Source organism: Dermacentor andersoni, chromosome 4, assembly GCF_023375885.2.
Source record: "Dermacentor andersoni chromosome 4, qqDerAnde1_hic_scaffold, whole genome shotgun sequence".
NCBI lineage: Eukaryota > Metazoa > Arthropoda > Arachnida > Ixodida > Ixodidae > Dermacentor > Dermacentor andersoni.
Window position 1 is genome coordinate 51,587,695 of NC_092817.1, and position 144,179 is coordinate 51,731,873.

At 48.8% G+C, this 144,179-nt stretch overlaps 2 protein-coding genes across 5 annotated transcripts; one reads left to right on the top strand and one right to left on the bottom strand.

Annotated features, from left to right (window-relative positions):
- Positions 1–3,787: 3,787 nt before the first annotated feature.
- LOC129386342 (uncharacterized) lies at positions 3,788–22,146 on the bottom strand. Its single transcript, XM_055074198.2, has 10 exons — positions 22,058–22,146; positions 18,927–19,012; positions 18,203–18,334; positions 17,633–17,726; positions 16,317–16,638; positions 15,371–15,545; positions 13,913–14,048; positions 13,224–13,528; positions 6,946–8,658; positions 3,788–6,564 (listed from the first exon to the last, which is right to left on the bottom strand). The coding sequence occupies exons 1-10, from the start codon at positions 22,144–22,146 to the stop codon at positions 4,250–4,252; spliced, it is 5,367 nt and encodes a 1,788-aa protein (XP_054930173.2). The 3' UTR covers positions 3,788–4,249.
- Positions 22,147–31,033: 8,887 nt separating this feature from the next.
- Uch (Ubiquitin carboxyl-terminal hydrolase) lies at positions 31,034–120,004 on the top strand. Of its 4 annotated transcripts, none has more exons than XM_055073750.2 (10): positions 31,034–31,217; positions 31,303–31,314; positions 31,537–31,665; positions 33,120–33,279; positions 35,354–35,436; positions 37,608–37,655; positions 38,379–38,454; positions 49,822–49,880; positions 111,166–111,288; positions 119,732–120,004. In XM_055073750.2, exons 1-9 carry the CDS (start codon positions 31,173–31,175, stop codon positions 111,253–111,255), a joined length of 702 nt encoding a protein of 233 aa, XP_054929725.2. In that variant the 5' UTR covers positions 31,034–31,172; the 3' UTR covers positions 111,256–111,288; positions 119,732–120,004. The 4 variants fall into 4 exon arrangements, with proteins under 4 accessions (XP_054929725.2, XP_050040278.2, XP_050040277.2 ...); XM_050184321.3 differs by having other exon boundaries at positions 111,166–111,275; XM_050184320.3 differs by having other exon boundaries at positions 31,035–31,217; positions 111,166–111,271.
- Positions 120,005–144,179: the final 24,175 nt, after the last annotated feature.

A 144,179-nucleotide genomic window follows, 5' to 3' on the forward strand; every position in this document is an offset into this window, starting at 1 on the left:
TTTCAAGGGCAGTCTGTTGCAGAAGTTGCAGTTTTGATGTGCTTCTCTTCAACAAAAATGGCTCCGCCATACTTGCATCACTGAATTGATGAAATCCGGCTAATGCCGAGGCGCGAAACGCCGGTCGAGACATGTAGCATCCATGTCGAGACATGTTGCAGCGAGGGCATGTAGCAGCGTTACACGATGCTCGGCGTCCTCTTGCACTTCCCTCACGCTTTCTTTAAATTCCGAACTGCGGCACATAACCTGAAAGTGGCCTACTTTTCCACATCCAGAGCATTTTTTTTATGTTTAGCCTTGCAATTAGTCGAATTTGCCAAATGCTGAGTAGACCCGCAGCGGTAGCAACGACGCCGCTTTGTATCCCTTGCAGACGCCGGCTGCGTCTGTTGACACTCCCGCGGCGAGGGCGTAAACTATTTACGGCGACCGTCACGCGACTTCGACGCGGAAGCGCCTGAATGTCGTACGTATTTCACCTCCTCCGCTGCACCGAACTCTCGAAGGCTCTTCCAAATTGTAATGCTCTGCTATTGTATAACTGCCCTGTCCAAGGTAAGCGTGGCGCCTTCGAAAAGGAAACGCTCACGAAGCCTGTCCGATGCGATACCAGAAATGAGTTGGTCGCAAACAGCTATGTCAAGAGGACGGCACGTGGTGCGTCTGTGTAGACTACCGTCATCTGAATAGCATTACAAAGAAGGACGTCTACCCGCTCCCACGTATAGACGACGCCCTTGACTGCCTGCACGGTTCCAGCTATTTCTCGTCTATTGATCTTCGTTCGGAATATTGGCAGATTGCTGTTGACGATATGGACAGAGAAAAAACCACATTCATCACACCTGATGGCCTATACAAATTTAAAGTAATGCCGTTTTGATTATGCAACGCCCCTGCCACCTTTGAGCGTATGATGGACTCCTTGCTCCAAGGTTTCAAATAGTCCACATGCCTCTGCTACCTCGACGTCATCGTCTTCTCGCCAACGTTCGACACTCACCTTGAGCGTCTCACAACTATACTTGGTGTATTTCGAAAGGCGAAGCTGCGACTTAACTCGTCCAAATGTCGTTTTGGTCACCGACAAATTACTCTTCTGGGCCATCTCGTTGACGCTTCCGGAGTACAGCCTGATCCCGACAAAACTCGCGCTGTCCGAGAGTTTCCGGTTCCGAAGACAGCCGCAGACGTTCGAAGTTTTGTAGGGCTGTGCTCGTACTTTCGTCGTTTTGTTCCAGATTTTGCGACAATTGCTAGGCCCCTAACTAATCTTTTGAAGAAAGACGTACAATTCTCGTGGGGTACTACAGAAGCCGCCGCCTTCTCTCGTCTCGTCACTCTTCTAACCTCACCACCCATTCTCGCCCACTTCGACCCTGATGCCCCTACAGAATTACGTACAGATGCCAGCGGTCATGGCGTAGGTGCCGTCTTAGCCCAGCGTCAGCGCGCCAAGGATCGCGTTATTTCTTACACGAGCCGCCTCCTAGCACCATTGACGACTCTGACTCCTCCAATATTACCAGAGCCTCTTGCGTATTCTCTGTATCCCAGCTGCTTCATTTCGCCGACGAGCAACGCCGTCGGCGAAACCGACCGACCGACCGCGACCGACCGACCGCTGCAACCATATGCACACCCAGTGCATATGGTTAAAATTTCTCCGAAAAAATTCTGGTCAGGATTTATCTTGCCGTTCAAAGAAGGCTATGTCCTAATACAGGTTGCATTCTGTATTCTGAGAGGCTAAGCAATTTTCAACAAGCATTGTTTACGGGTGCCAATTTCTTGTGGACCTGTGTATGTTGACCAATTTAGTCATTGTGTTAATGCACAGGTAAAAAAACACTTATCATCCTTGAATGCTTTCGGGGCAACCGCCAGCGCTTTCTTCTCAATAGTACCTAGACGACCGCAAGTCCCCACATTTTCTTTCTCGCAACCTAGGCTCCTCACGCATGCGCAGAAAGAGCGGTAGAATCCAGTTTTGATGTGCTGGCCTGTTCACCACTGGGAGGTGATGCTGCTGCGCATATGGCGTGCCGTCAACTTTTCTGTATTTCATTAGGCTTTTGGCTTCTAAACCGTTTCTGAGTCTCAACATGCTGTCAATAATGTCAAGCTCTACCAATAAATCTACATGTCTTAATCGTCAGTGTCACCAATCCCGAATGACACCAAAGTTGGTTCTTTATTCTACGATGACAGCTCGTTTTGCCGTTTAGCACCATGCCGCCATATCGCCGTTGAATCGACATACGGTGAGGCAAAGTGCACTCGGTCGAAGTGTCACTAAATCTGTCCGTCTGACTTCGGTATTATACAACAGCAGTCAGAACCTTGTCCCTTCAGCCACAGCGAACACTGAATAGGGCATCCTCAACTCGCGGGCAGCCAACGGCGGAGCGTCCTTTTCATTCATATCTGTATATCTGTAACCCTTTATATCTTCGGAGCACTTCGAAACTTCGAAACTGTTAGACAGGTAAGTGCACAATGCTTAGTACAGTTTGGGCACTTCTGCCATTTTCTTTCTTTTTTGATGACTTAAATATGTTACAGTGCAGATAAAGTGGCTCTTTTGTTCTTTAAAAAGAGATTTCAGGGATAATTTTACTGCTCAGGACTGTGTTTAAGGTAATTGTGGTACCAGGTCCATCGGTCGGTCGGTCGGTCGGTCGGTCGGGTATATGTCACACCGGGTATATGTCACTGATTATGTGTAGATCTTTCATAAAGTCAATGTAACCTCACTTCAAATGCGTAGTCGAAACTAGGTATGTGCCGCAATTTATTGAACGTGTGTAATCGGAATCATTCTAACTGAAAAAGTTTGTTTTCATGTGCTTTTCTGCAGCAAAACTGTCTCCGCCAAACTTGCATCACTGAATAGATGAAAGCCGGCTACTGCCAAATTCAATGAACGTTTTTGACTTGAATTTCAGTCACTGCATAGGCGCCACTGGCATGTGTTTCTCTTCAATTAACCTAGCTCATTTCAACTTGTATAACTGGTAACCTTGACGCAAGTTGAGGTAACCTTGTTAACTTCAACTTGCATCACTAGGTATGAGCCACACTTCAATGTAGCAAAATTGGAATGAAATCAGTCAAGGAGTCTACTATACAAAAAAAGGCGTTCCGGAAACCTTGAGAATTTCCCCAGTTCCTCTGCTCTCACTGGTACGCAAGATCATTGTCAGCCACATGGGCTGATCGCTGTGGAAAAAATAGACCTTTTGTTTTTTCGACCTTCTTTAAAATAATAAAATAAAATTATGCAAAATAATGTAAAAATAGATAATTTTTTAAAAAGACCATTTGCTATATTATTGTTGCTTTACCCAGTCTGTTCCTACAAAATTCTTTTCTCGAGGTTCAGTTACAAAAAACTATTTGACAATTATTTCATTGTTTGATTTCAAAATTCAATTCAATATCAAATAAAATTTAGTTCAAGATGTCTACCTTACACTGCCTTACTTTCGCTTTTAAAAAGAAAAAAGAAATAGCTAAATTTAACGACAAAACCATCAACATAGCAACACTGGTACTATAAGTACAAACAGTTACATGATAAATAACGATTAAAGGAATCGTACGATTTTCGTGATTAATACACGCTTAGAGATATACAGGAGACGTTATACGGCTAATGCGGTTAATTCCAAATCTTATATACGTTTTGTTTATACAAGGTCCCGATAATTTATAAACGAATTCAGAACTCACGCGACTCTGAGCGTTTGCCACAGAAATTTCATTGGTCGTATGGCGTCATCCAAGATTTGCTTTATTGTATCAAATAATTCATTCCGATGTGTTTCGCTGAGAATTGGGTTAGACGACATCAAAGGAGCGCATCATAAGACAGTGAATACAATATACTTTCTACACATGGTCGAAGGACACCATACGGGCCCATACGAAAGGTTTGCGCTATTTGGGCTGCATGTCTGTAAAAAGCCAAGTCTTATATGCCCACGAAGGTATTAGAACGTAATACAAACAATTGACCCCTGATGAGCTTGCTATATATTAGAAGGTGAACGTATAGGTGAAGATCTAAATTGTATAATGTACGGGTTGCACTGACTTGGAGGGGCACGGATCTCCGACTTCATTGGACACGTACAGCTGATACCCAGTTGTGCTAGCACTCTTTTCTCAGAGCATTTATTGACTACGCGTAATTGAATGCAGCCAGAACATATCCTGCCGATTGGCAGCGCACAGGCGCGATTCATGCAGGCGGCGGGGCATGGGCTTCGTCGCAATGCTTGTGGTCGTCGCTGCGCTGCGAGGCCGCGGCCGACCCTGACCTGTCGAAATTGCTCGACTCCGGCAGGAACGATAGCTCGGAGCCGGTGTCCTCGAACGAATAGAAAGGCGACATCAGCGGAGTCGGGGTGTCGCGCCTACCGCTGCCGCCGCCTGATGGGAACGCGCCTTCCGCGCCAGCGTCCTTGGCGGCACCAGGGCGAGGCAGCGCAGGGGCCAGCTGGCCAGAGCCGCCGAACCTAATCGTCTTGCGGGATGTGCCGAACGCGACTTCGGCACCTTCGATTCCGAAGCTCGCCGGCGGCGCCTGCAGACGCGAGCCCGACAAGGAGCGGCAGAGGCTAGAGCGGCGCCTCGCCTTGCGCCACTGCGAAGGCGCCTCCGGTTCGGACTCCGCCGTCGCGTCGGCGGCGTCGTACGTGAACGACTCCGGTGGGGGCTCCAGGGGCACCACGGTGGTGAGCGAGTCGTCGAACGAGACGGCCCGTGTTGATGAAGTCGCCCTTGCAGGGCTCGGAACGTCTCCCGGCGCAATGGGCTCCAGAGCGACGGCCACTCGGGGCGGCGGCTGCAAGATAGCGTTGTAGATGGACTCGAAGCTGGGTTCGTCCAGGGCCGTGGCCAGCAGAAGCTGCCGAGTCCTGTGGTCGGCCCTGATCGCCCCTCTGCCTTGCGGCGAGGCAGTGCCGAAGGCTTGTTGCCCCGGATGTACGCTCCGGATCACGCCACTTGGAAGACGTATGGCCACGGCGCAATCGGGCAGAAAGACGACGTGTTGCGAAGCCAGCGGCGCGGCGAAACGAACCATCGGCTCCGTCGCCCTGGCCGCTGCTGCTTCCGCGGCCCCCCTTCTCGCACCCTCACTTCCTTGCTCCAGCCGGCGCTCGTGGTCGGTGGCCTTGGTTGCCGACTTGGTGAGGCTCGGACGCCGGGGCATCCGGAGAGCGTCCGAGCCTTTACTTCCTGCCACCGTTGCAGCAAGAAATGGCTCTCGCGAAATCCCGACTGCAGCTGCCGTCAGGCGCGTCTCCTCGGACATCGGCTCATTGGCACGGGATTTGTGGTTGGTGATCAAATCCGGCGCCTGCTTGTCCTCGGGCTGAGCTTCCAGCGCCTCACCTTGACGCTCTGCTCCGCCCTCGGCAGGCGTAGCCGCGGCCGAGGAAAGTGCTGTCAGCGAGGGCGCGTCGGCAGTCTTAGAAAAGTCGACTACAATAATGTTCCTGAGGCCAACCTCCGGGTGCTGCAGCAAGATCAAGTCACTCAGCCTGAGCGGCTGCTCGAAATTGTTATCGTCAGACGCCAGCGTGTCGGCGTCCCTTCCCGAGGAAAAGGTGCTCTGCCGGAGCAACAGCTCCAGTGTGGACTCGCAGCTTTCCCGAGTCAGCTCGCCAGACATGCTCATGCTGTGCGGAGCATTGCGGGCCACTGGTGAAGCCGTCGTATCGGGCTGCACATGGTCCTCGATCTTGAAGAGCACGCACTGCGTCTCGTCAAAAGTGGTCGCCGACTTGGCCATGGGACGGCGCCCCGCGTGCTGACGCAGGTAGTGCTTGTTGCCCAGCATTACAACCTTCTTGACGTCCTCCGTCCATGGACGATCCGTAGACATACGGTGACCGATGTCGCGTCTCCGAGCCTTCCTGAGCTGAGGCCAGCCAGAACGACCCGCTGGCTCCGTCAGTAGCAGAGCCTGAGCGCCGCACTCCGTCAACGATGACGCGGGTTGCCGCGAGCTCTCCGTCTGCGCCGCCGACGAGGACGTCAGCCTGGGTAGCGGCATGCCTAGCACGACACCGCCGTCACCCGTCTCGTGAGTCGCCGCCGCCGCACTGTGCTGCAGCCTTGGAAGGTCGGCCAGATCGGTTAGGCGGTGCACCGCGTTGCAGCTGGAGTTGGAGGAGATGAACGAAAGCGACATGGACTCGGACGGTGGCACCGAGCCCTCGTCCGAGTCGCAGAAGGTGAGCAGCGCCCTAGGAGCCTCCTTGGACGCCTCGTCGCTCTCGATCGAAGTCGTCGGCGTCACTGCCTTGGACGAAACCGTGATCTGACCGACTGGCGGGGCTGCAGTGGATGCGACGCGGCCCGATGTCTCGGCTACGTCTCCGCTGGCGACGGCTCTACTGGAGTCCGTTTCGGAGGCTCCTTTTGACGAACTCGCGATGGCTGCTTCATCGAGCTTCTCATCATTCATGGTCGACTGGGTCGAGCATTGCGGAGACGACTCGCTTGGAGACGACTTGTCCAGCCCTCTTTCGGGGCCCTGAACGCCAGCTGAGATAAAAAAAAGACGAATTTACAAATAACATTTTCAACCCCTTAAATTAAGAGACGCAAATGGAATACTTTGTCATAGGTGAACAATTAAACTGCCGACAAATTAAAGGGGCGAAGTGTTTTTCCATCATGCAGTCGCAGTTTCTGTGCGATTTCTAGACCACACATGGATCGGTGCCTGGTCCAGGCTGACTTCAGACTCGAGCACCTATTGTACATTGCGATATATATATATATATATATATATATATATATATATATATATATATATATATATATATATATATATATATATATATATATATGTATATATATATATATATATATATATATATATATATATATATATATATATATGTACAGTTGACTTCAACTTACTTGTCACGTCATCTTTGAACATGCTGGTTATCTCGCTCTCCATGCTGGCGAGAACTTCCGCAAATGGTCTCTCGGCAAAGTGCACTGGAGGCTGAAGCTGCTTCGCCATGTATTCCTGGTACGGCTTTTGCGCTGAAAGCGATGGTGTAGTCTCTGACGGAGTGGACGACACCGAGGGCTTCTTTCGGAGCACGCTTTGGATACCACCGCCATCCGAGAACGTCATCGAAATGTCCCTCGCTCCGCTGGTATTTCCGACCAGTTCGGTCAGCCCTAAAGATGTCCCACTCTTGGGCGGTCTTTGTGCAGCGTAAGCGGCCCCTATAGGGACCCAGCCGCGATAGTCTTGAGGCTCGCTGACTGGTATCGGCTTTGGTGTTCTCCCGCCTATCCTGTCAGTGCCGTACTTTGCATCGTCAGCGCTGCTCTCTCTGACTGTAGTCTGCAGCGACGACTGCTCTGCAGGCGTGATCTCTTCTTGTGACTTCATTTTACTGATGGCGCTTTCTGTGGTCTGGTTCAGAGAAGGCCGGTCAGCCTCTAAGGGTGTATTTTGCTTCATGTTACTAAGATTTTTACCAGACACTGCCTCTATCAGCTCTGGTGCCTCCGGCTGTGCTGTCTTGCACACAAATTCCTCCATGCTAAGCACTTTGTGCTGAGTGGTCGGTTCCAGCGAAAGTTTCGCCGTGCTGACGTCAGGCTGAACTGGCGAACCCGATTTCTGAGTTACTGACTGCTGATTAACTTTGCCGATGATGACTTCAGCGAAATGTTGAAGGGAGCTTCCCACAGAACTCTCTTCCGTGGGTTCTGTGGCCCTGCAGCCCTTTTTCATCGCACCGTAGGCGCCGCGAGAACGTTTCACCCTGTCCCGCTTGCGCTTGAGCGGCCGCTTGGGAGCGCTGTTCGCGTTGTCTTCGGCTGAAGAAGTATGCTCTAAGTATTCGTGTTTTCTTATCAGTCTAGAAAGTAGGCGAGCCAATTCGCCGACTTCTTCGATATTGAGGTGGTCACTTTGCTTCTGCTGCAATTTTCCCGCGCCAGCATCGACAAGCTCGTCTTTCAGCCTTTCTTTCTGACTAGGTGTCTTACAGTCAGCGATTTCCGGTGAGCTCATACAAGCATTCGTACCCTTGGGAACAGGCGGCGCGGGACGCTTGTCGATGTTGCTGTTTTCTGAAAGTTGTTGTGCGGCATCCAACTCGGTCTGCACGCTAGCATTGTTCGGTACCGGACACTGCAATTGCACTTCGTTTCCCTTTTTCTCGAAATTCGTGCTGGCAGCGACAACTGTGACTGGTACCCGACTTTGCCGAGTCACGTTGCCCTCGGCCTTATCGGCTTGTGCAGCGGGTGGAAGCAAGACTGTTTTCGTCTTGTTTGGCTGTGTTCTACCATCACTGCGGGAACTTTTCAAAACAGGTGGCGAGGATGCGCGCCTCCTCTTCGCGTTGTGCGCGCCCGCGTTCAACGAGCTTCTGTGCGGCATTGTGCTGAAGTAGTCTCTCTTATCGGCCAACTGCAATGGAGGCTGGCTTTTTTCGGTGCGACGTTCCCGCCCCAATTGCGAGGTATTGTCAGTTGCCGCAGCCTTTTCTATCGCCTTCTCCGGTTCTTCATCCCGGTGCTCGATTTCCGCAATCTGCTTTTTCGCTGGTTTCGTTGACACGGTGAACCCGTGAACAGGAACACTGGTGCCGAATGTCACTCCTGGGTGAATGAATGACTCATTAAAGCGTCATACGTTAAGAAAGTGCTCACCCGACTCAATATTCTATATTCAGCTATATTCAGCTGTATACAGCTGAATAGATGTGCGTATGCCTGTGTGCGATAACTATACTGCGACTTGTGTTAGGTATATTTACCAAATGCGGTATGCATTTAGGCGGGGAAACAATTTGCTTGCATTTGAGGACTTCTTTCACGCTCGGAAAAGCACTTTTATGTAGCACGTATTGAGTAATAGAAAGCTGTATCGGGAGTTTTTCATGTCGCTCTACAATGTTCTCATTGACGCTTTTCATCTAATTATAATATTTGAGAAGTTGATTAATTAATCAATACGAATTGCCATATCGCGAATGAGCATGACAATTGTGTGTCGACGACGCAGTGCCGACGATATGAAATGATGAAGAGAGAATTACATCGATGGAATGGCAAAGGAGGTATGACAACGACGGCCTGACGACAACGAGAGCATTCTCAAACGATGACGACAGTATAACGAGGACAGCGTGACGACGCCCACGGCATGATGACAATGAGTTGACGGCGACAGTATGACGAAAACCAGATGATAAAGGTGGAACGACAACGATGGCGCAACCACAACGGAATGATGACGATGGTACGAGAATCAAGACGACATCCGGCATCGAATGACCAAGGCAGCATCCCGATCATAAGCGGGACCACAATGGTATGACGACGACTGTGTGACGATGATGGCGTGGCCAATACAGCGCATGACGAGCGTCGGTTGACGAAGCTGGAGTGACGACGATGGAATGACCACGACGGCTTTCCAACGAAGATAACGAGTTGACGGCGACAGTATGATGAAAACCAGATGATAAAGGTGGAACGACAACGATGGCGCAACCACAACGGAATGATGACGATGGTACGAGAATCAAGACGACATCCGGCATCGAATGACCAAGGCAGCATCCCGATCATAAGCGGGACCACAATGGTATGACGACGACTGTGTGACGATGATGGCGTGGCCAATACAGCGCATGACGAGCGTCGGTTGACGAAGCTGGAGTGACGACGATGGAATGACCACGACGGCTTTCCAATGAAGATAACGAGTTGACGGCGACAGTATGATGAAAACCAGATGATAAAGGTGGAACGACAACGATGGCGCAACCACGACGGAATGATGACGATGGTACGAGAATCAAGACGACATCCGGCATCGAATGACCAAGGCAGCATCCCGATCATAAGCGGGACCACAATGGTATGACGACGACTGTGTGACGATGATGGCGTGGCCAATACAGCGCATGACGAGCGTCGGTTGACGAAGCTGGAGTGACGACGATGGAATGACCACGACGGCTTTCCAACGAAGATAACGAGTTGACGGCGACAGTATGATGAAAACCAGATGATAAAGGTGGAACGACAACGATGGCGCAACCACAACGGAATGATGACGATGGTACGAGAATCAAGACGACATCCGGCATCGAATGACCAAGGCAGCATCCCGATCATAAGCGGGACCACAATGGTATGACGACGACTGTGTGACGATGATGGCGTGGCCAATACAGCGCATGACGAGCGTCGGTTGACGAAGCTGGAGTGACGACGATGGAATGACCACGACGGCTTTCCAACGAAGATAACGAGTTGACGGCGACAGTATGATGAAAACCAGATGATAAAGGTGGAACGACAACGATGGCGCAACCACAACGGAATGATGACGATGGTACGAGAATCAAGACGACATCCGGCATCGAATGACCAAGGCAGCATCCCGATCATAAGCGGGACCACAATGGTATGACGACGACTGTGTGACGATGATGGCGTGGCCAATACAGCGCATGACGAGCGTCGGTTGACGAAGCTGGAGTGACGACGATGGAATGACCACGACGGCTTTCCAACGAAGATAACGAGTTGACGGCGACAGTATGATGAAAACCAGATGATAAAGGTGGAACGACAACGATGGCGCAACCACAACGGAATGATGACGATGGTACGAGAATCAAGACGACATCCGGCATCGAATGACCAAGGCAGCATCCCGATCATAAGCGGGACCACAATGGTATGACGACGACTGTGTGACGATGATGGCGTGGCCAATACAGCGCATGACGAGCGTCGGTTGACGAAGCTGGAGTGACGACGATGGAATGACCACGACGGCTTTCCAACGAAGATAACGAGTTGACGGCGACAGTATGATGAAAACCAGATGATAAAGGTGGAACGACAACGATGGCGCAACCACGACGGAATGATGACGATGGTACGAGAACAGTGGCGTAGCAACGGGTGGCGGGGGCCCGTGGGCCCCGGGTGCAAGGGGCCAGTGGGGGGGGGGGGGGGGGTGTCATATACGTCTGAAGACACTCCTCTTTCCGCCGGCTTGACTGGGCGCAAATGGCAAAGAATGATCCGGTATCCAGTAGCCCGAGCTCATGTACCCGGTGCGTTGCGCCGCAGAATTGTAGGCTGCAGCTCTATCAACACCCCACGAAATAATCGCACGAATGTGCGGGCTAAAAAATTTAATTCGCAAATGGTCGCTAAACTAATCGCCTTAGCGCAATGTTTCATGTGGGGTGCGCTCATGCCGTGTGTTCATGCTGGGAGCAGGCGTCGCTAAACAGAGGTTGAGGCTCTTGGGTCCCTCTTCCGTTCAGAACGCGCAGAGTGTGTGTGTGTGTGAAGTGACTTTAAAGAGAATGGAAGAGATAAGTGCAGTGCCGTAACTGTCTCTCAAGGGAGGACACCTCAACAACACTGCGCGGGGAAAGGAATGGGGGGAGAAAATAAAAAGAGAACGCGCAGCGAAGACGAATAAAGACAGCAGCAAGAGGGCGTTCAACGAGCGCGCCCGGCGCTCGCGTTTACGGCGAAGCGTTCGGTGAGAGCGATGTTGCATAAGTGCGGCCGTCAAAGGTCGCGAATGGGATTCTCTGGATCGGCTTCAGACTCGGTGTGGCCGAAGAGTTTTACGGCGTATGACTCGACAGGCTGTATGACTCGATAGGCTGCCTCTCCGTTGCGAGTGCACACCAATAGTAATGGAAGCTTTCGCTGGCACGGGACGCGAAGCGTGCTCTACTCTGTTCCCAATCTTGTGCTTGTACCGCAGCTCGGACACTCACGTTTGTCCGTATGGAAGCAAATAAAAACAAGGCTTTATAGATCAGAAGGAAGAGAACTCGTAATTGTCATAGCATTGGCGCCCGGGCAGCAAGGAGGCAGGTGGCGTTTTCCGTTTTTCTAATCGGGTGGGGAGATCAGCGTCACTGACACACAATTTAATTTTCGTTTTCATTCAGGGCTGCCCACAGCCAAAATACTGCGCGCCATAGTACCTACGACGATTTTTGTGAAGTTGTTGTTGGGCGAGATATGAATGTCGGCTTCAATTTTGCAAATGCAATATTGCCGCTAAAATTGGTAATTAAGACTTTATAAAGATATTTTGTGTTACTTGTGAGGTGAGCCATAATTTCCACGATGCCGCATTTGTATTGGCTGCCAAACCTTACAGTCTGACAGAAGATGTGCACACATGCGCTTATCACACGTTATCAGTGCATCACCCTGTGTTATTTGGTGCAGAAAAAACAGCGTGTATGTCTGCTGCATTCGCGATCTCTGGGAAAGAAAGCGAAGGAGAGGGGGACCGGGGGAACGTGCGCAATATCCAAGGCGGCTGTACTGGTGCTGAAACCCGGAAATTGTCGATATCCTCGCCTTCCTCGACTACACCCGGGGAAGGGGGGGGGGGAGGTGTGACTAGAAGACCTATGGGCCCCGGGTGCCAGATGACCTAGCTACGCCACTGTACGAGAATCAAGACGACATCCGGCATGGAATAACCAAGGCAGCATCCCGATCATAAGCGGGACGACAATGGTATGACGACGACTGTGTGACGATGATTGCGTGGCGATTACAGCATGACGAGCGTCGGTTGACGAAACTGGAGTGACGACGATGGAATGACCACGAAGGCATCGCGACCATAATCACATACCCAGTCGCCGTAGCTGGAAGACAACTTGGGTTGTCTTGGCGTAAGATTAGATTACAATAGATAGATAGATAGATAGATAGATAGATAGATAGATAGATAGATAGATAGATAGATAGATAGATAGATAGATAGATAGATAGATATAGATAGATAGATAGATAGATAGATAGATAGATAGATAGATAGATAGATAGATAGATAGATAGATAGATAGATAGATAGATAGATAGATAGAGATAGATAGAGATAGATAGATAGATAGATAGATAGATAGATAGATAGATAGATAGATAGATAGATAGATAGATTCAAAAATACCTGAAGTAGGCGAAGAGTGCTAATAGCATAAAATGTCTAGCCTTTGCGCCCGGTTCCTCCGCCTCCAGCTGACATGCGGCCGTGCGCGCTAGCCCTACGCCATTCTGTTAGGTCTGCTTCCATGTCGGTCTTAGCAAATCAACCAAAGCCAACCTCTTCGTATCCACAAGAACCGTGCTTTCAGCCTTGGTAAATATCTCACCAGTAGTCGCCGGTTCGGCGTCCCGCTGCGCCTTGGCGACTGTCTCCGCCTTCTGTGGACCAGCTTCTGCTGGAGTGCCTTGAGCGGCGTCGCACTGAACGGCACGAGCCGCGACACGTATTGGTTCGGCGGACGCCGAACGCATCGCCGGCGTTAATCCGCAGAGGTCGTCACTGAAGCGAGCCTTGAGACTGAGGCGGCGCTTGAGGTCCTTCATGAATGAGTCGTCCGTGGACTCCGACGGAGGAAGCTCTCGCCTCCGCAGCGACACTATGGGCGGAGGGCTTGGGGCAGTTCCGGGTGATCTGCGAAGCCACAGCACAGCAGGATACGTCAGAGAGCCTTCGGCCCTTCCTTGTGCTGTCATAGTATGCATATCTCATCTAAAAGTTTGTCTACGCGCTGGAGTATGCGCAGTGTCGGTCGGGAAACCTGATGCGCAGCGAATGGCATTAACAAAGCAAAGTAATTTCTGCGCTTCGCTATCCTCCAGTGCATATATGACTAAGCTGAACTTTAATGAAAGTATGGGGCCTCCGGTTCAAAAAAGACACTAGATACGCAGTCTTCATGCATCTCTATATCACAGTTAACATCATGACCCCTTGCGTGGCAGTGTGAAGAAGATATATAGCTTCTTTTTGTATGTGTGTGTACCTCAGGATCGAGTAGGTTTAGCGTATACCTACCTTCGTTTGTGCGTTTCAATGGTCACCACGACCTGCTGCTTGTCGAGGATCCTCTGCATCTGCTCGTCCTTGGGTCGAAGCATGTGCATTGGGGATGAGCTGCTGCAGTCGGGTTCGTCGTAGCCGAGCTCGACACCTAAAAATTAATTCTGGTGTGTTAATGCATTGCTCGCAGGCACACACTGACCAATAGATTCCGGATCATTGTAGCATTTTTCGGGATAAAGGCGCTGCGCTGCAGAAGCATAAAGCTCGACTTACACCTAGAAATTACTGTCAGATTTCTGAGATTATTGTCTCTGTTATGTTGTTCTTTTTTATAGCAACTCCTTTTTCATAAGTGGCTGCCCACACGCAAACGAGGTTAGGTTAAATTTGGTTAGGGTTAGGTTAGACACACACACACGAATACAGGGTGTTTTTCTTTAGCCGCACCAAATTTTTAAAATTGCAAAATATAAATGACGGTAATGTTATGTTTACCGTTCGAGTGTACAAATTCGTGGCCTCTAGATACAGAGCAATTTCCGCAATTACGTGCGTAATTAGCGAAGTTACGGTAATTAAATCACTAATTATCAACAATAGGTGGCTACAGCAAATAAGTACTTTGGGGCCCGTCCTCTACCTATCCCAGCGATCAAATTTTCAATAGCGGATTTCATGTGGGAGCTACGTGAACCATTAGTTTTATTTGGCAAGCTCCTTGAAACCGAACCTGGCTGGAGAAAAAGCGTCTGTGTTTCGTCTGTGTTTCACTGCGTTGAGCGTCGGCGGCGTGACCGAGCGACCGAGCAGCGCAAAGGATGAAAGAGCGAACGCGGAACCGCAGCGGGGGATGAAAAGCGGAGAGAGCGCGAGGAGGAAAGCGGAGGAGGGGGCTACAGTGAGAGCATGAGGCGAAAAGTGGAGGAGGAGGGTATGGCGAAAGCGTGAGAACAGTAGTGCCGTTCTGCGGCGACGATGGCTACGAGATGGCGCCAGAGTAGCATTCGTCGTCTGTTCACCGATGGCATGGGACGAGCTCGTCCAGGGGTACTGTATATGAAAGCAAAGCGCGGCATTAACGGAGGCCTGTTTGCGGCGGCTGCTGTGAATCGCGCCCACGCGTGACCCACGAGCTGTCTCCCGATTAGCTAGGTAGTCGCGCCACAGTTCGCTCCGTTTTCAACGTGCCGCACGAGACAGATTGTCTGCGCCAGCCAGTATATCGCGAAATGGAAACACGTATAGGTCTGCGCTCACATTTCGCATTAGGGAGTATCGTAAACGTCGGTGAATTGTTTTTAAGCTGTAGTTCTTTCTGGGGAACCCGTATGGGTTTCGTTATTAGCTTCATGATACTCTCTGTTAGATAAGAATATTTTTTCATATGGTAATAGTATACGAAAAAGTAAACATTTCAGCCTCCCAGCACGCTATATATGTGCGAAGCGCCGCGTAAAAGCACAGGCCTACCTATCTTTCGCTCCGCCAGGATGGGCAGGTGTCGTTCCTTGCATGTCCGATACAGCGGCGTGGCACGTGAATCTCTTTCCGGCTTGTCTGCGACCGAGCTGCTGCTGGAGTGCAGCTGTTCGTCACCCTCGGAGGAGGAACTCTCCGCCTCTTGTAGCGTCGGCAAACCCGCCACCTGCAACCACCCAGCAAACGAGTGCGCACAGATGCTACGTTCTACGAAGTCTGGCCACCCAGAAGATGTGACAAAGTAACGTAAAAAAAAGTTGCAGTTTCGCCCGAAAGCCGAAGCATCGATTGCGATTGCAAATTAGTGGACAGCTATACGAAGTAAGGGTAGTAGATTTATCGGCCGTATAAACTTGTAAACATGGGATACTAACTAAATTAAGAATCACGGTATCGCGCGCGCACTAGCAAACATGAACACATCTCACGCGATGACCGCGGAAACTCGCTGTCAAAACGTTGGAGTGGAGCAGCGCGGCAGCAGCAGCGAGCGAATTGACCTTCGTGCTGCGTTCTGCATCAGCGCGTACTATGTCGGGAAAAAACGGCCTCTATGGATAGTCTATGGATATGCCTCACTCACTAGCTGCAATTCGCAGATTGAAATGTGCCGTAATATATTTCATTAAAAAGTAAATTAGTGTAATCATGGTTATTATTCAATTACGAATTTCATTTCTCATAGAAGTAATGATCGCCTTCATCAAGTAAGTTACTCAAGGGTTGGAAATGCGTTGTCTGCCACAGGCAATTTTTCGAAATATTGGCGCAGCTAAGAAAAAAAAACGCGTTATATAACGCGGTGACAGGCGATCGAGTAGGGGCTTGCAGAAGCTATACCTATACCTGGCGCTGCCATGCAAAAAAAAAAAAAAAAAATCTCAAGATCCAAACACGCGCAACCGGTCGCAGTGGGGCGTGTGCGCGTGAAACGCACCTTCCGACCCTTGGCAGCCTGTTGACTCATGTAACGGGGCGGATGACGAGGTGGCACCAACGAGTGTTCCCGCAAGTACGAGCCACGCTGGCCGACGCGTGCCTGACGCCTCGACTCGCCGTGTTCCTCGCTGCCTTCATCGTCCCCCGCCGAGTACTCCCCCTCGTTGTCGACGTCCGGCCAGGGCCTGTCTTTGGTCAGAATGCAAGCCGTTGAAGAGGTGGTCGAAGCGTCTGCGTCGCGCTTCCGTTTTCGCTTCGAGCGGCGGCTGCCGCTACTGGTACTGGTGCTGCTGCTGGAACCGGCACGCTCGCGCACCATCCTGCAGGCGTCGCGAACTCGTGTACGTTCGGTTTCGCACCTTCGGAGTAGCAGCTAAAGGTTTAGAGAGCGCAAGCACGTGTCCCGCCATCGTGGAATCAAGTGCCTGTCAACCGTATTATTTCGCAGCATATAGACCACCCTTTGTAAATAGATTTGGTTTACGCGTTGTCGAGACAACAGGCGTGTTAGATACTTGAAGGCATCGAATAACGTACCCATCTACTGACTGCAAGAAAGACACGCTTATTTTTCTTGGAAAAAAATAAATGTTAAACACTCCGCAGCCCGCAGCCCACTGTGGCAGTTTTCGTATGCTCCCGACGTTCGAGCGAGTTTAATCGCCGACTATACAGCGTGTGCACTTGAAGTGCGCAAGCTAAATGAAGCAATGAGGCAGAGCTCCCTTGTGACGAAACATCAGAGAAAGGTGTCCGGAAGCTCCGATATATATCTTTGTTCATAACGCCGTATACTATACTATACCATATATATATACAGGCAGATGAATTTTGTGCATGTGGAACTTAAAACACAAAACCAGTTAGCTTAGCCCGCAGAGTTGTCAAGCATAGCTTGACAACTCTGCGGTGTACGATTGGAGTGTAGCATGAAGCCCGGGTGCTATATGTGAATTAAAGACCTTGAAAAAGGCCCAGGGTTGCCCGAGTTCAGTCTTTTACGATGGCCCACAATAACTGCGAAACGCGAAACTCGTGGCCACGTAAAAGAGCTTGTTTATATGTAGCTACACCGTGCATCGAACGTCTCGCTGAAAGGCACACGTACACCGTGGTTGTGCGGTGCAGCGGAATCATAGACACGATTGCGGGTTTCATTTCTTCTAACGTAAACTGCAAATGCAAGCTATACCTCAACTACTCATCGGCGAGCACGCGAGCAAGCATCAGTAAGCTTCCACAAACTGATTATTTGGAGGATCTGAGTAGTGAAGTCGGTGTGGAAGTCTGAAACATGCTGAAGTTCATGCTTACTTTTGATACGCGTAGCCAGCAACAAGGAGCAGTAATGCCAAGGCCAGCATCATGCTAAGGGCGATGGTAAAGATGTCACCTCCTTGATTTGAAGCTGTAACAATATGTGTGCAATTGCAGTGCAATACTCAAAGCACCACAAACTGCAAGAAACAGCGCCAGCAAGCATACGCTCGTAAGCAAATCGTTAAAAGACGCGTATGGCCCAGAAAGGAAACGCGATCACTTTCCCCACGCACGCCGTGCCGGATTGTGGTTTGCGGGTCGTCGACTATATATGGTGAATAACGCCATTCAGATTGCGTCATACTGGGCTCAAAACTTTCGAGTTAATTTTTAACCAAGGTACGCCATAATACATCCACCGGAAAATTTTGCAAAACGAATTAAAATCGATAAACGACTCTTCACATGCAATACCATGCAATTACTTTACAACGCCTCCTTTATCCTATTAAGGCGATTCATTTTTGGAGGCTTCAATACCGATGATGACCCGGTGGTACGCAGAAGGAAGCATCGGCCACCCTGCCTTAGCTCGCGCCGCGAACACCCTGGATGGACACTCACGCAAGAGGCAGTGCCTCGCTGCTGTCAACTGGAATGGGTGCGAGCAGTTGCAGAAGGAGTTGATGCACTGCACGTTAGGGTTGTCGAAGCTGCACTCCTGGTTGCTGACGCACGCTTCGTTGAGGTTTTTGGCTGCAACGTTCAAGCGCGCGCATTTAGACTAGAGCTCCTCCTTGCGTCGTTGCGTGACAAAGCAGGCAGAGCGCGGGCGTTTAGGACGTGATGCGCTAGCCTTGGAAGATGTTCCAGAAAGATTTTTTTTTCCGGGTTTAGTTTCAACTGAAAAGAAACGTGGCTAGTACTGTAAGCGAAAGAATGACATTGGTTTTCGGTACCGCGAAGGCGCAGATTAAGTCATCCAGAACGAACGAATTAACTGCATTTGAGACGAAAATCTCGTAACCTATAACTTTCCGCATAAGAAATGTCACTCAATTCAATCAATGCAGTAAGACACTGCTGCAGGCTGGCACCCCAATTTTCTAAATAGCGGCACGTCGTGATTTGGGCGATTTGTAAAATCGAAGTCAAGCTCCTTTTCTTTTACTCTTCTGGAAAAGGATCGTCATAAGAACGGTATAAGCGGGCTAAACATCAATGTTAACTCGCTTTTGAGTCGATATGCGAGTATACGGCATGAAATTTTTTAGTATATAGACCCGCATTAAGGACCCGTAGTTAACATATAGACTGGCATGTATAGACCCAAGACCCGTATTCTCACCTCGGACACACTTCTGGACGCCACCCTCATTGATGTAGACGGGTGCCGATGAAGCGCAGGCGCACTTTGGCGGGCGGTTCTCGTTGCTGCGAACGCGCAGACACGTTTTCTCAGCCAGAAACTGGACTTCGCCGTATGTAATATATAATGCACTATTCTCCGGGAGCTCTTTCTTAACTTGAAAATTAGCGCGCAGAACAATTATCATATATATTATAGATATAGAGCTCTGCAAAGTAAATTGAGGGGAGAAAACATGCCATCGTCACCATGCATAAGTGAAGTGACCGGCCAGAATGAATAACATTGGCGCATTCACGAACCGCAGCGGGGTGTTGGGCTGCTAAGCACGAGGTCGCGTCATCGAATCCCGGCCACGGCGGCCGCATTTTGATGGAAGGCGAAATGCGAGAACACCCGGGTACTTAGATTTAGGTGCACGTTGGTCCAAATTTCCGGCGTGCCTTATAATTACATCTTGTTTTTGCCACGTAAAACAACATATTCTTTTAACCGCAGCGGCTTTGTCGTTCTTGTATTGCTACAATAACAACTTTCCGGGGTCCAGTAAGAGGTAGTATGACTGCTGCGATATTGACCTGTGCCCAGTAGGAATAAAAACACATCGGCAGTGATCCAGAAGTCATAAACCCCCTTATGAAAAATCTTTGAAATTCGCAGCACCCTTACCAATTTTGCTTAAATAAAAGCCTGCGTGCTTGTTGAAGCCACCCAGAGGCAACAAAGGTGGTTGTCACATTCGTCTAAAATATAGCAACAGGGGGCCACTGGAGTAGTCAGGAATTTCTTTCGGTTAGGGAGAAGGTGGGAGGACGCGCTTGCTATGCATGCACCCACCCACTTGGTTACGCCTCTGAAAGGGGTGCACTGAACGCACCTGATGCAGGCGAGACCGAGAAGTGCGTTGCACTGTCTTTCGTGCGAGCAATCCGACCCGAAGCCAAGGGGCAGTGCGGTACCTGGTGTCCCATTGGAGACGTTGGTGGGGCTCAATGGTCTAGTAACCAATGTCGCCGCAGTAAGGTCTATTCGATGAGCGACAACAAAACAAAAGAGGCATCAACAAATACGTTTCAACGAATTCTATTGCAGTGGCTTTATATCACATAGATACTCTTATCGCTGGGTCACTGTTCCTGTAGATGCGCGATCGATTCTTTACCACAGCCACATCATTAAAGAGGGCGGAAAGGGAAAAAAGTTAATAAAGGCCAACGCAAGGGTGCCTAACTTGCGGTGTACGTTTTGATGTGACGGGGTCAACGCTAATCCGTAGTCCTCCAAGCGCCTCTCATAGCCACGGAAAAGAATCTATAAAACAATAAGTTCTTCCAAGAATGCCCCATGGCTCATTCGAAAAAGATCCCTGTATCTCATGGTGATTCCACCATGGTGATTACAGCATTGCAGCTGCACATTAACTGTCAGTATGGATGTCTACAATGACTAAACGGAGTACAGGAATGGCACGCAGCATCTGCCCGCAAGGTTCATTGCTGCCAGAGGCGCTTTTCAAGCGAATAACCTGTGATTGTTTTCTTTAAGAATCCTGGCAGCGAGCGGCAAGCAGACCGCTGGTAAACGGGCCACCGCAGTATCGCAACGTTCTGCCATGTTTTATACCTTCTGCCGGTTAGCCTATCGACCATGTATTCAAGCTCCTGGCACTTAGGCGATGTTATATTGGGTCGATGTGTGCTATGTATAAGAAGCTAGCCTGCTAACGCGAACGTTTAGTGTTTGTTGGATGAGGTAGAGCCAACCTGAACCACTCGATTGTAGCCAGAGGAGGTGTAATCATCTACAGGGGAACAGCGCGAAAAGACGGAAGGACAAATAGGGTAACAAGCACCAGCGCTGACTGACCGCTGAATTCTTTATCAAGAAAGGAACACGCATATATACCTAAAGAAAACAAAAGTACATCACAATGCATGACAACAAGGATGAGGCACCGATTAAGTTTCCCCAGAATTACTTCACAATCATCTTTGGTTTGATTTGAAGATTATCCTTTAACAGCATGCACTATAGAATTTGCTACACCATCATAGGAAGTCTCTGGCCAGCACACGATGGCGTGCACCAACCCCGCGCTTTCTTTAAATCGTCTCTACGCTGCAAGTTTACTGGCCAGTTCCCTTGTCAAGCTCAGGGCGCTTGATCAGGGCATGCACGTGCGGATCCTTTTCATGTGTACCTAAACATAGCTTGTTTCCAAGTAGTGTCGCACTGGAGTGATAGCTATATACGAGTCCTGCTCTGGCGCCCGAGAAGTGAGCAGACGACGGTCCGACTATACAGGCTTAGGAAGATGCGCACGTTCTAACAATCGCGCCACTGTATGGCTTACGCCAGTTTATATCCATTCATCCTATATAGCGTTCCATTGGCGCTTAATTGGACGGAGTGCAGCAGGCTAATAAACAGACAAAAGATTCCCAAAATTAAGCGTTGATCATACCTGGATCAGAGCTCTTGCTACTGCTGGGAACGTCAGTGTGATCGGGCTTGTCGTGGACGATCCTGAAGTGATATCTGGCACTGGTAAAAAGAAAGTTTAGGAATTTTTTTTTTAGACTGGCTGCCTAAAAATGCGCGTGCATGCAAAACGCGAGGCATGTGCGTGCACGATCACCAGAGAACCTTGAATTACTCGATAGCTAAAGGTAGGGTCTGTAAAATGCGGAGCCAGGGCCGCAGGAATTGTATTGGACTGGAAGGTGGGTTGTAGTATCACTGAATTACTAACTTATTTTCGCCATTTTGTCGCCTGCTCTGTCTTGGATACCATGGAGATTAGCAAGCATGTTAGCAAGAGTAATTTCCAATTTAGCCTGCAGTACCATTATTTTCTCTTTAGTTTACTTCCGAGTACTATATATGCTGAAAGCACAGGCATGTGCTTTCGCTTTCTACTGTGAGATCACGAGCATAGTAGGTTTATGGTTTATCATGGCGCTCTAGCAGACGCCCGAATCGCGTTCATCGTCTTTTGAAAAGCATGCACGTTTTTCAATAGGAGCTTCAGTCTACCTATTGGATGACTTCACTGCACGAGACGCATTTGAGAAGTACATGACAAGGGATACAGGACAAGTGAGACTCACTCCATGGCTTCCATTTGGCCGACCACTAGCTGCAGGAATGCGCAGAAGACCGCACCAGTCGAGAAAAGAAGCGGCCGTCGGGGCGTCATGCTCGGTCCCGCGCTGACGGTATCTGGAAGCTTTCTGGAAGCCCGACGCCCCGGACTCCAAGAGCTTATCTTGCGGGTTGAACGCGGAACCGTGGCCGCAGATGTCGGCCGAACGAGGCGATCTGTCACGAGGCACGCTCTGGGCGTGCACTTATGGATTTCTTTGTCTTCACTTCTCACTCATAATTCGTCTTTTTTTTTGTGGACTTTCTTCTTTCACTTTTGCCGTCTGTCAAGCGAGGCGCATGCTGATATCTTTACTGTACTTATTAGTTTTCATTCGTTATGCGTTATTAAATAGTTGTTATTATTAGTTTAGCTATGTTTTATCCATCCGGTTAGGGGCTGCCACGTACGAGCGACATGCGTGTCGGATTAAATGTCGCAGAATGCGAAACTTATTCGGACTTTGGGGGTCATCGGATGATAACAACAGGTCATTTAACATGCTTCTCAGGCACGAACAAAGGAATTATTAATTCGTTGTACCACATGATGCCATTATAGCTCAGTTTATTGATTATTAATCCAATTTGAATGCGGATGTTTAGGTACTCACTTCTTCTGCTGTGTACTGGAGCTTTGTGTGCTTATACATGTCTCATGCTTACGTGTTTATTTATTTATTTATTCGGTATACCTACATCGCCTGTACGGCATTATCGTAGGGGGGTTAAAATACAGGTGGTCACAATGGAAACATATTCAGCAACATCAAAAGAATACGTCAGTAAATAGAACATAGTTTAAGCACTGAAATTCGCAAAAGCGGAATAGAAACTAACAAGGTACGAAACAAAGTGAGTGACAAAGTAACTAACTAACAAAACAGAAAAAAAAGTAGCGTATGTGCAGAGATGAATAATAGAACAATCAAAGAATATGACTCTCAATAGCATTTTCAAAACTAGAAGCTGCCATCACTTCATTAGGGAGCTCATTCCAATCGCTAATCGTGTTAGGAAAAAATGAATACTTAAACACATTGGTACGGCACTGATAAGCTCTAATTTTGTTAGCGTGGTCTCTCCTAGATGAAACGTAATGCGGCTCCTTGATGAACAGTGTTTTGTCGATACCAGTTTTACTTTTATATATATTGTAAAGGAATTTGAATCTTAGGATTTTCCTGCGTGAAGAAAGAGTTTTCCAACCCAACCCTTCCCTTATTCTGGATCCTCTGGTAGTAAAATTATAATTTCCTGTTACGAAGCGTGCTGCTTGCTTTTGGACGCGTTCTATTTTTTCTGTGAGGTTTATAGTGTATGGATCCCAGATAACGCATGCATATTCTAGAATAGGCCTGATGTTTGTTAAATACAAGGTTGCCTTCAGTGATGAAGGAGAATGCTTAAAATGTCGTCGGAAAAAGTGAAGAAGACGGTAAGCTTTCGCGCTAATTGAGTTAACATGATTAGTCCAGTCAAGCGTTTCAGAAAACGTAACTCCGAGGTACTGAACATCCTTAGCGGTACTGAGTGCAATATTATTTAGGCAATAGGAACTGGGGAATTTTTTCTTTTTCTTTGCAAACTGCACATGGTAGCATTTACCAGTATTCAGAGTCATCTGCCACCGCTTGCACCAAATAGAAACTTTTTCAAGGTCGTCCTGTAAGACAGACATATCGGCATAACATTTCACTGCACGATACATGACGCAGTCGTCGGCATACAGTCTAACTGTTGAATTAAGGCCTACTACTAAATCATTAATATAAACTAGGAACAAAAGTGGCCCAAGCACAGAGCCTTGAGGTACTCCCGATAGCACGTGCATTGGAGCCGAGTTTACCCCATTAAGAACAACTTGCTGTTTGCGCAGGTGTAAATAATCCTTTATCCAGCCAAAAATTACGCTAGGACGTGCATACAGCTGTTATCGCGCTTTGTGCGCCCACGCTTTCCGTATTTTCTTTATTATAAGGGTATTACATGTGACTGATCATATCATAATTACTGCATCATATCATCACTATTACCGACACTTAAAATTTCACCTTCAGACCTAATTGGTCTATAGATGAGAGCCCCGGTGCAGAGCTATAAACACCTTCAGATCCTGGTGATTGTCAGACTGCTTGTACTGCACCCGTCTTTTCAATTAGTATCTGCGGCAGTACGGGAACGCATCGAATTGTGAGATAGGTAGCACTTATTTAGCAAGCAGTTGATGTGTGTAGGTTTGAACAGCATTTCGCTCCTGGAGGTAATGCGCTCCTTTCGATAGCCTGTTGCTCTTCTCTTTCGCACACGAATGAACTCTCAAGTAAAAGGACTGATAAAGTATCACCAACTGATTTATTTATTTATTCACTCACTCACTCACTCACTCACTCATTCACTCACTCACTCACTCACTCACTCACTCTCACTCACTCACTCACTCACTCACTCACTCACTCACTCACTCACTCACTCACTCACTCACTCACTCACTCACTCACTCACTCACTCACTCACTCACTCACTCACTTACTTTACTAACTTACTTCCTTAGGAGGCCTAAGGAAGTGACCTGCTCGGCAATTGTGGATACTGTTCAGAATAGGTTTTAAAAGATAGAAGGTTTTGAGGTAAATGCATACACTCTAAGAAAAAAAGGACTAAAAGGGGTAGGGAGGTTAGTCCTTTAGGGGACTAACTTATTTGCCACAACCATTAGTCCTTTTGGGGACGAACTCACATGGGATGAACTGAACTTATTTGAACTGAACTGAACTGATGAACCTTGACTGATTTCATTCCAATTTCACTACATTGAAGTGTGGCTCACACCTAGCGATCCAAGTTGGGGTTAACAAGGTTTATTGAAGAGGGGCACATACCTGGTACCTCGTGGTTCAGTTACCCGAATTCTCGTCACCGAAGTTCATTGCAGCTTGGCACACCTATTTTCGTATACCCAGTTATGCAAGTTGAAATGAGCTAGGTTAATTGAAGAGAAGCACATGCCAGTGGCACCTATGCAGTGACCGAAATTCACGTCAAAGACGTTCATTGAATCTGGCAATAGCCGGCTTTCATCAATTCAGTGATGCAAGTTTGGCGGAGCCATTTTTGTTGACGATAAGCACATGAAAACTGCTACTTTTTCAGTTATAATGATTCCGATTATATACGTTCATTAAATTTCAGCACATACCTAGTTTAGGCTACGCATTTCAAGTGAGGTTACATTGACTTTATGAAAGATCTACACATAATCAGTGGCATTAAAACACGTTCGCCTCAAATGGTTCAACCGATGAGCGGCGCATATACAATGCCACATACTGTGGGGTCTCTCACCCGTGCTCTTGGGACAAAGGAACGACAACACAATAGGGCAAACAATCACAAGGGCATTTATTGCACCTTTCATAGATCAATGCCTGCTAGCCGAGTTGCTATCCACAAAACATGCGGATGGGCGCGCGTCAAATCTAGAAGTCCGACTCACCGCGACTGGATAGCGAGCGAATATGTTCGCCCCATGCTGGATCCCAACGCCTGGTCGTTCGCGCGTACGGTCACGCGCACGGTGGCACGTTCGCACGAGGCCTCACGAGACGGTCTCGCAGAAACATGGACCGGCGCACACGCGGCACGTCCGCGCTGCTTTCCGAACTCGAGTTAGGAAGAGCCTTGTCGTTTCGCGCCCAGGTAACCCCGCCGGTAGGCAGCGTTAGCAGCACAACACTCGCGCCATCTCTCGTACTGCGCCTCAGCCAGACCGACTGGCGCGGGTATCACGCAGGCCACGCGGCGAAGCCGGATTGCAGGAGACGGGAGTTCTGCGGGAAAACAACATATCAGGGGACGCGTGAGAGTCGCACATCCCCACAATACCTGGGACAAAACTTGTTCCACCGATAGGCTACGAACGCGGTTTCGTCATGACAACAGCCCCTTACTCTATCAAACCGTAGACGACCCATCAGTCCATGTTGGCGAAAAAGCAGAGAAAGTCCATGAGCTGTCCTAGTGATGTCAAACGGTCGCTTTCGTGACGACCTTCGGCTATTCAGCTACTAACTCTTCAACCTAGGTCACATACACTTTCCACCGGCAGTAGTGCAGAATTGCTGCGCACATATCTGGACTCATTACATTCATATGCCTGTATAACCTTATACTATCACCCTTCGGGGTAGCTGAGTACCTAAGGCGCTAGTATACCCAGCTCGAAATTGCGGCTCCGGAGATTGCAGTTTGAATGGAGGCAAACTGCGAAGACGCCTGTGTGCATCGTAGCGCACGTTAAACATCTCCAGTTGGGCAATGTTCTCCGTAGACCTACACTACGGCGTCCGTGGGACGTAAAAAAGACTATTGGTTATAAAATTATCGTTACACTAGCCAATAATTTCCCACAAAATTCTTTTCTCGAGGTTCAGTTATAGAAAAGCAAAAGGCCTTTTTTTTTCACAGCGATCAGCCCATGTGGCTAACAATGATCTTGCGTACCAGTCAGAACAGAGGAACTGGGGAAATTCTCAAGGTTTCCTGAATGCCTTTTTTTAATAATAGACTCCTTGACTGATTTCCTTCCAATTTTGTTACATTGAAGTGTGGCTCATTTCGGAGAAATTTTAACCATATGCACACCCATTGCCGTCACTTGGCTTCCCGGCACCCGAGAGAGCTGCTCAACTTGCCCCTCTTCTTTCTATTGCTACTCCCTCATACTTGTTTAACGCACATATTTTAGAATGAAGATAAAATAACTTAAAAAGGCAACACTCCGATTCTCGCCTGCAATTAAGCATTTATATTGTTACGTAGGAAGACGCAGACGAAAAGCTAAGTACAAGTATATTTACAAGGAAATACGCCGCACATGGCCAAGAGGCAACAGCCCGCACTAGCCTCTAATCGTCGTCGTCGTTTCCACACTACTCGCCGCTTCGTAATCGCAAATACTGTTCCGTAGCACTACCCCCTGGGCCAAAGCGCCGTCCCGGAGCGACTAACGGCCGGACTCGGAAGCAGTGTAGTAGGCCTTGCACCTACTGACGTGCACGACATCACTGGATGCCAGAGTAGAGGACGAGGTTGAACTCACACACTCTTAGGCAAAGTTACACCCTTTGGCTTGCCCCTTCTGCCACACAACAATAATCGTTATCTGCCTTGATGCGTTTCCTTTCTTTAACGCTGCGAGCCCGGTACTTTCCAGTAACGAACGGCACGCACGTTATCAGCATAGAACAGTTCACACCCTTTGGAGTGCCTCTTCTGATAACGCGCGTGCCGTTCGTTACTGGAAAGTTCCGGGCTCGCAGCGTAAAAGAAAGGAAACGCATCAAGGCAGATAACGATTATCGTTGTGTGGCAGAAGGGGCAAGCCAAAGGGTGTAACTTTGCCTAAGAGTACAGGAGCAATTTCGTACGTCACAGGCGTCACCTGGCATAGCACGCGGTAGGGCCCTGTGTAGCGCGAAATGAGCTTTTCTGAAAGTCTGACGTGACGATAGGGCGGCCACAGGAGCGCGAGCGCACCAGGCGAAAACTGTACGTCACGGTGGCGGGCGTTGTACTGACGCTACTGAGCGGTTTGCGAGGCCGTCAGTCGTGTACGGGCAAGCTGGCTTGCATGGTCGGCGAGGGCGATGGCGTCACGCGCATACTCGCTTGTTGAGATCGCAGCAGGAGGAAGTGCCGTGTCAAGGGGCAAGGTCGGTTCGCGACCGTACAGTAGATAAAATGGAGAAAATCCGGTGGTGTCGTGCCGGCAAGAATTATACGCAAATGTGACTTAAGGTAGGGTAATGTCCTAGTCGTGGTGGCCCTTGGAAACGTACTTGGACAGCATATCGGTAAGAGTACGGTTTAACCGCTCTGTCAGGCCATTGGTTTGAGGATGGTATGAGTTGAGTGGAGCAGGAACACACCATGTCGGCGATGACTTTCGAGAGGAAGTTACGACCACGGTCAGTAAGCAGCTGTCGCGGGGCGCCATGAAGCAAGATAAAGTCACGCAAGAGAAAGTCCGCGACGTCAGTGGCGCAACTGGTAGGGAGAGCCCGCGTGATAGCGTATCGGGTGGCGTAATCAGTAGCGACGGCTACTCATTTGTTCCCAGAGGATGACGTGGGAAAGGAACCGAGGAGGTATAATCCAACACGAAGGAACTGTTCCACAGGGACGGTGATCGGCTGGAGATGACCGGCAGGTAGCACCTGAGGTGTTTTCCGACGCTGGTAGGGATCGCAGGCAGGTTGTCTTGTCTTGTCTTTTGTCCCAGACAGTGGCGCGTACCCACTATGGGGGATTGGCCAAGAAGCAGGCGGTTTTCCTTAAGGTTAGGTAGGTTGGGACTGCAAGCACGCTCACCGGTCTTCGTTTCCCTCACGCGTAACGATATACTGAGATGTAAAGATCGGCTGTGAAAACGGCTGTTCATTATTTTAGAACTATAGGAAAAGTATTCAACATGTGATTTAATTTGCTTCTGGTACTGTTGTATTCATATTCCATTTGGTCTCAAAAATTACTATTCGCACTCCGTCATTATTTTTGTCCAACAACACATATACCACACACCGATGAAGACATATACCCCAAATGACCTAGTCAGCATCACCTGACCAATGGCCTTATGCCTATGTGCTGGAATAGACCAGGGAGGGTGCGGGTGTTTTTTTCGTTGGTTGGTACGTGGTGGTTGGTTGGTGGAATGGCGGTCGGTCAGTTGGTTGGCTCGTTGGTTGGTTATCTGTATTAATCAGATTACAAGTCAGTAGCGCTGAACCCACTCGCGTCTCTCTTCGTTACAATCACCCCCCGGGAGCGAGTTAAAGGGACTTGAGAGCCACACGAGCGCTCCCGGATCGAAGGTGACCGTGGCAGTGGCGTCACCGCGAGTGCTCCTCTGACGCTCTTGATCATCGAAAGTAAAGGCCCGTGCGAGGTCGCGGCACTCTTCTGCATGTCTGACCGTGGCAGAAATAGGCACGCACTCGGATGCATCCGGCCGGTACGGAAGAATGGTGTCGATGGTGTGCGAAGGGTGTCGATCATACAGCAAGAAATCGGGTGAAAATCCAGTGGTGCTCTACGTAGCGGTATTATACGCGTAGATGACGAATGGCAGAATGGCGTCCCAGTTCGTGTGGACGATTGAAGCGTTCTGTGAGGCCATTCGTTTGAGGTTGTTACGCCGTAGTCGTACGATGAACAACGTGGCACTCTTTGAGAATCGCTTGAGAAGGTGGACTTGAGAAGGAGAAGCTGTGAGGCGTAGCCGCAGGAACACGCTGGTGGTGCTCAGGCAAAACCTCGTGCAGTTCTTGCGCTATGACGCGGCGAAGCGGAGGCGCAAAACTTGGCGTAGGCGTGTGTACCGACAGCGGCTGTGCAAAATCCATCAACGAGAGTTGCGGGCCACTTCCTCGCGGATGTACGCCTTCATTTCTGCGAGCAACGCTGCCTGGTTGGACATGGCAGCCAAACCAGCGAGGTGTTCGTCACGCGGTAGAGATCGACGGGTCAGTGACCGCTGCCTGCGGAGTTCTTCATAGCTCTGGCACAGTGTGACAATTTCAGCCACAGAGCGTGGACTTTTGGCCAGCAACGTGTTAAAGGCGTCGTCTTCTATGCCCTTCAGGATGTTTCGCATTCGATCAGACTCCGCCATCGTGAAATCGAATTTCCTGCATAGGTCCAGGACATCTTCGATATAACTGGTGAATGTTTCGCCTGGTTGTTGAGCTCGTTCTCGCAAACGTTGCTCGGCACGCAGCTTGCGAAGAGCAGGGCGACCAAATACATCGGCGAGGGAAGTCTTAAATTCCGATCAAGCAGAGTTCCGACTATGTCTGGAACTCTGCTTGATGGTTGTTATACCACAGGCTGGTCACTCCAGCGAGGTAGAACAGAACATGGCTCAGTTTAGCCGCTTCGTCCCACTTGTTTTGGTCGCCTACCCTGTCGTACGCCGTAAGCCATTCGTCCACGTCAGTGTCGTCCGCTCCAGTGTAGATAGGAGGGTCGCGATGACGAGGCACCCCGGGACACGCAGTAGTGGGTGCAGGAGGAGGCGTTTGCTGGGAGGCGTCTTGGGGTATGGTAGGTGGTATATATATATATATATATATATATATATATATATATCGCTAAGAGATTTACTAGCAACGAAAGCAGGCAAATGGGCGACCAGTGTACACTTCTGGTCGCGATCGGCACCGATCCGGATCGAAATTCTCGACTGCGATGGACTCTCTCGCGCATTTTGTGCAAAGGAGCCAATCATGACCGAGAAATTCGATCCGGATCGGTATTGATCGCGATCAAAAGTGCGCCGTGTGACACCCGTATTATGCATTAACGAACAAAATCATCTGACTTCGCATTTGACTTTACACCCACCGGCTGCATATATTCTCTTGTCTGAACACTAAAAAGCGATCTGCTATTTCCCTTTCAGTAACAAATCTAGACAAACTGCGGCCAAATACATCGCGAATGTTCAGTGCACAAAAGCAACTTCGCTATGCGTGCAAGACATCACGGAGTCTGAAACAGCCCATCCGTATAAGCAGCATCCGTAAGTAAGATAATTTTATCTTGTTAGAAGATAAGGTCACCGTTCTCTGTGACACACGGTCGCGCCAGGACTTATTTAGCTGCCGTCCTTGCAGCAAACAAGCTCTGTCCTCGCCAGCACAAACACAACGTTTCAGTCCCAGACAGGATGGCGTCACGCAATCCCCCTCATGGGTATGTGCCAGGCATATAGTTTCATACTATTATAGTATATTTATAGTATTTATTTAGAAACTCTATGGTGCCAGGTGTTAACGCTATAATAACTCTTCGTCTTCTTGATGAACATCGAAAATGAAACTGAAAGAAAATGTGCAGCTGGGGAGCCGATGTACTAAGCCAATATAAAGCCACGAGCCAGAGCCACCAGTAGCCACCGGTAACCGGCGTCTGTCATTTAGGAGAATCGAATTGCTGCGGTGGGCTTTACCGTCTGACGTTTATCCCATCCTTTGCGCTCACTTGTTTACAAATCTACTGCCTTACCAGCACTACGCCATGGCTAGTGAAACTAAATGGGTTCCTTTGGAGAGTAATCCCGAGGTAAGAATGGAATGCTTCCTTTACTAACGTATACGCTGCCTTGCTACAATGCGTATCTCTGAGCGTTCCGCGTTTTTCATTTCAGCTGATTACAAAGGTACGAAGACGGGATTGCCCGGTGCTGGGTGCAGGATGAGTAATGGGAACACTCGGAGCTTTGATACACTTTGGCTAATTATGACGTAAAAGTTGTTCACCCCCTCAGCCTGCTGAGGCCTTGCTAGCCTGAATCGATTTGCTGGTTCTTGAGTGGTTACCTCGCTGCGTCTCTCATCGATTTGCAGTGATGCGCAGGTCTTTGCTTTTGCTTCTCTCGCAGTTTGCTCACAAGTTAGGACTGCCGGCGAACTGGTCGTTCGTCGATATGATGGGATTCGACAATGAGCTTCTGGCCATGGTGCCGCAACCAGTGGCCGCCTTGTTGTTTCTCTTTCCGATCACTGACAAGGTGAGTGTCGCCATAGTTACTGCTTTAGTGAAGTATTGATCGTAAGTGTACATGTGCCTTAAGCCATAGAATTCGCCTTGTCAGATATTTATTGCATGTCAGATGGAAGCAATATGGGGTAGGATTCCTAATCCATAAGGACATAGCGGGCAACATTGACGAATTCTACAGCATTAATGAGAGGGTAGCAGTAGTCGTAATCAAACTTAATAAGAGGTCTAGACTAAAGCTAGCGCAAGCCTATGCTCAACATCCAGTCACGATTATGACGAAGTAGATCAGTTCTATGAAGATGTTGAATTAGCGATGAGAAAAGTGCAAACTCAGTATACTGTAGTAATGGGCGACTTCAATGCAAAAGTGGGGAAAAACAGGATGGTGAACAAGCAATTGGAAACTACGGCGTCAATTCCAGAAATGCTGGAAAAGAGATGCTGGTAGAATTCGCTAAAAGGAATAAGCTGAGAATAACGAACACCTTTTTCAGGAAACGTAGCAACAGAAACTGGACCTGGAAAAGCCCTAATGGTGAAACAAGAAATGAAATTGACTTGATGCTTTCTGCTGATCCCAGCATAGTGCAGGATGTAGAAGTGATAGGTAGGGTAAAGTGCAATCATCATAGGCTAGTGAGGGCTAGGATTCACCTCACTTTGAACCGAGAAAGAGTAAAATTGGTTAAGATGGAACAGATCAACTTAGAGGTAGTAAGGGTAAAAGCAGACAAATTAGGCTGGTGCTTGCAGGTTTATATACGGAAAATACAAAAGGGAAGACCCTCCCTCGCAGTTAATGATCTCAAATAACATTCATACACTAGAAACCCGCAGAAAGATTAATAGATTGATATTTTTGTTTAATAGCCTTACACAAAAAAATAAGCTCCAGCTTCCAGAGTGCATTATGCGTCCTCTAGTGAGAAGGACTCGGAGCGTTCATGAGCATTCACTTGCTCCCCTTTTTGCCAAAACTAACAGTTTTAAATACAGTTTTTTCCCTAGAACAGTGCAAGATTGGAATTCGTTACCGGCATCTGTTTTTTCCTCACAAAATTTTTCTGATGCATTACATTGTCTACTTACCTGCTGTACTGCTGTTCTGGATATGTATGTTTCGTGTCTGTGTGCTGTTAATATTGTATAATTTTATTCTTTTGGTTTATTCTTTCGGTATCCGTGTGCTGCTAATATTGTATCATTTTATTCTTTTGATGTCCGTGTGCTGCTAATATTGTATAAATTTTATTCTCTTGGTTATGTAACAATGTAAATTCATTCCTGCTTGGGCCAAGCAATGGCCTGCAGTATTCTGAAATAAATAAATAAATAAATAAATAAATAAATAAATATGCATCCTTAGAACAGAGAGATGATTATGACATAGAGGTAATGAATGTTGTCTTGTGTGAAATGAAAAGCAGAATATATTTATTTTGAGCCTTTCCTTTTGTGCAGTACACCAACTTTGTTGAACAGAAGAGCCAGCAGATTTCCAGTGCTGGCCAAGTGGTCAGTGACAATGTTTACTTCATGAAGCAGACAATCAAAAATGCTTGCGGTGCCATGGCTTTGCTGCATGCACTGACCAACAGCACAAATCAGGTTCAGATTGCGTGTGAGTACCACGGCATTCATTACTTTCTATTTTCAAACCTGTTGTGAATGGTACGTCCTCATTACATGCCCACCAACTCAATTGAATTTTCTACAAAGTTTTTGAATTTGGGCTCATTTTATGGTTTTATGAATGTTGTGTCAGGTTTTATGAAAAAGAATTTCTTTTCTTGAAAAGGTTTCCCTAGCTGGTTTCTGAACATTCTGTTAAAGGTCTTCTGCAGTTGAAAAAATGCAAGAGGGTACTTGTTCTGAGCACGTTTATACAGGCAAGTTCCTGATGTAGCTGAAATTGGCAAGAGTGAGGTCACTGAAAAACATACTGGAAATTCTAAAAAGGGTGTTGCTTGTCAATCTTTGCTGCTTCAAGCTTGTTGCTGTTTGTGTGCTGTGTCTAAAGGCATGTGATATTTAATAAAATATGTATGTATCCCTAAAAAAATGTGTATGCTTGGGCAAACTTAAAAATTGTGTGCTGTTCTCCCCTATTCACACCCCATCATTGTGGTGTTCATGGAACTTTGCCTCTTTTAATGTTCTCAGGTTAGCAGTACTTAAAAAAGTGTCAACAGTATATCACGGTGTATTGATTTATTGCACAATACTGCCAATATCATGTGGGATATCTGTGATGACCCTAATATGGGACAAAGGTTCGTGTACTCAAAAGGTTCTGATGGTTCTCTTAGGCGGAGCCTCCGAGAACCCAATTGAGGACAAAGCCGTTAGTTTCGAACACACACACAAGCGTTTAATGGAACTAAAGAAGGCTTAAAAATAAATAGAAGAAAATAGCAAACATGAAAGAAACACTCAAGTACACATCAAGACACACATTTGGGGCTGGTATGGAGCTAAGTAGTGCGCGAGTCCGGGCTTGCCACGGCGGCAGGGACACACAACAATCTCGACGCGGCGACAAGCTGGCGAAAGGAGTGGCGCCGGTCTCACCAAAGGTCGTGGTGTACGTTGGTTGACCGGGCGACCGGAGCTGGCCAGCTCTGGCTCGGAGAGGTAAACCAGGCGGCTTGGTGGCACGAGTAGACGGCAGCGGCGTTCTGGCCGGGTAGCTGGCGTAGAACTCGGGCCCGTAGCCCGACTGTTCTCGTGCTGCCCACGGGCACAGAAGCTCACCGGCCTTGAGGAGCTGGCGGCACGCTCAGGTAGACGGGCGACGCACAGGAACAGGTTGGCAGGAGGCCCCGGTCGGGTGAAGTCCTGGTGGCTCGGGTCCGGAACCCGACGGCCCGTCTTCAACGCCCGCTCCGGTGGTTGACCTCCTCCTGCCGTCGCTTCCTGGGACTCTCCTGGCGTCTCCCTTGCGTCTCCTTGCGTGCTCTCCCGTTCTGCCAGCGCACCACGCTCTTTCTTCTGATCTGGCCGATTTGGCATTTTCCGATTGGCTGCCTAACTCCCCGTGGTCTTTCCTAATTGGTTGCTTTTCTTCTTTTTGTTTTTCATGCGCCGCGCGTTCTCGTGCCGGACGCTCTTCGGCGTCGTTGTTTTCCTTCTTCCAGCGTGGAATCCGCCTCGGCGCGCGTGCACTCATTGTCGTGTGCTCTTGACCGTCCCGATCACCGCACCATGTCGCGCACCACAGATCACAATATCACAGCAGGAAGAATGCATGCTCAAGTGCAGCATATAAAATCAGGCACAAAAAAACAAATCTTGGTTACAGGATGCAGTGCATCATGAGTAACAACTGAATACAGGGCATCTCTGAAACCTGACTGCTTCGTTACATCACTTCATTGCACTTAATGCTGAAGGCACCAGCTGACACTAGAACATGGCGGCCAAAGTGCTCCAGCAACAACACTTCTTCATCATCATCTCTTGTCTGCACGTCCTATTCTGCATCGCAACAATATTATGACTCATTTTGCTTCATAATACATTTCAGTTATGTTTATGCTCTTTCTGCACTAATCCACACATGATCAGCAATATGTGTAAAACATTCAAATGAAAAATAATGTAAATAATATAATGAATAATAATAAATAAACTAAAAATATTTTCTTATTTGTTGTGCATAATCTTCTTGTGCCTTTCTTATTTTTGCTTTTTAGCTGACTCTGTGATCAAAAAATTCGTGAGTGCTACTTTGGCCATGAACCCTGATCAAAGGGGATCCCACTTGGAGCAATGTAAGGTAGGCAGTCATTTCATTGAATTGAGCATTTCCACGACAGGACAGGAGCCCTACAATGTCCAATGTCATTGCATTGTGGCTCTTGATGAGCAAGTCTTTTTGCTAGTTTGAGAACCAGCAGGTGTCCAATGTATGTAGCAGCTGAGCAAGGCCAGCCTTGCAGAGCAAAGTGCAGCTTGCTTTTTCGGTTTACGAAATTCGGGGCATTTCATTCCGACATTTCCCTGAGATTTACGATAAGGGAAATTAGCATGCTGCTAATTGAAGCATGCTGCCTTTTCCTTCTGTTACAAAATTGGATGCACATTATATTTGGGTGCATGTTAGATTTGGGCATACATCGCTTTCTACCATGAATGCTTCAGAAAGAGCGTATGTTAGCTTAAGAGGTGCATTAGCAGTGTTGCCAATTTTTTAAAGAGCATGTTGCTAGAGTGAGGCAAAGAAAATTAATTGCCACTAAAGCTCTACTGTGTGCTTCAAGTAGCATGGCATCCTGGAACACTAAAATATAAGGTACCGTGGCCTAATGCATCCATTGAAACGTTTCACATTTGTCTAGTGTCTGTGCGGTTGATGTATAAACTTAATTCACCAGCAGTATGTAGAGGTCTTTTACTTCACTGATATGTTTACAAAATAACAGAACATGTGTACCTTGATTTTCTTTTCTTCAAAGCACTGGGTCTACAATATCCTTGCAAATTTTCTAGTTCCTGGCACTCACGAAACTAAACTTTGCTACACCCGCTTGGTCGCATGTTGTTAACATGGTGATGGCAATTACGTGAACATTACACAAGTAAAACACTATGCTGCCACCCCTTATCCACCTGAAAAGACTGCAGTACTGATTTGTCTGAAAGCCATGAGAAGCAGAAGCGGTGCACTCAGATTTGTGAGCCAAGCCTTTCCATTATGTTACACCTTTCTACAGTCAATCTATCCTGTTACTCGACTGCTGAGTTCTGAATTGCACCATCAAATTTATTGCGATATGTTTTTGTAAATTGACTGCTACACTTGTTAAAGTCCACCAGTTGGACGTATTTAGTGAAAATGCAGAACCTACAGTGTCAAGAACCATTCTGATCAGCTTTGTAAAGAAAAAAAAAAGCCACTTTGTGAGCACAATGTGAACCTGTGAAGACTGTCGTGCTGCAAAGCACAAGCATGATTTGACATGATTTGGTATGTGAATACCACACATGCTTCATTGTGGTCGCAGAGTCATACAGTTCATTTTGGCCACTTAGAGCTTTTAAATATTGAAGTGCATTCAAGAACTCCATTGTCAAAGGCACTTTGGTAACTTCAAAGTCGTTTAACTGTCACCAAGTATTCTGTCATTTTGCTAAAAAGCTCATTGGTCGTTAAAAAATGTGGTTCTTAATGGAGAAAAAAATTGCTTAATCTAGTGACAAAGTCACTAAAATGGAAACATTGTGTGCTAGTATGAGGTAAACACTGCTAAATGAAGCAGTGATGTGCTTGCATGTTTTTACTGCATCTTTTGAATGAAACCCATTGGATAATTATACTTTTTTTTAGGTACGATTGCCAGAAGTCTACTGTATTGTGCACCTTCATTTTGTGTGTATAGCAAATGGAAAATCTATGCAGAATTGATCACCGTGTGCTTATTGATAAACCTTACATTGGTGATAGTAATTCCGTTCTGAAAGTGCTGTTGCATTGGAAACGCAGCTTACTGTTGCTGAAAATGACCTATTGCATGTTTATAGGCGGTTCAGTTGCCTTCATGGGGCTGCCGGCCGCATTCACGTCTCGTACCTTTCTGTTTATTTATACCTTGTTCTGCTTTATTAAGGAACTGTACAAGTTGAATAATCCAGCCGTTTGTTTCCACATAAAAATGACCAAAGTACCGATATATTGACTAACAATTTTTACCAGTGCCATCCTGGCATCAATGTTTTCTTTATTTCGGCAATTTAATTTCTACTGGAAGTACTCAAACTGTGTGCTGAATGTGTCGGTACATTAACTGCTAGTATATATATTCGTGTTCTCGCTGCAACTCCAAGCTGTTGGTTATCTGCTTGCTTGGCTGTGCACTGATTATCTCGAAGACCTTTGTGAACTCTCTGATGTGTGGTGGACTACTTGTGCAACCGAAAGGTTCTTTAACTATGCATATTATCTTTTAGGACATTGCTGAACTGCATGCTGAGTGCGCTACGGGAGGACAAACTCAGGTTAGTGAAGGCCACTTTCTTGTGTCTAGGGTCGATACAGTTTGGGGGAAGCATTAAAATGGAAGCGCACAAAGAAAGTGGTAGAATTTGTTTAATTTGTTGGTTCAAAGTGAAGTTGAAGCTAATAATGTTAGTGTTGAAAAATTCTGAAGCGAATAGTTTGAATCATTGTGGGTTTTGCATAATAGCTTAATGCCACAGCCAGAAGTGGTCAAATCTATAATATAGGGTGAAGTGTAAAGTAAGTTTCCTTATTAGGCTCCAGTCTCACGCGATCCATGCTTGCCTGTTAACATTCGCATTACTCATGGGCATCTGCTAAAGGTGTGATAGTTGTAATCTTCAGCAGTTCTGTTTCAGTTTATTGAATGAAATTGGACAGAATTCATTACACTGCAAGAATTAGCCGCATGAACTTTTTTATGTCTAGAACCGGTTCTATGCTACTTCAATAACAGGCTTCAAATCTTGCACTAGCATCATCTGTCCGACACGTTTGGGTTAATCATGCTAAATTCCGTAATGCCTGTCTAATTACTACCTCAAATTTTTAGAGTGTATGCCTCTGTGGTAAAAGTGATCTTGTCAAAATAGCTTACTGTTGCATCTCCTCTAGCTTTCAGAAATTTCATATGCATTTTCTGGAATACTTTATACCATGCAGCCATACCATGCAGCTCATCCTCGTGTGAAGAAATTTCATTCTAAATAACTTATTTCCAGGCACCAAGTGCTGATGCAGATTTGGACCTGCATTTCATTTGCTTGGCAAATGTTGATGGCCATATCTATGACTTGGGTGAGCAGTCACATTGTTGTTATGTTCCGTGCTTCTATGCTGGCCGATTGTGTAGTGTGGAAAAAGTGCAGTATTGACAGTCTTGTGGGGGCCAACAGTGCATTTCATTTTACACCATGCATTGAATCCTTCCACTGACTATTAGCGATATCATGTCGGATATGCCAGTTCTCATCAGATCACAGAAACTCATTATGAAGTGGGCAGGATGCAAAAACGCTCGTGCACTGTGCTTTATGTGTTTGAAGGGACTCTTGAGAGAAAAATGATTTGAGCTTTATTGGCAAATTACTGTTCTCCGATGCCAAGAAGCCATCATTGTCAGGAAAAAAAGCTTGCTAAGTCAGAAAAGATGCAAAAGAAAAACGCTTTTGAAGTTGCTACAGCAGCTCGCCCTGACGTCATGGACTTTTTATGGCATTTGTTTAAGCCTAGTTGATTTCGTATAGAGATGGGACTACATTGCATCTTAAAATGGCCAAAGACTGAACTTGGCAAGCTTAAAAAACTTCTGCTGAGCCACGCCGACTCAACTACAAAAAAAGAAGCCTGACATTAATGGTATAACACTTGCGTATCAGCACTGGTGTTTTGTTGCGAAATTGAAAAAATGAGATTTTAACTCTTGTTTTCTCTCTTAAGGGGAGATGCTAGCCAAAGACGTTTTTAGAAAATATATGTAACCTAGAGCAATGAAACTCCGGCTGTTTACATACCTGTCTTGTGCCGATTTCAAACATATAATCAGTTCTAAAGGGAGTTGTATAGTTTTCGTTCTGTATCGTGACAATGTGTAAAATGTAGGGCTTCTTGCCCACACTTTTTCAATTACTAAACTTCCATGGTTACGGACCACTGATGGCTCACATTCCTCCACATCAACCGTAGAGTGCTGAAAGCTAACTAGAAAGTACATATAAAATACGTTAACAAAAGTGAAAAATTAGAACCTGGGAAGGCTTAAAATCTTCAGACCATAGTAAGTGTTACTTGAAATTTGTCTTAAAGGGACACTAAAGGTTAATATTAAGTCAACGTGGACCGTTGATATACCATCCAAGAAACCTCGAAAAGCTCGTTTCGTGCGAAGAAGAGACTTATTTTAAGAGAAAATGCGTTCTGAAGCGTCCGCGTACCTCTAGCGCAGTTCAAATCGCCCGCCCTCCGATCGAGGAGTGGTGACGTCATGGTCTCATAGTGACGTTGCGCCGTCGGTGAGTAAAACGGCTCCCGCAGACGGCGCTACGGCTTTTCTGCACAAAGCGCAAACGCGCAGCCAGAAACAGAGCCAAGACAGGGCCGACAGCAGCGCGAAAGCGGAACTATGGTGGCTAGCGGAAGGGAAAGCGCGCGACAATAAGCTGGTTCAACTTCGACGCTCGTTGCAGTGGACGACCTTGATAACGACACATTGGCTTGCGATGCTTGGCTCGAGTTCAGCGATTTAAGCACTGATGAACGTGACCTGCTGCTGAGGGCTCGCGCTGCCGGCGTCATTGCGTACTACTACAACGGCGACCTGCTTTGAAAGGCACTCCACGCGACTTCAGTAAGTCGGTGTTGAACTCGTAATCCTCTGGATTACGAGTTCCAGGACACCCCATACCAGGACACCCCATACCAGGACACCCCATACCAGGACACCCATACTTGTGGACTGCTGACTGCGAGTCGGCGTTTCAACAGCTGAAACTTCTGGACCGGTACTGCGGCATTTTGATCCAGAGGCATCAACTGAGCTGCACACTGACGCCAGCGGTGCGGATGTTGGCGCTGTGCTTGTTCAACTCTGCGATGGCCGAGAGCATGTCATTGCCTACGCTAGTCGGACACTTACAAAAGCGGAGACAAACTACACCGTTACTAAACTCGAGTGCCTAGCAGTCGTATTCGCCATTCAGAAGTTCCGTCTGTATCTACATGGCCGCCCATTCACGATAGTGACTGACCATCATTCACTCTGTTGGCTGGTTGGGCTGCGTGACCCGTCTGGTTGGTTGGCCCGCTGGGCTTTGTGCCTTCAAGAGTACAGCTTTTCCATTAACTACAAGAGCGAACGCTGTCACACGGATGCTGATTGCCTATACCGTCTCCCTTTGCCGAACGCTAAAGCTGAAGATGATGACTTCGATCACTACCTAGTTTCCATCTCTTCCGACTTTCCAGACCTGCGTACCTTTGAGAGCGAGCAACGTTGCGACCCTACCTTGAAATCCCTACGGGCAGCTGCACATGAGCCAGCAGGAACAACACCGTTTACTTTTCGTAATGGTTTGCTGTACAAAAAAAAATTACTCAGCTGATGGTCCCCCGTTGCTTTTAGTTGTGCCCGAAAACCTGTGCCCTGCTGTCCTTTATTCCATGCATGACGATATCACATCCGGGCAGCTTGGCTTTGCACGCACACTACACCGACTTAGACAGAGATTTTTCTGGCCCAAACCCTGGAGAACATCGAAACAGTATGTCGCCAGCTGTACTGTTTGCCAGCACCACAAGCAAACGACGACGGCCCCAGCAGGCTATTTACAACCATTTAGGCCACCGACGTTACCCTTTGAAAAAGTCGGCATCGACTTGCTTGGCCCGCTCCCAAAGACGTCAGCTGGCTACCACTGGATTATAGTATTTGTAGATTATCTCACTCGCTACACGGAAACGGTGACACTTCCATCTGCCACTGCAGCAGATGTCTCTTCATTTTTGTCACATCACGTCATACTCTGTCATGGCGCTCCCCGGGTTGTCATCAGTGACCGTGGACGGCAATTCGCCGATGTCGTTGAAGAACTTTTACGGCTATGTGGTTCTGCATATCGTCATTCCGCTCCTCACCACGCGCAAACCAATGGCCTCACAGAGCGGACGAATCGAACCCTTACCAACATATTATCAATGTATTGTCACTGCTGACCACAAGAATTGGGACGCCGTCTTACCTTTTGTAACGTATGCGTACAATAGTGCCAAGCACAAAGTTACTGGATATGTGCCGTTCTTTTTGCTGTACGAACGCACTCCCCAGAGCTTTCTGGACACTATTCTACCTTTATCTTGCCAAGAAAATCCTTCCATCGCCCAAACTCTGTGTCGTGCTGAGGAAGCATGTCGACTGGCGCATCTTAGGACGTTGTCCTCACAAGGCCACAGCAAGATTCGCTTTGATGCGCGGCATATCCCCGTCAGCCTTACTCCCGGTGATTATGTTTGGTTGTGGACACCTGTTCGCAAAAAGGGATTGTACCGCAAGTTTCTCGCCACTTACACCGGACCATTCATTAAACTCAGCCGCTTGAGTGATGTGAACTATGTCGTCGCCAAACTGACGGCAAGTAATCGGCGTTCACGTGCGACGCAAGTTGTTCACGTGGCCAGACTCAAGCAGTACAATCACAGGTTCATTTAACTCGCTCAGCGAGCTTCGTCTGCCCCCGGAGAAAATGTTGCAGCACTTCACGACTGAGGCAGAGAAAGAAGTAGAGTGTGCGCGCGTGATCTCGGGGTACTCTGCGCCGGCTGGGCCTGGCCTGTAGCTTCCATCTCGGACCTCGTTTCACCCTGTAAATAAACATCATTCGTAACAATATTATTTCCTGCCTTCACTTCAAATGCTTGTTTTCCAGCGCTGTTTCTCCTCCTTATTGGCTGTTCTGCCTCAAGGTTTTACCATCTGCTTTGATTTGCCAATCTTGCTATCATAGTCTAGCTTGTCTGGCCACAATGACTCCTCGCAAGGTATGTTGACGAGATGCTTAGCGGTGTTTGCACGTCCTTGGTTGCATGGAGTGTGATGTGACAAATACGCGGCGGCGCTTTGCTCTGGATTTTTCGTGATGTGAAATTTGTCGCCGAAGTTCATTTCATGGAGGTTAGCCTTAAGGCAGTGACAGGTGACAGTGTTGCTATAAAGCGTACTGTACATATGCACACACATATCACTAAGGAGCAGTTCAGTTGTTCGCAAAGTGACTGATGCTGCGGGCAAGCATTTTGCGAGGTGTAGGCCAGACATGCGTGCACACATGTTGGCAGTTCGCAGTGGTACCTACCGTGGTTGCTCAGTGGCTATGGTGTTGGGCTGCTGAGCACGAGGTCGTGGGATCGAATCCCGGCCACGGTGGCCATATTTCGATGGAGGCAAAATGCGAAAACACCCGTGTACTTAGATTTAGGTGCACATGAAAGAACCCCAGGTGGTCGAAATTTCTGGAGTCCTCCACTACGGCGTGCCTCATAATCAGAAAGTGGTTTTTGCACATAAAACCCTATAATTTAATTTTAATTTAATTAGTTTACACTGGTGGGCAACATGTTTGGAAAGTGGCAAAATCTTGACCCAGTAGCTATTCTGGTACTGCATTCTCAATCAGTCGTCGTTGGGGATAGCTCCCTGAAGCTGCAGGCATTCAGCTAGAGCACTGAAGAATGATATGATGTAAAAGTCACGCTGATTTAGAGTGTGTCACTTCTTTCGTGATGTCTGCACTAAAAGCGATAAGCTCAAGTATTACTTAGGGCTGACTTCACTTTTTGGCTCAGCACTAACAAACAATGAAAAAACAAACCCTCAAAGTTGCTCATCAAGGATACAAACCTTGTACTTGTATGCCCATAGAGAAAGGGATTTCAAGATGACAAGGTGGCAGAGGAGCACTAAAACATACTTGCACATGCTAGGTGATCGAAAATGAGCAACAATTATAGGATGGCTCATAAAGGGCAGACATGAAATACTCTATTAGGCAAATTTGCAAGAACAAAATTCTGGATTTGCTGGACTTGCACTGATTTCTTTCTATATGTGGTTGTGGCTGCATTCTTCACCTGTTACTGATCATAAGCTTGAGTAAACTTTTCTTGGTCTCGGCAGTCCATGCGCAGCTTTCCAGTCTTGCATTTTAATGGAACCGATAAGGCATAGCTCAGACTTCTTTGCTTAGGGACAACCTAGTCTCTTCAGTTACAAGAAGAGTTGTGGTTACACTCTTTCTGACGACACAGGTTGACAAACCCAAATTCCAGCTTTTTGTTTAGGCATAAGAAAGGTGCAGACAAGTAGGCACTATTAATTTGTATGCTGCCTGTCTTTTTCAGTGCAGGATAATTCCAATCAGTATTGGATTGTTTGGATTGTTTCAGTGTCGGCATGTATTCAAGGCTTTCTTAGGCTTCCACGCGATGAGCGCTCTGTATGATGATTGTTAGCCAAAGACGAACTTGAACACAGATACTAAATGTGATTAAATTAAATTCTGTATTTATTACTTTAAGAGCAGCATTCAGACTCCCGACTAAATTTAGCAGCTGTCTCACATGTGCACTTTGGTTCCGTGGCTTTGCTTACGTAGCATCTGCATGTCATCTGAATGTCATCTGCATGTCATCTACATGCAAAGTCATCTGCATTGTGCGATTTCTCCCACAGGCCCAAGAATCTACGCTCATTATCCTCTGCTTTAGGAAACTAAAATGGATGTGAATGGAGGACTGTGGTTGGACAATTGAGTCAATTTCGATGCCCACAAAACCTATAATTGAATAATGGGTAGATTACTCTCCATCACCGTTGTGTGGTGTGTTCTGTTTTTCATTGGCTTGTCTGCACTAGTACTCAGTGAATTACTAGTTGGAAACATATTCCTTTCTTGAAATCGAGCTTTGGAAATTCTCTGCTAAAGACAACTTGTGCTCATCGATTTAGCATCTGGTGAGTAAGTGGCAATACACAGTGGAAAGAGTTAATATTAATTGCCATGCTAGCAGAACATTTAGGATCCACAGTCGAGGAGCTCTGCTACACATTCGAAACCTGTCCAATCAGTGTTTAGGTTTAACATACTTCTGCTAATAAAGAGACACTAAAGAAGAAGATGATTTGTGCTGTCTTAGTAAAATAACTTTCTACAATGCCAAAAAAGAAATGCTAGACACATGGTAAGCAAGAAAAGATTCAAAAGTTAAAAATTGGCAGTGATTCTGCCTTAAGTTCCTGCATCAGCTCACCATGACGTCAAGGATTTTGACGCCGTCTGCTCGAGCTTAGTGAAATATTTATCGGTAAAAACGAACTACAGTGCATTCTAAGAGAGCTAAAGACTGCACTCTGGAAGTTTTAGACGTTCTGCTGAACCATAGTAGCCAAAATGCGAAAAAACAAATACTTTGCATCCTGTGACATTACACTGGCGTACCAGCCCTGAAGTTTCAGTGTGAAATTCAAAAATGAAACTGACTGTCATTTTCATTTTTAATACTCACCCCATTACCGTGAAAACAATAAACAACAAAAGTAGAGTTCTTCAGGCACTCTTCATTAATCTGAACTGGTTTAGTGTTTCTCTTTAATGTCTCTTTAAAGGGGTCCTGAACCACCTCTTGGGCTTGATGAAAGAACAGTCTGCATATAGCATATGCTGCTGTGAAAATCTCAGCCAAATTTTGCAGTCGTGTGCGATGTGTAGAGCTCACAAGTGGAGCATGAAGTCACCTTTCTGTCAAACGCTTTCTTTTTCACAGAAGCCTGCTCCTCACTCTTTACTCAACGCTTTATTTCGTAATATAGCAGATTTCCGTGTGTGGCTACTATTGGCCAATAGCTAAGAAAGATGTTTAGATCACTGCACTTCTTCCTACTGTCGCTGTGTACATTTATTGATGCAGTTACAAAAACAGGTTGAAGTAAGTAGAAAAATCTGCTTTCAAATTTCAATAATAATTACGCACTTCCGGAAGAAGCCGACTATTTTCCGCTGACACTCTGCCATGTCTGTCCACATAAGAATGAAACTTTAGCCACCCTGCTTATTGGTGTCATAACCATTCGGTGTCGCTAATTTAAACTAGTTTTAAACACTCAAACCTCGAACCACATGAAGCTTAATGCCAGGCCACATGCACACTTGCCAGTGTGGGCTCACTCCTGGCTGCTCCTGGTTAGAGGCCTTGGCAGACATTGCTTCATTTTGCGTTACTGATAGTGCTTCAAAATAAGCAAGTTGGATGTGGCTGCTATCCGTCTTTCAAGCTGGTGCAGGAAGCTGGTCCACACCACATAGCATGGCCAGACTGGAGCACACACTTGGGTTGGGTGAGGTTAGGTTAAGTTAGGTTAGGTTAGGTAAGGGGTGCGCACTCAAGCCCTGTTTTGCACAAAGCAAAAGCTGCGCATATGCACTACAGTTGCATGTAGCTGCGATATGCTACGTAGCCTAGATACCGCGGCCGCCACAAGGTGCCATTACGCGTTCACTGGGTGAGCATACTGTGGCTCGCTGAGGACAAGTGCATTTGACTACGTTTGGAATGTTGTAGGCGCCAAAATTGGAAGTAGTGGCATCTACGTGAACATCCAAAATCAAATTTGAGCTGCATGCCACGGTGACATTCAGTAAGTAGAGAATTGTAAGTGCGTCCCACTCTGATGTAGCCTTCGCAGTGTAAGGCACTGAAGAAGGGATGGGCGCACAGTGAACGGGATCATATGTGACCTTTGATTGCTACTAACACTACTTCTAAGTGCATTGATGTACTTTCTGCGGCAAGGCATTTCTGTAATAGTCAATTTTAACTTCAAATACATTTCTTGACTTCGATGAATAGTGGTTCAGGGCCCCTTTAAGCATGCTTCAGCTATTTACTCAGAGGACAGAAAATTTCACCATAAGTTCGACAGGAAGTCTACACACAAGGCCAGGTTTGAGATGGACAGAGCTGTGCAGGTTGTGGATTTACTACATGAAGCCAAGGAAAATATAGGGGATATGAACTGCTCTTTTAATTGAAATGCAGAAATAATAAAGAAAATAGAAATGAAAGTGACAAAAAATAAACTTTCGACCATTGGAGCTGAACCAACATCTGCATTATGCATGCAACGCCCTACAACTTGAGCTATGGTGCTTGTGTATTAGAGCTACCTCTGAGAGTGTTAACCAGTGCCACTCATTGCCCTGGTGGTAGGTGTGGAACACCCTCTACACAGATGCAGGAGTGAGACTCCTGCGCCATTTGCGCGGTTTTGATACAAACTGCAATTCCTGCGCCAAAGTGCCAAACAAAATTGGCCGAAATCGCGCCACGCTGCGCCAGAACGGCTTCGGCATGTGTGCTCTGGCAGTGGCTGCAAACAGCGAGCGGGTTCGGTCTCCGAAAAAGAGTGCAGCTGTTCACATTCTGCACACCGCCCGACGGCGCCTCCTGCACGGTTTCTCGCAATTTTCGCGCTTATAACACTGGACTTTTACGCAAGAGGTCACCTTCTGCAACAACACTGGGACCTTCTGAGAATGCTTGCTGTCGCTGCCTTGAGCACCGTCGGTGAAATGCTGTGGCAGACATCAATTATCTTCTCCTGTAAGGCTTCTGGAGTCGTCGTTTCCATCGTGTATATGTGATCCTTAATATAGCCCCAGAAGAAAAAGTCAAGAGGGTTGAGGTCGGATGACATTGCCGGCCACAGCACAGGCCTGTTTCTCCCTATCCATTGCCCTGGGAAGGTAACATCAAGGCTTGCTCGTGCTTGACTGCAGCTGTGGGCTGGGGCACCGTTGTACTGACACCACATTGCGTCAAGCTGGGCTAGTGGCATGTTGCAGCAGAAGTCAACCTGCCCTTTGAGGAACTGACATACCTCTTACCGGTCAGAGTGTTGTTAAAAACACTGGGCCAATGACTGTGCTGTCATATATTCCGCGCCAAGCGTTAAAAGACCACTGATATTGGTGGCGGGATCTTCCTAGCCAGTGGGGATTTTGCTCACTTCTGTAGTGGGCGTTGTGGATACTTACTTGGCAATTTCAGGAAAAGTTCATCTCGTCAGTCTGGATACCTTGGTGAGAAAGTCAGAATTCTGCCCCTCCTGAATCAAAATCCAATTTGCAAAGTCGAGTCTCTTTTAAAGATCCCTTGACACCCAGCATTGATGCAACTGCAGGGGATAAGGGTGCAGTCCAGCTGTTTTCAAAATCATCCAGGCAGTTGAGTTGGACACACCGAGCTGTGCACTCACGCTGCGCATGCTAGCGTGTGGATTAGCCGCCATGAAAGACAAAACGTTGGAGCGAACCTCATTATTTATGAGTGAAGCTCTATGCCTCTTTCTTGTGAAGCGGCCGGTTTGCTTAACGACTCGTAGGTGTTGAATATTGTCGTCGGGCTCAGTCACGTACCCGGGTGCGAGCTTCGAAATATTCTTGCAGCATGCTGTCTCTGTCTGCCTGCAGCTACTAGGGCAAGGCTCATGTTTGCTTTTTCCTCGTTGGAAAAAGGCATCACGAAATCGCCTGTGCTTTAGCAGGCGATGCTCGATAGTCTGTTTATCGCTGTCTGGAATTACCACCTACCGCTACAACCACGTCCGTCAGTCGGTTTAGACAGCGCAGGAGAGAATGGTTGCTAGCTTAAATTGAACAGCCAACGCTTTATAAGTGGCAGCTAGTGCACCCATGGCTGTTTGTGCGCGGCAAGCTTGGGAGCAGTGCAATCACGACACGCAAGCGGGCATTTCATGTTGTGTTTTTGGTATTTCACGGGAATCCGCAGTGAGCTGAAAAACACTAATACGCCCACCATCGTCGGCTCCCCCCTCCACCCCTGCTACGCTTTCACTCGCACATACAGCATGTGGCGCGCACTGACGATGTTATCGCCCTTGGACTTCATACGGAACATGACGGCGACGGCAGGAATGTACCTTTAGTGTTCACCTAATTCCTATCTCAATAATATGGTAAGAGTATCCGGCAAGTGAAGAGTCCCATGGCCCATTACTTTTTGTAAAGGTAGTAACAAAATCGCACTTTCAGCCTGCGACATTTCGCTGCGCCGCAACAATGTCTTTTTCTGTGTGTGTGTGTGTGTGGGCGGGGTGGGGGCACTGAAATGAAGAAACTCAAAGGAAAGCATCTTGGCACAATCGAATGCCTACTTGGGGCACCTAATGTAGCTACCTAAGGAATATCCAAGAAAACGTGAGACACTTGGTCCAGAGAGAACCATATGCATGCTGCTCGTTATCCTATACACTGGCGAGATAAGACTTTCCGTAGATGTTGCAATAACACCAAAACAATGGTGATGCCCTCAAGCAAACGCGTTTCAATCTGTCGAGTTTCCACTATGGTGACGGCGAGCGACCATTGCTTCCTTTTCTTGTCTGCTAGCCAGAAAGCGTCCAAAACTCTCCGAGGCCAAAATCCCCTCGACCAGAGACGCGCACCGCAGTGCGCTGAGTGGTTGTCATGGCAACACGTGATAAACGCATGACCTCTGTCTGGCTCTGGTAGCCCGCGGGTAGCGAGAACAAAAAATTGGAGAGGCTCAATGTGTGCTCGTGAATAAAATTCAAAGTAGAAAAAATTAATAACAACGCAGTTACCTTTGCTGGCTTTAGTGTCTTGACATGGATGCTTTAGCGCAGGTGAAAAAGATGTTGATATTGCTTTCTGTGACATGATGGCAAATATGAACCATCACAACGCTTCGTCTCATCAGATCTCGCTGCGTGCTTTGCTAACTTGTCTGATAGTGTATTGATTTGGCTTGTTTCGTTGTATGGTCCAATGTACAACTTTAGAAAAGTCAATGCAGCTTTGACATGAAATGTTAATAAGAACATTAAACCCACAATGATCCGGAATTGAAAATGTAAAGCACGACTTTGTAAATGTCAATGCACTTCTCGCATCAAAACTTTATGGGATTTTTATACCTCTAAAGTTTCTTAATTGAAATCCATGCGCTCCGTAGATTCTGCAGCCTCTGCGAGATGCCGCGACGAGCCCGCTCGCCATCAAAGCGCCATTGAAACTTTGTGCTCGGATGGGGATCTTTGCGTTATGTGACTCCAGGTGCATGGGTGTTGCCACGAAATCCAGCCCGAGTTCGCTATCCTCGCGCCGAAATGTCTCTTCGGGCGCGAGAAATATATTCTAGAGAAAAACCAGAATGATTTCCGGCGCCGTGGGTTGTTATGGTTGATGGTGCATCATGGTACGAAAAAATTTCAGGGGGGGGGGGGCTGAAGCCCCATAAGCTCCCCCCCCCTGGCTACGCCCCTGCTGCTGCTGTCCTGTCCTGCTGTCACAAACTCCGCAGCGCAATCAGCCCTAGTAATCATATAAAGTGGTTTCACAACTTTGTGACATTTCGGGATCATTGAAAGTACTGGAAAGCTCTGGTACTGTGTTGAGAGCTAAGCGCAATTCCTATGAAAACCAAAACCTTTAGTTTTGACTTTGCACTAAAGAAAGGCTCAAAAAAGCACATATTGTGTGCATATTGTTTTATCTAAAGAATAGTTCTCACAGGCACCTTTTCTAATTGTCCTTTTAACAGGTGCTTTCTTGTTTGTTCATTTTCATCTCTTAGATGGGCGCAAGCCATTCCCTTTCAACTGTGGCCCTACAAGCACTCAGACTTTCTTGGCGGTAAGTGTTTGTTCCACCACTGTTTATTTAAAAACATCCTAAATTGTCAGCAATGCAACTAAATGTATCAGCAAATTATCAGTGAACCTGTGTAATTTTGTTTGTTTGCCACTTTTGTTCTGTTGACTATGGAATAGGTTTATTTTTATCATTCCCTTCAATGCACCACCTCGTCTGGCAAGCGATTAAGCCATGTAACCAAGCCAAACATATAGCAATGATGATTTTCTTTTTAATGTGGGCTTCTTTGCCCACTTTGCATACTAAGCAGTGCAGCTTAATTTTTGCTTAAAAGGGGCATTGTCATGATTGAAGGAAAGAATAAACAGACGCACATAACATAAATGCCAAGCTTACAGGCACCTGCAGCATCACAAGCAAAGGGATGGGGTTGAGGGCTGGCAGCCCCCTTTCAATCTGCTGAATGGCTGCACCGATGACACTGTGGGCGGTGGTTCTGCAGTGGCAGCCCGAGGAATCTGGGACATTTGGTTTACCTGAGGTTTTTCGTCACCACCTGTCACATGAGTGGGGGTTTGTCACCTTGTTGGTTGTCATTCCTTCTCTTCTATGGCCCAATATTTAATTTTATTCCTTTCATAATTTTTATGGAAGCTTACCTCACCTCATTGGATCACAGTATGCCTCCCCATGCATTGCCTTCCCTTCATTGTGCAAATGCTTTATGTGTCACAACATTATAGAGTTGGCTTTTACCATGGAGATGATAGTGTACTTTTTTAGTGTTAAGTATTTAATGTTTTACTGTGGCATATACCGTTGTTTGTTTACTAATAATCATGGCAGCAAGCTGCATTTGGCCAGGCAGAAATTGCTTCTCGGGTACTTTGTGTGACTTAAAAAAAAAAAAGAAAGGTAGAAATTTCAGCATTTACGCTTTCTTTTTCTATTTTTCATCATGCTTGCAGATCCTCTTGAGCTTCCACCTTATAAACATGCTTGTTGTAATTTATGAGCCTTCTGTCACTTGATAAATGCTGTTGTGCTCTTTCACTGTCTGCTATGTATGCATTTTCCCATTAGCCAAGAAAAAAAAAAGAGAGGAAACTTCCTTTTGGGCCCATTTTTGTTATATTTAGGCCAAAGTTGTATCGGGCTTTTTGGACCATTGTATTCACGCTTGAAGGGCTCCTGAAATGGTTCGGACAAATTTTGTAGATGCATAAGGTACAGCTAAAGTAAATCATTCACACCACAACTTGTGTGAAGCATTGCATATTAAGAGAGCTATGGATGATTGATTACAAGTTACCCTCCTCCATAGCCATGCATTTTCTCCTCAACTCGTTCGCTGAGTGATTGGGGCTAAGCTCCGCCTTCACTGGCTCTGCGTCACGATGGCACATTGTGTCGTCTACTTCCGGTTCTCTAGGAGAGCGCGCGCGAAGCCTCTCCAACCTCTCCGCCAGCTACTTGGCAGTTGACCCCAAGCAAGAGCTATCGAAGCACTGTGCATTGCGAGCATTCTGTCGCAGCGCCGAACGTGTCTGGTATTCCGGTAACCACAGACGAGCTAGGCGTTTCGACAGATGGCTGGAGACATAAATTCAAACTGATGAAGAAACTTTAGCGTAGACATACGTGAGCAGCCTGTAGTGGTCTACACGGTCCAGCCACCTGGTGGTGCAGAGCTTAACCAGCCAAACAAAGAGCTAATATTGCTCTAACCAAGTGTAAAACATTTTAAACATTTACAAAAACAATGTGTTATCGATTGTGATCCTGTGAAATATTTACGCCTGCAGCAAAGGAGAATACACTTCGTTACTGCTACTGTGTTTGGTTGAGCACTGTGCCACGAAGTGGCTGCACCATGCAGACCACGTTTGGGCTTCTGCTCATCCCATGAAACGGCATGGTAAAACGACCAGGCCTTGTCCACTTGTGCTTGCGTTTACCTGAATACCGGACTCGCGAAACGCTATTGTAGTAGTTATCCTCTGGTGTAAAGTAACGGCCACAAACATGCAAATCCTGGTGCCGATCGGATAGCGACAATCTGATGTGCTGCAGCCAGTCCGCTCGTCTGCTGCCTTGCAGAGGGATATGAGGTCACAGCTTGACATATTGCCAGTTGCTATGTTTGCAGCCCACAGCACAACAAAGGCGAATCATGGTGCTCACGAAAAGACTGACACTGACCGCAGAGCTCTCGTCAAAATGGAGCACATTGTAACTCAAGCAGACGACGCTTGCTGTGTGCCGGAAGTGCTTAAGTGTAGTGAGAAATTGTTCTTGTGCGTTCTCTTTCTGTTACTTTCTTCTTACAGAAATAAATTTAAACATTCCAACTATTACAAACAACATTTGTTCATCATAAAGTTGGAAAAATTATTGATGACGCGCCCTGGGCAGCCAATCAGACAGCTTGCCCTAGTAGCATCATTAGGGCAATTTACGTCAAATGGTTAGGGGTGGCTGAAAATTCAGCCAAGTGGTGTGCTGCAATCGGCAGCGATGGACATTTTTGAAACCTTATAATAAATTACATGCTTTATGCGGAGCACTTACATGCGTCAATTAATGATCAGAAGGACCTACCCTAACGACTCAGTATTTAAATTACAATATCGTCAAATTCATTTCAGGGTTCCTTTAAGTGCACAGAGCATGTGAAGTTGTGAAGGAAATAATTTTTGTGGGAACATGACATGCCATGGAGACGATTTGGTTCTTGTTGGAAAGGACTTGTTCACATTGCAGTAATAATAATAACAAGAAGAAAAGACAGAAAAAGCGCAATTGAACCTGAGTCAAATCATATACTGTATCAAAGGCAACCTAAAGCAACACTGGCTGGGATTCTTGCCATTTCTGAGGATTCACTTGCTTGCACAGGTGCCACTGTTGAACTCATGCCTGCTGCTGTAAGCTCGCAGCTTGATTTTATATAGCAGTCATTATTTTGTGAAGTAAGTGATTCCTGTAGAAGCTCGAAAGCAAGCAAAGTTTTTGCCTATCCTTGTGCCACTGTGTCAACTGTACACTGTCGCATGGACTGTATGCTCAACATACAAGTCTCTCATCTGTCGGTGAAAATGCCAAGGTGACGTGCTATTACCTTACACAGAATAAGTTCTTGGTTAATTCAACAATAACTACAGCAGTAACTTTTGTCACAATGCCTAGTTATCTTAAGAAAGCATGATACATGCACATGTTGAGGGAAGTGAACACAAACAATTTTGCTGTTCTTGATTTATTACTAAGGAGTTTGTATAGATCTTCTAATAGGGAGAGAAGAATGCATTTATTCAATTCAGTTATGGTATCCACACTTGACTGCAGTAATTCGAAGATGAAAGGATTGGGTTTACAGGGATGCAGTGTTGAAATAACTTGGTCTTTCTCTTCGGTGTACCTTTAAATTTATGCAGTCAAGTCTGAGTGCGAATTTGTAATCCTGCTTGTTGCATAATTATGTGTCTGTGCGAGGGAACTTTTTTTTTTCACTTTCCAATTGTGGAAATATTGAAAAAGGAAAGTGTTTCTTTCAAGTATGGCATGATTTGTTTTGTATCTTTCAAACAAACAGATCAGCCTCTTTCTCCAGTTTTGCCACATATTTTAATAACATAGTAGTAGGTTTTTGCTTAAAAGATCAGTATAAATCTAGCTTTTTTTTATGCTTGTAAAAGAGGTATTTTAAATGGACTTTTTGCTGACGCAAATCCTGTCCTTACTTCTTTAGCGGATGTGTGAATATTTGAAACTTTTGAATAATGAATAGGACATTCCCTTATCTCATTCAGTCTTTGAATCAAGTACTCACTATATGTAGATACACATATTTTTGTAATAGTTTTTGAATAATCATATTGCCAACTGTGCAATAAATTTTATTTGTGGCGGCCATAGTAGACATAAAGCGTGAGAAGTTACTTAGTGGTGCATTCAACAATCCAACATTTTCCAGCTAAACGGCTACCGTCTGTGCTTTCCGATGAGCCCCGACTATGAAAATACATTTTTGTTTGATCCTGATGCTCCAATTGTACCTTTACTAAGCTACACTTCAGAATGTGCAATGTAATGACAGAAACTTGCTAACATTGTAAATATACTGAGATGTAAAGATCGGCTGTGAGAACGGCTGTTCATTATTTCAAAGCTATTAGAAAAGTATTCACTATTTAATTTAATTTGCTTCTGGCACTATTTGATTCATATTCCATTTGGTCTCAAAAATTACTATTCGCACACGCTTATTTTTTGTTCTACGATGTGCCACCTGCAAAGCAGCAACAGAATACAATGACCTTGAAAATTTTCGACACGGTGTGATTTCAAAAACAACACAGTGCACAGGGAACCTGGAAGACGATAACTATTAAAAAGGCACCTTGTTCCGTCCTTCAAAACGGTTTTAGAGAGGTTCAGGTGGCATCCGGTATTTAATGTCTGGAGCGTTCAGCGTGTTTTAGACTATCTTTAGGGCCAAAGTGAAAGAAGGACACACATCACCTGTTGCTCATGTACATTAAAAGTTGACTGCGCTTAACCGTAATCTGCTGAAAAAGTAGTAGTAGTAAAAGCAGAAAATTTTTACAAAGTGGATTTCGCTACTGTTTTTCTGGTGAACGCCAGATGTCAGTATAGAGATTCCGAAGCTTTATCACCGAGTCACTAAAAATAGGACAAAAAAAAAGAAAGATGAGTAGACCTACTGATAAATCAGTAGCTGTGGCAACCCTCTCGCGGGCCGCGAGGTACTTTTCTCCCTCCGAAAGACAAAACGGGGGTGGGCAAATATTGCCAAGCTGCTACACATCGTGTGAGTCCCGCGCGCATTAGTCCAGTTCCGCGGCGCGACCCCGCAGAGACAGAGCCGGTGATTGAGTGACGAGTGGTGTGGTGCCCCAACTTCCTTCTCCTTCCTGCGTGCGCCTCTTAGCACTGCAGTATATGTAGCAGTCTTGGCGGCTGAAACGGGGTGGGGGGATGCAGAGACATTCGTCACGTCACCTTTTGGCCGCTCTCGTCGTCTCTTCTCCCACGCGGTCGTCGTCGCGGCCACTTTGCGATGCTGTGTGTCGGAGGTGCGGCTGTGAAAGCGCCCCCCCCCCCCCCCCCCCCCGAAGGCGTGGCACCGTAGGATAGACGTGTCTGCTGGGTGCTACAGCTAGGTGCGCGCGCTTTCGCTACCAGACCGGTAGTCGCCCGCCGCGCTGAACGCCATTTGTTTCAGCACCCTGGTGTGTCGTCTCTGACTACGTGCCGCGATGCCGTCTTTCTCTCTCTCTCTCTCTTTTCTTTTTTGCTTTTTAGGAGAGCGTGTTGTGGCACTGCGTTGTTAGTTATTGCCTCGTCTGCTTCATCGTTCGTCGTATTCTGGCTACAGTTGCTTTCTCACGGGCGTTTTCTCCTCTCCTGCTTTCTCTCCTTCCGACATGGGTCGGTCCGCCTTGCTTTAGCATTCCAGATTTGTTTTGGGGAAGTCAATCGATTTCAGCCAAAATTTGTAAGGAGTTTCACGCTTGATTACCTCTCTTTCACGTGGTTTCGGCCAACAAGGTCTTACGTTCGGTTTCCTGATGTTCCTATCGAGGCCCTCGATCCTGTCTTGTTCTATAGCTTAGCTATCCGTACTATCCCGAGTTTTAAAGGACTACTGGCACGAAACTTCTGCCTCCTTCTTTCTTTCTTTCTTTCTTTTTTTACATAGCTGTCGACTTCATGATTACCTAAGGTATGAAGCCTTAATTCCTCGAAAGTGTCACAAATAATACCAGCACCTTTTATGCGAGCCCTTCAAAAAGCTCATGAGTGCAGTGCGTCTTCGGACGGGAAAACGACAAACATACACGACAAACCACGTATGTGAAAGGCGATCAGCCATGCGCCGTCAGCAATCGTAAGCGTATTGCCGTCATGCTGCAGAGCATTGTTGCGAGTCGGGGTTCGAAGAAGAGGGGTATACTTTGATCGTGGAGGAGTAAAAGAACGTGGAGCTGGGCCCGATATCCGGTACGTTTTACAAACAAGTTTATGTTACATGTTTAGAAGAAAACTTACAAGTAGTACAGGAAGAGTTCATGAAGAAGTTGCAGCAGCCGATGACTCCAGCCGTCCGTCGCTCTTTTTATCCCCTGCGTGGTCATTGTTCAGTCGCCTCCCCCAATCTGGCGTCAGGGGACCGGTGACCTCAGGTCCCACCAATGCAGGGGTTCGTTGCCCTTTCCCTCCGAAGGGAGCTTTGTCGGAAACACGCACATCACTGGGCAAAAACGGGTATGGGGGGGGATAGCACCCGGACCCCGTCTCCGCCGTGGACGTGCCAGTTTGGGCGGCTGACAGGTGAAGGACTGTATCCTCGATCTGACCGCGTCTCCGGCTTGGAAGTGCCAGTTTGGGGGGCTGACAGGTGAAGGACCGTATCCTTGCTAATTGCCCAAACGTCTCCTGGCCGAGTTACTCCAGTGGTGGCTATACAACGTCCCATTTGAGAACGACCTTGACGAGGTTCCCGTAATCGCGTTATCCGTGACCGGAGGTTGTCGCGGGGTGAACGGCCGGGCACAACAGCACGTGGTCACCGCTTTTATTCCCAGCCGCATCGGCCGCATTCCGGCAGGAGCGAATCGTGAGAACTCGCCAGTGTAACGCCGAGATTCTGACGCGGGCTTACGCACCCCAGGGGGTCAAAAGTAATCCGCCCAAAGCCCTTACACGACGTCCCTCGTATATAGCCCATGCATGTATAGTTTGGGGGGCATATGTATGAACTGGTGGCTCAGTTAATTACCGCGTGATGTAGCATGCCGCACGGCTAAGTTATACTTTTTCTCATCGGACCGAATCGTCGGGTTCGGGTGAAAGGACTAACGCTGCGAGAACTGCAAGCATATGCGGCACATGCATGGACAGGGCGGGGTTCTGCTAATATATGCGCGCTTATAATGTGAACAAAGTTCCTTCTCCAAATTAGTTAAGTGCCGGCCATCCGGAGTCGCGGTCATCTCCGTGCATGTGACATACGTGGCTCGGTGATAATTAATGACGACCGCGCTGGTTAAGCGAGGGTTGTGCCCGTTGATGTTTTCTTTTTCTTTTCTTTTTTGGCGCATCCAAAATTCTCGCTTCGTCTCGCGCGCGAACTTGTTTATCGCATCGAGAAAGGTTGCGTCAGTGGTTGCGGGGAGGCTCCTTGTGGCCACGCAGGTGTTTCGATTGAGCGTCGCGAATGTGTTAGCGACGGTATACCTTGGCCGCTTGCGGAGCAGGAGGTCGGTATCGGGGAGCAAGTGTTGGGCGCAGGTATATTAGACGGCATTCTTTTCACTTATTGTCTGCTCCCCTGACTCGTATCAGAAACGGGGGGAGGAGTTGAAGCAGTTGGACTTACTCTATTACTAAAAAGATAATTTTGTTATTGCAAACGTTCCCCCCGCCCCCCCCCCCCCCCCCACGAAAAAAAAAAAGGAACAGAGAGAGAAGGAAATCGGTAGACTTCGGCTATGAACTCATTTAGTACAGTAGCAACAGGTGCACACCATCGCAGTCACTGCCATCTTCACGAAAACAACTCTGCGATGCACACAACGTCGTCCTCCTGCGCGCAAGTATTGCCTATTGCGATTTCGGTATAGTGCGTGCACAAGCACCGCCACTCTTAGGTCTCTGTTGAGCAGAAAACCGCTAACAAATTTTCAGTTCCCAACTGTACATTGACGCAACTATACTTAATTTCTATTCCCAGTGGCCGTGTGACAGATGAGCAAAGTATCGCTTTTCTTCTTTTTCTTTTTGGCAACACGATAACAATGATGACGACCATATTGGTCGGCGTTACGGAAAGGATGGTTGAAGCGACGGGCACAGCAAACTCTGTTTCGAGCTGTTGTAACTGCAGTCGCTCTATAAAAAGAAGAGAAAAAATAAAAAGAGAAAGCCACCATGGGGCAGGCAGGCTTATCTGAGTGCAGAAAGTTCATCCCTACAGGAGCCTGGAGCCGCTTCCGTTGAGGCACTGTCTGGCGACTGCGGCAAGCTGACGGAAACACGTAAAACGCAAGAGTGCGATGTCAGTAGAGAGTTTTAGCTTGTCCGTATACCTGATTATCGTTCACGGAATGCTGGGTTATAGGGAGCACGAACGTGAGCAGCCGGGTTGAATTGGCGCGGAGAATGACGAGAGAGAACGGGCGGAGTTACTGCAGAAACTACCCATATTCTTCTTATCTGCAGGTGTGATTATAACGGTAACAGTTGTAATTGTAACTGTGTGCGTTGCACCGATGCAATGGACAACGTGCAGTTTCTTCGGTCTTGTGTTGTTTCGCCGAGAACATCCGTGTGACACAAGAAAGCCGTTCATGTGTTGTTGTCAGACAAAGCGTCGCAAGAAGTCGCTGCCACTATTGTTACTGCAGTCCACGTTTGGCGTAGTCCTGCAGGTCCGTAAAGAGCCAAACTAAGCCATGGTCCTCGTCCACTCGCTGCGCCCTTTTCTTTGTACGCGTGTTCTTGTCAGCTGACCGTGGCCAGGTTCTTCATTTCGCTGTCTGAGTACTAGAAGTGAACTGGATATCCCAACGTAGGAACCCGGATGAGTATAAACTCCCTAGTCAAGCGTATTTACATAGTTTTCGTAAGCGGGTTAGCGCAAAGGAAGACCTTCCGTCTCTCGTGCTGTGCCTTTGTGCAGCGTGACTGGTATATGTGAATGTGAGACTGAAGATGTGGATGGCTGCAAACTTGTGGCCCGCAGCTGCGGTCTGCGTGGAGAGGGAAGAAAGTGCAGAGGCCTAACAACGTTGCGCGCAGTCATTCCGAAAAGCAATAGAACGCAGTTATAAATTTATTAGGTCGATCGCTCACGTGGTCTTCGCAAATTACAACCTAATCGGTGACCAGTCAACGTCGCGCGTTTGACATTCGCAGTTGAAATGAGTTCTCTGTGATTGAGCCCTTTTTTAAAACTTGACTCACTGCATATGGATAAAATGGCTCCACACTGTGCCGAATGGAACGGTCCGTCGCGATTACGACGACGAGGCGGCATTCGACTGGAAACGACACAGTTTCTAAGTGTTGGCACCGAATTTGGTGGCTACGTGACTCGCGACTGCCCGAGACTTGGTGTCCGAACCGCACCGGGTTTCTCTCTCCTACGCCAATTAAGCCAGTTTATTTGCAGCCGCTATCGGGACGACACGCGCTCGCTCACTCTCTTCTCCTCCTTCGCGTAGGGGCCTTCGGCGCATGACCAGAACGCCGGATTCCGCCTCTTCCTTCATCTCGTTCCGGTATGCACCGCGGGCAGCTTACGAATTTTTCTTCGCGCTGGACAGACGAGAACTGTGCGTATGCGTGTCTCGGCGCCAATTTGTTTCGCCTAGGCGCGCGCGCGCGCGCGGGCTTTATGCTCCATATATAGGCTGCAGCTTGATTCTTCCTTATATGCAATGGAGTGGAAAGGAATGAACGAAAACAAATGAGAAGGAGGAGGATGGAGAGAGAGGGGGGTACGACGCGCGAGGGCATGGTAGGGCAGCCGAGACCCGCGGGGTCATTGTCGGCGTCCATTAATAAAGGACCAGTAGGGGGGCGAAGGAGCAGGGCGATTTGCGCAAGCATGCAGCCGTGTATACTGTGCACGCTGTGGCTCGCGCATAACGTAGCTCACGCAGCCCGCGTACGTGCACAGATGACCGGGAGAGAGAGAGAGAGCGCGCAGGTGCCCCCGAGATGGATGGCCCCCTCGCTGCCCCGGGCGCCCCCCGACGAAATTGGCTCGCGGGCCGTCGGCGTATAGGCTGAAAAGAAAAAAAGATGCATCAGATCGTTCCGAACCTTCATCCACACGTCGTCTATACTCCCTCTCTTCTCCCCCTGCACCATAACCCCCCATCCCTCCCCCTCTCCTTTTCGTATACCCCCGCACCCCTGACAGGAAACGGAGCCTTCAATGTCTTCGGCTTATACATACTATAGATCGCCGTTCGTGTAAGAGCCTAACTTGGTGGCAGGCTTGAACCGCGCGCGCGGAGACAGCTATCGGCGACCGGCCAGCAGACGGCGCGGTAATGAGGTATGTGCCGGACTGACGCTAGAGCCGCCGGCACGCGGTATGCACACACATACCGCGACCGGAGCTGGATCTGGCACTTGCGTCGCCATTCCATAGCTCTTTGACTCGGCGGTCGCCTGCAATTCAGATACGGTGGCCTAAACGTCTCGGAAATACAACCACGCAAACGACTCGTATGCGCGTCATCTTTCTCATTCGCTGTCTTTGCACAGCTGCAGCGTGAACTCTAACCAAACCAACCAAGTACAGTTTGAAAAATAAGTTCTGCGGAAAACCGCAAGGTGGACGAAGAACTCTATACAGTCGATGACAATTCTTTCCTTTCATAATAACGCACGATACATGTGTCGGTGTCATTGACCGTCGGCGATGCCTCGCTCGTGTTCTGTAGTGTACGCGCGCTAGTCACATTTTGTTCCCAGTGTTTATCCATCCAGATAGGCTCTTATAGAACTTACGAGGTACTCCCTGCCTAACAGGTGGTATAACAGGTAGTATATATATATATATATATATATATATATATATATACGCACACACACAACCTTGAGTAATACTTGCACTTAAGAAACTTCGTGGGACCTCGATCTTACTTTCTTTTTCTTTTATTATTATTTCTTTTCTTTTTTGAGTCCGTGTATAAGTGCTGGTGCGCATGACTGCTATTGATTCTGATTTCCCTAATAAATGTCAATTGTTAGAAGCGCTTCTTTATTATTATTTTTCGTGAGTCGTTAGGATTACCTACTGTTAAGAGAAGTAATACTGAGACACATATCACTCACGTGCATTGCACACACCATTGATAAAAGACTGCCGAAGGGGTCACTGAAGTCTACACGTCTTTTTCATGGTAAAAAAAAAAAGAAAAAGCACGCAGACCCATTTGAAGCGGGGTGAACATACATCAACATGTTCTTTCTCTGTGCATAGGCTATATCCATACCATTAGAATTAATTGTTAGTTGGCTACCGCCTTCTCTCTAAAGATATGGTAAACTATGTCCTGTGTATATATTTTAATATATTGTGACTGTGCATGGTGTTCACAGTGGAAATTAAAAAAAAGATGTTGGCCGCTGCTGGTGCTTCTATAATGCGCTTGTCTTCCTATTGTAAAGATTTGCAGAAATCTGCAAATTCTGACAAAGTATGAATTAAAAGCGGTACACGTCCGCGCCAACAATGAGGCAATAAGATTCTAGCTACAATAAAATTTTCACTGATAAGGTAGTGGCAACTCAAGAGAAACCTCAAGTGATGTGGGTAACAGAACTCTGGTAATTACACTTCAGTGGGGGGAGGGGAGCGGAGGGATGGGGTAGGTTTCAGCATAGCCCATGGGGAGGGAGGGTCTGCCCCCCCCCCCCCCCCCCCCCCGAAAAATTTTGTAAGGGGATCGGGCCCCGCAGGCCAACCCGCCCCGCAGTCGGCGCCTATGGTCGTGTCCAGAGTGGAGTGCGCGCGCGTGTTTTGCTCCATTGCGGTCGCAATGCGAGAACTGTTCCTTCAGGACGCGATAGATGGCGCTACCAGTAGTGTAGCCAAGAGAGATTTCGCTGTTTGCGTAACGCGCTGTCCCGGCGTCATCTTTTCGTGTGGGGTCGGTGTGAACGCGTTTAGCAAATCTTATCGGTCGTTTTCGAATGTCTAGAGAGATTTTCTTTCTTTTAATTTTGTTCGTGATTGAAAACCCTGCTAAATCAGATTCCCGACGGCATCTTTAAAACTAATCACGCCTTATCGAGCCCTCTAATTCCTTATTGAAGTATAGGCCAGAGCAAGTAAAACTAATCACGCCTTATCGAGCCCTCTAATTCCTTATTGAAGTAAAGGCTAGAGCAAGTTATAGCGCAGGCCGACCTCCCTGCCTTTCTGTAAATAAATCTCTCGCTCTCTCTCCATCTCTCAGCTTTGTGGAAGAACATTTGCTAGCTGATGAGGATTGGCTGTTGGTACCATTTCACCGGACGACAAAGACAAGAGATGGAGTGAGAGTGAAACATAAAAGAAGGAAAAAAAAAAACGCAGACAAGAAAAGTTAACCGCATCGTTCTATTCCGTTTTTCATCTTGTCGCGCGTCAGCCATAATGCAATTCTGAGCGATTTCTGCACCATACTTGCCGAAGCTATTCGGAACTTTCAAGGAACCCTTATCACTTCAGTAGACGTTCCGTGTGATTGACGCGGAAGACATGCGGAATTAGATGACTGCGTACGGAGTATATAGGGGTCTAGAGACTTCACCCTGTTTTAGTAAACAAGTCAGTCCTCGATGGGGCTTAAACGAAATGTCACCTTTTCTTGATTTTCAGCGTTTTTCAAGTCCTATAGGTTCCTTTAGGGTGGCTTTTTGTTTGATTGTTTGTTTGTTTGTCAATTTTTCTTTTCTACGTGAAATGTCCGTGAAAGTCGTCTTGTTTAATTCGCGCGTATACTGCGTGAACACGCAGTCGCGCCGCTCCTTGCCGTTGCGCCCTTTACGCTCGTCCTCGTCGCCTGTGTGCAAATAGAGACGGAGCCCTCGAAGCTAAACTGAATGGTGGGCGTGACGGGCCGGCCGTTTAATTAGAGAGCGGGCGGGGTGTGTGCGTGTGTGTGAGTGCGTGTCATTCACGCCGCCGCCGCCGCGCGCTGCCTCCTTCCCCTCCGTTATTTCTCGTCGGCTGCGCATTGTTGTTGGGGCTCGTGCATGCCGCCATAGCAGTCGATACTTTCTCGGCGAAGCGTCGAGCCCCCCCTCTTCGACAACTGGCCCGCTGTACACACTTTGTATAATTGGGTCATATCTCCTAATAGGTCGATATATATGTAAGTGTGAGGGGCGCTCTATATAAACTTGCTCTCAGCGTGCTTATTTGTAGACAGCGTTGCTCTTGGTCTTCCCATTTGATCGTTAAAACGGACGTCGTGGTATTTAGATGATTGCAGATTCCAAGTGAGCTGGCACTTACTTATCGACAACTTGAGTAATCGAGCAAAAAGGAAGGATGCACTAGCAGTATAACGTATACTGAAGTAGCGTTCTATAGGAATCTGCTTTCCCTTTAAAAACCTATCAGAAAAGACTTTGTGCTTTCAGCTGAATTGAATTTACTAGTATTTCGCACCAAGATCGCACTTTATAGCCCGGATCGTTCAGTATAGCACTTGTCGCGGTTACTTGCTCGGTTTTTCAATTAAGAAAGAAAAAAAAAGGCGCGGTTGTTTTCATCTAGTAGTGAATTCAAGACATGGCGACTATTTCGTTACCTGACCACAAAGCACGTGGTTTGATATTGTCAGTAAACGTTGTGGTGAAGGAGGGGAGGGGGTTCGACGGGTGACGTGGACACATTTAGCGCCACTTTAGGCTCCTTTTGAGTTCTTAAAGCGCTGAACCACGTGGAGCCCGCCGTCTGTCGCCGCCTGCATGCGGCGGGTGTTGCGTCGGCGCGGCGCGGCCCCGTGGAAACGGCCGCGACGTACTGTGTGTGTCACCACGACAACAGGTCGCCACGTTAATAGCGCTCTGCAAAATTAAAGCCATCGTGGTGAAAATTTGGTTTCAGGCTGGCAGTCGAACACAGTCGTAGCATTATAATAATAATAATAATAATAATAATAATAATAATAATAATAATAATTGTTATTATTATTATTATTGTTATTTTATTGCCACCATGCAATATACATGAAAGAGGTAGCATGGACGTGGTTGCTTCGCACCATATTGGTTGATGTGAAAGAACCGTACCAGATGTATACTAAGCTGACCGGCAAACTAACTTAATTTCAACGAACGCGCTTGGCGCGATGTTGTCGCGCGAGCCAGTGATGTCAGAAACACCCCCCGGACCCGCCGTGGTTGCTCAGTGTCTATGGTGTTAGGCTGCTGAGCACGAGGTCGCGGGATCGAATCTCGGCCACGGCGGCCGCATTTTGATGGGGGCGAAATGCGAAAACACCCGTGTACTTAGATTTAGGTGCACGTTAGAACCCCAGGTGGTCGAAATTTCTGGAGTCCTCCACTACGGCGTGCCTCACAATCAGAAAGTGGTTTTGGCACGTAAAACCCCATAATTTAAAATTTAAACACCTCCCGGCGACGTCGGCTTCGGCGAGGGCAAAAACGCGCCGCGTGTGTCCGACTTTATACGCACAATGTGGCCTGCAACGGCACTGGAACTCTACACACCAAAAACCTATAGCGAATCTTCGAGAACGAAGAAAGAAAAAAACAACATGCAGGAGGGGGGGGGGGGGGGAAGCGTTTCACAACGTCATGCATTTGGTCTTTTAAAATACTTTTTTTTTTTACTTGCGCAGCTTTCTTTTTCTTCCATTTGATACGTGAAATCATTTAACGCAACTCGAAGAAGGTCCGCTTTTTTTTTCTTCTATACTGTTTTTAACGCCCGCATAAGCGCCGACGAGGCAAATATTGACGCATCTACTGCTAAGGATTCCGCGTAGTGAGACTCTATGTACATCGATCGAGGCGTTAATCGCGCGATCACGACATCTCCTCCGGCCTTCGTACATGTTGCGCGGCGTGTGTGTACGTATACTGTATGCACCTCGGCCCTGCAGGACGGCGACTGCAGCGCTGTCTGAGAGATCGTGACTGCTGCCGTCTTTCGCGCTCGCCGGTTGTGGCATGGTGGCGAATAGGCTTCACCGCTGACCCCGGGGGTCGCGGCGGTCGTGACCCCGCATTTGCCACGCGGCGCGTGCTCGGGTGTCACGCATCCCGCCGGGCTCCCTATCGACGCGTCGTGACCCCCGCTTGTGGCGTTATGCACACAACCTTCACAGGCGGCGCCGCATGCGTGCCGTTGCTGATCTGTTATCTCGGACGGCGACGGCCGATCACTCCTGCAGCCGGCTCCCGTGCGCTACCGTTTCGTTCGGTCCGCCATGCCGCTGCGTTGCTTCACCCGCCGTGAGTAATGGCGCTTTTGGGCGAGCAAGGCGGCGAGCGGCGGCCCCAGCTACATGTTGCACTCTTACTCATTCGATGGCAAATGTCATTCCATTACAATGACATTAAATTCTCCCGTGTAAATCCCGATTAGTGGGATTATATGCGAATGCCATTCGATTCGAATGACATTAAATCTTCCCGTGTGAGATCCCTGTCACACTGGACGTTTTAATGTCATTAGAATCGAATGGCATTAGCATCAAATGACATTATTCGGCGACTACACAGCGATATTTAATGTCATTAGAATCGAATGACTTCTGCTGTCGAATGAGTTCGAGAAACTCATTCGGCTTTACAGTCGAAGCGAATGTATACTCCACCCCAGAGACAAGGCAAAATATGACATTGAGCGTTCGTAATTTCAGAAGCACTCGTGCAAAGAGGCAATTAATTTGGCGTGGTTTAAGAAATATGGCATTTTAACTAGAGAAAGATTGTACGGCAGGCTGTCACAAAATGTTTTTACTCTCCACCTCAGTGGCGTGTGGCGGCCGTCGCTTTACTAGTCGGCCATACTGTAAACAATCGGGTGCCTCTGTGCGTATGTTTTTGGCGTCTCAAATGGCATCTGCATCTATTTGATGATCGAGCCTCTTCCTCTGAAAAGTATGCGTTGCACGTAATGGAAAGCACACATCAACTAACCGCTTCCCCTACTGTAACTGAGCATCATCGTTCAGCGCTGCCATGTCAGTCATATTGCTCATCTGTAATTTTTTGGCTATGGCTATTAAGCTGGTTAAGCCTTGTTTTGGCTTAGTGGCCAGAGATTCTGGAATTAGAAGTTTTGTATATGTGTTGTTTTGTGTCATTCCGACATCCTACACAATGCTTGTTCTACTTTTCTCACAATTTTTTTTTTGCGATGATCGCCATTGATATCATGACCGAATGACATTAATTTTTCTTGTGTAGCACCACCATGGATTGAATGACATTCGTTGCATCGAATGTCATTCGAATCTCATGGCATTAGAATGTCCGATGTGACAGGGGTACTAGACAAAGGTACACCCTTTGGGGTGTATATCTGACACACAACGATAATCGTCATCTGCCGTGCTTGCGTTTCCTTTCTTGAAAACGCCGCGCCCGCTGCTTTCCTGTCGAGAATGCTCTGTCATGCAGAGATAACGCGCATGCCGTTCGTGACTTCGAAGTACTGGGCTCGCAGCGTTAAAGAAAGGAAATGCGGACAAGACAGATGACGATTATCGTTGTGTAGCAAGATACGACCTAAATGATGTAATTTTGCTTAAGAGTGTATGCGATGAGCAATTTAACACCATTATGGGTATATAAAGGCTGCTTGGTTTGCCTCGTGGCTAACGCCCTCACCCTTGATAAGGGGTAATATCGTTTCTTTGATGGGGACAAACGAAGTTTCCTTTTCTTTTTGGCGAGCTTTTGTGGCAAACGACATGATAGGATGGAAACACGAAAAAGTACGTGAACTAAAGTGGCGCATTCGGCTTGTTGGTATATCATGATGGAGGCAAAGGCGTAGCGCATCAGAAACGGTACAAAAGGACACAGACGACACACCTGTTTGGGGCTAAGGTGTGTCGTCTGTGTTCTTCTTTTGTCCTGTTTCTAATGAGCTACGCCTTTTGCCTTTAGAATGCGTTAAATAAACTTTTAATAGCCACCGCTCTCAAGTTCTCGTGTTAGATATTTCGGTGCGCACCGGGTGGCGGGAATCAACACGAGCCTTTCAAGTGCGGTTTCCCTCATCACATATGTATAGTTGGAGGTGCTGTCGTGTGCAGCAATTTTTATATAGCCTTGCAGGTAACGGTGTTATAGCAGTGGGACAATCCAGCACCCTTAAGGATGTAAATATAGTTCTGGAGACACGCATCATCCAGACACGCGGTGCCCCGAGAAAGAAGGAACCAAGTAGACCAGGGTTAACAAAACAACGAAATGCGACGATATGTAAGGCATGAAGCAATATAAGGTCTTAAGTGTACATCAGGCCGTAGTAAAATGTGCAGTAGCCAACAATGTATCCAACTTGCGGGGCCAGGCGTCATGTCACAGCATGTGTGACGTGGCGCCCGGTGCCTGCAAAATTTCGGTAACTTCGTTGGTATCTTTTGACCTACCTGTGCGCTCTAGTTAACGCCCCCGAAGTTGTACATATGCCGCCTCGACGCGTCACGCATGCGTGAAACGCCTGCTAAATCGGATCACAGATGGTCGAACGAAAATTGTTGGCAGGTCGGAAAAAATGAGGGGCGAAGTTGCACTCGTGCCGTGACCTTTCGGTAATCAAACACCGCGAATCTGCTTTTGCTGGAAATACGTTATTGCAGGCATACGCAAGAAATGTTCGGTAAAAGGAACTGTATATGATATCGAAAGCCAACATGCTCAGCTATAACAGCGTTGTTTCCTTCTTATATCCCTTTAGTCTTCCTGTATGTGGTAGTAACTGATACAAACGGAGCAGGACTTTTATCCAGTCCGAACATGGCCTTCCAGAGCCAAGAAACGTACTCAACAGATATAATGCGCCAAATGTTCGGCCTGTTCGCGGGCTACTCAGTAACCAGGCAGAGGGAATAGTCTCTACACAAGTGAAAACTCCGATAGCCGATTTATCGCGGCACGAAGAGTGTGATCCACCCGCATACAATTGCGCGTAGGATCTCCTCAGGGAGTTATCTGAATGATGCGTAAGAGTTTCGTAGTAACGACGTGGTGTTGAGTGGTCGGTCGTGCGCTGGTGTGCTTGGTTTAATTGCGAGAACGAGGGGCCTGCGTGCCCCGAACACCTTTGTTTGATTTTTAACAACAACAACAACAACAACAACAACATCAACAACCGCCGTGAAAGAATCGTGAAACGGAGAAGCGCGATTTCAACACCGAACTGTTAAGTGAGACCTGCACGAGACGACATAGAAGAGGCGAGTGGAAGCAATGTTCACTCGTGTTATATAGAGGCCGCAGCGGATGTGGACGTGGGGTGAAATGACGAGGGAGATGTAGGAAATGAAGGAAATGTATGCAGCTTTCCCTGGAACGTCGGTATCGTGCGGCGTCGGCTCGGCGTCGTTCCTCGTGTTTGTTGCGTTCGGCAGCGTGTTGCCGTATTTCCCCGCTCTGCGCAGCGTCATTCATTTGTTCCTGGCGTAATCTGTATTCACGCTGATGCTCTGCGCAGCGTCATTCATTTGTTCCTGGCGTAATATGTATTCACGCTGATGCTCTGCGCAGCGTTATTCATTTGTTCCTGGCGTAATCTGTATTCACGCTGATGCTCTGCATTCCTGCGTTTCTGTTCTTCACTAAGCGGCATTACGGTAAATGCGACAGCACTGCGGCGACACGAACTGCTGGGGAAGGCGGCGCAACGTGAACTGATGAGGCAAGCAAACTATACTGCATGTGGCGGCGCCAGGTGCGCTGATGACGCTCTGATCCGAAGCCACGGCTGCGCCACAGTTCTGGTGCGTGAGTGATTGATTGTACACGTCACGTGGTCACAGAGAGGCGCTCGTGCCATTGCTCGCGCGATCGTCGTCGTCTTCTTCCATAGCTGGCTGACCCTATGTTGAAAGCGATTGTCTTACGCGAAGGAAGGACGCACGGACAGTTTTCTCGTTGGGTAACCATAGAAATGCTTACGCATTTAAAAAGCTCCGCGCGTGTGCTCATTTCATGTGTTCTCAAGCCCTTTCTGTAATTTGGTGTGGCCCAACTATATACGACCTTTCTGTTCTTAGCGTCTTTATTTTTTTATTTGATTTGAACGACTTTTAAGCTTAGTAGCATATGTTTTTGTTCATTATGTTTAGTTGCCTTCTTCGTGTTCGTTTTATTACCCCGTGTATAGCATATGCTTCCGTAGGTAAGCGGGCACGTCGCAAATGGGAACTTTTGGAACACGTGATATGCAGAGCAACCAAGTTGTGTCGGAGGGTGTAGCCTACGTGCTGTGTCTCGATTCTCGCCGAGCTCCAATGCTCACTAATGTTTCCATTTACTTTTTTTTTTTAAATTCTGCAGCTGCTGTCATGAGATGGTGACCATACTCCTACTTTTCTAAATGAAGTTGCTATTCGGCGTAGTATGGCACTCGAGCTGACTTTCCCACGTGACCTCCCTGTAGTGTAAGCAAATGGTCCCTCGTATGTATCGCCAAGTGTTCGACGTGCCTTTTACGGCTGTGCCTGATTATTGTGTGTGCATTTTATTATATTTGAATTTCTATAGGCGATGACGCCACTCTTACCATGTTGAAGTCATATTGAACGCCATTGTACCGCCCAGTTGTGTTGTTGCTTTCGTACAGCGTCACCGATGGGACTAATCTCTCTTCGCATTTGTGGATCCTCTCCACTGTGATCTTCGTTCCTTCGGAACGCTTAAGTGGCGTTTGTTGCAAACATTGCTTATAGTGCAACCAGTCCTTTTCATTCTGGGCGCGTTCTTACGAAAGTGTAAGGACCTTATTCTCTGTGCTAAAGTGCTGATGGTCTACTGACTCTCTTGCAGCGCGTCCACTCCATTTCTCCAATATTTCCACGTTTCGCATTTCCTAGGTTCTCTCAGCAGCTGGTACCTTATAGGCGAGCGGTCTGCCTGCCACAGCGCGCCGCCAGTGCGCCTCGTAGCTTTCCTGCGGCAAACCACTGCAGTCTCCACGGGTAGATAGATGGCAGGAGAGGTCGACTGGTATGGCCGATTCTGCGTCCGATTTTGTGGGGAGGAAAAAGAAAGGGAGAGAGGGGAGAGAGAGTCGCGAAGGAAATTGGTGTCGGCCACTCGGCCTCTATTGCACGCGAGGGATGCTCTTGCGATGGGTCCACTTCCCTTTCCCCCCTGTTTATCGAGAAAGAAGGAACACGCAATCGCTTGGGCAAGGAGAAGAGGTTTTGGGGGGGGGGGGGCATGCTTGTTGCTGGCGGCGCGTTTTTATAGCCGGCTCGCTCTGCAGGAGTCCCAGTCCGCGCGGGGAGATCAAATCTGTCGGCCCGATCGATCGAGGCCCGCGTAGCCTTCTCCCGGCACGATTTTTTTTTTCTTTAGCACGCGTTGCTCATTGGCCGAGCCGGACGCGAGGGCGTGCGCCTCGTCCGCCAATCGGTCTCGACCGCCCAGCCGCCACCCCCCCCACCTGCTTGCGACTTGTTCAATTGCTGTGGACCACAGTGCTCAGTCGCTACTACGTTCGCTCGCTTGCCGCACTCGCGCAATGGTGGACGAGACTCCCACGCGGCGGTCTCGTCCCCTCTTCTGGTCCTCTCATCCTCTCCCGTTCGCCGCACGGGGTCTTCGGCTGCTGATGCCAGCGGCGTAAACGGCAGCATCGGCGTAATCACCTCTGAGGATGTGAACGCAGGCAGAGAGAAGGAGGGGGGAGGATCGGTGGGATGGGGGATTGTTGTAGCGGCAGCAGCGGCGGTGGAAAAGGAAAATTACGTGGCCGGGTCAAAATGAACGCTGCTCGTTCGCCTCGGATGTTGTTGTGCGGTGTGCGCGCCGGGGTCACGAATCCTCTTTTCCAGCACTTCACTGAGAGGCTTACCAAGGGAGCGAGGGGGGAGGAGGAAGGGGTGGGGGGTGACGGTAGGTTGTTGCGCTTTATGCGTGCCCGCTGTCTGCCGCCGCCGACTTATGGATGCCGCGCCGTTCATTACGTGCCCTGCGCTCCTGAGCCTCCTGAAGCCGGTCGGCCGACGCGGTGCGCGCATTTTGTTTCGCGTCCGCGCGCCGCGGACTTACGGCACAGCGAGGGCGTCGTTGTATTGGACGGCCGTGTGGTACTTGCCGCCGCGTTCCCGTAGTCCTTAGATAATAATGGCAACCCGAAAATACCCCGCACGAGCTACGTGCTTGCTTGTGTGTGTGTGTGTGTGTGTGTCGTAACTCTTGTTACGCGCGCCACTCATTATACTGCTATTATAATCGACCCGAGCACGGGTTGTATCTGTATGGGAAGGGGGCAACGCTGTATCAGCCCTTATATACGCGAGATGCGAATAAACAGTTGCGTCGTGTATGCGTGTGCTCCGGCGGGTTTGGTTTCTGTTCGAGCCAAGTGCTCGAGCAGGCATAGTGCGTGTTACTGCAGCGGCAGCTCAGTGACGAAGATTGCGCGTGGGCAGCAGCCACTCTGCTATACGCGCGCATATGCGTGCTCTCTTCCTGCGCGTCTGTGCCGTTCGCGTTGAGCGAGATGAGAACGAAGGCGCGAGAACGAAGGCGTATGGGCTCAACTAGTGCAGTCGATGTCACGTAATGGTGTGCGCGTATAGCGCGGGTTCCACTCAAGTGTAACACTGTCGTAGCTAGCAAATGACGCTTGTTTGATGTACAGACGCAGTTTTCGGTGTAGTGTTGTGCGGTGCGCACGCTTTTGATCGCTTTCAATCGGCCTGTGCTAATCGTGAGTGGTAAAGGTATAGCACCGTCTGAGTTTCGGTGCCTCCTCGCGCCTTGTTGAGCAAGAGAACTCCGTTCGATTAACGTGCGTGCCGTAACGTGCACTTCGCCTCTGTAGCACGCGCGCGCAGTGCTCGACCTCTATGTACTCTACGCGTGAAGCTGTCTCCGCTCTATACACCTAGCGGTTACACTCTGACTTTTTGTCTCGGCCCGGAGCTTCGGGCGTAGCGTTGTGTGACCCCTGTCTTTCCGTGCGCTCTTCCGGTTCCGCTTGGTGTTCATCTTCAGTAAAAATAGCCTTGCACCAACCGACGGCGCTGCTGCGCTGGCAATCGCTCACTTCCTGCGTCTGTGCCACCCTCGTTTATTTGTTCTTTGCGCGACGACGGTGGCGGTTCCATTAACTGGTGTACCGCGGTCCAAATGCTGCAGTAACGTGACTTTTCTGCTTGCGCGCTTGCTGCCCTCAACTGCTTTAGAGAGTGGCATGCGGTTTCAGAGCGCCCGCCGTCATTCCTGCTTTGGTGGGCGGCCGCCGCCGAGGTCCACGTCAGGGCGCGCCAGCTTGCTGCGCGCATAATAAAACGGCTACGCGGCTCCCGTTCTAAACAAAACAGGCTAGTCAGCGCGTTCGTCCGCACTTCATTTGTCTGCTTAATGCTATGGCTGAGGCCGCGGCAGGCTGTGGGGCCTAAATATACGCCTTTTGTTGGGGATATCGTTGCGGCCTTTATTTAGGCTCTCTCGCGGTACCTTTTTTTGAGTGTGGCCTGACGCCGTCCCATTAACCTTCTGTATCTGTTTTTCTAAAGGCTGGCTTATGTAACCACGTGCACAGCGCTGCGCAAACTGCAGGTAAGGTCACGCTGGTATGTTTTTTCATGGAGTAGGCGTTTTCTGTGTTGACGTCAGAAACGCGTCCCTTTCTTCTGCGTGATTGCTATTGTGCTGCTGGTGAGAACACAAGTTTGATTATAGGTGTGAAATAGCTGACGCTGTATTGCAAGAGTTCTGCAGCGCGGCCGACGCTTGAGGCCCGCTCGGGAACAGTGCACATCAGCTAACAGTGCGCAGTTTCTTCTGGAGACATTACGTTATTGCAGGAATGCTGGAGCTCCGCAAATCCCTGTGCCGATTGTCGTGGTTCCGTTTTCACCTGCGTTGTCCGGCGTTGATTTCCTCGCCCCTCCTCCATTTTGTCTAGGCGTGTATGTTGTCGGCGCGGTCGCGCATGCTGCAGGACGGGCAGCTTCCTTGTATCCTGCCTGCAAATATATTGTACCAGCGTGATCACAGTTGGGACTTGCTTACATTGTCTCTTTTTTTGTTGCTGTCCTCAAGGCTTCACCAATATTCTTTATATTCTTGTATTTGCAGGCTATAAGTTACATGCACAAACGTCGCCACGCGCTGTGGTTCTGTCTGCACGTCCGTGGCAAATACCTTTAAAGCTGACTTTTCCGCACTAAGAGTTTATGTGGGGGGAAGCCAGCTTTTGTGCTGCCTATCGTTTCACATGCGATGGACAGTATATAGCGAAACTTTGTGGCTGTGTAACAGACATTTCCTGGGGCATCAGGAAGCGTAATTTAGACAAATAATAATGTAAACGAACAAAAACGTAAGCAGGTGCTACACCTGTGTCAGTGCAAGCTAGAGGCTGGCTCTCAGCCGATTGCACCATTTCGGCACACTGTGCATTTGGGGCCCAATGTGTGAGAGCGGATACTTTGTTTTCAAGATTGTCAGTTATCCTTACCTTTGCTGTGAATTCAGGAATTTTCAAATGTGATTATTAATGGATAGGAGAGCTACTTAACCAAGTTCTAGTAATTCAATTGTAGTGCTTTGTCAAACTTCAGCATTAATCATTACTTGAATACCGATCAAGGGTGTCATTTCGTACATCACACGATTTTGCGTGGGGAAGATGGACGCTGTGATGACCATTACAGGGCCCGTATTCTTAGTCGATCAAGCTTCACGGACGCTTTTACTTTTCTGTGGCCTAATGCCCAGCATGGCGTCTCACTGGCCTGGCTTAGCCAATTTGTGATCACTGAAAGCGATATATTCTTGAAAGTTGCATCCTTGGAAGCGATTCATCGAGGATGCGGCCATAGCGTCCCATGAAATAACGACGGTTGTTTGATGCACAACATGGGGTGAGGGCGGAGGCGATTCTGAGAGGTCGTCAGACGTAGAGTTGCGAATCTTAGGCATAATTAAAGTATCCCTAATTTTGTTAGAGGCGTGTCAGAATGCATAGTCCCGGGCGCGAGTACACAGTTACCGAAACCATCGAACTGAGTTCGATGGTTTCGGTAATACTCTTAGAAATATGGAAACTCCCTTCGGGTTACCGCGCAATCATGAGTTCTATCGAGCACTCGCAGCTTCCACCAGCTCCCATTAGGTGACAGAGCACCGCTAACTTCGCCTCTGTATGTATTAGTGTATTGCGTCCGGGATACTTGCGGGCGATAAGCATCTGTTTAAACTGACACTGTTGTGACCTCAGCGGACTCTTAGAAATATGAAAACTCCCTTCGGGTTACCGCGCAATCATGAGTTCTATCGAGCACTCGCAGCTTCCACCAGCTCCCATTAGGTGACAGAGCACCGCTAACTTCGCCTCTGTATCTATTAGTGTATTGCGTCCGGGATACTTGCGGGCGATTAGCATCTGTTTAAATTGACACTGTTGTGACCTCACCGGACTGCGCGTGAATAACCTAGGCTTGCGCTCGGTTAAGGTTAATTGGGCGAGACGGAGGAAGGAGAACAAGAACCCAAAACATGCGTGGCTCCTTTTTATGCCGGCAGCAGTCGCAGCATAGATGACGTAAGGTATCACCGTGCACACCTGCGCGCTGACACCATACGGCATACGCGCGTAAAATTAAAGCAGTGCAAAGGGCTTGCGCTGTCGATTTCAAGTATAGCCAACCACTGTTCGGTGGGGCCCTCTTAACGGCGTGCATTCGTCAGTGCGAAAATCATTCCCTTTCCTCTATAAACGAGAAGCAGGAAACAGAGGGACACGATTTTTCAATTCATAAAACAGCGGTTTCTTTAAAAAAGTAACTGGAACACCAACGCATTTCGTTGGGCACTTCGAGAATGTCTCGGAACTGGTGCTGTCCAGACAATTCGTTCCGAGAGCGGCTATATAAAATTCGTAGATTGAAATATGCAATTAAAAGTTAATTAGCCTAATTACGTTTAGTTATTCAGCCGAACATTTTGATTTCTCGTAGAAGTAATGGCCGACTCGGCGAGTAATTTAGATAAATGATTAGAATTCTGCTATCTGCCGTAGGTAATCTTTAAAAAATATTGGTGCAGTTAAAAAAAAAAGCACCCTGTATATCGTCGCGAAAAGTCGACGAGTGGCGGTGATTTTCCACTGTACGTCAGTGGGTCAAATATGCATGTCCAGAAATTGTGGACATTGCCCCTTCGCCTATCGATCGAACTTCACCGCAGTGCACCAGCGTTACTCATTGAGCAGCACTTTCACAAAATGATATTGGCGGCGAGGAGTTACGGAGTCGCCATCTATCGGAAGTGCCTGGCTGGCGTAGTATGAGGGATCACGTGGCGCGCTCCTCATAGGTCTTGCTGTCAGCGCTCACTGAAAACACCACGCACGAGCTCTCCCGGACATTTCTGTAAATGCTTTCGAAACGAGAGAAGTTTGTTACTGTCTAAATAATAATCATGGGCAAACTGAAAGCACAGAATCGTTTGCAGACGCTATCTCTTTACCGAATACGTACAGTGAACGCCACTGCGCGCGGTCGCCGCGATGGAGTCTCCCGAACCGGCTTCTTGCGTGAAAGGTAGGTAAATGCTGAGAGCAAACTATGTGAAATATGTTCTTATAGCGTTTGTATAACTGAATGGAGCGTAATAGAATGAAGCCTGAATGCAGCGATCGCGCAGATTCGCAGCGACCGACTGCGCGTCTGCATGCTTGTCCGCGCACTGTTTCGCTTTCACCGCGTGCGCGTTTTCGCACCGTGCTATGAGCTTTAGGCCGCAGAATATGAGCATTTGACAGTATACAAGCAACCATTGTGGCGTGAGCGCTATCAGAGTTGTTCAAAAATAATTTCATTGTAGAGACTTCGACGGGGACTGTGATGTGCCGTCGCGACGATTCAATCTTTTTTTTTTCTTCTTCTAAATTCTTGGACGTTTCAATATTATTTCTCGAGTTGCGTCGCACTGTATGTTTATCGGTGTTCTCAGCGTGCGATTTCCCGCTGCTTCTTTTTTGTAATCCAGTGCATTAATTCATAACACAAACATGACCATATGCCATGCTTTTTATTTAATGTGCTTCTTACCGCTCCCTTTCCACTCCAGTGAACTTGCCACTATCTATAGCATCGACAAGTTCATAGACCAAACCGTCATGACATTAGTCGGGTAGTGGACTCGGGCGAGCGTCTCAGTGCGCGTTCGCCGAACATATCACAGACCCGGCGCCGTAGCAGAAATCTTCCTCGCGTCTGTGCTTGCTGCATACCCGAGTTGTAGCCGATGGCTGTTTGCCGGTTTTATGTTTCGCGAGCCAAGCTTCACGCAGCTTCTTGTCCTGCGGCTACGTGTGAATAAGGCTGACGCCGGGCTCCGTTGCGTACGTCCGGCACTGCGGCACCGAGCAGTAGCCTACCATGTTGCGCGCCTTCAAAGGCAGCCACTACCTATTGTGGCGCTTTCAAGCGTTGTAAAAGAGACACTCGAAGCGGGAGAATCTCGCCACTAAATGAGGACAGCAGCGTACAAGGGAATTTAAACTCTCATTTTCAGCTCGCTTCGGCGCTCCCGAAGCAGCCGACGCGGACGCTATGTCCACGTGATCCCTAATAGAACGTCACGCCGACGGTGGCGCCGGCTTTTCTAGTGGTGGAGCTCGAGGCCAATTTCCAGAAGGCCACCGCAATTTCAGCGACTTTTATTTAGCAACGTCGAGGGCATACACCCGTTTATTGACATGCTTATTTACGGCACTTAGTCTGGACGTCTTTGCAGCGTTATAGCAGAATTCTGGTCAGGATTAAAACACTGGTGTAACGCCGCAGCAAAGTTGCGAGTGAGTGCCGTAAATATGCATGTTAGTAGAAGGGCGTACGCTCTCGACGTTGAACTGAAAGTCGGTGAAATGCGCGCGGCCTTATGAAATATCATTTGTTTAAAAACGCTGCCCATTCAGGTGCGCTGGGGCATTGCGGGGAAGTTCGACAGACGGCCGCAGGAGCAATGCCCGAAATTCCTAGGTGTGATGCAGCATGCACTTGCGACGCCTGCTGCTGGCAAACCATCGACGTGTGCAAGGAGAAAGCCCACTTCAATCTTTAGGCGTATGAGAACCGTGCAACATGCCGCGAATCCATGAAGCTTGCGAGCAGCCAGCCACGGTTATCTTTATTTCTTTTCTTTCTGGTACGACCATTCCAACGCGCTTAGCTTTGCTGGTCACAACCTGTGGCAGCGGGGAACGAACGTGCGCGAATCTTCGCTATTTGGAGTACGCAGCACTCGATCGGCGAGCGCTTATTAACTAGCGCCGGCTCGTGCTTGTTTTCTTCTGGCCTCCGAGTCTGCTCGGAGCTTCCTTCGGTATAGACCAGATGCAGAGCTACCGCTACCCGTAGAACCGTGTTCCAGCTTGCACCTTTCCAGCCGCATGCTCTACTGTCCGTCTGCATCGCAGCCCGCAACAGCACGTTGTAATTAAGCGCGTACCTTTAGTCCCAAGATCTACCGTCACTGCGATGCCCATCTCCCCTTCTCTTCGTCTATATAAAGGGACTAGCCGCATAATCACCTCCGGCCGAGGGGCTATTCGTCAAGAAGCACGCGGGAGTGTATTGGCCGCGTCGATAGCGCGGGCTATATATTTCTCCCCTAACGATTTCTCGCGCGCGTGCAACCGAAGTCCCGTTCGATAAGGAACGAGCAGCAGCGCGAGCTCCTCTGATGTCAATAGCTCTATAGCTCTGTACACAGCGCAGACACGCGTGCCCGCGCGCCCAGGTGGTTTAACAGCATCGGCCGCGCTCTTAAATTGGTGCGACCGCGCGCGAGCATCAAAAGAAAGGGTCCGAGAAAACGGATAGACCTCGCGATCGTTGATCGCCGATTGCGTTGCTCCAATGCGGAAGAAAAAGAGGACTCTATCTCTCTCTCTATCTCTCTCTCTCTGCCCCATCCCCCGCTTCTTTCCTTCTCGCGAAGTGACCACGATGGTAGAGTATTATAGTTGAAGCTGTACATACATTCCGTGCGGGCATGCATCTCGCGCAGCGCGATCTGCGCGTGCGTATGGGCCGCAGCGGCGGCAGCAGCGGCTGCAGCCCTCGGGCTTTTCTGTGACGGGCTAAACGGCGAAGCACAAGGAGAGCGGGGTTCAAGAGTGTGGGCTATATAGTCACCGACGCCATAATTCTCGCGATGACCGAGTCGCGATAAGCGTCGGCGGGCGCACACACCGGGAAGCGTCTCCTCGTCCTCCCCTCTTCGTTGTTGCACGTTCGGTGCGCGCCGAGCACACGCAGGTAGCGAGGCGACTGTGCCGTGCGCGGATGCTTCGGATTCCTCCTCCTCGTCGGAGGCGGGTGGCGAGGGCGAAATGAAGCGCGCGCTAATTGCAGGCCCCGTCGCGGCTTTTTCCGGCGGTTCTTCATTTCCCCCTTCGCTGCGGCAACCTGCGCGGCCGATAACGTCGCGCCGCAGCTCGCGCGCAGAAGCAGCATCGGGAGCAACCGCTGCCGGCGGCTCCGTGTAGCGCCACCCATTTCTCGCGCTCGTGTGAGCTGCACGAGCGGGCGTGTGCGTGCGCGTTTGTGTGTATACTTGCGTATGGCTGTGTTCGTATACCTTCGTGCCTGCCTTCTTGTTTGCATTGTGCGTGTGCGCGCCCGCTCACGCACGTGCGTGTACACGCAGCGTCGCGGCGCATGCATGTACACGCAGCGTCGCGGCGCATGCATGGCGGTGTTTTCGTCTCGTCTTTTCCCAGTTCTGCGGTAGCAGGCCGTGCTTGTTTGATCGAAATCTTCGATGCGAAGCTTCGCATGCCTTTTTGGCTTCGCTTGTAGCAGCCTTCATTTTTTTTTCTTTGTCTTCCGCAGTTCCTCGCGTATAACCCTCGCCGTTGCTTCCTGCAGCATCTCAAAACAACGTGCCTTTCGGCGGGGCCGTTTGAGGAGCGCGAGCCGTCCATATCGGTGCGAGTAAATATATTTCCTTTTCTGTCTCTCAAATCGTTCTCCTTGTACGTGCCCTTTCCTACAGCGCTACTGGATTTGGCCTGCGTGCGCTGGGCGCTTGTTATAGGCGTAATCCATCACCGAGTGGGCTAGCGCACGATTCCCGCGCGCGGCACTGATTAAATGCAAAATGAAAGAGCGCCACCGAACGCGGTGCCCCGCGTTGTGTGCGTGTGGCGGACCGTCGCGCGGATGTCTTCTATCAGGGGCCTAAACTGCCGCAGCCGCTGTTATCTGATCGTATGCGCAGTGGCACGGTATTTGTTGCTAATTGTTGCCGGTGATTATACAGGTAGCTTGCTCGCGCCGCGAAGCCTTCGCGCTTTCCTCTTTGTATAGCTCTCTTCCTGGTTTGCGCACATAACGAGTCCGTGACTGTTGCACTGCAGGCTGCAGGTTTGTTTTTTCCAGGCTTTGATGCGCTATATGGTGCGACTTGCTTTCTGCCCTAAATTCCTGCGGAACTGCAGTTAAATTTTGGTTCTGTTGTATACGCCAACCCGAAAAGTTTCTTGAATGCGGAAGATGGCCCTAATACGAGGGGCGTTCAATAAAGATTTCCCCTGACCCTCTTCCTGTGGAAGGAGAGCAACGAAGCTTTGCAGATTTATTATTCCTTCTCTACATAAGTGCCACCCAGGGACACAGACTTCTCCCACCTTTTCATGCAGCTGTAAACACCCCGCTTGTAGAAGTCGACAGGTTGCTCCAAAAGCCATGTTGGGACTTCAGAAATCAGAGTCTCATCATCTGGAATATGCTTGCCCTTCAAATATGACTTCATTGTTGGAAAGATGTGGAAGTCCGACGGTGCGAGGTCGGGTGAATAAGGGGGATGTGGTAGAATTTTAAAGCCGCAGCAGCGTGCTTCCATCTGGGCAACATGTGAGTTGTGAGCTGGGGCAGTGTCTTGCAGAAGGCGGACACCTTTGGTGAGCATGCCACGTCCTTTGCTTTTGATGGCCTCCCGCAATTTCCGCTGCAGCGAAGCATAGTATGCCCCAGTAATCGTGGCACCCTTTGCTAGGAAATCCATCAAGACTGCTCCGTGCTGGTCCCAAAAGACTGTGAGCATGACCTTGCCCGCCGAGGGCTGAGCGCGTGCCTTCTTTGGAGGCGGTGAGTCCAAATGCTTCCATTGCATCGACTGGACTTTAGTCTCCATATCATAGTGATGGACCCAGCTTTCATCCTGTGCAATCAGTCTGTTGAAAAAGTCCTCCTGGTTTCCATGGCACATGGTCAAAAGAGCCTGGGAGCATTCGACTCGTTTCTGCTTTTGGAAAGTTGTGAGCAGCCGGGGAATCCAGCGAGCGGATACCTTACGCATATGAAGATGGCCCTGAATGATTTCTTCCACAGACCCCACACTAATCTCGACATTTTGGGCTAGGTCTTGAACGGTTACGCGGTGATTTTCCAAAATGGCGGCCTCCACTTGCTGGATGGTGTGTTCATCGATAGCTTAGTGGGGTCGCCCTGCAATCGGAGCCGTTTCCACCGAAGTCCGACCACATTTGAATTGACGATGCCTGTTCTTCACTACATCATATGATGGGGAATCATCCCCATAAACCTCTTTTATCTCATCGAACGTCTTCCTTGGAGTGCAGCCTTTCAAGTACAGGAACTTGGTGACTGCTCTGTATTCCACTGCATCCATTATCACACCTCACACCACTTCAGCACCTGTAAAAGAAACACCGTTATTAGTTCAGAGTTGCACATTGGCACGTGACCTATAAGTGACTTATGTCATTACTCATGCGCAGTTTCAGCACCCTGCAATAAATAGAAGGGAGTCAGGGGAAAGCTTTATTGAACGCCCCTCGTAATTTGCAGCCTATGCGTCCAGCTATATATAGGATTGTGGACGTACACTGCTTATAGATGCCACACTCCAGTGTGCATGGGATACACCGCTCACTTGCAGACCGGATGACGACGAAACATTCGAACTTTTCACGGCAGCTTGCTGTTCTGTGATATGGGCAGCGTATATAGCGAACAAAAAGGACTGTTAGCAGTTTCACCCACTCGTTTATGGGAATGGCGTTTGACCAAACCAAAGCTTGTCACAAGGTAATGCGCACGCGTTGGAGCAGGTCGACAACACTTAGAAAGGGACAGGACGGTGTATATCACAACCGCGCTTTAAAAAAAAACTTGACCGGCTATCACAACGCCACGATCAGGGCTGAGCCCACGCTCGTCACTCTGCGAGAGAAAACGTTCTCCGGTAATTGCCACAGGTCTCAATTTATTCTGCCGACATCTCATTTTGTTTGTTCGCTCGACTGTTTTCTGCATGGGCCGGGCTCGCGCAAAAGTGTTGCTGCCTGTCTTTCGTTTCGCAGACACGTCTGTATACGCGCGTCTCGCAGCGCGTCTATGGAAATTCCGGCGCGCGTTTCGTGCGCGAGACCGTCGTGTTCCCGATTTCCTCGGGACGACGATAACAACGCGCGATGTAGCCGCTGCAGCGGCTGCCATTTCTCTTCCTTCACCGTTCCGCTCGCGGGCGGGTAATTGGAAAGCGTTTCTGCTAATGGGATTTCGGACGCCCGTGAAAAGGAGCACAGGCATGCCTTCGAGATTCGGCGACGCGGTCTTCGGCGTCGGATGGCCGCCGACTTGTCTGCTTTGTGTACGTGCCTTGTCTGCGTTCCTGAGCGCCCGCATGCCACGCCATCCCTCCGCGGCCTCTGCTGCTGCGGCTTCGAATGGACGTGGGTTTTGATTTCCATCGCCCACGCGGTGTAGTGCGACCGAATGCTTCCGTGCGTGCCTATACACCGCGCGCGTGTACGTCCGAGTGGCGGCTGCGTCTAACACCTTGCGGCACGCTCTGTGCTAAGTGCGGAGGCGAAGAACGGGTTGGGAACGAGAAAGCGGGGGGCAGGCCGTAGGCGTTTTGTAAAGCGCGGCAGTGAAATGTCCCGTCGATTGGCCTCGACTTCCTCTTTCCTTGCTTCGATAATTTCACGTACACCCCATCGTATGGTGTATCTCTACGCTTTGTTTTATTTGCTATGTAGTGCTGCCTGAAGCTATACGGTATGTAGGCACATACACATCTGCTGAAGTGTGCCCTGGCTGTCGCGTCCAGGCTTGCACCGTGGGTGCACCCACCCGTTCGTTCGATATTCCCACTGTCGCCCGTCCCGTGAATGTGCACGTCACGTGGGTGTCGGAGCGGCAGTGCCGTCTTTGTAACGACGGGAGGTGGTGAGCGTGAACGTTATGCGGCGTCCTAAAGCAGCTGGAAGTTACGGTTTAAGCTGAGAGAGAAAGATGGCTGTTTTGCGGCTCGTTCGCTGTTCGTGCATAGTAGCCACGGGGGCGTGTGTATGCGGAAAGTGTAGGTTAATACCGAAGTGCCTTCTGGAATGATCGGCTTTTCTTTTTTTCTCATTTTCTCATGCCTGTCGTAGTATGGTATTTTTGCCTTCCTCGGCACGTCGCCTTATAAGTAGCCGTTCCTCGAAATCGTGGAAGCACCGTGCCGACTTCCCAGGAACTCTTCGGCGGAAACCTTCTTTTTTTCTTCTTTCGTGTTGTTTTTGTAAATGATGGTCTGAAACTGTCAGGCAGTCACACTTCGTGCCCAAACCCTGCTTCAGTCAAACTTCGTTTGGCACGCTCTTCGTATAAGTAATTAACGGAGAGCGTTCCACAAGTCGTTCGTCGTCCATCTCGGGAAAAAAATAACGAAGTGGTAGGGGACGAAAGATAAATATATTTAGAACAGAACATTTCATTTTCACGGCGAAGTAGCATTTCTCCGCCTAATGCATGCCCTGTTTCGGCCCCTTCGCTGTCATTTTCTTTTTCCCCCGTTTTCCTCGGCCTTTCCAATTTTCACCTCCGCGGTGCGCGCGCATCTCCTTAACGGGGTGAAAAATGAGTTCCGTGCTCTCGACAGGTCATGCTTTACTACTGCACTACTCCCGGATAAGTGTCACGCGGTGCTCTTCTTATCGCTTCCCTCCCTTCCTCCCTCCTCTCTCTCTCTCTCTCTCTCTCTCTCTCGTTTTCCACTCCGGACAGGTAATTTCGTCTGGCGCTTTCGGAGCACCGCGCACGACGAGAGACGATCGAGGCGCAACTGTCTCTGCCTAATTGAAAGTAGGGCCCCTCTCTCGCTCTCTTGTCTCTCGCTGAGCGCCAATTGGGGCTCGAGGAGGGAGAGTGAGACTGCGGACAGGAAGTACGCGCGCTGCGAGAGACGCGCGTGGCGTGTTGTGTGCGTACTACGTTCCGCCGCGGCCGGAGGCGCTGCGCGTAGCCGCGTCCTCCGAAAAATCGCCGCGTGTGCGCCGTCACGCGCCCGCACGTTCTTAACGAGTGGAGCGCAGCGTTGTCGTCGTCTCGTTCGCTTCCAATTCATTATACAGAAGGCACCGATCGTCGTCTCGCGCAGCTCCTGGGCGCTTCGCGACACGCGCATCCTCGTCGCACCATTCGTTTATTCTTGGTTCTTTCGTCTCAAGCCTGCTGCACCCGGCCCGGCGTGAAGCGTGGTATAACTTGGGCTCACGTACCGCTATACACAGAATGCGAACTGGCGCGTCGTCCCATCGTGCCACACCTGCAGGCAATAAGTTACATTCTTGAACGGTTCGGACAGGGAGCGCTAAATCAAGGGACACTGCAGCGTCTTTCCGTTCACCCTCTCTCTCTCTCTCCCTTCCTCCCTCCCGTCTCCGCCCGCAGGCACAATTAAGAGAATGCATTCTCGCGCGCGCGCGCGCGTAATTACATTGCCACCAAAAGAGCACTGGTGAGACGAATCCTGTAAACGACTCTCCCAGATCCGCCTATGCACGTTTTAGTAACAGTGTTCCCAAGCCCCATTGCGTACCCCAAAACCGAAACTCCTTTGTACGCGCGCCTAGATAGCGTCCTAAATTTGGGTTCCCAATCTTTAGAGCTTCCTAATGAGCAGAGCTGGCAGTTTGGAAGTTGCGCATTTGTACTTGAACCCTCTGGCTTGCGCGATCGTATAGTGCAGGGCGAGACAAGTGACTCGCGAGTTCATGCATAGTCCACTTATCACGATGAAATTTGCCGGTCGAGCCTGTGTTCGCGGCGATAGGCGGGGTCTGGCTGGTGAGTCAGAAATTGCCAGCGCAGGTCGACCTGCGCACACAGCCCTTATGCCGACAAAGTATGCCAACGAAAAAACATGATGACGCAGTGATACATGCGGACTCCGTCGCCCCGCTTCGTCGCAAAGCCAGTGCAGAGCTCGGTCCGTCAGAAACGTGTTCAGGGTCAAAGGATGCTAAAAATAAAAGTGACTTGACCTGCAGTAGTATATTATCAGGGCGTCTACCAACCGGGAAAACCGGGAATTCTCAGGGATTTTGAGTAGTCTGGAAAACTCAGGGAAAACTCAAGGAATTTGTGTTTCTATCACAGAAAATTAGCCGTAATTTTTATTGAAAGGGAACGAAACTCGCGGTAATTTTGGCTCAGAGGAATCGCAACGAATGGTTTTTGACGCCGCGTCGTCGTCGGCTGGAGGAGTTGCCAGACTGCAGTCAACGAGCGGCTTTCCAGACGCCAGGTAATTCGGACGGCTTCGCGGCACCACTACTTACACCATATAGGGTCAATGTATAAGAACGTCTGAAATTTCAGACGCAAGAGCCCTTCGCCGTCAGATTTTCCGGACTTTTTTTGCCGTGACCGCAGGTCCGAAACGGCATTAATAAAAGCCACAACCGCCGCCATTTTGATAACCTCGCCGCCTCGAAGCGGCACACTCGAACGCAGATCCGCTGGCAGCCGTAGCCACGACCGCGGCAATGCTAGGCCTAGCTGCTTCGAGGTTCGGTATTAAGCTTCTTGTCTTTCTGCGCCGTGTTTTTCATTGAAAGAATTCGCCGCTGTCAGCAATGGCACCGACGCCGCCTTTGTGGTCATCTCGATTGGCTTCGAAGTTCGGAAAGCACGGCGCGTTGCATAATGTCGGTTCATTACAGCAATGTTAAGCTGTGAAGCATAATAAGTGTGGGAAGGGGCAACTGTCACGGGACACAGTATGTATTCTTTAATTATACACGCATGCACCCGCCATCTGCTGTCACAGTACGAGCACCGATATGCCTAATAAGTGTACTGGCAGGCCTTCAGAGCTTCTTTGGGCGTGCCTGTGGCGATTTGAGCCCTAAAGAGCTGTAAAAGACATGCATTCATTTTTTTCGGGTGTTTTTGCGGCCCATAGGGAGTCCGAAAAATTGGACGCTGACTGTACAACTGTCCAAGAAGATGCTTGAAATAGTCCATGTGGCGAATGCGCAACCGAAGGAGAACAAGAAGACAAAGGATCTACGCATTGAGAAATGAACGGGAAAGGAAGCATGCCTCCGCTTTTTTGAAAAAGCTAGCACTCTAAAAGCTGACGCCGGAGTGCATGGTGTTCCTCATCAAAGCGAAAAAATTCTTTAAAACAGCGAAACGCAACACTGAGGCGTTGTGCGCGGTCTGAGAGTATGTCAGGACAGTTGAGGTTGACTTACCAGCAGTTGCGAGAGAATCTCACTTGTGATAAAGTTCGGGTCTCATACCAATTAGATTGCTATCAGTTCATAGAAATAGCTCATATTCGAAAATATTCTGTATGTATATCTTTTTTATTCGTATTAGAGAATGTCCGGCTCGATTTGCAATGGGTTTTACTATTTCTTTCGAATATGTTTTATTCGCTGTGCATTTTAGAAACCCCTCCCTTCTGTTTTCTTTCTTAATAAAATAAAGTTTTTATTTTTGAACACGCTTACTATAGAGTGACACCATTGGGCGACATGATGTAGGGAGCCCGTCTTGAAATAAAACAAAGTTCTCTGTCACTCAGGGAATATTGCAAAGGTACTCATGGAAAAACTTGAAAAATAAGGGAATTTGGAAATGTCAACTTGGTAGACACCCTGATTATCCTTCTACAATAAAAAAATAGGAAAATAAAATAAAGGCACTTTTACCGAGGCTTGTTAAGCCAGAAAAGGCGCCAGAACGAAAGTCGGGCACATTTAAAAATGTTTACACCCTTTGGATCGCATCTTGTCCCACAACGATGATCATCATCTGTCTTGCCCACATTTCCTTTCTTTAACGCTGCGAGCCCGGTGCTTCCAAGTAACGAACGACCTGCGCGTTATCAGCGGGACAGAGCATGCATCTCGACAGGAAAGTAGCCAGCGCTGAGTTTTCAAGAAAGCAAACGCAAGCAAGTCAGACCGTAATTGTTGTGGGACAAGATAGGACCCAGAGGGTGTACACTTAAATATTTAAAAGTACGGGTCACGACGCTGCCGTCAAGTTCCCGAACCAGCTCGACATGATGTAGATTTTTACGTCGTCTGCTCCGTCCTAGTTAATTTTTCTTATCGGTAAAAAGTAATTGACTGCGTGTGCTGCACCGTAATAGCTTAGGTAACACGGAACTTAGCAAGATTCAAACATATTTACTGAGCCACAGATAACGACCCGAACACAGAAAGAAGCTTTGAAATACATGACATCACAGTGACGCATTCCGGCGCTGGGTAATCGGTGAAAGGAAACACTACTTTGATCTTTACTTTTACTGCGAGAGCAATTATATGGAGACTCCAGGCGAATTTCCGCCGTCGGCGTCGCCGTGATGTTCCGTATGAAGTCCAAGTGCGGTAACAGCGCGGCCGCGCGCCGTTCAAGGCGCGAGCGAAAGCGTGCGGCGGTGTCGTCTCGCGCTCGCGAGGGAGGCAGGCTTGAAGGGCGCACGCCGTCTTCTCACGTGCGCAAATGGGGGAGCGGGGAGATGTGCGCCCGCTGGGAGGGTGGGAAGGGCGCATGTTAGTGAGCATCTCCTCCTTTAGTCCAGCCGCGGAGCGACTGAGCGTGGCGGCGCGCGTCCTATCTTGGCGGCAGTCTGCGCTGGGTTCGAAGGCTAGCCGCCCTGAGATAGCCGATGATGGTTTCGTGTACGCGGTGTTCTCGCGTGCCTATATAGTTCGCGCTAAAGCGAGAGACAGCACGAAGGGGAATTCGCCCACCGCGGCTGCTGCTTTTCATAACGCCAGCGTTTTGACGGCGAGTGTCCGCGGTCATCGAGTGAGATGTGTTAGTATTTGTATGTGCGCATGTGACAACGCGCTTGTTAATTTAGTTGGTAAGTAAATGTTTACAGCTTTTTCAGTGAAGCTGTTTATGCGGACCCTGTGCCGTCGTTGTCGGACTTCGCTAAAAAGTGCCCACGTGACCTAGTGGGAGATGAAAGGAAGAGCTTATGAGGAGAAAGGGGGTTGGAGTGACCCCTTTTCCCCTGTGAGAATGCTATCTTATACGCGAATCTTATACGGTTGTCACACGGTGCACATATTCGGCGATCGAGCCAGATCGGCATCGCTTTTATCGACGATTGATTCCCCCCCTGCCGCGAAAGAAACGAATGTTATGCTGGCGGTTTGCGGCCAACGAGCAGTGCCCTGCGATCGAAACCTGATACTAGGAGCGCGTGGCTGCCGGCACTTCTTGCGCTAGCAGCCACGTCAATCGTCAAACCAATCCAGCCAATCCACCAAACTTTGCTTTCATTACTGGCGAGCAAAAAAGGGGCGGAGCAACTTGCACGCGAAAAAATAAAGCACGGCAAAACACAAACAGAAACTTCACGCGCAAAAAAAAAAAAAGCATTTTTAAAGCATGCAAAGAGCACGCGAAGCACGTAAAAGTGAAAATGAGGTGAAAGAATGGTGAAAGAAAGCATTTACAATGTGGACTGCTTGCGAAGTTTGACTTGCATGATGTAACACTCGGTGTAACACGGCTTCGCTGTTCAACCACCTACACGGACTGGAATGGGCGGGGATTCTTTTAGGCAGCTGATAAAACGACTAACCTTACTTCGTATAGCCGTAAAATAATTTGATATCGCAATCAGTATGTTTCGCCCTGCGGGGAAATTTTCTTTTCTGGTAATCACCTCTAATCACAATATTAACGAAAATAGAGTTTTGAAAGAATGCTTTAAACAGCAGTCTAAACCAATCTAGTGTTTCTATTTAGTGTCACCTTAAAAACGCTGTCGGGTCTCGCTGTTTCGCACCGACTTGTGACGCAGTCTTCTCGCGTTGGTTTCGCGTATATATATAAGAACCTCGCGATGCAGAGTAACGGAATGCAGCTTGCTGCATGGAGATTACAGTGCTGCAGATATGACTCGAATGACGCGGGCGACACAACTATAGTGTCCGCTGACACGAATAAAGACCAGTATTCTTCCACTATTATGAGCGCGCGCGTCCGAGTTAAATGCGCTTCGATTAGTGCTGCGCCCTGTTCGACTTCAGCTTATATATATATATATATATATATATATACGTATATATATATATATATATATATATATATATATATATATATATATATATATATATATATATATAAAAATGTTCACTCCATATGTACTTCGAGATGCGCACTACTTCTAGCAAGCGTTCATGGGCGATGGCTCGCGTCACAGTTACGCCTGAACTCGTATGTGGAGTTAGAAGTGATCATAACGAACACGAAACTCGCGTCGCGGTTTTTAGTAAACGTTATCGACAAAAGCGAAGGATCCTGAGTGGTCAGCAGCGTGTATTCGTCAGTTTCTCTTCTTTCTTTCTTTCTTTCTTTACGGTGGCGCCACTGTAAAGCTCATAAAATATCGTAATCTTAGATTCCCGCAGCGAGACTAGTTCGTTCGAAGTCTTTTGACAAATTTAGGCCTTGTTTGTTTTTCTGCAACTACAGGAGGTTGGCGCGTTCATCCAAATGTACGCTTTGTATATGTGCGTGCGAATCTGTCGTCCCCGGAAAGTATTAGTGACAATGTCATGCAGTGTGTCAGGAGCTCCATGCACTGTCAGCCTTTCTGGCACGCCGAGTCATTGTCACTATGAGTTGGCCAAGCTACGTCTTTCTTTTTGTGTTTTCTTCAAGGAAAACCTCGCCCGATTGCTTTTTCCTTACCGCTTGCTGCGTTTTTCATATAGAAGCACTTGAGTTCGATAATTATCGCTGTTTGCGTGTTGTACTTTGATACATGTACAACGTATAGAAAGCGATCACCGCGCGGCTCCTGCATTGTCAGGTCATCGATAAGTTTGGTCGGCTTCATTATATAGCTGAATGGGATGCAGGTACTGCGCTTGGTATGCGCGCAGTCGGGGAAGCATGGCGTTGGCTATTTAAGTATAGCTTAGTAAAGCGACTGTGCTAACCTGAGCCGTTATCCCGCCGCGCCGTGATCGTCATGTACTGCAGTTAACGTCCATCTTTACTCGTGGCTGATGGTTTCTGCATAGTTGTATTATTTTTTTTCTGTTCCCGTTATCGTTTTCTGGTATCTCCTTGGCTTTGCGATCATCCCGCGTGTGGCTTTTTATGCGGCCCTTTCTTAGACCGGCGTATGCTTCCGCCTTTCCTCTTGCAACTTCGATGCTAATTGCTTTCCTCCCGACGTGGTGGTTCTCGTTTCTTCGCGATTATACTCGCTGCCGCGAAGGACCATCAGTCTTTCCTCTCTTGAATCTCGGCCGCGATGTGTCCTCGAGAATGCGGTCGGGTAAAAGCGGCGGGCTTTCGATTTCATCCCCGTAAAGTTGTGCCAGGGCACTTCTGATGGGAGTGCCTGTGACCGCAGAGAAAATAAGTGCACTCGCGCATGTATATCGTATCCGTACGTATACGTATGTACAATATATATATATATATATATATATATATATATATATATATATATATATATATATATATATATATATATATATATATATATATATATGCGCGCGGTCGGGGCACTCGCCAAACCACCACCACTACGGCGGCGGCTCCCTATCATGTCCGAGCGACTTTGATGAACCCGAGCGGTCGGCACGTGGTTTCTGTGGCTTGCTGCGGGACAACGACGACGGCGTCGTCGTAGCAGCAACAGCAGCAGCGGTTGTTGTCGGTATATAGTGGCGGTGGCAGCGCTGTGTTAGAAGCAGCGTCCGATGTGGCGGCGGTGCGGGGTCGCCCTTGGAGGTGGCGCCCCGCGGTGAAACCATTTGGCCGCACCGCATGAGTCCTCAGCCCGCGCGCTCTTTTCGCCTGGGTGAGCTCGGCCGTCGTCCACGGTGCTTGCCACTGCTGTTGCCGCCGCCTCTACGAACTCGGCGAGATTTGGTCAACAGCCCCCCCCCCCCACTCCCCACCATACCATCACCACCGCCACCGCCACCACTTTCCCCTCCTCTAGCCTTCTCTCTCGCTAGGTCTACCGCGTTAACGTCGGCAGGAAGAAGCGACTGCCGAGCTGCCAATGGACAGCGTAACACGCGAAAGAAAATGCAGAATAATAGTGATCGCCCCCGCGGCTTGGCAGCTTGCCTGCCTGCCTGGCTAGCTTATAGCAGGGCGCTCCTCCTCACTCTCGACGGCCCGTCGACAGTGCGTGCGCTTTGGAAAGTGTGCGTGTGTGCGCGCGCGCGGTATGTGGCGCCTTGTGCGTCTATGGCGCGTTCGCGCGTCCATGGACCGGAGCAACGCACCCCGATCGGCGACGCGCGCCCATCGCTGACGCGTCTGGAAGACGCGCGTGCGACGACGACGCCGTTGACCGAGGAGACGTGCGGGCCGCGTCGTACATGACGGGCCCTTGTGGCGGCCCCTCGCCCCCTTTTTCTGCCCGCTCCTGTGTCCCGTCGCTTGCACGGTGCATCATATATGCATGCTGCCTCGGGCGTGCCTCTCGATCGTTTGGGTACTTTCTTGTTCCTGTGGCAGGATATACAGTTGCAGGTCCGTGCTTTTTTATGGCAACGGCTGTCTTATCCGCTGCGGTGTTCGTGTGCGCTTCGTGGGTCTGCACCGAGGTTATTCAATGCCGCCATATTGGTGCGCAGGCAGCACGGTGAAGAGCTGCGCTTTATCTCGATCTGCTTATCTCCAGTAGCACTGTGGAAGCTGTGAATGAGACAAAAGAAATGGCTTACGTGACGTCACGTGAATATATATATTCCACATTTTCGCTTTCACGGCACACGACTATGTACCGTGCAAGTGCAGCTGATCATCTCTTTCGTTGAAGAGATAAGTATCTTTGTTTTGCTGCATAATTCAGCGCTAGGTAAGACACTGCTGTGCTTGCGCTCTTTAGCCACTGGTCCGCGCCACTCTCCAATGAGCGATCGAGTCGATTCATGTGTCAGCGGCGACCTGCTGTAAAGCAGCCGACGAACATTCGAAAGTGCCCGTCCTCCTTTGCCTCGGTATATCGACCGTATCGAGAATCTCCGGCTCCCACGAGGAAGGGGTCGTTTTGATACTTCGTGCCATGGTCTGGGTTAACTACTGCGCCGAGCTGCCATTACTTACAAGTATCTCCGATGTGATCTCCGCTAACGCAACTACAGTTGGGGTTCTTATCGGCTCAGTCTGTATTTATGAGCGCTCAGACGGGGTCTTTTGAAGCCGTCGTAGCGACGTCTTAACTGCGGGCCCGGTACGTCTCTTCTGAAAAAAAAAAATGAAAATAAAAGCTCATGAAACAAAATTTAAAAGCTGCAAAAGAAACGAAAAGAAATAAAGAAATTTGTTGCGGCTGTAGTGAAGGATTGACCACACCCTGGTTTTAGTTTTTCGATCAATACACTTAAGCAAAGGAAATTACGAGAAACAGGCATTCGTATTTAAATTCCGTTGCTTTCTGTCTTCCTCCCTTTCTTTCCTTTTTTGTTATATATACTAGTGTGGACATGAACGTTGCTGTTCGCGGAACAAAATGCTGAATTTTTTATAGCGTTTTAGATTTGTTTTCAAGCTTTTCATGTTCTGCCTTTCCGGACATCACTTTATATCTCCCCCTGTCGATTGCGCGACATACACCCGAGACAGTGGAAACTGGCTTCTGTTTTAATATGTCCTCCACGCGTGAACTTTAGGAAAGTCTGGTACCGCGTACATGTTCGAGAAGATAAGTATAATTTCATACATTTTAAGCCTGACCGAATTTGAGCACCTCATAGAAGGGGACGAGCGCGGAATTCGCCACAGATGATTTAAAATCTGATTTTATGAAGTTTCGAATAAAAAGTCCGAGGCTATGAGAAAATGTAAACGTGAAAGTATAGACCTTTTACGCTATTAATAATTATCGACCGTTGTTCGCGCTAATGTTTCTGGAGTTAGCGCTAGTATAGGTCACCATGTATAGTATTCGTGCCAAACGTCAACCGAACGTGTTGTACATCTGGATCTCGCGAGAACCTGTGCCGAGCCTGTGCTATAGGTACGCTGCATGCGACAGTCCTTTCTGTGAAATAAAAGTGAACGGGCTGGCGGGTAATGGTCTTAACGGCAGAGACATATCCGGTAGCTTGTGGGTCCTTGCATTGGCGAAAGTATTTCTGAAGGGCGTGCGCGGCTACGAAGAAATTGCGGATTCTCAGCGCGCTACAGGTGCTCGTGGCCTTTCGAAATTGCCGCAGGAGCTGCATTTTGGACGAAACCCGCAAAGCGAGCGTGAGCGACAGCGAGCGAACGTCGCGCGATGTCATTGTGTGGGAAGAGATGTGCAAGCGTAAATCTTGCCCTTGCGTGGCGTTAACGCTTATTTCGTGTAAAGACTGCTCGGTAAAGCGCGCTGCTTATGGCTCTGGTGGACGCGGATCCACGTGATAAGTGGACGTGAAGACGGACGTATGCAGGGGCGCTTTGTAGCGTGAAGTATATTACGAAGTGACCCCGTTTGCATGTAGCCTTGTCAGCTTAGACTATAGTGGACGAAGCATATTTTCAACGATCTAGTTCTGTTAAATTCGTGACAATTAAGATTTGTTATACGCCGCTCGACATTGTGACAGTCAAATTTTCATGGTTTTTCTTTCTTCTTTCTTTCCTTTTTTTTTTTTAATTCACACCGTAACCTCCGCGCCACAACTTCACTGCGGCGTCACGAATTTCAAAGTATGCTCCCTGGCGTTTAGTCAAACGAGACAGAGAACCGCAGGAACATGAAGGCTTGGAAGTGATCTAAAGATAGTCGAACGACGAATGTCGCGGTGATAGCCAACGTTTGGCAAGGACGTTTGTCTTTCGCAGGGTTCATTTGTCGAAACATTGGCTCGCAGCTACATCTCTCATTCTGCCGCCATTTACATCTCGTATATATTCAGACAATTTCCCGTATGAAAAAAAAAAAACTCTCCAGTCTTGTTGCAGGTCGATATAAATTGCTATACGGTCTTTGGTTCTTCTATGTGATACACCGCACTCCTTCTTTACCGATTAACAATTAAGTGGACTCGCTCTTGGTATCCGTGACGTTACTGCGACCTTGTTCGATAACTTCAAGGTGGTGTCGTCAACTTATATATAGCCTCTCGTTCTTGCATTATTTGTGTCCTTACGAGGGTTTTCTCACGGTAAGAGCAGCGATTTCGTTATTGCAGAAGCGCGTCTGACTAATGCAGCTTAACCTCGTGTTCCTCTTTAGCGCATTCCTTCACGAGGTGTACCTAACTTTCTTAGAATAACGATGACAAGGAGTAACTTTATCAGAACGGACGTTTTACTTTCTGTCTATCGCCACTTCATTTGAAAACTGAAAGAAGTGTTGTGGATTCCTGCGAGAAATGTTATTTTTCGAGAGAGAGATCGCCAAGGAAAGCCAAGATAGACGGAATATATATATATATATATATATATATATATATATATATAATGTGTGTGTGTGTGTGTGTGTGTGTGTGTGTGTGTGTGTGTGTGTGTGTGTGTGTGTGTGTGTGTGTGTGTGTGTGCGCGCGCGCGCGTGTTGATTTTTACTCACGTGTATTTGCAGGTGCGCAACACATACACACACGCGCAGGCACGTTTCCTGTAGCGTCGTGGTAAAGAGCGCATCTATTAACGTGTTGCCTCTACTCTTACCGCCGACGTTAACCTTTAACGCGCGATAGGCACGCATAGTTCGATGCGGGGAACCGGTGGTATACCGCTATAGCGGCAAAGCGCAGTGTGCTGAATCGTCTAGGTTTTAGCGAATTTACTTACTGCTGGAAGCACTTCTTTCCAGTTGCATGCTCGAAGTACAACTACCGCATCGATATGGGTGGTTCAGGTAGCCGAAATTTTAATTGTGTACTTTTCAAATGCCCCTCGTGATAAATATACTGTAATTTGCGCAGCATTTCAGGGACAGCTTAGGGGAGGTCGTGGATACGTGTACGTGTCGGTTCGTGATCGCTATAGCATTTTTTATCCGCACCCGTTGCACCGCCCGTGCCTTATAAAACTGGCTCTCGATAATCACTGCTTATACTGTATAGCTTCGCGCAGTGGAACGTAAATTACCGAGGCACGCCGCTTCAGCGACCGCGTAGTTTCAGCCATGGTATGCGCAGCTCGCCTTGCAGCGCGCCGCCTCAAACGCAGCTTTGCGCATACGTATATGCGTGTATTCCTATTAGTTCCGCATCGCCGGAAGAATATACGCGGCCCGCGTCGCTCATTTCCATTCTGCGTCGGCAGGAAAGAAAGCAAGAAAAATTTATAGTAAACGCCTGATTGCGTTTGGGTTTTCGCCCCGCTTATCGAAATTGCGGTCATTTTCTCCTCGTCTCTGTTTCTCCTGCGCTATATAGCTGCGCGCCTCATAGACAGGTGAATAGGGGGAGGCACCCGTTCGCAGGTCGGCCGCGGCCGTCTCCGCGTTGCTTTTATCTTCCGTCCTCGCAAGCTTCCCGCGTTCTCGCGTAACAAAGTGCACGCGCTAACGGGCCGTATGCAACGGTCCGGCGCCGTATTGGCACGTTAAAGATCTTTCATTTTGAGCGCGTTTCATTTATCGACTATAGCCGAACTGGGTCAGCGGTTCGGGCAGCGAACAGATAAGGCTGGTTCCTTTCTGTGTCTCTTCCCCCCCTTTTAGTTTCGCATCCTCGCACTTTACGGAACAGTTGTATAGTGCAAGGGGACCCCATAATGCGAGCGCTTGCGCTATCCTACATTTACGTGCTATCTGGCTTGTATATCAAATGCGGTGGTGGTTGTGCGCGCGCTGCTATTCTTTGCCGGCGTCGGCAGTGCGCGTGCAGTCTCTCGGAACTGTGCGCTTTGGCGCGAGCGATATTAATCGGCCGTGATGTAAGGTTTGGTTGATGGGAAGAGGCAGTGTCCTCGTGACTTTGTGCATAATATAACGCGTCGGTGAATATGCGCCCAGGGAAGCCGCGGTCTCCGTGGGGGATCGAATTACCGCCGTGAAAAGGCGGCGTGCCTAAATTTCGCGTATGTATATATACTACACAGCTGGTGATCGAAGTTGACCTCGATGCGCTCGAAGGGGGGCGAGCTCTTCGCGAAGACTCTCCGCTGGATGCGGCGCCTCGTAATAAAGTGCATTCGCGTGCAGTTTTTCGCCAAGGTGACCTCCTTTGAGGATAGTTTAAAGGCGTAATTTCTGTTGTCTCTTCTCGGCGCGTATGCCGCGGACACCCAGCGAGAGCAGTTTCGTGAAGAGCACTTTTACGGGACGCACGTTATTATGGATATCTCTCGTGCACCCTTCACGCCGCCTCCCAAGCCGAGCCATGGCTGAGCCGGCCACGCTGATAACGTGACCGCTTACTAGTACCGCTGTCAAACTTTTATGCATAGGAAGTACTTCAACCGTTAATTCTAAACCGTGCGTCGAGCCTATCGCTTGTCGGGGACGACGGAGCTTCGTTTCCGTGTGCCGCCGTCAAAGATGCTGACGCACTGTGAAGCCGATACCTAGAGCCGCAGCCGCTCACTTCGCCACGGTCCGCGCGCACGGTTCTTTCGCATGAACCGCGGTTTAGAGCGCTGCAATACGCTAGCGCATGGGCGCAGTCACGTGGTTTTATTTCATATTTCGCGGGCTTTCTTCAAACGCCGGAAAAAATCACCAAGCGTATGTACGTTGCCACAAGAAATTGGATCGGTCGTTCCTGAAGCCCGTCTACAACCCAACGAAACGCACTTAACCCTAAAGGGAATATTAAAAATTTTTCATAATTCATCTTAGTTAATTGACTAATTAAGCGGAATATAAAGATACTTTCAGGAGCGCCACATGACGGCAAACCATATGCTGTTGGTTTCATTCAGCTGCGGCTAACCACTTTTTTAAAATCCTTGGCACAAGTTATGTGAAACACCCTGTATATACGTTGTTAGCAAAAGCGAAGCCCTGCGCGTGGATTTGCCAATTTGATGGCACATTCTGGGGAATTCTTGCGCCTGCATCGGTTGAGTTGCGTAAATTGTATATAGGGGTTTATTATGCAATTAGCAGCTCTCATACAATGTGTCATATTTAGGAATAGTGGTGCTATGCGCTTCAATCCACATGCCGTGATGTAGGGTTATAGAACAAGCAGATGTTTTCAACTCGACGCCTGTTGTCGAATTTTCGTGGCAGGCTTAGTTTTTTTTCCTGTACTGCTAAACGTACTAAGCGTTCTTCAGTGCAATTCAGTAACTTCTTTTTCAAGAACGAAACAAAGAATAGAGGAGAGTAAATGAATAAAATTGAGGCAAATGACGATAAAGGGGCAATTAAGAGCAACATTATATCAATTCAGACTGGTGTAGTATCTTGTGAAAACTATATAGTCGTTCCTTTAATGGAAAAGGGGTATTAATTAGTGTAGGAAATGAAGGCGGACTTACCGTTTATTGAATTTCGCGCCAGTACTCCGTCTTCACTACGTCAGTGTGACGTCACGGGTTTAAAAATGTTCTCTCTTCTAGCCCGCTTTGGGGCCTGAAAAGCTCTCACAACTTCCTAGCTTGAGCCTTTAAGTGGTTCCTTCGGAATGCAATGCAGCCCCTATACCTACTGTTAAAAAAAATTGACTATAGCCCACTAGAGGCTGTCGAAAAACCGTGACGTCACGGTGTTCTGGTGCGGCAACTCCAGTGCGGCGGCGCCACCTGTCTATATATATACTCGTCTTTCATGGTCTGACGAACGTCCTCTAACTGCGGCTGTTCTACTATTCTCGGAAGCGCATGTGTTTTATTAAGACTGCGAACATACCTCTTCTCCCTTTCAGGGGTTTGATCAAGCGACGTTTATCACCGTGCACGGGGACTGGTTTATAGGGCGCCGCGATACCGCGGCTCAGACATCGAGACACCCTATAGGCGGCGGCGTGTTCGGGCACGCCACTGACGACTTGCAAGGGCCGCTGAAGACACATGCAGTTCGATCGCTGTCGCGTATCAGAGGCGATATAAAAATTTCTGCAACGATGTTTAAAGGGACACCAAAGGCAAATGTTAAGTCAAGCTGCAGTGATAGATTATAATGCTCAAGAGCGTCTAGGCGTCAGTCTCATCGCGCGCAGAGCTTTAGCAAGCGAGAAATTGAGTTAAGTGCAGGACACCATTTGAGACTCCCGGGACATTCGAGTACTTGCCCGATGACGTGGGCACTCCTCATTATATTTCTCATCCACTCGTAATGAACAGACAATTGCATTACATTACAAGACGGAAGAAAATGGTACTTATCCGGTGCTATAAAATTTTTTTAGAAAAAAAGAAGGGAACCCACTGACGTTGCTTTTGACAACGACGCAGATTGTCGAAAGGTTCTGTTTTCGCTAGACTCTGCGCCGCCCGCGCTTTCACGCTTTTGTAGTGTAGTTACCGCGTAGTGTGGCGCTGGTCTCGCTGGCTCGCGAAACGCACACAAACTGCAAGTGGAAGACAATGTCACATCCATGTGATGTCGCGGGATACCCGAACGGTCCACTCCACTTGACCAAGAACAGCTTCAGCGGCGAATCCAACTCACTGTCATGACTCGATTTCTGCATGTGTTCCGCGTATTTGCGTTTTGCGAAATATACCGTAGCGCCGTCTGTCGCGCGGCGTTTTGCTCACCGATACGAGTAAAGAGCGGTGATGACGTATGCAACGTCACCACTCCCCACTCGGAGGCGGACAACTTGAATTGCGTTAAAGGTAGGCGGACTCTTCAGACAGGATCTTTTCTCTTAAACTTTAGCAGTCTGGTGAGAAAATAAGCCATTCTAGAGCGTAATCCACCTGCCGTGCTGCGACTGGCTGCTGTCGAAACATTCATTGCGCTTTGTTCATCGCGGATGGTGGCGGAGTGGAGTTGTTGCGAATTGTCACTGTTACCGCTGCTGTCGCAGGACTCAACCCGTATGTAACAATAACTCTCCCCTCCCTCGTAATGTGGAATCTGTAGCTTTTGACACTCGAAGCTGCAGAAATTCCGTTGTTCAGCCCACATCGCTCACATTAGCTTAGGAATTTGAGAGCAAGGCTGCTAGAGCACAGAGCGCCGGCAAAAGCTTTTGCCCTTCGCGGGTCGGCTCTGGAGTTGTGTGAACTATTGAGAGCTGAAAACCGAGCACGGCAGCAAATGCACAGGGCGGGCGCTGGAGCAAGAATAGAGCGACATTCAAGATATATATATATATATATATATATATATATATATATATATATATATATATATATATATATATATATATATATATATATATAATCGTTTTAAATGCGTAAGCATTTCTATGCTTACCCAACGAAAACCGGCCGTCAGTCCCTCCGTCACGCAAGACGATCGCATTCAAGAAAGGGCCCGCAGCAACGAGCAAATTCACCATCGTGCTGCCCCTCGCCCCAGCGCGCACTAAGCGGCGATAACACAGCGGTCACGAAGCTAGCACCACTACCTCGCCGCACTCTGCCGCCATTGCAGATTGCTTTCAAGATAGGGGCCCGCGCGTCTCGCTTCAACGCGAACTAAGCGGCGAGAACACAGTGCACACGAAGCTATCAGCATTCGGCACTCTCTGTCTCCATCGCAGCTCGCTTTCAAGACAGGGCACGCGCGGCCGCGCCATACGCAGCCGACGCCGGAGTATGCAGTTGACCACGATTCATAATGGTACGACGCGGATGGATAAGGCGCTAAAGAGCGAGGACGGCTTATAATGATCGAAACGTGTTAGCGCACGTGGGCCGCCACCTGCGGCAGTTTTCTTGCGTCATCGATTCACCTTGCGCCGCCGTCCGCAGCAGTTCTTGTCGCCGCATAGGTGTCGTTTATACTGGTCGAATCAAGTTTCATAACAGTGGCACCAATGCTTTCACATACTTTAACAACTTCCAGAGGAGTTCCTACGTGGATTTTTATATATATATATAACTCCCGGCTTCTCCTTTCCTTTTTTTTTTGAATGCACAATGTTTCAAATATTAACCCAACTTTCTCTATGTAATGGTTTTCATTTGATATAATTACCAATGATACGTATGCTGTCAAAAACTGATTCGCACTCACATCATCTGTATAGATTGCGGCGACTTTCGGATGTACTGGTGTACACTCACATTATCCGCAATACGGTCTGGGCCAATCAATGCGGGCACCTGCGCAGTTTGTTCCCTCAGGCGATTGTTGACGCAAGGCACTCTCTATAGCCGCGATGTAACGTCCGCCGCATGACAAGGTGTACTCGGCGCTCGTCCCGTCTGTTTCTTGTTGCGTCTTTAGCCCACGTATTCAAGCAGCCAACTATAGCTCAGTTTTCTGTCTTAGTGGCTATACGCTTCTTTAATTCGCCGAAGACTGAACCACGCGCGTCGTCTTCGTCACGGTCGTTTCAGTGGATTGTTGCCTCGAGCATCTCATTATGGAACAGCGTCTTCCTTCGCCGCTTCGCTCCTTCGGAGACCGCGGTCGTCGTCTTCGTCGCCACGGTGCCCGTCTCTCCTCGCGAATGGGCGCGTGTCCACCGGGGCGCGACAAGTGCGTCCCGCCCATGCAACTAATATACGCAGCCGCGACCAAGCAGCAGCAGCATTAGCCGGGTGGTCTCGCCCGTATATAGTAGTACGCGAGCGTATTACGCAGGCCTCTCGCGATGGCCGCTGCCGAAGCGGGGGTGTCGGCGCGTCGTGACGGGACCCTCCCAGTCCCCACACCGTGCCACGCGACTCCATTCAGAAGCATCGCTTTTGCCCCCTCAGCTGCCTCTTGCTCGCCGCCACGCGATGCGTGGTCACGATTTCTCCGCGGGCCTCATCGGATGCCCCGGTGGCATGATAGCGCTCGTGCCGCAGCCTTGTGTGTGTGCGCACCTCTCCACCTTGTGCGTGTACACGAGAGACGATTTCATTCACTGCTTCCCTGTGCTTGTACTGCGAATGAGCCGCGCTACCATTCAGAAGCCGTCGTGCTTCGGCTACTGCTGCTCCGAGGGCGCTGTAGTCGGCGCTGCGCATTTCGGCCCTCTGATTAAGCGCCATGTGTAGCAGCGCGTCGAGGCGCGTTTTACATTAAGGGTCCCTGATGAGATGTCTCCACTCGATGGTTAGAATTTAGTGTGCAGTAACGTTTACGGTGCCTTTGTATACTTAGGAAGCAAATATCCATTCAAGAAAAGCAGTCAGTGCGTTCGCCTGCCGAAATATATCTTAAACTGCTAGTCTAATGGGCTGGTATTGCGTTGTCGGCACGACTACGCTGGAGAGTATTGAGTAAATTACAGCGTATTTCTTATAGACTAGTGTAGTGTATTTGCGTCGCCCTCACGTTTGTTTTGTGTTGATAATTTAGCCTTTTGGGCTCTCTGAAAAGGAGTTATCGCATCACCATCAGGCCTGCCATGAGAATGACCTCTGAGTGTACATTGTCCGAAGGCACGGACCACTCGGAATTCGGCCAGGTGCAATATCCTATGCGCATTGTCATAGAGATCGAGTATGCGGAACTCTTTTTTCGAGGCGCTGTCTTGCATGCGCTCGATCGTTTCGCGCTGTATATAGGCGAGGTAAAGCCGCGCAGACCTCTTTGACCTCAGCTGCGTTGACGCCGGGAGATATGACGGACACCTGCGGTCTAAATGGCCGATCTCTATACTCCAGGGTGCGTGCCACGGGATGAACCTAATGCACGCCGAAGCGGCATTCCTTTCCTGCAACACGTAACAGCCGCATAAAGGCGTTCGCGTGTCTGCACCCTGTGTTCTGTGTTCGAGCGATGCGGGATCGCGTGGCGAGATGCGGCGGGGGGTGGGCGGCCTCGTGAGCGCGAGCGCATCCATCCATCGGACTATCGGATCGCGCGACCTGTTGCTGCCGCTGCATGCAGCAGTTTTGCAAGATTTGTGCAGCTGTATAACACCGAGACGGCGGGGTCTACGAGATCGGGTGCCTAAAAAAAAAAAAGAAAGAATGAAACAAGTGTATCTCCTGACCTATCGCAGGTGGGGGAAGCTGCGGCGCCATCGCGCGCGCTATGGCTGTGTTTCGCTGCGTATATGACCATGCCGTGCGTGGATCTTCTTTTCTCGGTTGCATGAAGCACGCGTTGCTCGACTCTTCATCTCGCTCTTTCTCTCTCTTCTCACTGGTGTTCGCTCCGAAAGGGGACGCGTCGGTTCCTAATCAGAGCCCGGTCGAGCCGCCGGGAACGGTATCGACCCGGATGCGCCGAGGTCGCATCGTCCAATTTGGTGCCCTCCTACCGGCCTGCCCGTCGGCGCGGTGCTCTCTCTCTCTCTCTCTCTCTCGACATGCGTTCTTATTTTCGGGGACTATTTGTGCCTTTTTTTTTTTTTTTTTATACTGGCCGGTCTAGCGCGGGCAACCGACCGCTTCTCTCTTCTGTGGCTGCCGAGCTCCCTCGCGCTTCGCTTATCCATCTATCTGTCTATCCCGCGGGGTCCTTTTGTTTTTTCGGAGGTTGCCACCCCTCTCGCGTGCCCCCCCCCTCCCCTTCCTCCCACTTGTTGCGCCGCCGCCGGCCGCCACCGCCGCGTTTTCGGGGTTGTTATTTGGCGGGCAAGGTCATCTCTGGTCGAGTCTCGGGCCACGCCCACCGTTGCCAAGGTGCCACGGACGCCTCCGCGGCTGAGACGCGCGCGCCCGGTGCCGGCTATAGTGCTGCGCGGGGCATTACACGCGTCCTGCCTCATCCTGCCCGCTCTCTGTGCGTGCGTGTGTCTTCTGTAGAATAAGGGGGGCTGCTGCATATGCCTCGGACAGTCTATAGCCCCGGGGGCCCGTACGCGCGTACGACGTGCGCAACAGATATGGAAGCCAGCGCCAGGTCCCTTCCTCTTCTCGCCGTCGTCAACGTCGTCGTTGTTGTGGCGGCTGCAGCAGCACCGCGATCCTATACGCCCACTCTGCCCCTCACTTTTCTGTCCTCGATCTCTCTCTTGCCTCTTTTATTCCGCCCTCCTGCACATTTTCATAGGAAAGACGTTAAGAAAATGCGGCCCTTACTAAAACGCCCTGGCTGCATGCGGTTCCTTGTGAAAGTTGTATAGCTTGCCTTAGAAAGGAGAAATGAGGGACCTTTTTTTTTTTTTTGTGCTTTTCCTGTGCCGTCCGCGATGGCTGTCTGGTGCAAATTTCGGTAACACACGTTCCTTTTAATGTGTGTTCTTGGCGTGTCGAGACGCAGAGGTAATTTGTTTTCTTTACCTTTGCTGTGCCTTTGGCGCATTTTTATGAGGAATGACGCTCTGCTGTCGAGGGGTCAGCGGTCATCGGCGCAGCTAAGAGTCGCCGCCGGGAATAATGAGCGAGACGGGTGCGTACGCCTATGCGTCGCCTTGTGCGAATGACGGGTTGCGGCAAGATTGAACAAAAGATTGCTTGCCCCCCCCCCCCCCACTGAACTCAGAAGGCCAGCCTGTGCCGAAGTCGGATAGGGGGAAGGAAGAACTTGCGAGCGCGCTGGAGGATCTTGCGAGAGCAACCTTTTAGCTGCGCGCCGACAGCTTGGCGCCTGCTGCCGTTCGCTTGAAGGAGTACATGAACACTTTTTGTGAGTCTGCACGTGCTGCTGGAGGTTTGCACGTGCCTCTTGCGTAATGCTTGGCTTCCAGTTATAAATGTCGATGCCTGGCTGCACGAAGATGAGCGGCGACAGCTCGGGTAATGGGACGGTAATGGACAAATTGTGGAATCCCTGCCACTCTTGTCCCAATAGCGTTCAAGCGGCAATATAAGTCGTTGCATGTGATGTGTGGCGATGACATTGTGAAATTACCCCATTTGAATTGTGTTCGGTCCAAGCAGGGCAAGGACAATTCAGGGTCTTTGCGTGACGCCTTTGTCCTACAGATGGGCGAAGCTCTGAATGTTATCATTTATGATGGTGAAATGTGATGGTTGTATCGTGGCGGTATGATAACGATGACTATGATAAGGCCTAGAGTTCGCGTTGGTGACGTGCTCGCCTTGATGTTGTGGAAGCCATCGGTGGTCTTTCGAGGGGTGCAAGTAAGGACAGTGAACAAAGAATCGCACGGAGCTAGTGGTGTTCGGCCAGTGTTAAGCAAGCTCTCGAATCTTTGATACACATGTCGCTTAACTGGCCGAAGGATCAAAGTCACCGCAATGAGAAGACAAAAGAAAGGGAGAACGCACGTGATGGCACAGAAGTGTCTACTCAAGAAGAAGTGTTCGACTTTACAACATTGCACTGCGGGAAAGCTACAGGAGATAGCTTGCAGACTTAATTTTACGTAAAGTTTACACCCTTCTCATAATTGGCGCAAGTTATAGAGTTGATCCAAGCCAAACTTGGAAGAAATTTGGGAATAAATTTGGCGCAGGTGGACATGTGTAATCTTTCCGCCGAAGCGTTTCAGAGAGACTTTTGGTAGAGTATAGTTATTAAAATAGCTATCGATAACTATGGGTTTGGCTTCAAAATGTAACCACTGACGTCTACAAATGCACACATTTTGATATAGCGTAACCATCTCCCAGACATAATTTCACGCTTTAATGTGCGAAAGGCTGGCTGATGTCTTCGGCGTCTAGGCAGAGAGACCAACAGAGTGCGAGCTCGCTTTCCCTATGTATATCGGTGGCCAGGCGCCGGTTCCGAGTTTAACTTTCCTGATATTGGAGCGCCCATTCGGGTTTTAGAGGTTCGACAGTGCTGCTCCATTGTGACGATAGGTATACAATTTAGACCTCAGGTTATATTCTGCCTGCCATTATTTTTCGCCGAAAACAAGTTGTAGCCGATGTCCGGTTCGCCATAATAACGCCATAGTTGCGTTTCTGCGTAGTCAAGCACGTCTTGCCTTGTGGTTCAGTACGTTTTACTGCTGAATAGAAGTTCTGTTTTCTCTGCAAAGTCTACCGTAGTGCCTGAGGGGCGCGTTCTTCATTGAAATTTGCAGCGCTTCTTTTGTCGATGCGCCATTCTGCCTGGTTGGCTCATGAAATGTTCGTGAACACTGATTCCCACAGTGCGGCCGATCTGCGTAATTCTGTGGGGATATTTGTTTTGTCGCATACAAAAAGGAATATGCACTCTGCTACTAAAAGCAGTTGATACAGATTCAATCAACCTGTATACTTTGAAATGGTGAAAATTTTGTAACGTTTATATCTGCAAATGCGCGAGCCACATTTCACCGCTACATATATGTGTGCAGAAGTATGTGTCTGAAAATCTAGGCTTGCTTGTATACCTTAATGTTTGTCCCCGAGCGCTCTATATATATACAACGTCATGTTCTGTTTACGCATTTCACATTTTCAAAATTTTCACATTTTGTGAGTGTTCAATAGCTGGCCAATTACATGTGTATCGAGTGTGAGTTAATTGACGCTTTCTTAACTTGAGCACATTAAATCTCTACCGAGCGCACTCATTAGAAATTGACGTTGAAGTGAATTTTTGTTGGCTCAATGTAAATTTGATACGCAGTCAATTGAAACTCAAAGTACATGTTTGTGAACTGTATTTCTGTATACAGTGTTTCCCTGATTCAATTTTACAAATGTGTTGATGCGCTTCAGGTTGTTCGGGTGACACTGTGACAGGCAGCAAAGTTGCTCGTTCGACCGCCGCGCTAGTTTCGTCCTGTCTGTCCGGTCATTTTGTGGCTTGTTATAGGATGTATCTTCAATGCTTAGCGGCGCGCCCAGGGTACAATAGACGTTAGCATGTATAACGGTCCACATTCTCACATGTGACCATCGCTCCTAAACGAGTGCACGAGTTCAGATTTCTTGAATATTTTTTCTCGTGCCTAATAGCGTGTTATAACATGCTGCCTAGCGGTGCAGTTAGGCGTATATTGTCCTCGTGAATCTTATTAATAACGAACACCACAAGGACCTCGTGCGGTGATGGTATAATTGTCGCTGGACGCGGAGTCTCATTAATATCAAGACTACCTTCAGTCCCTATAAAAAATTATTGAACAGTCCAAGTCCGCGCGGTTTTTACCATTCTTTCATCTGGAAAAGAGTGACGGTCACCTATAATTGTATAGGTGGCCACCTCCACGATACATATAAGTATAAAATGTGTAGAGCTTAGTAATGCGCCTCTCAAGATCGCTAGCGTTATATTATTTGTCGGACTTCGCGGTCGATGCGCCAAGCTGAGATGAGGGAAAGTGAATGGGTCGTTGCGCCGCGCACGATTTGTGAGCGTCGCGCGCGCTTCGTCAGCGAACGTCGGTGACCGGATTCGCGGGGAAACGGGCAAGGTGATCAACTCCGCGCCCTGCCACCAAATCACAGTTGGAGTCGCGTATAGTCACTCCGCATTGTTCCACGAGCTCTAATCACATCACGTTTCATCGAAATGTGAACGCGCTGGTTGGGAAACACGGAATTCGAATAGGTTGAGTATATGGCCTCTCAATGTCTGGGGCACAGATCAATTGTTATCGAACAGAGTTCGTGCCCGTACAGGATACCGCGATTGCAGCGCACAGTAAAGGACGACGACGCAGAAGCTCTCGTCCTTGTTGGGTATGCTATGCGTGCAAGGAAGAAGCAGTATGCGAGCGGGGCGTCCATCGAGACGCACTCACGCAACTTTATTAAAAGAGGCAAAGAAATTGTGCCGCGCGATCCCAAACGAGGGGGTCAACGAAAGGGTCGAAAGCGAGGGGTTCTGCAGAACGGGCCTGCAAGCCTTAACGATGCGACCGCGCTCGGTATAATGTCCCGGGCATTTTTATGGTTCTGCCCGTTAAAGGGCATGCGATGCGATGGAAACCGAGAAATGAGACGGCCAAGGGGGCCGCATTGCGTTGTTTCTCGAAGGCGGGGGGATAGACGGAGGAGGGGCGAACTAGGTGGGGGGGAGAGGAATGGCGGGGGGGGGGGGGTCGAGAGTAGTCATCTGAACCGGATCTGGCAACAGCAGCAGCAGCAGCGATGCGCGCCGTATGGTAGCCGATGTGTAGCAGCATCAGCAGAAGCGGCGGCGGCACGTTCCCCGGAGGCGAGGCTGCTTGCTTCTGCGTGCCGTGCCGCGAGCCACCGACGCACGGCCAGCCAATAAGTGCCGCCGTATTTATAATGAAGGGAGGACAAGAAGGAAGGGAGAATACGAGGAGCGGGGTGGAGGGGGAGCCCGGCGCATGTTTCTGGCGAGCGTATCAAAACGGCCCGAGGATCGCCCGGGGGCGCGCTTCTCGGGACAGTGCGGGTCAACGCATAGGGCACCGACTGCACGCTCTTCTCCGGCTTTGACTGCTATTCTTCTTTTGTTTTTTTCGGCGTGTTCTGGCGAAGAGTGAAGCTTTCGGCCCCTAGACGCTCTCCGCTCGTTTGCCTCTATACAGCTCATACACTTTTGCTTCTCTCGTCGTTGTCTCCAGCTTTCTTGTCCGTTTGCACGCTCACGCATGTGCGCTGCCCATGACTTTCGTGTCCGCGGCGATCGACGATGGCGCTTGGCGTCCCCGCCAGCGTTTCGCTCCACTGGGCGCGGATCGTCCTCCGCCTGTCTCCCGCTCATTTTCCGCCTCAACTCCCGCCGTATAGCTGCGTATACATATATGCGGTGAACGACGCCGATCGCGCGGCGTGGATTCGCCGCCGCACGCACGGCCGTCGTTTTCTTGCATTTCCCCCTCTCCCTCCCGTTTCCCGCCGCCGGCCGGTATCGGCGTAATGAAATGTAATGGGACCTCTTGCCGGCGGCTGGCTACGCAGCTTCGGCCCGTGCCCGTTCTGCGAACACGTTTCTGCTCGTGCTGGACTGGTTTGCGTGTTGGTATAAGGCTGCGTTTGTCACCGCTGCTAGTATTGCCTTCTTGCGCGGCTGTTGACATTACTCTCTCTTTCCGTCTAAACGCTTGAGCTGAGAGAGAAAGTGTTTGTACTGTTTCCCGTGTTGGTGTCACGCGCTCCGGTTTCTACACACGCTGACACTTTTTTTTTTCTTGGCGAAGCAATGGCGTGTGGCATCTTGCTTGCGATGACGGGCTATTGAGTGCTGGTGGAGCAGGAGTATATGGCCCCGTTCTTCGGTCGCATTTCAGTTCTGTATAGCTTTCATATAATACGTAGCTGCCACTTATTCGCGGTTCACAATGTTTGTTGTATAGCAAGTGGTTCAAACTGATCTACTGGCGCTGAATACTTCTGACTGACGCTCTGCGTTTAGTGGCCAAACTAAGACCGATCCTCATAACTATTCGTTCCCATGGACATGTTCAGCGCCCTGCCGACAGCTGGACACCGGCTGTGAGACGAGCGCCGGCAGTGAGGAAGAAGGTTGACGGGCAGTTGTGCGGAAGTGCGTATAGGCCGTATCGTTCGTATAACGTATTGCAAGACACCGGCCTACACCGCACTGCAGCCGGTATTGCATCGCTGTACCGTGCCGCGAGGGCGCGCACGCCGTGCCGGGCACAATTAAGCATACGTCTTCATTGTCTATAATTACGGTGCGAGCGTTCTCATGCACCCACGGATGTGTGCAGTTCTTTAGCCCCCTGCTAACACGTAACAAGGGTCCCCGAGGGGGCCCAAGTTATTTGCTTGGTGATTCCTGATGGTAGAGCCGGGGCTGTGTTTGTATTTTTTTTTTCGTCTTCATTTCTTACGTCTTGCCTTACACACTTAAACTTCCGCAGCGTTCGCCGTGCATCTTGCGTAATTCTTCGGACAGCTTTTCTTGCGTCGTCGCGAAAGAGCACGAAGCATTCCACATGATACAGGCAACTGTATACGCTTCAAAGCCGCCTGGCTGCGGGAGACACGTAAGTTCGTGTCTGGGTGCTGTTCTTTCTTTTTTTTTAATGTTGTTTCCCCCAGGCTGCGCAATCATCTCTGACGACATTTAAATAATTGCTTTGACTCGGGACCTTCCATGCGAGATGCATGCGTGACCGCCGCGGAGCGTCCGCATAGCGATCCGAGCGCCGTGTTTGTTAATGCGTGCGCTCGCGTGTATGTCTGTGGCGTGCGTGGCTCCGAAACGGAAGACGAAGAAGGCGATACACGAGCTCGCATGACGCTCCATATTCACCCCAGCGTCGGGTTCTTTTTTCCCCCGTTCTGCGCGCAAGCGTCTCGATCGCTTGCTCGAAGGTAGTCGGCGTACAAGAGGAGCTGGCATTAGTAGCAGTATAGGGTATAGCTGTGTAGTGTAGCAGTGGGAAAGGTGGAGAAATATGGGGGAGGAGAAAGCTGCTTCATCGGCAACGGCGGCTCATGTAATTGCGCATGCGCGGCACGCACCCGGATGCAAAGGCACCTGCTGCGCCCATTGCGCGGCCCTCTCCTTGATGCTGCTGCTGCGCTCCTGCTGTTGCAGCTTCTGTGGCTTCTTCCCTCTTCTACACTTTGCACTCGTATGCGTGTGTATGTGTAGCAAACAGCGTGTATGTGCTTTTCTTGCCTGCTATGAACGCAACGGAAGCTTCGGTTGGTTCGATTTGCCGCTTCTGCTTGTCTGTATACGTCTGCCACCGGTGCTTGGAGGGTCGCGCTGCGCTTTATAGTTGCTGCCGTTGATGCTAAATTGCGAGCATGGACCGGAAAACTGCTATTTCTCTGGCTCAGATTCTTTTTCCCTCTCTCTCTCGCTCTCGTCTTTGCCGTTCCATCTCCTCGTGGCTGTGTCGGGCGCGGCGGAGGAGTAATTTGCCCCGAGCGAGCGCGCGCACAGGGCGCTTCTTTTTTGTGACTGATGACACCGCACGCGAGCGGTCGAGGAGTCGGCTGTGTAGCCGGACCTTTCACGTCGCGTAGTCAGTCGCTCGCCTGTCTTCGCCTCGGTCGCTGCGCCTGCGGTATCCCCCCCCTCCCCCCACCTCCCCCCGCGCGCTCCATTCTCCGCCTCTGTGTGGTGCAATGTGGCGCTGCATGCGTCGTCGTCGTCGTTGTTGTCCGCTCCGTGGCTTTCACGGCAGTCGCGCGCGGCGGTAATTAAAATTTGTCAGCCTGCCTGTCCCTCGGATAAATGTTTGAAATTGATAGCCTCCACTTAACGGGCGCGCAAGTTCGCCTTCCCTTCCTGTCGTGCGGTTGTTTGTTGCCTTTTATGTCCGTGCGTGTACGCCTTTTCTTATTGTACGTATGTGTTTTTTTTTTTCAATTGTCGCATCCCTCTCTGTTTCCCTCCGTCACTGGGAATATCACTGAGTCCACTTCTCGCAGATTGATCGCTAGGGTGCCATGGTTTAAAGTGCCCACTGTTCTGGTTGCTATTACCGTGTTTCGTTTTATTTTTTCTCTTTGTCTTTCATTAGATGGTTGCAAGCGGCCCTACATATGTGTCCGTAATAAAGAAGAAGTTATACAGAAACGGTGTACTTTGATGTTTCTGCATATGTGTCTATAGCGTTTCGTCTGTATTCAAGCAGCGCTGATTATATAAATTTATTTGACCATGTAATTGTCGTTGTGCTTTTATGCAAAATTTTTCTTTTGCTTAAGCTTCTGCAGGGTCCGTTTGTGACGGTGTACATTCCCATACGGGTACAGTATAGTGCATACTGAAACGTCTCTTGCATATGCGGCAGCAAAGAACGCGCAGATATTGTAATCTGGTCGCACCGAATAAATCTAACGCAGAGTTTAAACGGGTCCTTAAAATAATATTCTAGATTTTAACAAATGGCACCAGTGCCATATCTCTATCTCCTAGGGATTCGGCTCTTACAATCTCTTTAGCGCAAAGGTTAAATTTGACACGGGCTGTATTTTTATGGGGGGGGGGGGCAAAACTATATTTGTAAGACAACGTTACTTAAAGTACCATCGACTGTAAGCGCATTCGACTAGTTCCGTCTATGCAACGGCTCCTATATACTAAAGCGCTCCGAGTTGCGTTTGGTTGGAGTGATTGCAAGATTTGCCTGGGGACCTGCTCAAGTGAGGTTGGCATTTTGGTCATTCGGAGGCGTGTTTTACGGCGGCATTGTGACCGAGCGCTTGCGGAACTGTCCGTCAGTGTCCGTTCTGGAGTTAGCTGTTCCGACGCAGAGAGACATGTCGAACATATATCGTCACTGCGTTTTAAATTTGCTCGAGTGTGCGATGATGATGATTGAACGTTATTGAGAGCGGACGAAGTTGTTTGGTCGCCTTCCTTGCGGCTGGCCTCCTCAGTCGAAGAAGTCATCTGACCTGCCCGGCTGCCTTTGCCTTTTCACCAGTTCACGCTGGTCATCAGCGTTGGTCATGAGCTGGTCATTAGGGTTGAGGCTGATCAGCTGGGTCTCCCACTGCTCCTGTGTGGGGGTGGGGATAGGGGGGATGTCGGTGTTTCGGTTTCATTCCCATATACCTGACAAAAATATTTCGAAGAGAACTCTGTCGATGTGGTTTTGGCTGTGCGTTCGCCCGGCTGTTACGTCTATTTTGCGTTCGTCAGGCGGGGAGCCCTGAGACTCCAATGTACGGTGTTATTAATTGCATGCGTTGCTTCTTTTTTAAATAGTTGATGGCGTTTTAAGTTTAGCGACGCTTAGGAGACGATGACTTTGCTACACAGGCAACCCATAGTGAAAATACCAACCAACCAACAAACAAACAGAAGGTATGACATATGGAAACGATGGGTTTTTATACGTGTAGGATCCCGTGTTTCATATGGTAATATTTTATATGAGGGTTATGAGGCATCTTTTTCTGTTTCTTTTTTTTTCCGCCGAGAAGACTTCATGTGCAAGCGCGTAAGCTTCCCAGCGGCACGGCGTACGTGTCCTGCCGGCGTACGGCGCATATGTCATTCATGGCTGTCGTTCCCAGCCAGAAGTTAACGTGCCTATAACGCATGGAAAAGGGCAAAGCACGCGATTGTCTGTCGCAATAATGGGGATATAACGCATGTAATAACGGTATATGCCCTCTTCCTTATTTTTTCTTTTTTCGCCGTTGTCGGTGCCGTTTGACTTCAAAGCCAACGTTCACGACACTTTCAACTTCGATACACGTCGGGGGAATTTCTCTTCTGTGGTCTCCTGGTGGTCCAAACCTACCTTTATGAATGTGTTCTTTGGCTGTGTTTCATATGGTTGGCTAAAAAAAAAAAAAAAGACGGTGGCGAGGTCGTAATATTGTCGACCTGCTGGTCTGACATTGCTGTTTGCTAACCGAAAGTTGTTGCTCTACGTGGCGTGACATGATGAAGATAACAGTACTTTAAGACAAGAAAGCCTCGTGCCTTCTTTATTACCGTGGCCTTGCCTTGATGCACTTCAGAAACGTGTGTAACCTTCTTTTTTTTCCCTCTCTCTCTATTTCTCTCGTTGTTTTCGCAGGACGCTGCCAAGGTGTGCCAGGACTACATCGCCCGTGATCCCACAAACCTCAACTTCAACGCGGTGGCCCTGTCTAACACTTGTGCCTAAGCAACAGGCACTGCCCGTGCGTAAGCGATGAGTGTGAAGTGTTTCATTTGCACGATTGCCAGATGTGTAGTTATACCGTATAATATTTGAAAACTAAACTGAGATTTCGTGAACGTTTCGTAGTCATATATTTTTAGCTACTGAAAAAAAAAAAAACATGACAAAGGTATCTTTCTAGACAGAGCAGCGGGTGATATTTTCATCGTGACACTTCATGAACTGATTCGAACACTTGCTTCATCGTCAGGAACCCGGAAGGTGGTGTCCCCAAAAATCCATCAATTCAGTACACGACACAAGCTAGTCAATTGGAGAAGTACGCGTTAGGTCTCGTATTGTTGGTAAAGATGTTCCACACCCGCCGGAAAGGTTCGTGAGTGGTGGTGCTAGCTAACACTCCCAGGGTTAGTTCAAGTAGTAAAACATAAGTACCCAAGAAAGCGGATGGGAGAACGGCGCCGCGGTAGCTCAGATGGCAAGAGCGTCGCACGCGTAATGCGAAGACGTGGGATCGTACGCCATGCACCTGCGGCAAGCTGTTTTAACGCGAAAGCGTTAAGGAGCCTGTGTCGCAGAAAATGCGGTGTCTGCGGCGGACGTCTTTTCGGCGAAAAGGTTTTCGAACCACCCAGGCCCTGCATATAACGCAAGGAATTTATTGGAATAATTGAATTTATCAAGCTAATATACACGGAAAAATCGTAAACTATGACTTACACACAACCTACAGACATGGTCGCTCTCGGATTGTTATTTGACTATACGAGAAAACATAATTCTGTTACGCGATAACTCAAAGAAACTCCTTCTCGAGCGTTTCTACCATTCACAAACCAAGCGCCATTTGCGCGCGCCGGCGCGCGGGTGTCTCGGGGGCCACAAAGCGGCGGTTCCTTGCAATACCTCGAGCTGGCGCTCGCCTCTGTCGCATCGCGGCGCACGCAAGAGGCCGCGTTTCTACCAGAAAGCCCGCCTTCGTGCATAGCGTTCGCGGCTAGCGTTTCCCGGTAAACATTACGGTTACACACGCTCCAGTTGCCGGAAAGCGTGAGAAGCAGTCAGGGATCTTTGAATACTATCGCGTTCCACTCTTAAGGTCGGTGCTTAGCGTCCTCCAATTTTTTTCATGTACTTTCACTTCCATTAATTTACCATTTCTTTAATTCGTTTAGTAAGTACAAGTAATTTCCCCTATGTTATTCTTGGTGTCTGTAAGGCCGCATTGGTTGTTTGTGTATTTCCCAAGTGTCGCGAGTCGCCCACGTGCTTTGTTTATAGAGAGGGGTCCACTCCCCTACGCTACCGAGGCGCAACCGTTTGTGTTTTATGAGGGGTCAGAAGGCCCGCGTGGTGTCGGGTGACGAGCTACGGCGCGCTACAGGGGGGCGCGGTACGGATTCGTAGAAGGCGCTATTGTGCGCACTGAGTTGGCATTCCGTCGTCGGCCATAATAGGTCCACACAGACAAACCTTGAATGGGACTGCTGTACGCGGTGTTGTGGCGAGTAGCTCCCGAGTCCCTGGCTGGCTGGAGACGCCGCCGAGGTTTAGAAGGGCCAAGCAATATTGACCACGTGCTGCATGTACGGAGCGGGGGTCTGCTTCCCTATGCATCTGGGAGGCAACCATCGGGCTTTGTTGCTGAGTGCTGAGAAAAGCCCGCGTGGTGTCGAATAACGACTTGCAGTGTGCGCTGTAGAGATGCAGTGGCGCATTCGGAGAACGTCGTCTTGTAGACAATAAGCAACGGATGCCATGGACGGTCGTAATTCTCCCAACGCGGACAAAACCTGAGTGGAGCGGCGGTACGCGGTGTTGAGTGCCCCGGCTTCCGAGACATTTGTGGCCTAGAGACGCCACCAAGGTTTGAGACCACCAAGGTTTGTGGGGGTCTGGCGTGTTTTGCTGAGGCCGTCACTGACTACGTATAAATGAGAGAGGAACGGAGTTTCAGGAAGAAGGAAAACAGTTTCCGATATGTTTACTTTTAAGAGTAAGCCCATCCCTTTGGGTTGCGGCTCAACAAACTTTTAACTCTCACTGGCAACTGCATCTGTGTGACGGGCCAACGGCCCTACCGCCCTTTTTGTCAGTTTGAGCTACAATAATCGGGACGATATGCTGTCCCTGAGACTGGGCTGAAATGAGGATTGCTGATAGATCAGTGAGGCTCCGTACCATGTACGTTAAAACGAGCCTAGGCTCGAACAGCCATTGAGACAGTTGAAGAGTGAGAATTTGTTTCTCAGTTGTTCAAGTTGTAATGCATTTGTTTTATCTGCCATGTATATAGAAAAGTTTACCTATAAATATTTCTTGTCCAACTGATCTCCATCACTTCCTGTATGCATTCGATCAACAACTGCCGATCATCATCCGAGAAAGTTCACATTCCAACGGAGAAGCAAGGACAACAGACGAACGAAACTTTAGTGTGCCTTTGTTGGCTTGTGATATGGTAGTGCAAGAAGCTCGAACGGTGGATTTCGCTCTTTAATGAGTGAGCAGCTTGGGTCTTTCCTATCGCTACCTATTGTTCTGGTTCGGATTATAATGCTCTTACGCGGCCTCTGCTAAACATCGATATATCGTTTGCTTGGATTGCGTACTAAACGTCGCCTGCTGGTTTTCGCGGAAACCCTTGCACCAGTCACTTTGTGATATAAACATAACTTGGTTGATTGTTTAGATACGCTGCTAGGGATGCGTGTACATCTGCGTACAGGCTGATCAAAGGGCCTTGGTGCTCCATTTGCGAAAGTAAATATCCGAAAGTTAGTATACATGGATTTTAGAGCGCTTTCTGGTACTTATGCTCTAAAGGATGCTGAATCCAGCTTGTGCATGTGACTGTGCCTTGCTTATATAAGGCGCACGTGCAGATTCGATGAACGATACGAACCGTGCAGTCGGTCAGATTTTCCCACCGGTTTGAGGCGTTCGTAGACACGTCGTTTTGTAACTACGCTCCATCTCCTTCGCACGGCAGGATCGTCCTGCCGTGCATCTTGATTGCCGTCCGTTTGCTAGGCGGTCGTGCTGGGTAATCAATTCTCCGCGCGCAACGTCATCCGCTGGACGAAACAGCCCTTGTCGTGCCGCAGTCTTTCAACCGTTCGCGCGCATCCTTTCTTCGCGCTGGAACAATGCACGCGTCGGTCGGGGAGCTGTTTTTGCTTCGACGTTTGCACGCACGAAGATGCCCGATGCCTTTAGTACTGTGTGGCTCGCTGCGGTCACTCGGAAACAAAGAGGAGCTTATAGGTGGCCGCAACAAATGGCTTGTACTGGCTTTATGCGGTCGCCGGGCGTTTTGTAAAATGTCATTCCACGCTGGCGGTCGGGCTCGTTCAATTCACTTGTTTTCAAAGATCGCGGCTACCCGGCGGTTGTCACGCGTTGAGAACCACCCGCCCGGCCTGCGCCACCGGACACTGGAATGCCCCCGCGCGAGATTCTTTCGCGTGCCATCGCGCATAGCGGCGGAAACAAAAGGACGACGGCCGTTCGAACGCACATTCGCGCTTGGCCGTTTCTGGGTGCGCGCAGCCCTTTCACGGGCTAACCGCCAGCGGCGTGCTGCAAAGGACCTGTCCACTGCGTACTCTTTTCTATATACCTTCTTCCGTGTCGGCTAATGTCCTGCGGTCGCGGTCCACCGGTTTCTGTTACGAAAGGAATGGATGTAAAGAGATTCGGGAATAAGTAGGGATAAGGCGCTCAAAGGGAATAAAAAGAAGAGAAAGAGGGAAATGGGAGCGAAGAGAGGACGCAGGAATTTCGCTGCGACACTTTCACCTTTCTTTTTTTTCTTTCTCAACCCCCCCCCCCCCCCCCCCCCTCCCTCGTTCAGCGCTCGAGCTCCTCCGTTTCGGAACCCGGAACTCATTCGTCGAGCGGCCCAACCCAGGTTTTCATTGTTGCACGCGTGGTCCGGCGGCAGCGGCCGGTTCGTCCAGGAGGAGAAGCCTCCTCCATTTTTTTTTCTTTCCCCCACAATGGCCGTCGTCGCCTTGTGGGGAAGCCGCTGGGAGAAAGTGGAGGAGAGAGATGGCGCGCCGCTTCCTTTTTTTTTTTAATTCCCCGCAGTCCCGTCTGCCTTTTCTTCTGGGCCTTGCGCGAAACCCTCATCCTTTAATTTTGATTTCTGTTTGCTTTTTTTGGCGAAGCGTCGTGCTTCGCCGGTGGCTCGGGTGCGGTCCGTCCGGCGGAACGCCGATAGTGCGCAGTTTTGTCGCCACTGTGAAGAGCACCTTCCATCTTCCCTCGTTCTGTGCTTTTGAGGTCTAACTCTCTGGACTTACTTTCTTTTTCTTTCCCGCTTCTCCCTCTCTGTTGCCGCGTCGTCGGCGCGTCTCGGACTTGTATACGTTGCCTTCGCACGTGGGCGCACGTTCTGTTCTTCTTCGGGAGCAGCAGCGGCAGCACCAGCGGTGTGTGTAGGTGGTATCGGCCTGCCCGGCTGTCCGATGGTGCGTCTCGTCATCGCGGCTGCTGCTTGCCATATTGCACGCCTGGTCGCAAATCTGGGTCACTGGTGGCAGACGCTGGACGCACCGGGCTCGCCCCATCTGCGCCCCGTGCAAGAAGCGAGCGCCTCTGAGCCCTCGGGGCGAGGCCCTCGCTGCCCCCCGCTCCCCCCATCAAAAGCAAGACGGCGGCTGCGGGGGCGGCCCGGCGGCTGCCTGTCGCGCACGCGCCATATCGTGTTGCCCTGTTTGTCATCGCGGCGGTTCTGTTGTCGTCGCCTGCTTCGTCGGCGTCCAGGGCATTGTGACAGTGCAGCTTTCCCTTCGTTCGCTCGCTTTGCGTTGCTTGTATCACCTTGTTTCCTTGTCACGGGGACGAACTTGGGAGGCGCTTACGCGACCTACATGTCGTATGTATACGAAAGGCGCTAGCTTGGTACACCATGGTTGGCGTCATCGCGAGCCTCGAGGTCCGCTGCTGGACGAAGGCGCTTCCCTGTGTTATGCAGTTATTCGCGTCTTCATTATCCATGCCGAGCCGATTTCCCAGTCGTCACTCCCTCCCTCAAGTGCATTACATCCTCAGGCAGCGTTTGCTTTCATTTGGCACTCATTCTCTCGCCTTAATGAACCGGCTGGTTTCTACTCTGCGCGTTACATGACCAGCCCAACTACACGTCTGCCTTGCCCTATAGCATATCATGTACCCCGCTTGCTCTTTAAACAATACTGGCTTGTTGCTGCCTCCTGATGATGTGTGTATCACCTTCCGTGCCATCGATTGTGGCTCGGTCAGCAGTTTCAAGTTTCTTTCTTATCGTCCAGCTTTCGGCGCCATCGATCATATACTTTTTTAAAGGCTACCTACCTGTAGGCTGCAGCTCATTGAGTTTGTCATACACGCTCTGTCCACTTTTGTTTGGTCTGCTTGTACAGGTGGGCACTAATGTTAACTTGTGGACCTTACCTTCGGAAGCGAATTCCTTACGGTTCTGACGCTTCAGCTGCTCCTGGTGTCTCTTCATTCGACAACTTGAGAAAAGTGAAACTGGCTCTAAAAATCTGCTCCTCCTCGAGCAGCTCTGGTCACGCGCGTTTCAGCTGGTTCGAGCTGAACGGCGCGCCCGTGAATTGGTATTCTTCTTGGAAAGTGGCCGAACGAGAAGGCGGTCGCTAAATTCTCGTGCCGATAATTTTTACAACTATAGGTGCGCAGCTTTACGCGGCTGTGCGGAACTTTCTAATTAAATGGTGAAGCGGAACTATTGTTCTTATATAGTTCGACTAATTTCTCTTGAATGTAAAAGGCTACGTTGGTGACCCAAGTAAGCATTGTGCGTAACTTGTGAATCGATTCTCAAAATGTCAAAAAAGGCGTTTTAAGAAAGCGAAAGTTACCTACATGATAGGAGTACAGTCCGCTTTCTTTAAGGGCGAATCAGAAAGCATGTTCTTTTATTAGATCAGAAAGCCTGTTCTTTATTAGCCAAAACAAGGTACATGCAGGTAATTACAAATATACGTAATATTCTACGTACCTTACACTATTTTTCCACATAGCCCCACATCGGTTCAGACATTTGGGCCATCGCAGCACTAAATATGAGATATGCCTCTGCGGTAGAATCCGTCCGGCTAACTGTGGAACCACCGCCAGACTGCTGTCTTGGCTTCATCGTTGCACGTGAATCGCTGTCCGACGACGTACGAGCACTTCGTCGCTCGTACGTCGTCGACGTGTGAAGGAGAACCGCCATCTTCAACAAGTGACAGCAGCGCCGTGGCGTGGAGCTACCGGCAGATAAGGCCGGGCCGGTCCTAGAAAGGTCCACCGCTGGGAATGGATATGTTGACTTCGCATTTACAGCCGTAATTTGGCTTTAAAAAAATAGGGGCAAATACTTTCTGGTTCGCCCTCGTATAAGTACAACCGCTGCCAGCGACGTAGTCTAGCTTAGAGCATGACAGTTTAGTAGAGCGTTGTTATTTAGCTTATGATTCAACGGCATCCCTTCTTTGTCGGACGAAATGGGGAAGAAAAATCGCTGCTTTCCTATACTTGTGCAGATTTCAGCGGCACCAATTTGCCCCGGATAACGATGATCGCGCCTCATTATCGCCACCTGCTCGTGAGCAGCCTGTTGCCGCGTGGCGATCGCGCTCCGGGCTTCTCGCGTCAGTCAGGTGCAGCGTGTATTAACAGCGAGGTTCCGGTCCCTCCCTTTTGCCACAGGAAGTGTCCGGAACGGGGAAAAGGAAAAAGAAAAACCGAAAGAAAATGGCGAAGAGGAACTCTGTATAACGGGGGTGGTATGTGTGGGTGGCTCATTCCCGGAGCCCGGCGGCTGGGGTCGACACGAAGGAAAAGGGGGGAGCGGACGTCACTTCCGGTATGCGGGGCCCAACCTGCACAGCGTTCGGCAGGCGTGTGTGCCGCGCGTGGCCGGCACGTGTCCAGTTCCGGATGATGAGCTCCGCCGTGCTCTGGCGCGCCAAAAGTCGTGATGGCCTGCGGCGATATTGCGGCGGGCCTGTGTGCCGAATAGGCCCAGCTCGCCTAGGGGAGGAGATGAGAGTACGCCTTTGCTGTTGCGGGGTCGTGACTCGGGCGTGATCGTCCCGAGAAAAAAAAGTGAGGCGAATGAGGGGGGGGGGGGGGGGGGGCGGAAAAAAAGAAAGGTGTGCGTGTGTGTGTATTTGTGTGGGTGTGTGCGTGGGGGGGGGAGGGGGGGGGGCGAGCGAGCTTATTGTAAGCTGTATAATGTATCTTTCTGCCATGGCGCTTTTTGATTTTCTAGGTTCGGGCTTAAATGCGCAGACCCGTTAGGCTGTCTCCGGCTAATCGCTGGCGCTATAACGCATGGAGCGGCGCAAGGCGTTTAGCTTGTGTTACATAGACGCGCCAGTCGAGGGGGCGGGAAACGTTGCCGTTGGTCCTCGCGCACCCCGCCTTTGATCTTCATTGCAGGAGACGTCGTGGAAGCATACATTGCCGAGTGGTTAGCGATGCGCCTGAAGTGCGCTCTGGCCGACTGGTTTGGCCGTTTTTCTTGATTTTCGAACTTGGCTCAGCGTGGTGTGTATGCTCGCCGTAACGTCTTGGTTGTTGCGAGTTTGCGTCTTCTGACGGCAGCCGATCCTGATATTTTACTACAGTAAACAGATGTACATCTAGTAGAGTGCTAATTTGATGCTCTGTCTCTCTCTCTCTCTCTCTCTCTCTCTCTATATATATATATATATATATATATATATATATATATATATATATATACATACACAACGAATGGCCAATTTTCGATGTTATGCCTTTGGTATCAACGAGTCGTCCCACTGCCAGCGCTCACGACGAATCTATGTTGGGTTTCTGGCCACTTACGACCAACTCTAGTGTTATCGAAAAACTTGCTGAGCGTAGACAGTGCACGAGTTACAAGAGAACGTAGCGCCAGGTGCAGGACAAGTAATATCTATAGAAGCCAAATGTCAAATGCGGCAACGTGGCTGCCGTGTGGCGCAGTGGATAGAGTGTTTTCATCTGGAGGTCGTAAGTTTGGACCCATCTCGGCGCATTATTTTTTCTCATTTCATTCGATATATGTGTCAATGTTTAAAAATAAGCTGCAAGCTGAAAGTTTGAGGCGCTCAAGATGCACTTGCTGTGTTTATTCATTTCGCTCCTAGTTCCGACCAGCCACCTAGAAGATGTTGGTCACCTAAAGATGCTTGTGTAACACAACCTGACTCGTTCAGGTGACAAACTGGCTATAACACTAAAGGGTGTTTAAATGTCTACTGTGTATTTCTAGCATTTGTGTTTGTCCTTACCACATGGACGTCGATCACTTGTCTACAGTGTGTTTTGGGGTGCTACATTCATTCGTGTACGGGAGTGATTGAAATGAATGGAACGCGGGTGAGGCGGGGAACACCAATGCCACTTATGTAGGAACGCAAGTGCTATTCGAATTGATCGTTTACATATTTGTGTCATTTGTTCACCACAGGTGTTCCCTCTCGTGGTGCAAGCAGCGCCAAGCAGCCAGCACCGTGCTGCCTTGTTCTCACAGGCTACTTGCCTTTCGTTTGTTTTGCTACGAATGCTTCAGAGCAGCTCTGTGTCGTGAGCGGAGCTCGTACTTTTTTTACCACGCTGCTAGAGTTCAAGCAAGCTCTGCAAGAGATAACAAGAGAAGAAGAAAAAAACTTGATGTGCTTCTTGCCTTGCTGCTTTCGCAGATGTACTCCGCCTGAATAAATCGTTCTTGCAAAACAATGAATTGTGCATGATTACGCTTGTTTATCACGTCTGTGCCTTCCACTAGTCGTGCATCGACAGCGTGTACTTCCTGTGGTCAATTCTGCGAGACGAATCGATGCTTTTGACAGCACGATTGAGGTGGACTAAGACCTTTATGACAAAACACTTTATAAAGTACCTTCGGTGGGTATATTGAACTTCCTGGTCAATGCTCTTTAATGCGATGGCGTTGACGGCCTCGTCTCGCAGAAAATGCGGTGTCGGCGTCCGGCGCCGGTGTCCCCGTGAGCGGAAATTCACGTATATATTTAGGTATATGTATATGCCACGCCTTGATATATAGCATGCGGTATATGCGGGTTATATTGCCACACCATTTTATCACTAGTTGCTCATACCTTACATTGTTGACAAAGCTATTTCTCGGAATTTTGAGAATGATAGCCCGCAAACAAATGTCATGAAACAAAATACCGATAGCGCGTGCCTTTTATGTTATATATTCTCAGACTGAAATATTAAAAGTGCGAAACAATAACAGAAACCTGCAAATGATATATATATATATATAAATATATATATATATATATATATATATATATATATATATATATATATATATATATATATATATATATATAAAATTTCTTTTTTTCTTTTTTTGTGGCTGTGGCCTTCCTCCGGGTTCGGCCTTCGCAGGATGCTGCGCTTCTATCAGAAAGCTAACCTTTGTGCGTAGCGTTTGCCGCCAACGTTTCCCGGTAAACATTACCGTTACGTAAGCTGCAGTCGCAGCTTAAAAGGACACTAAAGACAATGAATCAAGCTAAGGGGATATAGATTAGTGCTCACGAACCCCTAAGGCGTCAATATTATCGCGAACAGAGCCTTAATAATTGAGAAATTGAGGTAACTACAGAACATTAGCGACTACCCAGGGATATTCAAGTACTTGCTCCATGATGAAGGCACTGCTCGTTTAATTTCTTTACTAGTACTCAACCACTCGTTATAAAATCACAACTGTGTGTCATTATAACCCGAAAAGAAATGCTACTTGTCAAGTTCTATTTCAGCTTTAGAAAAACGAACTCATTGACATTACCCTTGACAAAGGGGCGGACGGTCGAAGGGTTTCGTTTTCGCTCGACTCTGCGCCGCCCGCGCTTTCGCGTTTCAGGAGTTTTGTTATAGAGACATTTATCGTGTCAGCTATTCCGGCAAACTGGGGCGGTTCGGGCGGATACCGGATGGTCGGGGGTGCAAACTTGAGCGGCCGGAGCGGTGAAGCCGCCTGGTGTTGTAGAGCTCAATCAGACAAACAGAGCTGAAATTGCAGTAACCTACTGTATTCTGTTTCGCTGCTGGTGCAAATTTTCGGCAACGGCGTAATTGTGTTCAGAATTACGCCGCTGTCGAAAACTTACAACCCAGCTAAGAAGAATATAGTAATTGGCTCTGTGTTTATGTGGTTGAGCTTCGCACCACCAGCTGGCGCCACCAATCTGGCCGCTCACGTACGCCCCCGCTCATCCGGCAAACCGCCCGCACTTGCCGGAATACCGGACGCACTAAAATTCTCTTATATCGCGTAGTGCTGCGTTGGTTTTGCTGGCTCGCAAAACTCCCGCAAACTGCAAGTAGCGGGGAATTTCACTTCCATGTGATGTCGCGGAATGCCCGAACGGTTCACGCCACTTGGCCAAAAGCAGCTACAGCGGAGAATTCACCGCTCTGTCTTGGCTCGGCTTCTCCATGGCCGCGCATTTACGTTTTGTGCAAAAAGAAAAAAAGAGTACTGCCGTTTGTCGGGCGCCATTTTACTCACAGACGGCAGCAAAGAGCGGTGATGGCGTCTGGAACGTCACCACTCACCGATTGGATGGGAGAGATTTGAATTGCGATAGAGGTACTCGGACCCTTCAGATGGAATTTTCTCGTAAACTGAGCAGCTTATTTATATAGCCGTTGAAACGAAAATACTAAACAAAAAGTTGCCAATGTGAAACGAGTTAGGAAGTCTGTACTCAAGCGCCTTCTGCCGAAGACGAAAGCGTCGAGCGGTTTCATAATTTAATCGGTGAAATTTTCAAGAATATTTGGACTATTGTGATGACTGCACTTGACGTAGGATCAGCGCATGTTGGGAAACATAGTGCTTCCTATTTTTTAACAACGATTCCTAGCTCCGGTTAGAATCGTCCCTGGCGTTTAGAGCATTTTTAAAATGGTTCTGAAAACTTAAATGGAATTTCAGGAGAATTTGTACTGTTCGAAGCGTTTAGAGACGTTGTGATATCCAGGCGACCTTTCAAATATGGCAGCATGTCCAACCTACTTAATATTGAAATTCGAAGGTGATCGATTGATCATTGCGAGCCGAATACTGTATTGAATAGCATGGAAACAACACGTGCACCCGTGAGCATGAAATTAAAGACTGTCGTCAAAACTTGGCATTACGAGTTTTCTCGTGCAGTCATCAGTTTCCGTTTACGCATGTTAACTACGAAGAAATTTTGTTTTTTCGGTGACCCTGTGGTCCGTATACGTTTGCTCACTGGTGTACGTTCTTCTGTGCGATGAGGTGACGCTTCTGGCTCATGGCACATACTTCACCGTAATCTTTAGGATTTCAATTTTTTTAATATATTCAGTGTGCAATTAAGTTATAATGAAGTTCTTATGGCTGCTTGAATATTTCTGGATTGCCATTGAAAATTTGCGATAGCTCGGCATACTTCCTGCAGCAGTGCTACACAACGCTCTGTTCCAGTCAGTACACCGTATACGTTTCAAGAGCAGCAGGAAATACCGGAGCCAGTTTTTATATAAACTTTTATATAAACACACTGCTCTCTTCACAGTAACCTGAAAATTACTGAAATTCATCTGTCAGTCATTGAATATGTGGTGGGTTAGAGTGGCAGAACTGCCTCGCGCCTGTTGGTCCATAGATGGCGCCAGCGTGTCGACCTACAGAATTTCTGGGCACGGATGTGATGGTGGCGTCTGCTGCTCATCACAGCGTTGCGTGGAAATAAGAAAGGCGTTTTCAACTGTGGGCCTTAACCCCGTATCCACAAACACCTAAACTCGGAATTCTTACCCTAATCCACCACGCACAACCGACGGTAGTACAGGTCACTGCGTCATTCTTAAAAGGGCCCCGGCGATTCCATCGGTGAGCAGTTGCTTTGTAAGCGCTTTTACATTCCGGTGTTTAATGCCGTACTCACACGCTCGCTTTCAATTGCTATTAGAATTAAAGATAATTTAAATCCGTGAGGCTGATTGGCTTCCTTCCTCGAGCTCGGATAAAGGAGTCAATTAAGCAAGTGGATTTCAATGGCCTGTGGTTTCGATGGTCATTGAATGTGAGAACATGTGACGGCAGTATTAGAGATGTTAGAGGAAGTTGTTTCGACATTTTTGTACCACTGGGAGTTAATGAATTTATATCTATGTGGACGGGGCTGGAGGGATGAGACTGAATGAATGGGTAACTCGCTGATTCTACTGGTCTTGTCTACACGTTTCGTGAGCCGCAATGCGGGAACAGACGCAGTTAAGATTGGCTTAGCTTTCATATTATGACATTGTTTATTGTGACATATTCCAGGTCTATCAAGCTGTTACTAATGTACAAACTATCTCCATTTTTAAAAATTTTTGAAACACTGTTCTTGCTATAATCCTGCGTGCGATTGGCAATATGTGAAGTAAAAATATATTCACCAAGTGTTATGTATTCACCAAAAGCCACTGCCGGCGCCATTTGCGCAATCAACTTTTGACTCGAGGACCGGTGCTGCAATCTACTGACCATCGCTTATTTCAATCTTTCTGAAGCCTGGAAGGAACAAGCACGGGCACTCCTACCGGCGGCTACGTCTCGACCGGTTCATCATGTTTAATTGCAGGGAAGTTACTGCACAACACGGAGACCTGGGCACGAAAAGGACAGGTACACCACTGGGCAAAGAGCTCTTCAGTGGAGTCAGCATTTCAGTACCTTAATATCTGTCTGAGCCTGCACTGCTGTTCGCTTATTGTAGCTGGTCCCCGTACACCCTTCTGCTCTCCTTTTAGATTTTCATTTAACATATAAACGGAAACTGCTTGCTCAGATAAGGTCCCGCCTTTAATCATACTGCCAGTCTCCTGCTTCCATGGCATGGGATGGGACGAAGGGAAAGGGAGGCTGGGAAGGCCGCATGCTAACGAATTTCGGGGGCTTGGGGGAATGGGACGTACGGGCCTGGCATGACGCCCCCTGGCTGCGCCACTGACTTTTAATTTCTGTTCACCGTGCAGAGCCATGTTGTTGACTATGTGACTTTTGGAAATCCGGTACCTACCTCCGGCATCGCATTCTGAAAGAGACAAGGTAGACATTACTTTATTCAATGGCTGCTTTTCCAGCTGCTTAGTACCTGAAGCTTCCAGAGCAAATCCTCCGTGTGGACGCAGTAACTCAACTGCCGCTATCGGATTTCTCCTCATTTCCTGTCTTCGGCACTTGATCCTTGCTAACAAGCGATCTCGAATGCCGGTGCCCAAAGACTGGACAGACTCCCATCCAACCAAGGCTTTCCGTGTAACTGTGTGCGTAGTCATGCGACGGCGACACCATGCACGCAGAAGGTTCCGAAGTTCTGCTATAATGTTTCGATCCCGTGCACCATTCTGGTACGTATACGTACTTCTTAGCACCCGGCGAGCCTATTATATACGTATGTAATTGACATATGCTTTTCGCTATAGCACATATGGCATCCGCCTTGCATCGGCCTGGACTCCTTGCGGGTCATGTTGTTCTAGACGGCAAAGCCCACGCACGGCGTACGTCGACCTGGCCGTCATTCCGCGGAATCCTCGCCTGAGGTCTCTGCCCGCGTTTCACGGACCCCTTGCGTACCGTACCGATCGGAGGAGCGCGCGTCGAGCGTGTTAATAGGACCCGTGAAGTCGTTCCGTGGGGTCCCCCGCTTCCATCGCCTATAATGATAGTGCGCCGTGCACCGATTCGCCCGCCATGCAAGCACGCGGCAGCGGCAGCCCCGTGGTTATTAGCCGAGCGCTGCGCGGCGGCTTGTGTACAGCCAGCTGGCCCGACAGCGTGATCCTGATTGAAGTGGGCGGCTTTGGCAGGGCGCGAAGGGATAACCGAGGCGTGCTCGACTTCTTCTCGGCGACGTGGTCTGCGGATTAATCTGCGGTGGTAGCGCGTGCAAGGCAAGCAGCAGCGGTGCTCCTCGATCGCGCTGGTGCGGGGCGCTCGCTTCTTCGCCGCCGGCGAAGTTCGACGGGAGCAGAGCGAGCGGCGTGCGTGTGTGTGGATCGGCGTGATTAATACGACCGCGTACACGCACTGCCTGCTCGCTCTTCGGTCGCTACAACTACAGGTGCGCGCCAGAGGACCAAGCGGGAGGGGATGTCGGGAAGACTGGTTAGCCCGTCGCCGGTTGTTTGTGCTCTTTCCCTTCGCTCACTCTCGGTCAGTGCTCGCGAACGTTGCATCTTTCGCTCGCGGCCTGGGCTGCAAGATATGTTCGAGGCCTCGCGAAGGATCGGTAGACGAAGAAGGAAGAGTTGCTCCCGAAAACGGCTGGGGCGGGGCTTTCCGTCTTTCACGTAGTACCACCGCGCAACGCCATGCACGCACACATCTATAGCAAACGGCCCCACGTTCACCGCGCGCGCGAGCGTGCGTTCCTTGTTTACCCTGGCCGGCTTTCCTGTTTGTTTGTTTTTAACCTTCTCCCCCTGCTTGTTTTGTCTTCGTTTCGGCGAGTGCCTAGACACCCGCTGGCTGCCGTTTTGTTTGCAATCAGGCTCGCAATGAATTAATGGAGAGGCGAGGCCCCGCGTCTCTAGGTTGCGCTCGCTCCTGCGGCCGCTTCGCGGATGACGTGTGGCCGACGTGGTGGGCGCAGCGGTGGTGAGCTACCGTGCTTTCGCGCGCTGCCTTTGAGCCGCACGGCCACCGCCGCCGTCGCCGAAACGTCAAGGACAACGGCGCGCTCCGGTAACGCTGTAACTGATAACCGTGAAATGGGACACTGCACGCGATCGGCGGCAAACCTATACACACCGTGGCGAGAGCGCTCGCCCAGCGCGTGTGGGCTTTTCGTTGAACACGCAAAATGCAGTGCTCCGCGCGGCGCGTCATTATGGCGAGCACCTGGGCCGCGTGCAAATCCAAGGGCTCGCGTATACATGCGCGCTACCTTCTTCTTTACTCGGAGGCAGCTGCATTCCGCGAGGTGGTCTATGCGCGAACGATAGCGTGCGGCGACCGTATCGGGGAATATTCGGTACGTGTCTGCGGCGCGGCGGCGCAGTCTATTATGCTTGGTTTTCGCGACGAGAGCTCAGGGATAATATAAATCGAGTTCATCGCCGAAGGATTAGTACTGTACTGGCTGGCGGCGCACCTAGATAGCACGCAGGCAGGGCAATCTATGTAATGACTCGCATGACTGCTTACACGAGGTCTCAAGTGTGCCTGTATGGCCAGGCTTTTTCTCTTGCTGCCCTCGTGAGAGAAAGAAAGAAGCGGGGTCGGATCGTTCGGCGTGATTAGTGACTGAGGAAACATCATGAATTGATCACTTCACTTTATCGTGATTCTAAGGCTATACTAAGGCTATACATGTTTGCTTAATCGTTTGGATAAGGCATATAGTTTTTCTTGGCTCGGCATGGAACCGCTCTGGCGTCGTGTTTGTGGTTTCCTCGCCGGTGTACTTGGGAGGTGTGCGACGTTGTATTACTCTGATACCGACGTACCGTCTGTTAACAGAAAAACGTATAGCCCACGGAAATCGTGCCTGAGTGGCCGTGAGGCCCCACTGCAGTGTTGCATGTAAAGGCCGGATTTAACACTAGTAGGACGATTAGTTGGTGCAATCGGTCCAGTTCCGAATATGGCTACTCCCGTAGACCTCTTATTTAGTATACGAGTTACGCCGGCGAGGGAGCTTGGAGCCGGCTATAAGCCCGACGAATAACAAGTATAATTTATGTTCGCGAAGTTGCATATGGACATCGTGGCGCTTAACTCTCAAGGTTTTTTGAGCAACAGTAGTCGCCATATTACACAAATGATCCCATAGATGATGATCGCGTTCCTGCATCTCCCAGGTGATTTACGGGAGATCTTTTAGGCTATTATATCCAATAATAAAGTTCAAGAGAAAGAAAAAGAAACACACACACAAGAGTTGAAAGGCAGAGATACTAAGCAGAAAAGCTGTCCGGTTGGCTACTCTGCTGAGGGGAATGGCATTGGGCCAGCAAATACGAGAAAGAAAAAAGAAAACGCGAGAAATAATAAAGAACGCATCTATTTGCACACTACAGTTTCTCAATAAGTACCGCTACCTTTAAAAAGTACACTAGTGCTTTTAAAGCAATTCTTGTGTACGTCGGCTTGGACCACAGTCTAATAATTCTGGCTTTCATAAGGGGAAGGTTGTCAATCTTGAGGACCATTCTTTGAGGATTGAAACGACAGCAATCGCACAGAAGGTGCGCTATTGTCTATTTGCACTCACAAACTTCACTTTCCAGACTTGTGATCATGCCGATGAGGTAGGAGTAGGCTCATGTTTATCGACAGCTGCTCCAAGCCATAGACGACAAATGAGAGTTACCTCCGTCGTGGTAAGTCGCGCGGGGTGCGGATCTGTGGATGATGATCCAGGGAATCTGTTTTGGTGATAAAATTCAAGCTTAGTGGCGCGGCAGTGAGTATACAGAAAGGTCTACGCAGGCGTCCACATCAGACCACCGGTGTTGTTTATATTGTGATAGACATAGAAAGGAGGTTTGGTAGAAGTGGTAAGAGACATCTGGAAGATTGGGGGCGTGAAGGTAAGCTAGGCACTATGAAATAAATATTGCACGTTGTAATTAATTTGCATATTTACCGAATTGCTTGCCGATAGGTTACTGCATTTTGGCGCTTCTCAAGTTAGCCGTCATTATGGCAACTTCGTTTCGGATGAACCGAGCGTTAGGCCTGACTTGGATGAGGCTGAGGTCACTTCCGCTGAGGCCGTTAAAGTGCGGCCATATATAGCTTTGTCGTCAGTCTTAAGAAATTAGAGCTATGTACTACAACACAACGATAAAAGACGAGGCCCAGAGGAAAGATAAAAGACACGTTCAATTGCTTTGTGGCCGCCATGCATACTGTCGCAATGGGGCTGCCCATGCCCATATACTTCATTCATCCATCCGACCGTTCTTATAATGGCAGATAACATTCTCGTGCTTTTTGAACATCGTGAAACTGCCCATTACTGTGGCTATTCCGACTGCTATTATCAGGAGCAAAAATAAATATTTTGATGGTTTCGTCGTGCAGACCTAGCGCCCAAATTTACCTGCCGCTTCTGTAAGGTATAGAGAAGAGAACGCGGCATCCCAGTAGAAAAGAAGAGCTGTGCGTATACAGTAAGAGCTTCTATTCTTTAGGACAATTTTTATGAGAAGTATTACTCTAATGGATGAGAAAGAAAAAAAAAATACGTGGAAACCACATTTGAGTGATTTTGCGCGCGACACGGCCATGCGACGAGCGACGAGATAGGCCGTCGCGCGACCAGATAGCTCGTTCCAGTCGCTCGGACGCTCAGTTCTCAAATTTTCGAGTTCGTCGCCCGGAACCATGTGGAAGTACTGGCCAATAGGACACCGGCTGTGCATACGTTTCCCCTACGCCATCGTCACCTCCTTCGTGTGTTGTGGTGGAGCACACGTTCTCAGCCGGCGCAGCTTCGTCGCCGCAACTCGAAGAAATACGAACACTCAGTGTTTCCGTGAGATGTATGCACGGTTCAGCAGTCGCAAGAACGTGTTCAATTCAGTACCCCAGGAAGCGCGCATACATGACAAAAGACTCCTTGTGGGAGAGTTGCGCAAGCCTATAGGTGTATGTAGTGCTTTGGCTGCGATGCTGCTCGATCCCTGATATCGCATTTGAGCAGTGGGCGCTAAATATGTCGTTGCACGACTATCGGCAGTAGTTTGAGAACTCATGGGCAAATTGGAGTAGAAAGTGCAAATTCCACCGTTAATAGCGACGTTTTACTAACAAAAAGCGGCGAAGCACACGACCATGGGTATCAGCGCTGGGCGGTGCTGCCACCTTGTCGCGCCGCCTGCAGCCGTCGCTCGTATACATGGCTTCACCGGCAAGTGACAGACCGGAGGGTCCCACTCTCGTCACCTTGTCGCGTCGCCCGACCTTTAGATCAGATTGGGTTTGTACACTAAGCGAGATTTCGTTTTTTTGCGAGGTACGCTGCTTCTTAGTTCCTGTTCCGCTCGACGCTTCTTCCGAGCATCTGTCTCCCGCAGTCAGTACAGGCTTCGGCTCCATTTTTGCTTGCGTCGAAGCTACAGCGTCTGCGATCGGTGCATAATGTTCCTATAGTTGCTCCGTGCCTCCTCGGCTTGCACAATGACTGGTGAGCACTATGCCTCCGGGACCCGATCAACATGCAAGACAGAGCAGCCGCAAAGTGTGGGACAAAGAAAGTTTCGCTTTACTGTGCTGAAGAAGCGAGCTCACCAGACACCACTGCCACAATGCCAATGAGTATAGTTGGAGCACTGACCTTTCGTGACCCATCGCGTACAACAGCAGCCAGGTGGCGCTCACAATTACGCAACAGGTATACTTTTCCTAGATTTCAACTGGCACACTTGCCTATTACTAGATCACGGAACTAGGTTTTGGTAAGTTTTGCCATCATCCAGGGCTAAATTATTAATCGTGGCCGCTGCGGTACGACGGTATAAACTACGGCTGGGCTGGCGGCTGGCATTGCAGCTTGGTTCCGATATTTAGCACGTATACAGAAAAACAAACAGAAACACGCAAGTAGGCTCGCCTGTCTCGCATGCTCATTGCTGGATTTTATGCTGAGGTGCTTTAGTTAAACACATATGTTTACTCTCGCGACGTAAACGATTGCACCTTCAAGATCTTCAACCTCCTGGAAGTGCGCTTCTGAAATAGTAGAGCTCGTGCGGTGAAGACAACTCTCCCCACAGACTGCCTTAGGCCTGAGCGACGCGCAGAGACTTCGATACGACGATGCTACTTCCCGTTTCACCGCGGCTTTACTCGAGGATCAAGGCACCCAAATTTGCACTGTGCACGCGTGTGACGTGATGCCTTCGAGTTCAACCATTTATTTATTATGGGTTGCGCGCTAAAGGCGCGAGGACATTCAGTTTTACCGCGGCTTATCTGCTCTACTTCGGAAAGCACCACACATCTCGAACTGTCCTGAGAAATATGAGGACTCGCATTAATTTCAATTCTCGAAAGACTTGAAACCTCTGCGCTGGCTCGACATGTCGATCGCTATTTAAGTCCGGCGTACTAAAGAATAAAAATACTGGGGTGATTTAACGGTACATGCGGGAGCATTTATATACATGTATATACACGCTAATACATAAGGCGCGAACCGAAGCCGCGCGGACTGAAGACGTCGTCGCTTAATGGCGACGAAAGCAGTCGGGAAGCAGAAGCCACCGGACCAGTAGTGTGCCCCACGTGTAGAACGGGCGCCCGTCCTACCGCGAGGCATATGCTGTGGGTCTGTCCTGGATAGATCTCCGGCAAAAATACTTGAGACCAGATATCACCTCCTATGAAGACTGGGTCACCACGAATAACGACAATGGCGCCCTCGAGATACCTTGCTCTCCATCTGGTAGTTTGCGTATGAGGCCGGCATCCATCGTCGTATGTGATCCCTTTCCTTGAACCCCACACACTTAAGGCCGAAAAGCCATCCCGTATTTAATAAAGATGATTCAATGATTGAATCACGCTATTCTTTCTACCACCTCAGCCCATGGGACATACTCTGGGACGATCACTTTTGTCGATACTATCGCCTCGGGTATCAGGTGCACTTTGGTTGGCTGGTCACGCGAAGGCGATATAGTATCGCCGAAAGTGATAGCCCGAGAATACGTCCCCATTTCATTAGACTTCATTAAAATCGACGCCATTAGAAGCCATGGATGATAGCCCCGACCAGCGGATATTTCTGTTGGCCGTTGCTGACCCATCGCGGTAGCCCAGCGGCAATGGCGTTGCGCTGCTGAGCTCGAGGTGGCGGGTTCGACCCCGGCCGTGGCGGCCGCGTTCCGATAGGGGCGGAGTGCGAAAGTGCTCGTGTACCGGGCATAGGGTGCCCGTTAAGAACGCCAGGCGGACGAAATTACTCCGGAGTCCTCCATTATAGCGTGGCTCATACTCTTATCGTCGTTTTGGCACGTAAAACTCCGGAGTTTAATTATAGGTTCATCTTGGACGATTGCAAGCTTCGAACGGCAACCAAACGCGGGGGAAATCGACAGGACCAATGCCCGCTTCGAGTCCCTCGCGCTTTCCGCGGTTTCGCACGCGAGGCATCTTGACGACTGCGCTGACGTCATGGCAGGAGGCCGCGTTCATGCAAGACCCGTCAGGCCAGCCCGATGGCCGACGCAGAAGACGTCGCCCTCGCTTTATGTGCGCGTTTGCGCCTTTTGTGTGTCGAACACGGCGCAGGCACGTGCGAACACGCGCGTTTGCACGCGGAAGGCACCAAACTGAAGCGGGTTGGCAGACGGCGAAACGCTCTGGCCGCTCGCGGTCTTCAGTCGGCCGGCAAGCGAGCTCCCAAGCATCGTCCTCATCCCCGCCCTCCATGTGTGTGCACGCGTGTCATTTTTTACGGCGGGTCGTTACGGACAGATTTATCGCAGCTCGCCCAGTTCGGCCGCTGTCGCGGCGCTGGTCAACCTGCGCGCGTTTCCATTTGCGGCTCTTCGTTGATTTATCGCCCTCATTTCGGGTTCGGGGACCCACCAAGGTGCATTGCGTTCGCTCGCGCGGTGGTCAGTGTGTTTTCTTTGCGGGCGACCCGGCATCGCTCGCTGGCAGGCGTCGAAAGCGCCTGCGGTAGAGCGTTCTTGTAGCGAGTCTCGAAGATGTGTCCGCGTACCGCGAGTCACGCGGTGGCGCCCCCTGCACGCCGGGAACGGAAGGCGCTTGATGACCCAATGACTTTGTTTTTTCTTCTTTTATTTATTTTTTCTCCTGAAGAAGGAACGACCCACAAGAACGGTCACGGGATTGACTCCGGGACACGGCGATGGTATTTCGATGAGGACAAAACACAAAAGACGCTCGTATATCTTCAGCATAAGGTGCGCGCTAAACATTGATCCGGATCCTTGCACTACGGCGTCCTAGAAAAACGAAAATTCAGAAAGTAAAAAAAGAGCAGGTTTGAAGCATTGAAGCCTAGCAGTTATGGTCAATAGCGTTTGGTATCGGTCACAGGAAGCTGTTAACTTTGCGCAGTGAACATTTAATTAAAGGTGCCCCCAAGCTTACTTTACAACAATAAGAAATTACCAAAATACAGCGGGCAGCACGTTAATCAAATGATAACTCTGCACTTCGTGCATTATTCAATTGCTTTTATGCGTTCCTTTCCGTCTCAATTAAAAGAAAGCTTTGGCTCGGAACCAACTGCCGGTTTCCTATATAATTCAAGTACACGACACGTAAAACGCATACATTATCCCATGAGACAAGTGCTGGACCGATCTGAGTGAAATTTATGTCACTTGAGAGAGAAAATCAGGCTTTAGCAACTCTAGGAAGCAGAAGATTGATTTAGAACCTCGTGCTTTCGACAAAAATGGAAGCACTAAGTTTGCAAGTCCATAACTCGGCACCAAAAAAAAAAAAGAAACAGTTATTGCAGCTTTGTGAGCCAATATATTAAAGCATCCAAAGCGAACAATTTTGGTATGTAACGTTATATACCGTTTACGTGAAACGAGTGGGCAACTAATGAACGACGTACATCGCATTCGATCCGCGAGAAATCAAAACACTGTTAGATCGATTGCAATAACTCTTCTAAAGCAACAGGGCCGGACGGTTTGCCATGTGCGTTGCTACTCCTATGCCCTCAAATTGCGGCAAGATACCTGTATATTATTTTTTCTATATCTTTGCAAGAAAGCACCTTACCAGATGATTGGAAAATGACATGTGGTTCCTGTGCCCAAATCTGGGCCGTGACATTTGGTGCTGAATTAAGAAGGTATAATATAAAAAAATGATCTCATGAAATTATTGGGGAAGACTTGAACTTGAGATGTCAAAGGGTTGCCTTGAATGCTGTTGCATTAAGGGAACGTTGATGTATCGTCAGATGTTCCCCAGGGTTCAGCTATGGGATCACATTTGGTTTTATTATACATGAACGACATATTTAATGACATGTGAACTCATATAAGGTTATTCGCAGATGACTGTGTTTTGTATCGTGTAATTAATTTTTCGAATGACTGCGTGGAACTGCAAAAGGATATGAACAAGGTTTCTGATTAGAGCGATACTTGGGGAATGACCATTAATTTGGCGAAAACCGTTCATGTAGGTTTTACAAGAAAGAGGACACCCCACAGTTACGCTTACGACATTAAAGCATCGACTCTCTCATCAGTGACAGATTACAAATACCTTGGCGTATACTTCTCAACTTTCCTGGCGCCGTCACATTAAATAAATGAACTGTAAGGCTTCTCGCACACTAGGATTCTTGCGTAGGAATGCAGAAATGTTTCTTCTGAATAATTAAAAGCTACTATACGAGTAAAACGTAAGACCTATACTTGAATACGCTTGTTGTGTCTGGGATTCCTTGTAGAAAATTGAAGTAGACAGGTTGGAAAGAATACGAAGTCAGGCTTTGAAGTTTATATTCGCTAATTACTCTTAAAATTTTAGCTTGTCTAGCGTTAGGGAAAGCATCGGCTTGAAGACACTGCATCGTCGTCGTCGTCAACATCATCATCATAATCAGCCTACTTTTATGTCCACTGCCAGGACGAAAACCTCTTCTTGCTATCTCCAACTACCCCTGTCCTGCGCCAACTGATTCCAACTTGCGCCTGCAGATTTCCTAATTTCATCATCCCGCCTAATTTTATGCCGTCCTCGACTGCAATTCTCTTCTCTTGGCACCTATTCCGTAACTCTAATGGTCCACCGGTTATTGGATTGGACAAACGTTATGAAAGGTACTGCAGGACGCACGTCAGCGCGCAGTGGGCGTCTCCCACGCAGGGACCGACAGGGCGTACCTGGCGACCGGTGCGCGAGCCTGCTGGACGGTTCATCTACCCTATACGAATTACATGTCCTGCCCAGCTCCATTTCTTTCCCTTAATTTTAATTAGAATATCGGCTATCCTCGTTTGCTCTCTTATTCACACTGCTCTCTTCTTGTATCTTAACGTTACGCTTAACATTTTTCGTTCCATTACTCTTTGTTAGGTCCTTAACTTGTTCTCGAGCTTCATTGTTACCCTCCAAGTTTCTGCCGCATATGTTAGCACCCGTAGAGGGCAATGATTGTGCACTTTTCTTTTCAACGACAGTGGTAAGCTTCCAGGGAGGATTTGGTAATATCTTTCGTAAGCACTCCAGCCCATTTTCATTCTTCTGTAAATTTCTTTTTCATGATAAGGTTCCCCTGTAAGTAATTGACCTAGATAAACGTACTCGATAAATGTAAGATAAGCGCAGTGTATATATTAACCGACAGATGGCAGCAAAGCCAACTCGAGACCTCTCCCCAAGGAACATGAGTGAGCAGATTGTATGGACAATATTTTACCTATGGAGATAAAAAAGAACGCAAGGAAAAGAAAGACAACAGGCGCGGACGGCAAAAAGAGCGTCATTAGGAAAGAAACGAGAGAAAAAGACGGGGATACACGAACTGAGGGATAGCTCAATTTTGGCGATTATAGGAAAGGTACTATGCACGGCGCTTGAAGCATGGAATAATGCAATGGGCATATTGAACGCGGACCTGTTTTGATGCATTCATTTGAGGCAGTCTGTCAAAGAATCGTGCGGCTTTCTTTCTGTCTCGCTCGGTCATTGACAACTCTTTTCTTTTTTGACGATTTAGTGCGCGAACCAATAGCTCTCTTATCTGAGTATTTAGCACTTATCCTACTCTAGAAAGGCATTGATACACAAGTTGCCCGCACTTCTTTATATGCCTGGTAGCGCAGCAGTGGCCCGATCTGCCGAGGCCGACCACCGCGCCGCTGGTTCACGATGAAACCGCGTGGCGCCGCTACTGTCGGTGAAAGTTGCGAATTAGTTATAACAGGTTTACTGATATATACTCCACTCGTAATGCTTCGTTGCCGAAGATAAGGACATTATATCCGCTACAGTGTCATCAAGTGCGGATCTTCTTTGAAACAGTTTGGAGTTTATTTCACCACATTATTTCAATGTTTAAATTACATGAAGCAAAGATACAATGTGTGGTGTGGAATGCGGGAAAGAAGCTGCGATATAAGCGCAGCTTGACTGGCCCCACATCCCAGCAATACAAGGCAGAAAAGTGACAGCATTCGTAAAGTCATGTAAACAAGTAAATAGGCACATAAATGCGTAGTAAAATTTGCACAATAAGGAATTACAGTTGGTCTGTAATCTGCAGATCTCACCTAATACTAATACTAACCTAATAGCTTGGAGTTTTGGCAACAAACATTCTCTTATTAGGCTTAGTAAAACTCTAATAGCATGCTGAACTTATCCCAGCATGTGTTAAGAAATATGATGAGCGGTGAAATTTTAAGGATCAAGAGAACCGTTACTTAGGCGGTGTCATTTGATGTCATTCGCATGCTCATCGTTCACGCCGTAATGGAGAGAGTCGCCTTACTTTTAATATAGTTACGAGCTATTCCCGCGCATTGAAGCATGCATCCTGCCGAGCATGGAAGAATGCGCCAGAAAGACGGCGAAGACGGCGATCAGAGTAGCGCTCGTGTTGTTGTTCTGCCATCTAGCCTGCAGCCGTCTCTCTCTGTATATATTTTGTAAATGTAATTTCCTACCCCTTTTGGCTACTCTCGTCCCCGTGGCAATATGCCTGTTCTAATTTTACTTTTCTGTTCATGGAGCACCGACAACACCAGCATCAGCGTTAACCGACTCGCCCAATTCTCCACTTTGATACCGCTTCATACAAAAGGACGAATCGTGAAAGGGTTGCGTTCAAAATGCCGGTTGCATTATTCTGGCATCTGCAGCGCCTCGTTAAGAAAATGTAGCTCCATCCGCTTCATTTGCCACGCCTGCTGTGTATTTACTTCTTGAATTCTCAAAAGGAAGAAAAATCAGAAGGTAGAAGAGGTGGTGGTGGTGGTGGTGGTGATGTTGAAGCAGGCGGGGTTAGCCTGGCATACATAGCCGGCAATTGTTCCGCCTGATCCTCCTTCGAGTTGAGATCAGGGGTGTGTCACCAGGTGTCGCTGAGCCCCGTGTCTCGCAGGAAGGCTATCAGCAGTCGTTGCGCTCTCTTCCTGAATGCCGCGAGCCCTCCGGGGAAAACAACGGTAGAAGAGAAAGGCAGAAGAGAAAGGTAGAAGAGAAGCAAGACTTTTAAAATGACTATTTCGACTCACCATAAGTTTTGTTCACTGCTGGTCAACGTTTTGTCGGATTGTTCAGCCAACGGATGTTGGCGGGCTAGTTTGTTCGGATTCATGATGTGTGTCATCTTATTTCTCTGTCTTCGTTTTGTCGCTCTGCACTTTTTACGCTTGGAGTCTTCTGTCGTTTTTTTTCTAGGCACATAGTCAGCAATTGCAGGATACCTGTACAGTCGGATTTTCCTTTCGGCCTCGAAGTGCATTATACAATTGTATAACGAAGATGTTTCCTTAGACAATTGAGACCAGATTGTACATTTACCTTTCTTTTTTTATTGCAGTTCTAGAGCTGTACATCTGTATGCCTGTACGGCGAGAGATACCGAGCTTAACAGCTAAAATAGACGTTTGGGCGATTTGGTAAGACATCCCCACCGACACTGGTAAGACAGCCCCCCACCGACACTGAACTAATCGTTATCATTGCATACCAATGAATGTAATAAATTTGTCAGGCGCTTTACTGCGTTGGTGTGGGCGGATCTTTTTCATACCGTCGCTTCTTTTCTCCTCACATTCCTACTGCCCCCCCCCCCCCCCCCCCAGATCTTCGTGCAAGACAGCCAACCGGTAGTTAAGCCCTCGGCCTTTCATCTTCGATTTTCTCTCTATCTTCAAAGCGCTCCTGGAAGTCAACTGCACTCAGTTGCACAGTGGCTTTAACACTTGGGTAGCGGTCTGAGTGCCAAAGCTCGACGATTCAGAATGCTCCGGTCGGTGAATTCCCGTGAAACAAGCGGTCCGGTCTTGTTCCTTTTTCATCTTTTTTTTATTTTTTTGCACATATCTTGGCATGGCTTTATCTTTGCTCATGTCTATACTGCATTCGGGCGGCAGCATTCTCCAGCTCGCAGTACCAGACCGCAAACGCCAGGCACACGGATAGACTCAAATAATGAAAATAAATAAAGAGAAAAAGAAAAGCAAAGAAAACATAACAACGAAGTGAGCATTTCGTGCTTGCTCTCGTTTCGGTTTCCAGTCTGGGCAACTGTGTAGCACAGAGGAAACACTCCGCGCAGTGGCTCCAAAATTGCACCTGGTCCGCGTCTGCGTGTGTGCGCGCGGGCGCGGTGGGGGATCAATTATTTGCGAAGCGGCGAATTACAGGGACAGCAGCGGCCCAGTCCGCGGGCCTCCCCCCCGTGTGCAGGGTTTCGTAGCGAGGGGCGGAGTCCGTCGGGTTTGGTGAACGTGGTCGACCGAAATGAAGCAGTCGTTGCAGCCGCAGCTCCTCGGCCGTTGCCTGGCACCACTTTTGGAGGGGCGCCGTGGAGACTTGGTGTACGACGTTTTCGGTGTTACATACCTGTTATTGCCTCGTCCGACTGTGCTCCTCTGCCGCAGATACCGCGATCTTGCATGAAACTGGGCCCAACTTCTCCGTGTGTCCGCAACAACGCGGCCGACCATCATCTCCTCCCGTGTCCGCCCAACATTGTTTCAACCCCTCGTCCTCAATCGTCTCGCCCCTCAGGCACTGCTGAGTCATTGGGATGTAAGGGGGAAACGTTTGGTGGGGGAGGAGGGGAGGCAGGGGCGTTGCGTTGCGTCCTTGCTGGATTTTGCTTCCCCACCAGACAAATGGCGCACTAACAAATTGCGCATTTACCGGTCTTGTTTTGTTTCGTTTTGCGACAGAACAATTGCCACTTTCGAAAACGGGGGTCTGCGGACGAAGCAAGGAAGCAGCAGCAACGCTGAGGAGCAAGCAACGCAACAGCACAGGGCGACCGCACGGCGGCTGCCCGCTGGCCGTAATGGTGGATGACCCTGTAGGGGTGACCGAGGCGGAGAGTTCAATTGTGCCCGTGGGTTTCTCGCTGCGCTGTCCGAGAAGTCTTGGAGGGAGGAGACTGCTGCAGTCCCGATCGGTGCCATGGTTTCGGGGAGGAACGGCGCGCCAAACAATTTGTGAAAGTGCGCGCGTTTCGCTTTCACGACATGCCTCAGGAATGCACCGTCCTTGTCGTTTGCGCCGAGTGAAACGATCAGGCTGCAACCGTGTCATCGTGGTGTTCTGAGCGCACGAAAGAGAATTGGGAAAAGTAATCCATTTGTGCGTGCCTGTAAAATTGTGGGAACAGTAAGTGCGACGAAAGTAAGCAGAAGTGAAATTCGTTGTTGTAGTGTCATTCAGTATAGTGTGTCCTGACGACGAGGAAGCAGCCAGCACGCAAACTGCGGCCGTAATCCATGTTGAGACGTTGGTGAGGCGCCCACTGGAATCGTTTAATGCGGAACCATGTGCGAAAACAACGTCACCTTGCTGTTTATAACGTAATTCATGTGGCGATACATTATTAAGTTCCTATAATTCGTTGACGAGATACCATACGGTGTCTATATGTCTATATGGTGTCTATATATACCATATACCATATACAGGTACAAAGTGCGAGGAAGAGTGAGCTCAGTTTTGAAAGTTGGAGAGCTGAGGAGACGCTGCTATGCAGGCAAGAAGTAACGCCGATCACGGCAATGCACCGAACAACCATCTATTCATATTTCGTTGGAGTAATACCAAAATGTCCCATTTAAGTTTTGCACTATGACATCTCATTCTGTTTACTACGTACTTCAATATGGTTTGATCAGTACTGTCCGAACAAGGGATGTCGCCGGAGCCTATCTCAACATCCCATTTGTGCGACCACTGTTGATCGCTTGATTCGTCTCCATTTTCCTGTGATCCTCTGTCTTGTCTGGCTTTCAGAATGACCTGCAATATGTAGAAACTACCAGTAAGCCTGTGAACGTCTTTGATAGTTGCGTTCGTAAACTACCGTATCGGTCCGTTTATTCCAGCGTTTGTGGAATCGGGTCGAAGGCCGAAGGCCCTCTGCGCTGGATAAGACATGCCGCTTGATTGACCAAGGTAAATGAATTCTTATCTCGAGTGAATGCTGGCAAATTTCGTGTAGAACTAACCGTTTATAAGCATTCCAAAACCAGTAGCGGCTTCGTGCTCGTTGCAACGCGTATCATGACAGCATTGATTAGTACGGACACAGGACGTATGCCACTGAGGTTTCGTCGTCTACTGACGGCAACGTATTTTTTTGTGACGTGTCAGTCTCTTTGTGACGTCATTCGTGCTATAATGAGGGGCGGACATCGACAAGCTCAGAAATGGCGATGGACATCAACAGGTGACACGAAACGCAGAAGTTCTCTGTGCACGGCATTGGTGAGGAAACGAAATTTAGTAGCCGGTAACGGATCCCGCCATGAATCGAAACACGTGCACTTACTTCTTTTGGTCACCACCACAGTGAACTGCTTAATCCTTAATCGCACTTTGTGTGGTGAGGTCAACAAAAAGATTGCTTAATTTTTCGCGTGCTCCTAGAGCTCTTGGGGCCCGATGCACTTCATTCTGAGCACTAATTGACCATGCGACCTTTATAGTAAAATCACCAGTGCAATAGTAGCCTGCCTTTCTGGGCAGCGAATCGCATGGGTTGCAGAGGCATGTTAAAAGTGCTGACGAGGAGGAAAACTATATCGCAGTGTACTAAAAACATAGTGATAGCTGTTATGAACTCAAACCCTTAGTCACTTCGATCTCCGCCGGTGACAAACACAGGAATCTCAGTGTGCTTCGCGACAAGCTTATAAAGAAAATCTGCGGCGCACCTCAGTTATACGAACTTGGGACCTACAAAATGGGAACCAAAGCCGGAGTGGTTGATTTTACCTCTTAGACGGAAGCTGCTGTGGCTTATTGACTCCTGTTTTGCCTCTTCTCCTTTCTTCTGGATGGTGCTGGGGTCGGCGCCTATTTCGTCTTCGAGCACGTCATCGTCCCAGTTGTAGAGGGCCGTCTTGATGTATGTTTTATTTTCCAAAGAATCTAGATTGCTCGCAAGGATCAGCGAACGTTTACTTGAACCTATCACTTAATGCCCTTTATTATTATTATTATTATTATTATTATTATTATTATTATTATTATTATTATTATTATTATTATTATTATTATTATTATTATTATTATTATTATCTTAATACATCTGCCACATACCCACTCTCGGGGGATCGACCAAGAGTCAGGGAGATTTTACATATGTGTTAAAGTAATAAATTTATTATTCTATAATTTTGATGCATAAATTAAAGCGAGTGCAGTCCAAGACGATTCAGTAGACCGTCAATCAATATATATATATATATATATATATATATATATATATATATATATATATATATATATATATATATATATATATATGAGGTTATAAGGGCAGGATGACATGAATAATGCGGTCAGCAATGGAACTGGAACGAATTTTTCGATGTCGATGCATACATTTCTGTTTGAGTTTCCAAGCACAGACGCTCTGAAAGACAGCCGTACCGGAATGTTCAATGGCAGGCCAAGCTGTCGCAGTGTAATTTGTCATATGTCCTTTTTCTCAGGGAGGAGAAACCCCGGCAGTCCAGTAAGTAATGTTCAATAATTTCATATACGTTGCAGAAATGGCACAAAGGGAAAATTCGCAGACCATATCAATGCATGTATAAATTTAGGGTTGGGACTCGACATCGCAGTCTCGTTAATATCACTTCCGTTTGTCTGTTTTTGCAAAATTTCCTGCTCCAAGGGAATTGGAAGTGGTATAGGTCCGAGGATGATGATAGATTTGATTTTGATGCCAAAAAGATGTATCTTCTGAACCTGATACACTTGATAATACCCGTCGTTGGAAGAAGGGTAAACACAGGGCCTTAATAATGTGCCAGCTGTCGCGTCACCTCCTTGTAATCTTCGTCACTTCAGCGCAAATATTCTTTTATTCAGACAAAACATCCTGTAGGTTCTACTAAGGAGCCGAGCCCCCCCCTTTTTTTCTTTTTATTGTGTACGCTCTTTAAACTGTGCCACAAATCGGAAAAGCTGGAAACGAGAACAAAAGCTTGGATTGAGAGTTTTGTCACAATTATTCCAGATGTATACTATAACGGCATTAAGATCTAGTGGATCGCACACTGAAGACTCGCAGAGAGGCTTGAAAGCCTACTGAACAAATATAATATTTTCATCATTTAAAGCTGGAAACGGAGATATATTGTTTTCTATCAGTTGCTGCTAGACTCCGCGTAAGCTTTCAACTGTCCTCCTTCCTTTCTCGTCCCGAGCCCTCTTCTTTTTCTTCTGTTTAAAAATTTAAAATGCTTTCAAAGAGCTGCAATAAAAGTATTCTTTCTCTCTCCTCCCATACGTGGACCCCTCAGTCACGTTCACTTCTTTTCTTTTCTTTAACCAGAAAAAACAAAAGCGTAATGAGAACTCGGGGGACTCACGTTTGCGCACGTTTCTTTAACGCACGTTGAACCAGCGAGCAGCAGCCCTCGCACACTACATAGTGTGTAAGCGTGTGTGTTAGTGCGTTCGTTCGAGCCCGCGCCTTTGCGTGTAGCTACGCTTGACGGCGTGACCCGCTTGTTGCGAACCTCGCCAGGCGAGCGGCGAGGGGCATTCTCGTCGGTCTGAGCGGGCCGCGGGTGATGCGGGGGATCCTTATTGATCTGACAATCAAGCCTCGAGGGTGCGTCACGTGTCACGTCACGCGCGTCAGGGCCTCGAGGCGGCGCGACCGGAATTGCCGGTGGGAGTAAATGAGACCGGTGTTTTTTTGCGCGGCTGAGCTGTACGGCACCGTATATGCAACGTCGTCGTCAGCCGCCGCCGAACTTTCCCGTCGATCACTCGTCGCCGAGAAGGTCTCTCGCGCGCAGCACACGCGGTCACCGCGGTGCAGGGCTTCAAGAAGCGCGCAGACTTGAAGAGGAGCGCCTCCGAAGCCGAAGTCGCAGCCGCTTCTGCGCGGCTTCTGCTGCGGTGAGCCGCTGACCGTGGGAACCAGCGCGCCGGAGCGGCGGCCCTTGCGAGCGTCCTCGGCCACTTTTCCGCCGCTCAAGTATCCGCTCGTCCCGTCACGCTCTTGTTTGCTGCGCGTCTTTTCGGCGTTCAACCCCGTTCTTTCTTTTTTTCTTTTAACGTTTTTTACGATCCCTTACCTCTGTTCGAGCTGTTCCTTCTTTAATGAGCTACATCTCTCGTTGTGTTCGAGACGTCAAGAGATGAGCAAGTTTGCGCTGAGGAGTTCTTATTGTTGTAATTTTATTTAGTTTGCTTTCACCACAGATGATGAGCAGTGGCCTGTACTACGGCGCTTATAGGCTTGAGATGACGAGAAGGATGAATACGACTTCTTGAACACCTAGCGCTAAAGAAAAGGAATGCTAAGTTCTTTGCATGAGAGGCAGCCGCAGGTGTATTTAATATCCTTGCCTACGATGGATAAGACACATAGGGTTTCTACGTAAAAGTGTATATAGCCTTTAAGATATTCGCATTGCGCTACCGAAGGCACGTTTCTTACTTAGCTTCTTTCTTTCTTTTCTTTTCATATTTTTCTTTTCTTTCATTTCTTTTTTTCAGATTTGACAGATGTCGACTTTTCAGGGAATCTGTATTCACATTGCGGTAAACAGGTCGCTTAAGGTAGACTGCGACAAAAAATGCTAATTTCCAGCGCAAGTACGACGGAGCTCCGAAATAACGAGACAACGATCGCTTGTATGTAGGCGATTGCCTGAAACGTCGTATGTTGCATACGATGTTCATCCACTGAGTGTCGCATTTACGCTGGAAATTTACACGCGAGCCAGTTAGCCCAGTTGGACATATCACTGAAAACGAATATTTCCCATTCTTAGGACGAGTGATGTTGGAGCGCTCTACGTAAGGCTATTGGCTGAAGCAACAGTTAAAAGTATACACAGTCCACGTGTTTCGTCTATGTATAGGATCGTGAAACTGAGTTAATGGCAGTGCACTTTGCGAGGCCACTGGCGCCTTTTATATCGAAAGCGTTGCGTGTTCGGACACTTCACCACGAGCCGTCCGCGGTGACCCACCTAAGACACACGCAACTCACCGTTTGCCTCGAAAGCTGTCCACGCGGGAAAGAGAGGGAGAGAGAGAGAAACTTATTTGGCCGCTCAGACGATTGCGCTGACCGGGGGCGCGCGAGGTTATTTGCCTACGCACAAGGTCCTGTTGAGGCACGCGAGGCATCTCTCGTGAAGCCTGTACATGGTCGGGGGATGCCCTGGGAAAAGCGCGCCGCGTCAAAAGCGAGTGCGCGGCAGAATGAGCTGTTGCCCCTGTTTACGGCCGTCGTAAAGAGACGCGGAGCGCGCTATCGCCGAGGAATCGAGCGTGTATACGGACAAGAGAGCGAGATGCGAGAAAGGGGCCTCGCGTCTGTGGATGACCGCCCGCATTGGACTCGTTCCGTCGTTTACGACTGACCGGAGATTAATTGATCATCACGTCCCCCGATCCAGTGGCCCGAAAAGGAAAATCTCTTTCCCCCCACGCTGCCGCGTTGGAATTGCGAGCAAGCTGACTCTCCCTCTCCCTCCCTCTCTCTCTCTCTCTGTGTTTCCTTTGGTGCCCGCTGTCGGACGCGTTAAGAAGCGGCCAACGACGCCTCGTGTCTCAGCCGCCGATTCGGCGGTATACGCGAGTGCACAAGCATTGGACGGTAATTGGGGCATAAATTCTGAACACGCAGCCGCGCGCTCCGCCCTCCCCCCCCCCCCCCCCCCCC

What these genes read in the sequence shown, in the direction of transcription:
- LOC129386342 (XM_055074198.2), bottom strand. Translation starts at nt 22,146, where the DNA reads ATGACGCCCCGACGGCCGCTTCTTTTCTCGACTGGTGCGGTCTTCTGC. An exon ending in GCTGGCTACGCGTATCAAAA is followed by an intron (nt 16,639 to 17,632) that starts GTAAGCATGAAC and finishes CGACGCCTGCAG; the next exon opens with GATGGTGCGCGAGCGTGCCG. An exon ending in AGGCTGCCAAGGGTCGGAAG is followed by an intron (nt 15,546 to 16,316) that starts GTGCGTTTCACG and finishes GGGTGGTTGCAG; the next exon opens with GTGGCGGGTTTGCCGACGCT.
- Uch (XM_055073750.2), top strand. Translation starts at nt 31,173, where the DNA reads ATGGCTAGTGAAACTAAATGGGTTCCTTTGGAGAGTAATCCCGAG. An exon ending in TCTTTCCGATCACTGACAAG is followed by an intron (nt 31,666 to 33,119) that starts GTGAGTGTCGCC and finishes CCTTTTGTGCAG; the next exon opens with TACACCAACTTTGTTGAACA. An exon ending in AAATCAGGTTCAGATTGCGT is followed by an intron (nt 33,280 to 35,353) that starts GTGAGTACCACG and finishes TTTGCTTTTTAG; the next exon opens with CTGACTCTGTGATCAAAAAA.